Source organism: Dama dama, chromosome 10, assembly GCF_033118175.1.
Source record: "Dama dama isolate Ldn47 chromosome 10, ASM3311817v1, whole genome shotgun sequence".
NCBI classification, from domain to species: domain Eukaryota; kingdom Metazoa; phylum Chordata; class Mammalia; order Artiodactyla; family Cervidae; genus Dama; species Dama dama.
The window spans coordinates 27,036,700-27,140,908 of record NC_083690.1 but is presented as its reverse complement, the minus strand read 5'-3'; the positions used below and the strand labels follow the sequence as shown (position 1 = coordinate 27,140,908).

The 104,209-nt window shown below is 48.6% G+C and overlaps 7 protein-coding genes, 1 long non-coding RNA gene and 1 pseudogene across 24 annotated transcripts; 4 read left to right on the top strand and 5 right to left on the bottom strand.

Moving 5' to 3' along the window:
• Nucleotides 1-5,118: 5,118 nt before the first annotated feature.
• On the bottom strand, nucleotides 5,119-26,654 carry LOC133063601 (uncharacterized). Of its 2 annotated transcripts, none has more exons than XR_009694449.1 (3): nucleotides 26,247-26,654; nucleotides 7,240-7,317; nucleotides 5,119-6,114 (listed from the first exon to the last, which is right to left on the bottom strand). It is a non-coding gene; the product is annotated as an uncharacterized LOC133063601 (long non-coding RNA). The 2 variants fall into 2 exon arrangements; XR_009694450.1 differs by lacking the exon at nucleotides 26,247-26,654 and adding an exon at nucleotides 25,779-25,866.
• TMEM219 (transmembrane protein 219) lies at nucleotides 25,862-39,179 on the top strand. 3 transcript variants are annotated; one of them, XM_061153181.1, is made up of 6 exons: nucleotides 25,862-25,997; nucleotides 27,029-27,227; nucleotides 27,318-27,507; nucleotides 35,952-36,181; nucleotides 37,888-38,054; nucleotides 39,078-39,179. In XM_061153181.1, the coding sequence occupies exons 2-5, from the start codon at nucleotides 27,063-27,065 to the stop codon at nucleotides 38,020-38,022; spliced, it is 720 nt and encodes a 239-aa protein (XP_061009164.1). In that variant the 5' UTR covers nucleotides 25,862-25,997; nucleotides 27,029-27,062; the 3' UTR covers nucleotides 38,023-38,054; nucleotides 39,078-39,179. The 3 variants fall into 3 exon arrangements, with proteins under 3 accessions (XP_061009164.1, XP_061009165.1, XP_061009163.1); XM_061153182.1 differs by having other exon boundaries at nucleotides 27,026-27,227; XM_061153180.1 differs by having other exon boundaries at nucleotides 25,881-25,997; nucleotides 26,775-27,227.
• Nucleotides 27,520-35,943, bottom strand: LOC133063600 (glutaredoxin-related protein 5, mitochondrial-like; annotated as a pseudogene).
• Nucleotides 39,180-39,926: 747 nt separating the features above from the next.
• Nucleotides 39,927-57,827, top strand: TAOK2 (TAO kinase 2). 6 transcript variants are annotated; one of them, XM_061153163.1, is made up of 19 exons: nucleotides 39,927-40,668; nucleotides 43,637-43,803; nucleotides 43,986-44,057; nucleotides 44,155-44,256; nucleotides 44,770-44,815; nucleotides 44,929-45,025; nucleotides 45,174-45,287; nucleotides 45,394-45,485; nucleotides 47,526-47,619; nucleotides 47,720-47,801; nucleotides 48,563-48,730; nucleotides 48,892-49,152; nucleotides 49,287-49,448; nucleotides 50,885-51,250; nucleotides 51,336-51,539; nucleotides 51,859-52,098; nucleotides 55,177-55,389; nucleotides 56,326-56,508; nucleotides 56,591-57,827. In XM_061153163.1, the coding sequence occupies exons 2-19, from the start codon at nucleotides 43,672-43,674 to the stop codon at nucleotides 57,110-57,112; spliced, it is 3,150 nt and encodes a 1,049-aa protein (XP_061009146.1). In that variant the 5' UTR covers nucleotides 39,927-40,668; nucleotides 43,637-43,671; the 3' UTR covers nucleotides 57,113-57,827. The 6 variants fall into 6 exon arrangements, with proteins under 6 accessions (XP_061009146.1, XP_061009149.1, XP_061009147.1 ...); XM_061153166.1 differs by lacking the exon at nucleotides 56,591-57,827 and adding an exon at nucleotides 56,081-56,188 and having other exon boundaries at nucleotides 56,326-56,463; XM_061153164.1 differs by lacking the exon at nucleotides 55,177-55,389.
• A 723-nt stretch (nucleotides 57,828-58,550) lies between these two features.
• On the bottom strand, nucleotides 58,551-61,463 carry HIRIP3 (HIRA interacting protein 3). The gene is made up of 7 exons (XM_061153167.1): nucleotides 61,340-61,463; nucleotides 61,142-61,262; nucleotides 60,909-61,023; nucleotides 59,475-60,460; nucleotides 59,205-59,373; nucleotides 59,023-59,121; nucleotides 58,551-58,940 (listed from the first exon to the last, which is right to left on the bottom strand). The coding sequence occupies exons 1-7, from the start codon at nucleotides 61,402-61,404 to the stop codon at nucleotides 58,777-58,779; spliced, it is 1,719 nt and encodes a 572-aa protein (XP_061009150.1). The 5' UTR covers nucleotides 61,405-61,463; the 3' UTR covers nucleotides 58,551-58,776.
• A 537-nt stretch (nucleotides 61,464-62,000) lies between these two features.
• INO80E (INO80 complex subunit E) lies at nucleotides 62,001-70,324 on the top strand. 9 transcript variants are annotated; one of them, XM_061153176.1, is made up of 8 exons: nucleotides 62,001-62,204; nucleotides 62,360-62,430; nucleotides 62,610-62,662; nucleotides 65,272-65,350; nucleotides 65,448-65,559; nucleotides 65,937-66,053; nucleotides 69,070-69,162; nucleotides 69,724-69,831. In XM_061153176.1, the coding sequence occupies exons 1-7, from the start codon at nucleotides 62,124-62,126 to the stop codon at nucleotides 69,139-69,141; spliced, it is 585 nt and encodes a 194-aa protein (XP_061009159.1). In that variant the 5' UTR covers nucleotides 62,001-62,123; the 3' UTR covers nucleotides 69,142-69,162; nucleotides 69,724-69,831. The 9 variants fall into 9 exon arrangements, with proteins under 9 accessions (XP_061009159.1, XP_061009158.1, XP_061009154.1 ...); XM_061153175.1 differs by having other exon boundaries at nucleotides 62,610-62,671; XM_061153171.1 differs by lacking the exon at nucleotides 69,070-69,162 and having other exon boundaries at nucleotides 69,724-70,324.
• A 101-nt stretch (nucleotides 70,325-70,425) lies between these two features.
• Nucleotides 70,426-75,847, bottom strand: DOC2A (double C2 domain alpha). Its single transcript, XM_061153169.1, has 12 exons — nucleotides 75,757-75,847; nucleotides 75,339-75,454; nucleotides 74,377-74,654; nucleotides 73,940-74,019; nucleotides 73,593-73,667; nucleotides 73,366-73,475; nucleotides 71,736-71,862; nucleotides 71,595-71,654; nucleotides 71,359-71,522; nucleotides 71,136-71,217; nucleotides 70,948-71,044; nucleotides 70,426-70,857 (listed from the first exon to the last, which is right to left on the bottom strand). The coding sequence occupies exons 3-12, from the start codon at nucleotides 74,639-74,641 to the stop codon at nucleotides 70,712-70,714; spliced, it is 1,206 nt and encodes a 401-aa protein (XP_061009152.1). The 5' UTR covers nucleotides 74,642-74,654; nucleotides 75,339-75,454; nucleotides 75,757-75,847; the 3' UTR covers nucleotides 70,426-70,711.
• A 6,067-nt stretch (nucleotides 75,848-81,914) lies between these two features.
• On the top strand, nucleotides 81,915-82,669 carry C10H16orf92 (chromosome 10 C16orf92 homolog). The gene is made up of 3 exons (XM_061152345.1): nucleotides 81,915-81,978; nucleotides 82,301-82,459; nucleotides 82,578-82,669. Exons 1-3 carry the CDS (start codon nucleotides 81,915-81,917, stop codon nucleotides 82,667-82,669), a joined length of 315 nt encoding a protein of 104 aa, XP_061008328.1.
• A 1,045-nt stretch (nucleotides 82,670-83,714) lies between these two features.
• Nucleotides 83,715-89,916, bottom strand: TLCD3B (TLC domain containing 3B). Its single transcript, XM_061154002.1, has 5 exons — nucleotides 89,792-89,916; nucleotides 88,883-88,966; nucleotides 85,707-85,941; nucleotides 84,724-84,819; nucleotides 83,715-84,061 (listed from the first exon to the last, which is right to left on the bottom strand). The coding sequence occupies exons 1-5, from the start codon at nucleotides 89,914-89,916 to the stop codon at nucleotides 83,774-83,776; spliced, it is 828 nt and encodes a 275-aa protein (XP_061009985.1). The 3' UTR covers nucleotides 83,715-83,773.
• Between the last annotated feature and the right edge of the window lie 14,293 nt (nucleotides 89,917-104,209).

Sequence of the window (104,209 nt, the reverse complement as noted above, 5' to 3'; positions counted from 1 at the left end):
CTTCAAACAATATGAGTTTGATCTCCAAATATATTGGAAAAATTGGAGGGGGAATTTGTAATAATTTGAAAAAATGTGTAGCCTAAAAATATAAAAAAATTAAGAAAAAGGTATATTATGAATGCATAAAATATAAATAGATGCTAGTATGTTTTGTCATTTGTTAACCATAAAATATACACATCTATTATAAAAAGTGAAAATTTATCAAAACTTTTATACACAAACATTTACAGACTCTTCATGGCACTATCAATTACAGCACGGCATGCAGGATCTTAAGTTTCCTGACCAGGGATGGAACCTATGCCCCCTGTGGTGGAAGCGTGGAGCCCTAACCTCTAGACCACTAGAGAATTCCCCATCTTTTCATTCTTGATGTTCAGTGTTAGTAGTACTCAGGCTTCCCAGGTGGTGCTAGTGGTAAAGAACTCGCCTGCCAATGTATGAGACCCACGTTTGATCCCTGGGTCAGGAAGATCCCCTGGAGAAGGGAAGGGCTATCCACTCCAGTATTCTTGCGTGGAAAATCCCAAGGACAGAGGAGCCTGGTGGGCTACTGTCTATGGGGTTCCAAAGAGTCTAACACGACTGAGTGACTAATACACACAATATTATATTAGTAGTACATTTACTAACTACAATGTTTTGTGTAATATAAGACAGTATTGATGTAGATACTGACAGATGATTCATCATGTTAACATATGGTATCAGTGTCGACAAATACAATCAGTATCTTAAGTGTATTTTCTCTTTCTTAATAGCATTTTCTCTAGCTTACTTTATTGTGAGTATATAATACATATAACATAAAAAGTATGTTTTAATCAACTGTTTATATTATCAGTAAGGCTGTTGGTAGCTAAGTTTGAGGAGGGAGTCAGTTGTGCCCTAGAGGGTGGGGTTTTGAGGAGTGTTATTTCCTTAAGTTCCCTAACTCCCACATTGTTCAAGGGTCAACTATAATAAAAAAATGTCTGAAAGGATTGCTAAACTATATATGTTTCCTTTGTGAGCACTAAAAAGTATATTTATGTAATAGGGTTTGTATAGTTACAGGTAAGATAGAAATGGGCTGAATTCCAAGATAAAAGGAGTTTTAACATGATCCAGTGTTTTTACATTTTAATTTGCTATATAAAAATAATGCCAGCATAATATTTTGGTTTATACAAGATAAGGGTTAGTTTTCTCATGATTTAAACCTTTTTTACTTTTTATATTGATTTTATAAGTATCTTAAGTTTTCATATATGATTTCTTTTGAAATTTTAAAAAATACTCACCATGCTGTCCATTATATCACCAGAACTTATTTATCTTATAGTTGGAAGTTGTACCTTTTAACCACCTTCATCCACTTTGCCAACTCCAACCTCCAGCCTCTGGCAGCCACCGGTCTGTTCTCTCTTTCTCTGTTTGAATTTTTTAGATTCCACCTATAAGTGATACAATAATTGTCTTTCTCTGTCTACCCTGGTGGCTCAGCTGGTAAACAAACTGCCTGCAATGTGGGAGACCTGTGTTTGATCCCTGGATTGGGAAGATCCCCTGGAGAAGGGAATGGCTACCCACTCCAATATTCTGGCCTGGAGAATTCCACGGACTGTATAGTCCCTGGAGTTGCAAAGAGTAGGACACGACTGAGCGACTTTCACTTCTGTTAGCATAATAGTCTCGAGGTCCATTCAAGTTGTCACGAATGACAGGATTTTTTTCTTCTTTATGGCTGAAATAAATAAATACATAAATAAATAAATATTACATTTTCTTTATTCATTCATCTGTCAGTGGACACTTAGGATGTTTCCATATCATGGCTATTTTAACTAATGCTGCAATGAACATAAGGGTGCAAATATCTCTTCTAGACATTGTGGCTTCATTTCCTTTGTCTGTATACCCAGAAGTGGAATTACTGGATCATAGGATATTTCTATTTTTAATTTTTTTAACGCCCTCCATACTTTTTTCCAAAGTGACTACACCAGGTTACATTCCCACCAGTTGTGCACAGGCTTCCCTTTTCTCCACATCCTCTCCAACACTTATCTCTTGTCTTTCTGATGACAGCCGTTCTGACAGGTGTAAGGTGATATTTCATTGTGGTTTTGATTTGTATTTCCCTGATGATTAGTGATATTGCATGCCTTTTTATGCACCTGTTGGCCATTTGTTTGTCTTCTCTGGAAAATTGTCTAGTCAGATTCTCAGTCCATTTTTAAATTGGATTTTTTTTTTGTTATTGAGTTCTATGAGTTCTTTATATATTTTGGATGTTAATCCCTTATCAAATATATGATTTGCAAATATTCTCTCCTACTTCATAGGCTGCCTTTTCATTTTGTTGGTTTCCTTTGCTGCACAGAAGCTTTTTAGTTTGATGTCGTTCTACTTGTTTATTTTTGCTTTTGTTGCCTTTGTTTTTGGTATCAAACCCAAAATATCATTGCCAAGACTAATATCAAAGAACTTACCTTGCCTCTATGTTTTCTTCTGGAACTTTAATTGTGTTGTTATCTTTCGGCTCATATTTCCTAAGTAAAATGACATACACTGTTTTCTCCAGGGTACTGAGCCTCTAGTCCATTGGGAGACCTCAAACTGAGCATTCTTAGACATTTTCTAGAAGCTACTTTTACAGTCTTTTACAGAAGACTGTGGGCAGCTTCTGTCCAAGATGAAAGGTCAAGATGATAACTGCACATATGAACAGATTCTGCAGAACAAGACTAATTTTTTGATTCTTCAGTACCCTTTCCCTTACCTTTTGTTCTCCTAGTAATCTTGCCTATTGTCTTTAACATCCTCTTTGACTAACTGTTTTCTTTTTTAATTTAAATATTTTAATTTACTTGCTGCATCAGGTCTTAGTTTAAAATGCAAGATCTTTCATTTTGGCGCATGGACGACTCTCTAGTTGTGGCACAGGGCTTAGTTCCTTGGCATGTGGGATCTTAGTTCCTCAAGCAGGGATCAAACCCATGTCCCCTGCTTTGCAAGGCAGATTCTTAACCACTGGATCACTCGGGAGGCCCCCTAAAAGTTTTCTTAATATGTCTTCCCTATTTTCATCTTGTTACTTTCGACTCTTGTGGTCTCCTGCTGCTGCTTAAGGAAAAAAAATAGTCTAGTGCATATTTTTCAGACCGTAGGTATTTCTCTGAATTGACCTCATTCCTGGAACTATTGCCTCCCTATCTAATCCTGTTGACCAAAAATGTAATAACTTCTAACATACAATGTAGATACTCAAAACAAGTCCTTTCTGGTCTTAAGTTTTTCTCACGTAATTAATTCCAAAGTTCGGTCTTAACAAAACTTGGACTTGAATGAAATGCTTTTGCTAAGGTCATTATGCTCACGCTGGTGCTCAGTCAGTTTAGTCGTGTCTGACTCTTTTCGACCCTATGGACTGTAGCCTACCAGGCTTCTCTGTCCAAGGGATTCTCCCTTATAAAATCTAGGTCATCCGGAATAGGAACTAAACATTGGGGCTATCCTTGCTATTCTCTTCTAAGACACTCCAACTTTACTTGAAAGCACCATGTAATCCCTTCAAGGAATCTGTCTACCTCAAGGGTCCCCAAATTGGGTACTCCTAACCACAATCGATGCCTCAGTAGGGTCCAATGTTTTTTCCTTTTTGATGTGTCAGGTTAGTTGCAGCATGCAAACTCTTAGTTGCAGCATGTAGGATCTAGTTCCCTGACCAGGGATTGAACCTGGGACCCCTGCATTGGGAGGACGTAGTCTTAGCCACTGGACCACCAGGGAAGTCCTAGGTTTAACTTCTCATGCAGACAACAGGCTTTTACCTGCCTGCTGCACACTAACTTATCCTGTGTATTCAGGGTAATTGTTAAGAGCCTTTAAAGTATTCTAAACTATCACTTCTCCAGAAATCTCCAAAATGAGGCAGACTGTTTAAGAATAGGCTATTCAAGAAAACTCCCAGGAGGGATAACCTACTCCATTATCATGCATGCTGTATGAGCTATACTTGCCAGAGAGGGGTAATACTACTGGAAAAGGTGATCCAGATCTTGTCTCTAACCTCAGCAGACATCGTAAATGACAACTACTACTTAGAAGTCCAACAACCAATTTACATTTAAATTCATTAACCAAAGGGAAATTCATGTTTTGGCAAACACAGCTTGAAGCACCTATATAAATACAGGTCAAGTTGAGCAGCCTGTGACTATGCTAAAAAAAATAAATAACTTGAATTGCTAAGAAAGACAAGCTGGACTTTGGAACTACTAATAGCAGGGGCTGTTCTTCATTGTGGTGTGCAGACTTCTCATTGCAGTGGCTTCTTGTTGCGGGGCACAAGCTCTAGGCACGTGGACTTTAGTTATCGCAGCACACTGGCTCAGTATTCACAGCTCATGGGCCCTGGAACTTGGGCCCAGTAGTTGTGGTGCACAGGCTAAGTTACTCAACATGTGGAATCTTCCTGGACTAGAGATCGAACCCATGTCTCCTGCATTAGCAGGCCGATTCTTATCCACTGTACCACATGGGAAGTCCTGGTCACAGTTTTAAATGCTGCTGTGTAACCATCATTGTATCAGAGGTTTTGAGACTTCATCCGGCAACAAAAGGAGAAGGAAAGACTAACCTTAGTCTAACTATATAGATCTTCTCTTGACAGTCTCCTGATGAACAAAATCTTTGCAATGGTGAAAAGCTGGGTGGTAAGCTAACATCCTGAAGCATGGATGGAAGCATCTGCCTTTGGCCAAGAGGGAGACAGAAAGAGAAAGCATCCTCTGACAGCCTGGAGCTGGCTGGCACTATCATCTCAGCCTTGGTGTTGATAGGAGCCAGTATGAACTCACAGCTAGATGTTTTCTCTTGATAAAATGTAATCGATTTTACAGAACACCAGTATCATAGATTCAGGGCCACTCTGTCAACTGTGATGGATCAAAAAAAAATAAGACCACCATGTCATTATATCTGAACACAGTCAAAAATAAGAATAGGGACTTCACTGGTGGTCCAGTCACTAAGACTCTGAGATTCCAATGCAGGGGGCCTGGGTTCAATCCCTGGTCAGGGAACTAGATCCCACATGCCGCAACTAAGAGTTCACATGCTGCAACTTAAAAGATCCTGCATGCCACAACTAAGACACAGCACAGCCAAATAAATAAATAGTAAATGAACAAAAAGCAAGAACGTTATCCAAACAACAGAAATGACTCAATACCCACATCCTGCCTAATATAAATTACTTTTCATTCTTTATCAGTGATAGCTTTAGTTTTCCTATCATTTAGATTAAAAGTGTTAAGATACCAATCATAGAACTACTCCCCCACTTCTTCATAGCATCTAAATCAGAGTCAGCTCATTTTCTTGAATCCTCCCCAGAAACCTAACACAAGTTCAAGTCCTACAATAAGTCATTTACAGCATCTCTTACTGAGATGTCTCACAGTTTCACATATTGTGTGGTCTCCTTCTGCAATGAGTCAATAAACCCAACTTTGTTCAATTATAGGTTTGTTCTTGAGAGCCTTTGACAGGAGGGCATTGACTGGATTTTTTTTTTCACTGAAAAGATACGGATTTTTTAAAAGTTGACTTAAAACATGTTTTAAACATTCTGAACTCATACCAGACAGGTTTATGGGTTTTATTTGGCTTGGGGGCTGCCAGTTTGCAACCCTTTCGGTTGGATGATCTCCCTTCTGGGTATGAAAGATGAATGGTGAACCATTATGCAGGATGCAAGCTGAACCAAGGATAGAACACATCCTTTCACATGCATCATTTCATTTAGTGTTCTTTTCCACTGAAGTCATTCAGGACTGTCTTGATTCTGTTCATGCTGTGCCATTCGCGCGGGGGCCTGCTGCATGGTTGACTATAAAGGAGGTCAGATCCCAGTTTTACAGGAAGGTGATGATGTATACCTGTTCCCTTTCACTGTGAGCCTGTGGCCATAGGAACTGTGATACAGCAAGCAACACCACCTCCACGATCAAATCCTCGGGGAACATAGTTTGTTTTAATGAAGTTGACCAGATCATAGAGGAATCTGGGGAACTTTCTGGGCTTCTCAGCATTGTGCCTCCTCCTGACTTTAAGCTGGCTCTGGGAGAGGAAGAAAATGGAGCTCTGTCAGGCATGGGCTTCTTACTGGGAGCTGGAACTTGGGCCAGGCAGAGAAAGGCTGTGGGGAAAGATCCTTCCAGGCCTGCTTCTCCTGAGGAGAAGAGCCCTGTATACCAGGTCCTGTGGTCTCTGAGGCATTGCTAGTTCTGGGAGTGTATGAATGGAGTCTAAAGCATAGAAGGATTCTAGCATCACTGAGGATGTTGGCTAAAATATCTTTAAGGACTCTTCCAGCCCTGGACTCATAGGAACAAGGGACTCAATTTTATGATACCTGCTTTGGCTTGTGAAGATGGAAGGGAACAGAACAGCTGAGTAATGTTTTTTTTTTACCTGGCTAACTCACTTCCCTTTATGTATGCCTGCCATTTCCCACATCATATGTCCTTCATTCTGTTCTCCAAAAGCCCAGGGACCTTTCCCACGTTTCACTGCCTGAGGTGAGCTCTGGGGAACCCTAAGCCCACCAAACCCCCGCCTCTTCCTTTTCCTCTGCTTCATGGGCCAAGGTTTCTGTCTCGGTTTCCCTGCATGACAGGACAATTTCCCTAGGAAGGGAGCCAGCCCCAACCCTTTGGCAGCCCAGACTTCCCTGGCCAGTGTTGATTCTTGAGGTCAAGACAGTCTTCCTGTGCTCATAATATCAGACTGGGCCTTGCTGTAGAAGAAACTGACTACTTAGTATCCCCACTCTGAATATAGCCACCCCAGGGAAACTCTCACGGCCTCTCACATAATACATGGATCTTAACCCCTAATCAAGATTCTTTGGACACTCTCCAGTGGGCCATGGCCACAGTCTTTCCAGGAGTGGCTCAGTGGCAAGATCAAGTTCCTAATCCAAGTCTCCAGTCCCACTCCTTTTCCCTTTCTCATCCAGAGAGAGACTGAAGACAGAAACTCCTAAAAAAGATGTGACATTTTCCTGTCAATCACCTAAGGCCCAGTGGAGGGTTGAATCCTTCTCCATCCTTTCCTAATATGCAATTGTGAGTCTTACTTTATCATTAAAATTTTTTAAATTATTATTGGAAATGTAATATACATGATAAAAAAAAATTCAGACTAACAGAGTATACAGTGTAAAATAAGTGTTCCCCTTACCTTGACTTCTGATACTCCAGTCCTCCTCTCTAGAGGCAGCCGCTGTTCAGAGTTTCTTGTTTATCTTTCCAAAATACTCTGTGAACATATAAGCATGTGTATCTAGTGTTCTCCTTTTTGTGAAATACACATATTGGCATACTCCATGTTTACCTACATTATATGCTTTCTATTTGATACATCTCAGAGCTTGTTCTGTGTTTGTACCTACAGATATGTCTCATCTTACATAGCAGCCACAGAGTATTCTATTATGGATATACTATAGTTTGTATAAGGCCCTACTGGTGGGACAGTTAAGTTATATATATATATATAAAATAAACAATGTCTCAGTGAATATCTCTGTATCCTGGAATACTTGAATGAGTAAATATGATAGATGCATTCTTTTTAAAATTTTATTTATTTATTTATGGCTGCACTGGGTCTTCGCTGCTGTGCACGAGCTTTCTCTGATTGCAGTCAAGCAGAGGCTACTCTTCGTTGTGGTGCGCAGGCTTCTCACTGTGCAGATTTCAGTAGTTGTGGTGCAGGGGCTTAATCGCCCTTTGGGATGTGGGATCTTCCCAGACCAGGGATCAACATGGTTATCTGGGTCATTACAATCTTTTCTTTTTGTATAATTCTTCTGTGTATTCATGCCACCTCTTCTTAATATCTTCTGCTTTTGTTAGGTTCGTACTGTTTCTGTCCTGTATTGTGCCCATCTTTGCATGAGACAAGTGCTCGGGCCTGGTGCACTGGGAAGACCCAGAGGGAGTGGGTAGAGAGGGAGGTGGGAGCGGGGATCGGGATGGGGAATACATATAAATCCATGGCTAATTCAAGTCAATGTATGACAAAAACCATTACAATATTGTAAAGTAATTAGCCTCCAACTAATAAAAATAAATGAAAAAAAAAAAAAGCAGAATTTCAGAAAGTAAATGTTTAACTTGATAGATATTTTTCACTTTGTCCTGCAGGGAGCGTAAGTCAGTCAGTTTACACTCCTGTCAACACTGTGGGCAGGCCTGTTTCCCACACGGTCACTAACAGAATATTTCCAGACTTTTGATCTTGGTGTGGCTTTACTAGTTTATTTATCAAAATAATACATGTATACTATTGTCAGGCCCTGAGATGACAAGAATAATAATTCTACAAGAATGTAGAAAAATATCAGATGGGTCCCAAACTTTGCCCTCATAATCTAGACATACAAATGACAATATTATCTGGAAAATCCAACAATGGTTCAAGATACAAAGGTAGCCGAAAGGAGGGGGAATTAATTTGGGGGAAAGTGGGGCTTGTTCACAGCTGGGAAATACTTTGAGAAGAACCTGATATCTGAGATGAGTTTTGAGGAATTCATTTAATTAATAAATTTGTGTGAAGCACCCACATTGTGCCAGGCACTCTTCTGAGTCCTTAGAACACACTAGTGACCAAACAAAAGATTCCTATCCTCGTGAAGTTTATGTTCTAGTGAGGGGGTAGTCAATAAACAGTAGACTTAATGAGTAAGTAAATTATGTAGTATGTTACAAGGTGATAGGCACTATAGACAAATAAAAAGCTGAACTTTCCTGGGGGTCCAGAGGTTAAGAATCCACCTTCCAGTGCAGGGGACGTGTGTTTGATCCCTGGTAGGGGAACTAAGAGCCCACATGCCATGAAACAGCCAAGCCTGTGTGCCACAACTACAGAGTCTGTGTGCTGCGATGAAGAGCCAGTGCAGCCAAAAGAAAAAGAAAAAGCAAAGTAGGATAAGGGGATCAGGAATATCCGTGGCAGAGGGGATGTGAATACTCACTTTAAGTAGGGTAGTTGGGTAGGCCTTGTAGAGAAGGTGACTTTTGAGCAAAGACTTGAAGGAAGTGAGCAAATTAGCCAAGCAGATATCTAAGGAAAACTTTGCAGGCAGTGAGAACAGCCAGAACAAAGGCTCTAGGGTGAGCGTACACATGACATAATTGAAAATCAGCAAGGAGGTCGGTGGGACAGAGGGAGGGGAAGGGCAGTAGGAAATGAGGTCAGAGAGATGATGGGGGGCCTAGAGCTTGGAGGGCCTTATAGGCCATTGAGACAACCTCGGCTTTTCTCTTTCTCTCTGGATCCTTGTACCACTGTTCCTTCTACCTGGACTCCTCATCCCCCAGAACTTCACACAAAAAATTCATTCATATCCACATCCTTAAGGCATCAGTTCGAATGTCACATCCAAAAAAATTTTTTTTAAATTTAAAAAAATGTCACATCCACAAAAAAAGGTTTTTTTCCCCTCTGTCCTCCTTATATATTTATTTAATATTTATCTACTTGGCTACACAAGGTCTTAGTTGTGCTACACAGGATCTTTGACCTTTGCCAACTCTTCATTGGGCATGTGGGATTTAGTTCCTTGGCCAGGGATCAAACCCCAGTCCCCTGCATTGGGAGCACAGAGTCTTAGCCACTGGGTCATCAGGGAAGTCCTTGACTTCCTTATTTAAAGTGACCTGGTGACTCAGTGGTAAAGAATCCAGCTCCCAAGGCAGTAGACATAGGTTCAATCCCTGGGTTGGGAAGATCCCTTGGAGAAGGAAATGGCAACTCACTCCAGTATTCTTGCCTGGGAAATCCCATAGACAGAGAAGCTTTGTGGGCTACAGTCCATGGGGTCACAAAAGAGCTGGACACAAGTTAGCAACTAAACAACAAGCAACTAAAGCTAACAACTAGCAACTAAGCAACTAAATCATGTTTCCTGGGAAAAATACCAAAAAACAAAACAAAAATAAAGTGACCTCTTATTCCCTTATCTTCCTATTCATTTACTTTACATCCATTTCAATTTTTTTGGTCTATCTTTCTCACTACAGTGGAAGTTTTATGAGGTCTGGAGCATTATCTAACTCATTTGTCATTCTAACCCCAGCATCCAGATACAGTGTTGCTCTGTAAATATTTGTTGAATGAATATGGGTAGAAAAGGAGGGAAGGATGATTGAAGAAGCCTTGAGGAGATGAGAGGAGATCTGGAGCACAGTGATGGCACTGGTCTTGGGTGGACAAGGGACACATCTTCCTCTGTGAGCCAAGGCAAGGAGGAAAGCATAGATTGGTATGTAGGTATGTGGCAAGGGTAGATGATAAAAGATGTCGTAAATGATGGCCACTCTAATGGCATAGGTGAAGAGCAACTAAAGAGCCTCTTGATAAGGATGAAAGAGGAGAGTAAAAAAAACTGGCTTAAAACTCAACATTCAAAAAACTAAGATCATGGCATCTGGTCCCATCACTTCATGGCAAATAGATGGGGAAAAAATGGAAACAGTGACAGACTTTATTTTCTTGGGTTCCAAAATCACTGCAGACAGTGACTGCAGCCATGAAATTAAAACACACTTGCTCCTTGGAAGAAAAGCTATGACAAACCTAGACAGCATTTTGAAAAACCGAGACATCACTTTGCCGACAAAGGTCCATATAGTCAAAGCTATAGTTTTTCCAGTAGTCATGTATGGATCTCCTCAAGAAAATTAGGAATACCAAGGGAATATTTCATGCAAAGATGGGCACAATACAGGACAGAAACAGTATGGACCTAACAAAAGCAGAAGATATTAAGAAGAGGTGGCATGAATACACAGAAGAATTATACAAAAAGAAAAGATTGTAATGACCCAGATAACCATGATGGTGTGATCACTCACCTAGAGCCAGACATCCTGGAGTGTGAAGTCAAATGGGCCTTAGGAAGCATCACTATGAACAAAGCTAGTGGAGGTGATGGAATTCCAGTTGAGCTATTTAAAATCCTAAAAGATGATGCTGTAAAAGTGCTGCACTCAATTTGCCAGCAAATTTGGAAATCTCAGCAGTGGCCCCAGGACTGGAAAAGGTCAGTTTTCACTCCAATCCCAGAGAAAGGCAATGCTAAAGAATGTACAAACTACGGCACAATTGCACTCATCTCATATGCTAGCAAAGTAATGCTCAAAATTCTCAAGCTAGGCTTCAACAGTATGTGAACCAAGAACTTTCAGATATTCAAGCTGAATTTAGAAAAGGCAGAGGAACCAGAGATCAAATTGCCAACATCTGTTGGATCATAGAAAAAGCAGGAGAAGTCCAGAAAAACATCCACTGCTTCATTGACTACACTAAAGCCTTTGACTGTGTGGATCACAACAAACTGGAAAATTCTTAAAGAGATGGGAATACCAGACCACCTTACCTGCCTCCTAAGAAACCTGTATGCAGGTCAAGAAACAACAGTTAGAACCAGACATGGAACAACCAACTGGTTTAAAATTGGGAAAGGAGTACATCAAGACTGTATATTGTCACCTTGCTTATTTAACTTATATGCAGAGTATATCATGTGAAATGCTGAGCTGGATGAAGCACAAGTTGGAATCACAATTGCCGGGAGAAATATCAATAACCTCGGATATGCAGATGACACCACCTTTATGGCAGAAAGCAAAGAGGAACTAAAGAGCCTCTTGATGAAAGTGAAAGAAGAGAGTAAAAAAGCTGACTTAAAATTCAACATTCAAAAAATGAAGATCACAGCATCTAGTCCCATCATTTCATGGCAAATAGATGGGGAATCAGTGGAAGCAGTGACAGCCTTTATTTTCTTGGGCTTCAAAATCACTGCAGATGGTGAGTGCAGCCATGAAATGAAAAGACACTTGTTCCTTGGAAGAAAATCTATCATAAACCTAGACAGCATATTAAAAAGCAGAGATATTACTTTCCCGGCAAAGGTCCATATAGTCAAAGCTGTAGTTTTTCAGTAGTCATGTATGGATGTGAGAGTTGGACCATAAAGAAGGCTGAGCATTGAAGAATTGATGCCTTTGAACTGTGATGTTGGAGAAGACTCTTGAGAGTCCCTTGGACTGCAAGGAGATCAAACCAGTCAACTCTAAAGGAAATCAATCCTGAATATTCATTGGAAGGACTGATGCTGAAGCTGAAGCTCCAATACTTTGGTCACCTGATGCAAAGAGCTGACTCATTAGAAAAGACCCTGATGCTGGGAAAGATTGCAGGCAGGAGAAGGGGATGACAGAGGACGAGATAGTTGGATGGCATCACCGACTCAATGGACATGAGTTTCAGCAAGCTCCGGGAGATAGTGAAGGACAGGAAAGCATGGCATGCTGCAGTGTATGGGGTCACAAAGAGTCGGACACGACTTAGCAGCTGAAGAGCAACAAAGTGATGGCCTCTTTCTGGTGAGGTCATCTGCTGAAAGTTCAGATAGACTGAACTGAGAAATTGGGAAAAGGATTTGAGGAGAGTGGCAGAGATTTAGAACAGTTACTGAGGGGAAGGGAAGAGGGAACTCAGCAACATTTTGAGACTCCCATGTGCCAGGTACTGTGCTAAATGTTGAGGTTATAGAGATGAGGGGAGTGTGACACATTCTCTGCCTTTCAGGAATTCACATTCCAAAGAAGATAGGTTTTCTTCACAAAAAGGTAAAATGCAGGGTGCTCTGTACTGTAATATAAGGAGTGTTGCAGAAGCATGATGTGGGTGGAGGAAGAACATCACAGTGGCTGTGACCTTTGAGGTTAGTCTTGAAGACAAAATATATATAAGGTAGAAGTAAGTAAGTGAGTTCCATGAGAAGTATAATCCTAGCCAAAAAAAATGGTGGTGTGGAATAGCTAGAAATGCAAGATATTTTTGTGGCTGGAGTGAAAAATGGAAAGATGATGCTGCATGGTTGAGACTAAGTTGTGAAGGATGTCCCAGGAGCTGGAACTTTCTCCTGGAGCCAGTAGAGGTCATTTTTATTTTTATTTATTTTATTTAGTTTTCTTAAATGTTGTTTATTTTTTGGCTGAGCCATATAGGCATGTGGGATCTTAGTTCCCCAACCAGGGATCAAACCCATGCCCCCTGCATTGGAAGAGTGGAGTCCTAACCACTGGACCACCAGGGAAGTCCAGCAGAGGTCTTAAGGAGGGCAGCAGAATCTTGTGATTGCTCTTTTAGAAAGCTCATTGAGTAGGTGACATGCATGATGGATTGACGGGAGGAGAAACTGGAGGCAGTGAAAAGGGTTAGGAGATAGCTGCATTGGTCCTAATGAGAGAGAATGAGAATCTGAAACAATCAATGGCAGTAGGCATGGAGAGGAGGGGAAGGGTACCAGAGATAATTTTGATGATGGATGGAATGTGGGGCATAAGGGAAGAGGGTGGAGTCAAGGCTGACTCAGAGGTTTCTCACTTGGGAGATTGGATGGATGGTGATCCTGTCACCTGAGATGAAGATGCAGTAAAAGGAGTATATATTCAGGAAAGGTAGTGAGCGCAGTTAAAAAAAATTATTGGAGTATATTTGATGTATAATGTTGCATTAGTTTCAGGTGTACAGCAAAGTGAATCTAATACAAATATATATATCCACTTTTTTTAGATTCTTTTTCCATATAGGCCATTACAGAGTATTGTTCCCTGGTCCTTATTAGTTATCTGTTTTTTATATAGTTGTGTGTATATGTCAATCCCAATCTTCCAGTTTATCCCTCCCCCTGTCCCCCCTGGTAATCGTAGGCTTGTTTTCTACATCTGTGACTCTATTACTGTTTTGTAAATAAGTTCATTTGTACCATTTTCTTAGATTCCACATAGAAGCAATATCACACAGTATTTGTCCTCTGTCTGGAGAACCTAACTTTAAATTCACATATTTATTTAGATGGAACTAAAGTTCTGCTCAGCATCACTGAACATTAAATACCTGTCCAGAATATCTCCTGGAACTCTGTCATCTTCATTCTGACAGTTTTTGCTGGTTTTTCTTTCTTTTTTTTTTGTAATTCTTGGGAGGTACAGGCTACTGGAGGTACTAACTCCATCCTTTTCACTGATGTCACTCCATGAGTTCAGTTTTTGAACATACTAAGTTAGGTGCCTGTACCACACCAAGTGTAAACAAGTATATAAATTCTTTAGGCTAAATATCTGTTTGGTGTATTCACTATTGGATCCCCAGCACTTAGAACAGTCCATATAGCACACAATGGGCACCCAACGCATGTATGTTGAATGAATGGAGCTTTATAGTAAAAATATGAAAACAGGAATGTTAAACTTGACTTCAGCATATGGCTTAGAGGTAGGGATGTTTGAATCATCAGTGTATAGATGATAACTGAAGCCACAGATGAAAAAGAAGTTGTTTTCAAATTACATTAGTAACAAATTCCTTTTTAGGACAAAGCAAAATTACTATTGCCACCTACCTCCCAAAGGAGTTATACTGGCCGTGTGTCCCCTCCTAGACAATTTACTGTCTTTCTCTTTTTTTCACCAAATAAGAAACAAGCACATGAAAAGTGTTCAACACCATTAGTCATTAGGGAAATGCAAATAAAAACCACAGTGAAATACCGCTTCCAATGTACTATGATGGCTGTTATCAAAAAGATAATAACAAGTGTTGGTAAGAATGTGGAGAAATTGGAACCTTTGTGCATTGCTGGTGGGAATGTAAAATGGTGCAGCTGCTGTGGGAAACAGTTTGGCAGTTTCTCCAAGAGTTAAACAGGATTACCATATGACCAAGCCAGTTTCTCTCCCAGTCATAGAAAGATTTAAAAACAAGGACTCAAAAAAAAAAATAAATAAATAAATAATAAAAACAAGGACTTAGACACTTGTACACCAAAATGTTCATAACAGAATTATTCATAACAGCCAAAATGTGGAAAAAAACTAAGTGTCCATCAACATATGAATGAATAAACAAAATGTGCTGTGCTTATGCAATGGAATATTATTCAGCCTTAAAAAGGAAAGAAATTCTGACACATGCTATGAATGGATGAACCTTGAAGACATGATGCTAAGTGAAATATGCCAGACACAAAAAGACAAGTGATATGATTCCACTTACATGAAATATCTTAGAATAGGCAAATGCATAAATATAGGGAGTAGACAAGAGGTTATTAGTGTCTGGGTCAAGGGAGATATGATTGCTTAATGGTTACAGAATTTCTGTTTGGGGTGATAAAAAAAGTTTTGGAAGTAAATTGTGATGGTTGCACAACACTGTGAATATAACTAATTCCACTGAATTGCACAGTTCAAAACTGTTAAAATGGCAAATTTTATGTTGTATATATTTTAACACACACACACACACACCCAAATTTTATGTTGTGTATATTTTAACACACACACACACACACAGACAGACAGACACACACACCCCTAAGGGAGAAAAAGAATCAGACAGATCCTCCTTTAGGAAAATTTACAATCTAGTGGGAGAATTTGGACATTTTAAGGAAAAAAAAGATTTCAGTGATAGAATCAGAATAGTGGTGGCCTTTGGACAGAGAAGGCAGGGACTAACTGGAAGGGGAATGAGGAAAGTTCCCAGAGTAATGGAAGCATTTCATATCTAGATTGAGGTATTTTTAATGGGCATTACCTTTCATAAATTACAATGTATGAAAATTTATACTTAAGGTCTGTACATTTCACAATATATAAATTTTACCTCAAGGGGAAACATATCACCTGTTACTTATCTCTTTTTTTTAAATTAATTAATTTTTAAATTGAAGGATAATTGGTTTACAGAATTTTGTTGTTTTCTGTCAAACCTCAACATGAATCAGCCATAGGTGTATATATATATATATATGTGTGTGTGTGTATATATGTATATATTTATTTCCCCCCCACCTTGAACCTGCTTCCCATTTCCCTCCCATCCCACCTCTCTAAGTTGATACAGAGCCCCTGTTTGAGTTTCCTGAGACATACAGCAAATTCCTTTTGGCTATCTATTTTACATATGGTAATGTAAGCTTCCATGTTATTCTCTCTCCATACATCTCACCCTCTCCTCCCCTCTCCCCATGTCCATAAGTCTGTTCTCTGTGTCTGTTTGTCCATTGCTGCCCTGCAAATAAATTCTTTGGTACCATCTTTCTAGATTGTATATATCCATTAGTATGTGATATTTATCTTTCTCTTTCTGACTTACTTCACTCTGTATAATAGGCTCTAGGTTCATCCACTTCATTAGAACTGACTGAAATGTGTTCCTTTTTATGGCTGAGTAATATTCCATTGTGTATATGTACCACAACTTCTTTATCCATTCATTTGTAAATGGACATCTAGGTTACTTCCTTGTTCTAGCTATTGTAAATAGTGCTGCAATAAACAGTGAGATACATGTGTCTTTTTCAGTTTTGGTTTCCTCAGGGTATATGCCTAGGAGTGGGATTGCTGGGTCATATGGTGGTTTTAGTCCTAGTTTTTTAAGGAATCTCCATACCATCTTCCATAGTGGCTGCATCAATTTACATTCCCACCAACAGTGCAAGAGGGTTCCCTTTTCTCTACATCCTCTCCAGCATTTATTGTTTGTAGACTTTTTGATGATGGCCATTCTGACCAGTGTGAGGTGATATCTCATTGTAGTTTTGATTTGCATTTCTCTAATAATGAGCAATGTTGACCATCTTTTCATGTTAGCCACCTATATGTCTTCTTTGGAGAAATGCCTGTTTAGGTATTTTTCCCACTTTTTGACTGGGTTGTTTATTGTTCTGGTATTGAGTTGTATGAGCTGCTTGTATATTTTGGAAATTAATCCTTTGTCAGTTGTTTCATTTGCTATTATTTTCTCCCATTCTGAGGGTTATCTTTTCACCTTGGTTTTAGTTTCCTTTGCTGTGCAAAAGCTTTTAAGTTTAATCAGGTCCCACTTGTTAACTTTTGTTTTTATTTCCATTACTCTAAGAGATGGGTCATAGAGGATCTTGCTTTATGTCATCAAGTGTTCTGCCTATGTTTTCCTCTAAGAGTTTTATAGTTTCTGGTCTTACATTTAAATGCAAACCTGTAGATTGCATTTAGGTCTTTAATCCATTTATTTTTGTGTGTGGTATTAGGAAGTGTTCTAATTTCATTCTTTTTTTTTTTTTTTACATATCTTTAGCTCTTTTTTATTTTTTTTCATTTATTTTTATTAGTTGGAGGCTAATTACTTTACAATATTATAGTGGTTTTTGCCATATATTGACATGAATCAGCCATAGATTTACATGTGTTCCCCATCCCGATCCCCCCTCCCAATTTCATTCTTTTACATGTAGCTGTCCAGCTTTCCCAGCACTGCTTATTGAAGAGGCTGTCTTTGCCCCATTGTATAGTCTTGCCTCCTTTGTCAAAAATAAAGTACCCATAGGTGCATGGGCTTATTTCTGGGCTATCTTGTTCCATTGGTCTGTATTTCTGTTTTTGTGCCAGTGCCATACTGTCTTGACGACTGTAGCTTTGTAGGATAATCTGAAGTCAGGAAGGTTGATTCCTCCAGCTCTGTTCTTCTTTCTCAAGACTGCTTTGGCTATTCGGGGTCTTCCGTGTTTCCACATGGACCACAGCCTTGTCTAACTCAGCGAAACTATGAGCCATGCCGTTTAGGGCCACCCAAGACAGTTGGGTCATGGTGGAGAGTTCTGACAAAATGTGGTCCACTGGAGAAGGGAATGGCAAACCACTTCAGTATTCTTGCCTTGAAAACCCCATGAATAGTATGAAAGGGCAAAAAGATAGGACAGGGAAGCCTGGCATGCTGCAGTCCATGGGGTTGTAAAGAGTCGGACACTACTGAGTGACTGAACTGACTGACTGTGTTTCCATATGAATTTTGAAATTTTTTTGTTCTAGTTTTGTGAAAAATGCCATTGGTAATTTGATAGGGATTGCATTGAACCTGTAGATTGCATTAGTAGTATAGTCATTTTCACAATATTGATTCTTCCTACCCAGGAACATGGAATAACTCTCCATCTGTTTATGTTGTCTTTGATTTCTTTCATCAGTGTCTTATAATTTTCTGTTCTTTTGTCCCCTTAAGTTTATTCCTAGATACTTTATTCTTTTTGTTGCAATGGTGAATGGGATTGATCCCTCATTTTCTCTTTATGATTTTTCATTGTTAGAATATAGGAATGCAAGTGATTTCTGTGTATTGATTTTGTATCCTGTGACTTTGCTAAATTCACTGATTAGCTCTAGTAATTTTCTGATAGTATCTTTAGGGTTTTCTATCTATAGTATCATGTCATCTGCAAACAGTGAGAGCTTTACTTCTTTTCTGATCTGGATTCTTTTTATTTCCTTTTCTTCTCTGATTGCTATAGGTAGGACTTCCAAAACTATGTTGAATAATAGTGGTGAAAGTGGACACCATTGTCTTGTTCCTAGTCTTAGGGGGAATGCTTTCAGTTTTTAACCATTGAAAGTAATGTTTGCTGTGGACTTATCATATATGGCCTTTACTATGTTGAGGTAGTTCTTTCTATGCCCATTTTTTGAAGGATTTTAATCATAAATGGGTGCTGAATTTTGTCAAAGGCTTTTTCTGCATCTATTGAGATTATCATATGGTTTTTATCTTTCAATTTGTTAGGATGGTGTATCACATTGATTGATTTGCGTATATTGAAGAATCCTTGCATCCCTAGAATAAACCCAACTTGATCATGGTGTATGAGCTTTTTAATGTGTTGTTGAATTCTGTTTGCTAAAATTTTGTTGAGGGTTTTTGCATCTATGTTCATTAGTGATATTGGCCTGCAGTTTTCTTTTTTTATGTGTTGTCTTTGTCTGGTTTTGGTATCAGGGTGATAGTTGCCTTGTAGAATGAGTTTGGAAGTGTTCCTTCCTCTGCACTTTTTTGAGAGAGTTTTAGAAGGATAGTCATCAGCTCTTCTCTAAATGTTTGATAGAGTTCACCTGTGAAGCCATCTGGTCCTAGGCTTTTGTTTTTTTGGGAGATTTTTTTATCACAGCTTTGATTTCAGTGTTTCTAATTGGGTTGTTCATAATTTCTATTTCTTTCTGGTTCAGTCTTGGAAGATTGAACTTTTCTAAGAATCTGTCCATTTCTTCCAGGTTACCATTTTATTGCCATATAGTTGTTCATAATAGTCTCTTATAATCCTTTGTATTTCTGCATTGTCTGTTGTAACCTCGCCTTTTTCATTTCTAATTTTGTTGATTCGATTCTTCTCTGTTTTTCTTGATGAGTCTGGCTAAAGGTTTGTCAATTTTTTTCATCTTCTCAAAGAACCAGCTTTTAGTTTTATTAATCTTTACTATTGTTTCTTTCATTTCTTTTTATTTCTGCTCTGATCCTTATGACTTCTTTCCTTCTGCTAATTTTGGGGGGTTTTTGTTCTTCTTTTTCCAGTTGTTTTAGGTGTAAAGCTAGGTTGTCTATTTGATGTTTTTCTTATTTTTTTTTCTTGTTTCTTGAGGTAGGATTGTATTGCTATAAACTTTCCTCATAGAAATGCTTTTGCTGCATCCCATAGGTTTTGAGGTGTTGTGTTTTCATTGTCATTTGTTTCTAGGAATTTTTTTATTTCCCTTTTGATTTCTTCAGTAGCCTGTTTGTTATTTAGAAATGTATTGTTTAATCTCCATTTGTTTGTGTTTTTTATAGTAATTGATATCTAGTCTCACAGCATTGTGGTCAGAAAAGATGCTTGATATGATTTCAATTTTCTTAAATTTACTGAGGTTTGTTTTGTGACCCATGAAGTGGTCTATCCTGGAAAATGTTCCTTGTGCGCTTGAGAAGGTGTATTCTTCTGCATTTGGATGGAATGTCCTGAAGATATCAATGAGATTCACCTCATCTAATGTATCATTTAAGACTTGTGTTTCCTTATTAATTTTCTGTTTTGATAATCTGTCCATTGGTGTAAGTCAGGTGTTAAAGTCTCCTACTATACTGTCAAAATTGATGGAGAAATCAAAAGCTTTTCAGACAAGCAAAAGTAAAGAGAATTCAGTACCACCAAACCAGCTTTACAACAAATGTTAAAGGGACTTATATAGTCAGGAAATACAGAGAAGAAAAAGATCTACAAAAACAAACCCCAAACAATTAAGAAAATGGCAATAGGAACATATTTATCAATAATTACTTTAAATGTAAATGGATTAAATGCTTCAACCAAAAGACGACACAGACTGGCTGAATGGATACAAAACAAGATGCATATACATGCTGTCTACAAGAAACCCATTTCAGATCTAAAGACACATATAGACTCAAAGTGAGAGGATGGAAAAATACATTCCATGCAAATGGAAAGCAAAAGAAAGCTGGAGTAGCAATCCTCATATCAGACAAAGTAGACCTTAAAATAAAGAATATTATGAGAGATAAGGAAGGACAGTACATAATGATCAAGGGATCAATCCAAGAGGAAGACATAACAATTGTTAAGTATCTGTGCACCCAACAAAGGAGCACCTCAATACATAAGACAAATACTAAAAAAAAAAAAAAACCTAACAGACATAAAAGGAGAAATTGACAATCTCTTGACTATTAATATATATTGCACTTATTGTCTCCTACTTCTCACTTGTATGGGTTTTTTTAATCATTTAGAAACTTTTAAAAAGTGCATCAATTTTTTCATTTATGGTTTCTATACATATATGTGTCTTTCTTTAGAAAGTATGTCTTATCCCAGGCAGGCTTATAAACATATTTTCCTTTTCTCCCCAATATTTTTATCACATGTGTATGTATTACATGTAGCTACTGATATCTGGAGACCATTAGCAAGTTTCCTAACATTGCTAACCTTTTGTTTTCTCATTTGTAAAGTAGGGATAATACCAGTTTTATTTTGATATTGACATGGTTGAACAAGGGAACATTTAAAGGCCATCAAATGCTTGACCCATTTAGAAGTTATTCAGTAGTGGGTAGCTATTGTTACTATGTTATGTGATTATCACGGTATTTAACATCTTATCATAATTTTTTTGTGTATCTGCCTCTTTCACTAAAACTTTTCATTGATAGGAAATATGGTTTCCCTCATTGTGGCTTCTACCCAGCAAGTTCCTTGGTGGCCTAGTGGTTAGGATTTGGCATTTTCACTGGGGATGCCCAGGTTGGGGAGACATCCCAGATGCCTCAGAGCACAGCCAAAAATATTGCTTCTACCCAAGTGCCTGGCAGTTAGCAATATTGAATGAATGAATTGGTTGATGGAATGGATGAAACCACATCATAAAGTGGGAAAGCAATAATCTTATCAAGCAGTTCTGATACAAAACTAAACACAAAAGTGAGGATTAACTAGTTATAGAAGGAACATTATTAAGTACTAATATCTAGGGGTTCTTATCTAAGGGTAAGCTCCAAGAGGATTGAAGTTCCACTAATTTAAACTGCATGTGGATGTTTACATGAACGTGCATTTTCCCAAGGAGAGGGTCCAGAAGCAGGTTGTAGTTTCAGGAGGCCCAGGATCTTGAATCCTTTGTTCACCATTGTATTCTTAGCTCACAGATTAGAGCCTTCTGCTCATGATATTTATTGAATGAATACCTGGCTGACTGAATGAAAAGCTTTCATCAAATTTTCAAAAGGGTCTTTAGTTTCCCCAAGTTTTAAGACTCAATTTGGAAGGAAAAGAAAAAAAACAGCTCTCTGAGAGAGGCTTTATCTGAGTCAGAGCTCTGAGAGGAATTTATCACCGTGGAGTGATTGAAGAATCTCTCTTTAGATTCCTTTCAAGGGACTGGTTGATCCCCTTCTCCATCAGCTTCCTGATCCTCATATGATAGGCTGTAGACAAGCCTGAATCATAAACCAGCTTCTGTCACCTACTGTCTGGTGGTCCAGGGGTTAAGAGTTCGCACTTTCAGTGCAAGGGGCAGGGGTTTGATCCCTGGTCAGGGAACTAAGATTCCACTTGCCATATGATATGGCCAAAAATAAATAAATAAACCAATTAATTAATTAATTAAACATGTCTAGAGCCAGGTTTCCACAGTAATATTCTTTGAGGGCCTGATGAGTGGATTAAGTCAGAATATTGGTGTAATGCTGAAGCATTACAGTTCACAACCAATTTTGTGTCTTCATTTGCTCCCCTCCAACTTTTAAGACATTTGTTCACATCCATTTACCCTCATTCGCAGACCTCAAGGAATTTTCTTGGTCTAACCAGTTTGCCTCTATTGGTCCATAGGATTTGCTTGGTTTGGCAAGTAAATATCAATTATGGTCATTTCCGGAAACTTCTGTCCAAATATGCCTAATCATTCTGAGGCACAAGAATAATGGGGGGGGGGAGAAAAAAAATAATGGGGGGAAATTGTTTGTTGACTTTCTATTGTATACCAGCACTACTGGGCGCTTTCATGTCATCTTACCCTACAAATTAGACTTGTCATTAAGTCAAAGCATTAACAAAATTTTTGCTATGTGGATATTAGTTTTGGACCTGAACCATAGCAGGCGTTTAAAAAAATGATTGTTGACAGAATAAACTTTCTTCTACATTTTAACCTAAATTTCACAAACATTCAAGCCTGGGTAGACATGCTCCCAGCCATAAAATGAGACTGAAAACCAGTGAGTTTTTGGGGAAACTGGACTGTATGGAGCTGTTTTTAGTAAATTCATCAATAAATATTTACTGAGCAAATAATATGTGCTCAAACTATGAAAAGACCTGGGGCTTGTGAGAACATGGTACTCCAGGAGCTGAGGTGCAGGTAGGGAGACCAGATCAAGACTCGGGGAAGTTTACCTAGTTGGCCCACACTGGCCTGGACGTGACTGTAAGTGAATGCGCAGAGACCTTTGTAGGTTTTCAGGAGAGCTCTCTTGGCAGGACTGAGAAAGGATTTAGTGGGAAAGAACTGGATTCAGTGTCGGGACATGTGGGCTCTAGTTCTGGCTGAGGCTCAACTGGCTGAAAGACTTGGGGTAAGTAAGTCCCTTAACTTCTCCAGACATCAATTTTAGCCCCTTTAGAAAATAAAGGAGGGTGGTGGTATTGTTGAATTGTTCAGTTATTAAAGTGTTAGTTGTTCAGTCACATCCAACTCTTTGGTGACCCCGTGGATGTAGCCTGCCAGGCTTCTCTGTCCATGGAATTTTTCAGGCAATACTGGAGTGGGTAGCCATTCCTTTCTGCAAGTGATCTTCCTGACCCAGGGATTGAACCCGGGTCTCCATTATTACATGAAGATTCTTTACCATCTGAGCCACCAGGGAAGCCCATTGTTCAGTTATTAAGTGCCTTCCAATTCCTAGAATCTAAAATTTTGACAGCCATACTTATTTTTTCCTTTGAGAAGAAAATACTTCCTATACTTGGAATTGCAACAATCAATGGCATTTAAAAAACACCCACTAATACCCTAGGAGACTAGGCCATAAATCCTCCCCAGGTTTCTTAATCATTATTTTTAATCATGGCAAAATGCACATCATTTACTGTCTTAATCATTTTTAATTATATAGTTCAGTAGTGTTAAGTACATTTACCTTGTTGTGTAACCATCACCACCGTCTGTCTCCAGAACACTTTTTATCTTGGAATGCTCAAACTCTGAACCCATTAAACAGTAACTCTCAATTCTCCTCTCTCCTGCCTCTTTATTTTCTGTCTCTATGAATTTGACTACTTATTGTATTGAATATCTTATATAAGAGGAATCATACAATATTTGTCTTTTTGTGACTCACTTATTTCACTTAGCATAATGTCCTCAAAGTTCATCCATGTTGTAGCATGTGTCAGAATGCCCTTTTTAGAGGCCGAATAATATTCTATTGTATGCATACCATTTGTTTTTTATCCATCCGTCGATGGACACACTGAGTTGCTTCCACCTCTTATCTCTTTTGAGTAACGCTGCTATGAACATGGTACTTCTATATCTTTTTGAGACCTTACTTTCAGTTTTGGGAGGTATATGCCCAAAAGTGGAATTGCTTGATAATATGGTAATTCTATTTAAAAATTTTGAAAGATACACTGGTCTGTTTTCCATAGTAGCTGTACCATTTTACATCCTCACCCACAATGCATAAGGGTTCCACTTTCTTCAGCCTTGTCAACCTTGGTTATTTTCTTTTCTTTTTTTAAGTGGCCATCCTGATAGCTATGAAGTGGTATCTAATTGTGATTTTGATTTGCATTTCCCTAGTACTTAGTGATATTAAGCATCTTCTCATGTGTTGTCATTTACATATCTTCTTTGGAGAAATAGCTATTTAAGTCACTTTTTAAATCAAGTTGGTTTTGCTATTGTTGAGTTGTAGGAATTCTTTATATACTCTAGATAGTAACTCCTTGGCAGATTCATGATTTGCAAATATTTCCTCCCATTCCATGGATTGCCTTTTCACTCTGTTGATTGTGCCTTTTGATGCACAGAAGTTTTAAACTTTGATGTAGTCTAATTTACCTGTTCTTTTCTTTTGTTGTCTGTGCTTTTAGTGTCATATTGAAGAAATCATTGCCAAATATAGTATCATGAAGTTTTCTCCTTATGTTTTCTTCAACATTTGTACAGTTTCATCTTTTACGTTTACTTCTTTCATGCATTTTGAATTAACTTTTGCATAGGGTGTGTGAAGTATGAGTTTAATTTCCTTCTTTTGCATGAGGATATCCAGTTTTCCAAAACCATTTGTTGGAAAGACAGGCTTTTCTCCACTGAATGGTCTTGGCACCTTGTTGAACATCACTTGACTATATATATGAGGGACTTCCCTGGTGGCTCAGTGTAAAGAATCCACCTGCCAATGCAGGAGATGAGGGTTGGATCCGAGTCGGGGGAGGGAGATCCCGTGGAGAAGAAAATGGCAACCCACTCCAATACTGGTTGCCTGGGAAATCCCATGGACAAAAAGAACCTGGCAGGCTACAGTCCATGGGGTTGCAAAAGAGTCGGACAGGGCTTAAGGACTAAACAACATATACGAGAGGATTTTGAGCTATCAACTTTGGGGGGGGGGGGGGACAGAAAGGATATGGTCTCTGCTTTAAGGAAGCCTCAGCAGAGTTGAATACTCAGATTCTGTTTGATACAGCATTTGTCCACTGCTGGTTGTGTGCACAGTGGGTGCACGTTTTCCCACACTTTATCTCTTAATCTTCCCATTCAAACAGTGGGACAGGTAAAATAATCCCCTTTAACGGAGAAGTAAACTCAGTCCCCAGAAAGCACGGTTATGTTTTATGTAGGGGCAGGGACAGAGTCAGGATTTGAACCCAAAGTTATTGGTTCCATGTGTCCCGTCGGGTTAAGATGGACCTCCTGTTCTCATCTCTAAAATGCAAGAAGTGAAATCAGATGGTCTCTATTGAGCAGCCTTACAGCTGTAAGATCCGATGCATGAAGGGGTCACTAAAAGCCACGGACCAAGTTGCACGGAGGTTGCAGACGTTAGACACCACTAAATTGCAGAAAAAAGCCTATACTCCCAACGCCGGCCCGGAAGACCACAGTCCTGGGACCGGAGCCCCGCCCCCGGGCGGACCCCAAGTCTTTACCCGGAACTAGGGCGCGGCTGGGCTGTGCTATTGGCACGGGTGGCAGACGAGCAAAAGAAAATTGCCTGCGACGAGATTCTCGTTGAAATGCCCCATGACCCCCCCACCCCGGGTGGAGAGATTACTATTTCATAATGCCTCTAGGATTACCTCCGATGCCTCTCTCCCTTTTACTCACCTCCCGTGGCGTTCTTTCTTTCCCTTTGCCCCTGCACTGGAAGTCCTTTTGGTACGCCCCCACCCCGACCGGGAGGGGCCAGGCGCCCTCGCAGGAGCATTGCGCATGCGAATCCCGCCGAGGCCGGGTGGGGCGGCTGGGTGGGAGCACGGACCCCGCCCCTTCGCGACTCCACGCGTGACGTCGCGGGGGGCGCCGGCCTCCGCCCGGCTGCGAGCGGTGAGAGCGCGCGGCGGGCAGACCCGACGCTGCTAGAGCGGGAAGGGATGAGGGTGTTGAGTTTCTGCAGTAGGGGCTTGGCGGGGGAGGGGAGGCCTAGGGGCACCACCAGCCGCCGACCTCTGGCTCTGCCCTCCCCCTTCCTGCCTTTTCCGTCCTTCCAGATGTGCCAGGGCCGGGGCTGAACCTTGGTGACACCTGCATTTCCCTGGAACCCTCCTTCCCCCCCAGCCCATCTGTTTATCTCACCTTCCAGATGTTCCTTTTCATCAGGCTGTCGCTTCTTGCCAGGGAAAGAGCATTCCACTTGGAAGAGGAGCCGGGTTTCAGACTTTGGCCCTTCGACTGCATTGTTAAAGTGCCCGAACCTCAGTTGTCCCCGTAGTTATTTTTGCCTTGTCCCACCTGGTTTTGAAGATCCATATGACCCAGAGAAATAGAAAGGAAATGAACATTTGTTCAGTTCTTGCAAGGCCAGGTACTAGGGCAACTTTTATCTGCCCCATTTAGTCCTCACTACTTGATGTTCCTAGAACTCCCATTTCACAGATTTCCATTTCGCTCACACAGGTTCGCTGATTTGTCTCCTTGAGCCAGTGAGTGGCAGAGGAGGATTTCAGTTGAGTTTAGCTCCAAAGTGAAGTTTTTTTCGTCTTACTTGTCTTACTTGTCTGGACTCTCACTTGGAACCCTGGCCAAACCGTAGCCCCGGAACAGCTGCTTCCTGAATTTCTCCCCTGGAGAATTCTCCTTTTTGAGTTCCTTTTTCCTGCACAGCATACTCTGCTCTGCTTCCGCCTTGATTACTTCAGAAATGAAATTCAGCAAACATTTATTGAGTGGTGCATGGAGATGAACACTCGGAGTGAAGAGCCTCGGATTCCTGTCCTGGCTCTGCCACGCTGACTGGCTGTGTGGCCTTGAACAAGTCCCTTGTCTTCCTGATGCTTTAACTTCCCTTTGAATGAAATGGGTAAGTGCCTTCTTACTGGCAGGCTCTTGTCCAGTTCTCCCTTCCTGTCCTCCAGCAGGCTCTTCCCGGAGGCTCAGACCCCTCTGCTCCCCATGGGCAGCTGCCAGGCAGGGCACTACCTGCATCTCTGCCTGGCCCACAACCCACCTCTGGTCTGTGCCACTTTGATCCTGCTTCTTCTTGGCCTTTCTGGCCTGGGTCTTGGTGGCTTCCTCCTCACTCACAGAACTGACCTGCGCAGCCCTGACATCCCCCAGGTGAGTACTCACTCTCCTGCTCATCCATCCCCTGCAGGCTGTTTTTTGCTGCTAATCTCTCACCTCTTCTCACCTTCTTTTTCTACACAGGACTGGGTCTCCTTCTTGAGATCTTTTGGCCAGCTGACCCTGTGCCCCGTGAATGGGACAGTCACAGGGAAGGGGCGTGGGTCTCATGTCGTGGGCTTACTGACCACCTTGAACTTTGGAGATGGTCCAGACAGGAACAAGACCCAGACATTCCAAGCCCAGGTCCAGGGTAGTCGGATGGGATTGAAAGGTGAGACCAAGGGGGAATTGTGGGGTTGGATATCAGAACACTCAGGGATGGGGCCCTGCCTCTGACCTCACCATCCTGGTGACCTTGGCCACATCTCTGGGTCTTAATCACTTTTTCTATAATAGGACTAGACATTTTCAGTGAACACAATGCCCACTGTGTAGATTCTCGATAAATGTTTTCTCTGTCCCCTTCCAGCTTTGAGGTTCTTTGATTCTATCCTTGGAGGTGTGGTGAGATGGACAAGATTTAACCTAAAGTTCTTTTTCAGTCCTCTTCACCCCTTGGGGCTTCTGTTAGAGGCACCTTCGTTTTTCCTCAGGGATATCAGAGAAGCACGTTCTATTTATTTAACCTGGTGTCTTTAGTGCCTGATACAGCTCTGTGTGCTGTGAAGTATACAGAAAAATTAGACCTCTTCCATTCTCAAATTGCTTAAGTCTTCTGGGAAAATGACGGGTGAGAGTGAGTTGGGAGTGCCATTAATTCCTGGGTGAGATTTGGCCTCAAGTTCCTTATCTAAAGACTAGAAATGAAGAAGGAGGAGAGAAAAGTGGAATTCTTAGACTTCTTTGGTCCTTTCCAATGCTATCATTCTAAGATTCTCCATGGAATCAATATGTATATGTGTAGGGAGGCACACATATATATATATTGCCAGATGAGAGTAGGTCTTTATATTGTTAGGTGTACATGTGTGTGATCAGAGAGCAAGAGTAAAGGAATGTATATGATATATACAGACTTGGAACATTTTTTTCCTGTTATTTTTACGTAAAATATATATATATATAAAATTCACATACCATAAAATACACCTATTTAAAATGTACAAGTAAATGGCTTTTTTTATATTAAAAAAAAATGTGCAGCTGTCACCACTGTTTATTCTAAAACATTTTCATTACCTGATGAAGAAATCTTGTCCCCATTAGCATGCACTTCCCTTTTTCTCCTAACCTTCCAGCCCTAGGCAACCAGTAATACTTTCTATCCGCAGATATGCCTTTTCTGGACATTTCATATAGTATGTTGTCTTTTGTGATTGGCTTCTTTTACTTAGCATAATGTTTTCAAGGTTCATCCATATTTTATGTTATGTTAGTACTTCATTTCTTTTTATTGCTGAAAGGCATTCAGTATATGCATATTCCACATTTTATTTTTCCATTCATCAGTTGATTGACATTTGAATTGTTTCCATTTCTTACCTGTTACAAATGATGCTGCTGTGAACACTAATGTACAAGTTATTGCATTATTCTGTGTTTTCATTTCTTTTGAGTATATACCTAGAAGTGGAGTTTCTGGGTCATATAGTAACAGTATGTTCAAAGAACTGCTAGACTGTTTTCCAAAATGACTGTACCATTTTATATTCCTTCCAGCAGTGTATAAGAGTTCTAATTTCTTCACATTCTCACCAACACTGGTTATTGCCTGCTTTTTGACTATAGCCATCCTAGTCAGTGTGAAGTGATACCTAATTATGGTTCTGATTTGCGTTTTCTTTTTTTATTGAAGTACAGTTGATTTACAGTATTGTGTTAATTTCTGCTGTACATCAAAGTGATTCAGTTATACATATATATATTCTTTTTCATATTCTTTTCCATTATGGTTTATCACAGAATATTGCATATAGGGTCCTGTGCTGTACAGTAGAACCCTGCTGTTTATACATCCTATATATAATAGTTTGCGTTGGCTAACCCCAGACTCTCAACCCTTCCCTCCCCCGCTCCCCCTTTCCCTTGGCTAACGCAAGTCTGTTTTCTATGTTTGTGAGTCTGTTTTTGTTTCGTAGCTATGTTCATTTGTGTTGTATTTTAGATTCTGCATATAAATGCTATCATATGGAATGTGTCTCTCTCTTTCTGACTTAACTTCACTTGGTGTGATAATCTCTAGGTCCATCCATGTTGCTGCAAATGGCATTATTTCATTCTTTTTTATGGCTGAGTAGTAAGTATTTAGGTTGTTTCCAGGTCTTGGCTGTTGTGGGGTGCATGTGTCTTCTTGAATTATAGTTTTGTCTGGATATATGCCCAGGAGTGGGATTGCTGGATCATATGGCAACTCTATTTTTAATTTTTTAAGGACCTTTCAGACTGTTTTCTGTAGTGGCTGCACTAGTTTACATTCCTACCAACAGTATAAGAGGGTTCCCTTTTCTCCACCCCTCTGCCAGGATTTGTTATTTTTAGACTTTTTTTTTTTAGACTTTCTGATGATGGTCATTCTGACCAGTGTGAAGTGGTACCTCACTGTAGTTTTGATTTGCATTTTTAAAATAATTAGTGATGATGAATATCTTTTCGTGTGCCTATTGGCCATATCTGTCTTCACTGGAGAAATGGCTCTTTAGTTCTTCTGCCCATTTTTTTATTGTGTTGGGTTTTTTTGTTTGTTTGAGTTGTATGAGCTGTTTGTATGTTTCGGAAATTAAGCCCTTATCAGTTGCATCATTTGATTTGCATTTTCTTGATGACTGATGATATTGAATATTTTTTTCATATGCTTATTGGTCATTTGTGTATCTTCTTCAGAGAAATGTATATTCAGAGTCTTTGTTCATTTTAAAAATTGGAAAACTTTTAATTATTGAGTTGTAGGAGTCTCTTTTTTTTCTAGATACAGGCTTCTTATCTGATTTATGATTTGCAAGTTTTCTCTCCCATCTTTGTGTTATCTTTTCACCTTGTTAATGGTGTGCTTGGAAGCATGAAAGTTTTCATTTAGATGAGGTCCAGTTTCTATTTTTGTTGTTGTTACTGCTTGTGATTTTAGCATTATATCTGACAAGACTTTGCCTAACCCATGGTCACTAAGTATAGGTTACTACTATTATTTTCTTGAAAGAATTTTGTATTTTTAGCTCTTACATTTAGATCTGTGATCAATTTTGAGTTAATTTTTTTGTGTATGGTGTGAGGATAGGGTCCAACTTTATTCATTTGCAGGTACTGTTCAGTTGACCTGGCACATTTTGTTGAGAAGACTATTCTTTCCTCATTGAATAACCTTGGCACTCTTACTGAAAGCAATTGACCATAGACATATGGATTTATTTCTGGATTCTCAGTTCTATTCCATTGATCTGTGTCTCTATTTATGCTAGTACCACACTGTTTGGATCACTGTGGCTTTGTTGTAAGTTTTAAAATCAGAAAATGTGAATTCTCATCTATGGCTGTACCACCCTGACTCAGAAGCTAAGCAGGGTTGAGCCTGGTTAGTACTTGGATGGGAGAAAATGCGAACTCTCCAGCTTTGTTCTTTTTTTTTTTAAAAGATTGTTTTGGCTATTCCAGATCCCTTGAATTTTCATATTATTTTTAGGATCAGCTTGTCAGTTTCTGCTTCTGCATGGTTAGAAACAAAGTTGTAACATTAAAGATTGTTTTGGACCAAGTGAAAAGTAATCACATATGATTGCATCATCTAAGCAGTAATTATTTGACACCTACTATGTACCAAGCATGGGGAATACAGCAGTCTGTAAGATATGGATCCTCACCTCAAATCACTCACAATCTAGCAAGGATACAGATGTTAACAGAAGTAAATACCTCTCAGCATGTGCAGTAAAACACAGGCTACAGCGAGAGTACTCATAAGCCTGTCAAGCAGGGATGGTGAAGACAGGCCTTTCCAAGGATACAGGTAGGGATTGAACTGAGGCTTGAGGGAGGCTTAAGAATGTGCCCTTTCAACCAGTGCGTGCACGTGTGCACGATTGCTGTTGTGTCCAGTTCTTTGTGACACTGTAGACTGTAGTCCACCAGGCTCCTCTGTCCATGGGATTCTCCAGGCAAGAATATTGAAGTGGCTTGCCATTTCCTCCTCCAGGGGATCTTCCTGACTAGGGATTGAACCTGTGTCTCTTGCGCCTCCTGCATTGGCAGGCAGATTCTTTACTGCTGAGCCAGCTGAGAAGCCCCATTCCAGCCAGAGGGAAGAGCATATGCAAAAGCAGGCAGACGGGGATTACATGGCACATATAAGAACTTCCGGGGGTTCAGTTTGTTGCAGGGAAAGGAGTATTGATGAGTGGCAGGAGATGGATCTGAAGCAGCAGGCAGAATTTCATGAAGAGTCCCTTTTGCCAAGCCAAGGTAGTTGGACTTGTAACTAGTATATTTGGCTTACTCAATGAGTTTAATCAGAAAGATAGTAGAATTTTGTTCTTTTGTTCTTTTTAAAAGATCATACTCTATTGGCTGACTGCCTGGAAGGAATGGGTCAAGGTGCACGAAGACCAGTTAAGAGGTGATTGTGATAAAAAGATGATAAGAACTTCCCTGGTGAACCAATGGTTCAGACTGTGCACTTCTAATGCAGGGGCATGGGTTCCTTCCCTGGTCAGGGAACTAAGATTCCACTTGCAGCGCAGTGCAGCCCCCCAAAAAAAGATGATAAGAAAAATTGAGTTAAGATGGTGGTGTGAAAGAGGGGAACTGATTTGAGAGAGTTGATAGAAGTGTGAGATGGATAGGATTTGGTGAGAGATTTGATTTAGGGAACATAGAAGAATGGGGAATTCTCTTATAGAATTTCACAAATATGTTTCTCAGTTGCAATTATGATATATATACTGGTTTATATTTTTTTTTCACTTTATGACATTATGTTTTCTAAATTACTGAATGGCCAGAACATTATTATTTTAATGGATATAAATTGATCTGTTAATTGGTTAGGCCAACCTTTGTTAATGCTTTCTATACTGATAAACATTTTTGTTTTCTACTTTTTGGTATTTTTCATGAAATTACAATAAACACTTGGTATAGTTTGCATTTTTCTTTTGAATCCTTTTCTTAGGATTAGTTTCTTTCTACAAGTGGTATTACTGAGTCAAAGTACGGACGTTTTTTTAAATACACAAATTCATTTTGTTGTGGAATCAGATTACATAGAAATGTACAGAGCAAATGTAAAACTCTTCCTTACCTCCCCTGCAGAGTCCACAGTTTGCTGGGCATCCTCTCAGTCCTTCTCTGTCTCCATTTAAAATTGCAGCAGAAACAACCAAATTGTCCTCTAAAAGTGTCACCAGTGAAGAGTGCCCATTTCTCCACATTTCAACAACTCTTATCATTATCACTCCTTTTAATTTTTACCAATTTAATGGTCCAAGGAATTACCTGATTTTTATTTTATATTTTTAGTGAAACAAGTAAAGTGTTTATTAGGCAAAAAGTACAGTATGTGTGGATAGATAAATGGGCAAACTCAGAGAGAGAGTCATACCCTTGTGGTAGTTTAAATCACTTGTGTGGGGCATTTCTTCTGGATTTCCTCTGGCCAGTCTTTTTTCTCCTGGCTTGGCAGTTTATTTTTTAAAAAACTAAAAACCCGGTTGTCTTATTTTCTTCCTTGTCCATCATTTTTCTTAATAGAACAAGTTACAAAAAACAGGGGAGGGGTGTTATATTATCTTTGCAGACTGACATATTTGCGGAGGACCCGTAACAATGATTCAAAAGCTCCTAGGTTTACTCCTGAATCAGGCAAAGCGCAAAGGACTACACAAGAAAGAATTTTGTTTACAACGTCGTAATATGACATTGATTATGACAGTGCAGTGGTTACGATTATGTTCACGATGGGATATTCCTTGCCCAAACACCACACAGGCTAAAATCACCAAGCTGCTTACAAACTGTAGGAAGCAGTGCAAGCTGTCATCTGAAGAGTGGGAACCTGAATGGGTAAGGCTTCTTTGGTGGTGAGACTCTGACACCAACGGCTCCTCGCCTGGGCCACCCTCCCTCATTTGAGTCCTGGTCTTTTGTTTTATCTAAACGGGCGGAACGGATCTCTAGCTTTTTCAGTTCTTCTACCAGGTCCCTGTTCTGGTGCATTGTCACAGCCCCACATGAACTCACTGTTGAGGTACACTTGCGGGATGATGGAGTAGTCTTTAATGCCTTGCCGGAGCTGGCGGTCATCCAGAATGTTGTAGGCCAGGTAGTCATGGACGCCGTGGAGCTACAGGATCTGCACCACGGCCTTGCTGAAGCCGCCCTGAGCTGCTCGGTGTCCCCTTGAGGAAGACCACCACCTTGTCCTTCTTCACCAATGTGTCCAGGTGTTCCCAAGAGCCGCTGCCGCCCAAGCATTCTGCCCCGCATGCCCAGGACCTGCAGGCTGCTGCCTGCACCACACCCGCCGTGGAGCAGAGCTGCTGCCGCCCGGCCCAGAGACCTGCTCATCCCCACACGCTGGCAGGAGCCCTTGGCCCCTGGCGACCTGGACTGGCCCCTGGCGACCTGGGCTAGCCACTGGCCAGTCATTTTGATTTGCCTGAGTCCGTATTTGGTAAATCACAGGATCCTCCCGTGTATGCTCGCGCATCTCTAAGCCAAGGTGGATTCCAGCGAAAAGGCCTATGGGTAGTTTAGCATCACTCCCTTTTTAACCTCCAAGGAGTTTTCTAGACAGGAAGGTTTCCTTGACTTAGAGAATGAGGAATATGTGGTCTCTTATCTGGGTAGGGCCTAGCCTCTCTTGATTGTCCTGCTATTAATATTTTGGATTCTCTGACCACAGGGAATGAACTCCCAATTGTTCACCCGGTGGGGATGGGCACATCTACCTCCTGCCTCAATCTGACATTGGAAACAGAGCCCTCAGGTTGAAAATTTTTTACCTTGAACCCCACCAGTCCCATTGTCTGCTAAAACAAAAATGGCAACATTCTCCATAGAATTTAAACAAGATTATGTTCAGAATCTTGTAAAATAATTCTTAAAATGTCATGATACAACCAAAATTATTCAACATATAAGGACCACAAAAATTGCAACTTGCATAGGAAAGAATGATCAATAGATGTCAAAATAGAATACCCATGACAGAATTGTCCGACAAAGATTTTAAGTCAGCCATTATAAAAACACTCAATCAAGAACACCCTTAAATGCTAAAAATAATCTGTAAAGAAATAGAGAACATAAAGATGTAAATGCAAATTTTAGAATTGAAAATCACAACAACCAAAACTAGAAACTCACTGGCTAGACTCAGTAGCAGACAGAAGGAAAAATCTGAACTTTGACTTTTGTTGTTGTTTAGTCACTAAGTTGTGTCCAACTCTTTTGTTTTTGTGACCCCATGGACTGTAGCCCACCAGGTTCCTCTGTCCCTGGAATTTTCCAGGCAAGAATACTGGAGTGGGTTGCCATTTGCTTCTACATGATTTTTAAAATGAATTAATTTATTTTTATTGAAGGATAATTGCTTACAGAATTTTGGTGTTTTCTGTCAAACCTCAACATGAATCAGCCATAGGTATACATATATCCCCTCCCTTTTGAAGCTCCCTCCCAGTCCTACCTGATTTTTAAAAATTAATTTCTTTGGCCACCTCCAGTCTTAGTTTGAGCATGAGGACTCTTAATAGTGGTGTGAGGGCTTAGTTGCTCTGCAGCATGTGGGATCTTAATTCCCTGACTGGGGATTGAACCCGCATCCCTTGCATTGGAAAGGCAGATTCTTAACCACTGAACCACCAGGGAAGTTCCAGGAATTACCTGATTGTTTTAATTTGCTTTCTCCTGATTGCTAGTGAAGTTGAGCAATTTTCTTACAGGTTTATTGGGCACTTTCATGTATTCGCTGAATTTCCTATTCATATCCTTTAGTTATTTTTCTTTCAAGATATTTATCTTATGATTTTTTTAAGATCTTTATACATTCTGGATAGTAAACACTTTTGCCAATTAAATATGCCATATGTATTTTCAATCATTCTGTTACTTTCTTCTTTTTTAAAAACTTACCTTTCATTGTATGGAAGCCTTTAATTCTTATGAAATTTATTGCTCTTGTCCTCAGGCTTTTAAGTTTTGTGTCTTTTTTTTGGAAGGCCTTTGTTTCCCACTTTAAAATGAGAAAATATTATTCTCTGTTTTCTTTTAATACTTACTTAGGTTTTTGTTTTGTTTTAGTTTATTTACAAAAGGTCTTTAATACATCTGGACTTTATAGTGTCAGGTAACAGTCTAACTTTTTTTCCAAATGGAAATTGTCCCAGGGCCATTGACTGAGTAGGCCATTCTTTTTCCACTAATTTGAAATGCGATGTGAACTTTTTAATGGATTTGGGTACCTAGTAGAAAACTGTTTTCTTCAGAAGAACGAACTAGTTTATACAAATTGATAGCAGCAGTGTGTATCTACCTCAGTTTTACTGCAGCCTTCTAAGAACTGGTATGACTGTTTTATTGATTGTGAGCTAACTTAAATTTTGTTTATGTTGGTACACAGTTATTTCCATTTCTCAGTGACATAAATGGTGGTATTAAAGGACTTTCTTGAATACAATCAACATCAAAATACCTGGTACTGTAGGAAGCCTACAGAAATGAGTAGATGTCTAAAGATGGACACCTCTCAGAATTTTCTTAACATCTCCTCCCCTGTGCCTCTCATAGGATCTTTTGCAGGAGAGCTGGTCCTCGTTACGGCCAGGGTGACCACAGAAAGGACCCCAGGAATCTGCCTTTATTTTAGTGCTGCTCCACAAATCCTGCCCTCCAGCCAGCCACCGATACCCTGCTCAGAGGAGGGAGCAGGAAATGCCACCCTGAGCCCTCGAATGGCTGAGGAGTGTGTCAGTGTCTGGAGCCACGAAGGTCTTGTGCTCACCAAGTTGCTCACCTCGGTAAGAGCCTCAGTTTTTCGGGCTTTCATAAACTGCCATGCTGACTGCTATGTCGTGAAGGCCCCTGGAGGTAGCTTTACCAAGGGGGAAAAGTGCAGGCTTTTAATCTTGCCGCAGAGGCTGTGTGACCTTGAGCGAGCATGTGGGCCTTTCAGAACCTTAGCTTCCTCATGTGTAAAATAGAAAACATGATACTATCTCCTAGTACTAACAAATAAGGATAAATGAGAATGAATGTAAAGTGCCTAGTACAATGCCTGGTACATAATAGATTGGATAAATGTTAGCTATTACTATTAACAATTGTCTTTAGATACAATAAAACATCTTCACCTCAAAGGAGTTCAGAAGCTGTAATAAAAGGCAGAATGGGCTAATTGCAATTGGAGAGATGTGAGCAAAGTGTTATTCAAACAGAGTTGAGGACCAATTAACTCTTAACTTGCACGTTTATGAGGAGTGCTTCACCGAGAAGGTGGCATTTAAAAAAGGGAATTGTTTACAGTAGTTTATAATGTACAAAGTGCTTTCAGGTTCATTATCTTATTTGATCTTAAAATAGCCTTTTGAGGTAGCTGTTATTATCCCATTTTACAGATGAGGAAACGGAGGGAGTGAATTGCCCCAGGCCACACAACTGGTTAAGTTGGCAGAGCCAGGATTGCTTCAGTGTCTGACTTCCAAGTGTGAGGCTCATTCTGCTCTGTCAGGGTGATCCTTGGAGAATGAAGAAGACTTGGGCGAGGAATGCCATAGAGGGGGTTCGGGAGAGAAGAGACACATTCCACGCAAAGGGATTAGCATGAGCACAGGCCTAGGGATTGAAAAGTGTTCAGTGTTCAGGGACACTGCACGATGAAGGCTTAGGAATGACTTAGGGCAAGAGGCAAAGAGATGCAGGGGCCAGGTCATGAGGCACCGTGATGCCTGGCTAAGATGCTAAGATATGATAACTGCAGGTCACAGGATTCCCTGGTGCTGGGTACACAAGATTGGCTCAGTGGAGGGGAGAGAGAGTTAATAGGCTGCTGCATACACTTCGCTCAGATTTGTAAAGACCTTGGTGAGGAACATGACCTGGGAGCTTGGAATCCAGGGATCTTGGTTTCCAGACCTGGCCCTGCTTGCACATTTCAAAACATAGACAGTAGTGAATTTTCCTGTCTCTTGGCATCATTACAGTGTTCAATTTAATGTTTGAGCAAGAAAGTAGACAAGTGTTAGATTGTATGAAAATAGAGGGCTTTCTTGGTGGCTCAGTGGTAAAGAATCCACGTGCCAATTCAGGAGACACAGGTTTGATCCGTGGTCTGGGAGGATGACACATGCCATGGAGTTGCTCAGCCCATGTGCCACAACTACTGAGCCCACGTGCTGCACCTGTTGAAGCCCTCATGCCCAAGAGCCCATGCTCTACAGCAAGAGAAGCCACCTCAAGGAAAAGCCCTCACGCCACAGCTAGAGTAGCCCCCACTCTCCACAACTAGAGAAAAGCCCACGCAGTCACACAGACCTAGCACAGCCAGAAATAAATAAAAATAACATTTTCCCTTTAGTTGTTCCCTGGATATGAAGAGCCTTTTCCCCCATGGAGGCACTGTCTATAGCCCTTGGGCTGGGGCTGTCTGAGATGTCTTCTTCCCCAGGGAAGATCCTCCACAGACCCTCTCCGTCATTCCTCCTTCCCTCCCCGTCCCCGCCCCTAGGAGGAGCTGACTCTGTGTGGCTCTCGGCTGCTGGTTTTGGGCTTCTTCCTGATCCTGTTCTGTGGCCTCTGCTGTCTCACTGCTGCGTGCTTCCATCCGCGCCGGGAGTCTCACTGGTCTAGAACCCGGCTCTGAGGGCTCTGGCCTAGTTCCCGTCTCGTTCTCAGGTAAGGTTCTTTGACTCAGTCCTGTAGGAATAGGGGATGAGGTGGGGGTGGCAGTTCTGAGACAGAGCCATTCCTAAACAATACGGTTTGGTTTTACCTATTTCTGTACTCTATACAGATGGAATCATACACATCCTTCTGTGACTGACTTCTTTCAGTTAATATTCTGACTTTAAGATTCATAGCTGTAGTTCATGTCCAAGCTTTTTGGCAACAGTGGTGAATTAAGAGGGTTGAAATTTGATGATGTGCCCTGGATATAAATCCTATTTGTCTTGCTTTTTCCATGAAATTCTGATGCCAGTTTTATGATGTAAATTTGGTGAAATTCATCTTGAGCTGCTCAAAAGGATTGATGATGCCCGTTTACTAGACACATACTATGTGCCCGAGTACTTCACGTGCACCTTCTCTTTTACATTAGCCATCATTGCATTTAGAAAAAGTTCTGCCAACAGGATCTTTGGAGGGACACTGCCTCCGAAGTGAGGGTGGGACATACTGGCTGGCTAGTTAGTGTGCTCCCTCATTAAGGTAAAAAAATTCTGTAAAAAATCTCATCTTTTCAGGTGAGTCTCGTATATAGCTTGAGAGTCATTTTATTGTGTACCCAGCTCTTAAACAGTTTTCAGCTTCAGCTGGCTGCTGTGCCCTAGGAAGCCCCTGTGGGAGAAGAGGAAACAGCCCAGGCCGAGGGAGGAGCGCTAACCAGAGGATCTGGGCCTTTACCATCAACTTTGCTTATCTTGCTTAGGGCTAGGCCTGACTACTGCAATCGCCTACTTGGGTTGGGAAAAGGTGAATGAAACCCTCTCAGCCTTTCTTAGATCTGAGCAGATTGTAAAAGGAAGGCTTTCTGGCTCCTGGCAGGTCCTGGGGTCCTGAGGCCATCTCACTTGGAATAAGTGCCTGTGCTTATCTCTAGTTGTCATTTCTTCTGCTCCTTCGTCAATTTCTGCAGCCATCCCAGAGCTTCCCCCAAGGGCCCTCTGACCTGCCCTGTTTTTTTTTCTTTCTTTCCAGGTGTGGATCAACTTCTTGGGCCTTGATTCTGAGTTGGAAGAGATGTTACAAAAAGTGGAGAGCTGGAATATGGGAGGAAATAAAAGGCTTTTTTGCTCAGTGTTTTCCGGGGTGTTGATTGCGGGTTGGATTGAGGTGGGAATTTTAGGGTAGGAAGGCTAGGGAGGTTTGGGGGATTTTTCCTTGTTGACTCATTAGGTTAGGGAACAGGTTTAAGGCATAGATTACTGCAGTTCTTGAGTGTGGTCCTGGAAATGGATTGACATAAATGCAATGTGACCTTGTGCAGGTCATGGTGCTGTGGAGGGCCTCAGTCTCCTGATGGGATTTGACAGACTGAGTTTTCCTAGCAAAGATTCCTCGAACTTGGAAGCCCACGCCCAGGCTGGATAGTTACTAACCAGGACAGTCCGTTTTCCCGCCTTTTCCGCGCCCAGCGGCAGTCTTCTCTTACTCCTCCCAACCTCTATTCTGCACGCAGGCGCAGATCACGGCTTCTCATTTCCTTCCACCCGCGCCCCCTCGAAGCTTCCCCTAGCAACAAGCTCAGGCTCCGCGCTAAGGCGGGGCGAACGCATGCGCCGCATCCCTTTCCACCACCAGTTGTCGGACAGCGCGCTGGGCTCCTCCCTCTCTAAGACTAACCCTTCTCCCCGCCTCCTCCCACCCAGGGTCCGCGTGGCGGGGCGCGCGCGCACTCTGGCTGGGTTGCTGCCCAGCTCTGGCAGCAGCAGTAAGGGGAGAGGGGCGGGGCTGCTTCCTTTGGGCCCCGCCCCCCTTGGCCCGGCGTCCTTACGGCGCTTGCGCGCTCCCGCCCGGTCTCCATCTTGGAATTGGGAGGAAGAGGGAGAGGGAGACCGGGACGAGACCAGGGCTGTGGTGCGGAGAGAGGCTGAGACTGAGAAGAGGAGAGGGAGAGAGGGCACGGGGACCGCCCTTCGCTACAATCTTTCAGCTATCCTCGGGAGAGAGAAGGGGAAAGGGAGGCGGCTGGGGCGGGAGTGGGGGCTGTCACCCTCGGACCCCGGCGTGAGAGGGGCCGTGCGGTCGGACGTCCTCGGGTAGGCCCCCTGTCGGTGGCGGAAGACCTGGGGCTCAGTCCCCTGGTCCCGAATTTCCGGGCTTGACCCCGCGCTTCTCAGATATCCGGGTATCAGCCCCTGAGATTCCAGATATCCGGGACTCGGGTCCCAACCTCTCTAAACCTGGGGCTCTGTTTCATAGGATTTCAAAAATCTGGGGTTCAGGACCCTGCGCGCACCAGTGTCCGGGGTTCATTCCCCACGAATTCAGATATCAGATTGAGCCTCCCCCCGTTCACATATCTGGGGTTCAGACCCCACAATCAGAAATCCGGGATTCAGCAACTGTCGCCCTCGAGGAGGAGGAGGACTGGACCGCGAGGTCAGATCAGGTTGTCACCCCCTCCCCTCCAGGGGAGGCTTCCCGGGCCCGCCCCTCAGGAAGGGCGAAAGCCGAGGAAGAGGTGGCGAGGGGAAAGGTCTCCTTGCCCCTCTCCCTGTTTGGCAGAGCCGCTGGAGGACCCCAGGAGGAAGCGGAAGCGCTGGGGCACCACAGTGACCCCTACCAGGTGAGACACGGGGTGCAGGGCCGCGGGTCCCTGTGTCTAGCTTGAGAAGAAAGGGTGCTGCTTTCTGGGAAGCTGGGCCAGGGTAGACACTCTCCTCAGGATGGGGAAGCCAGCTGAGCCAGTGGTCAGCCTCTGGCTAGTCTTGGCTTCTGCTGCCACGTTCTTCCCCTTTCTCTTCCCCTCCTTATATCTAGTTGATGGGGACCTCAGATGACAGGGTCTGTCATGTCACCCGGGGTCACGCCCTACAGTCCTTGAGCTAATCAGATGGGTTTGCACCCTTCTGGTCATCTCCCTGTTCACTTTGCCCCTCACAGCTGCCCCTTCATGATTGTAACTCTCTTTCCTTTGGGGTGTTAATTCCCAGATCTCTGCTCCCCATGGTGGGTCTCCTTATCTGTTCTTTAGGCTTGATCTGGTTGCGTTTTTTTGTCCTTTCTAGGAAGTGTATGTGTACATTTGTGTTTGGGGGTTCTTGGCAGTATTTCCCCTCACCTATTGTTACCTTCCGACCTCTTGATGTGATGGTATAAGTAATCTCATTTGTCAGAGGATTTATCATTTACAAAGTGCTCTAGGTCCATTCTCATGTGATCTCTCCTCCCATTCATCTGGTGGGAGGCTGTTTTATTGCGGTCTTCCCATTTTACAGTTGAGCATATTGAGGCCCAGAGAGGTTGCCCAAGGTCACACAGTGGCAGAATCAGGATTTGAACTCAGGTCCTTGATCAGGTCTTGCCCCTGTTCCATACCTGTCTCTTGTCACCTCTTTTCTTCTATTCCTAGGTTTAGCCAGGGGTCCAGAGTAGAATGGTTTGGGGTGGGATTTAAGAATGGGAGGGAGGAGAACTTCCTTTCCTCAGCCTTTTTCTGAGGGTGGTTCTCAGAACCTTTCCTGATGGGAGGCTCTGGCTCCTGCCTTCTGCCTCATGGATTTCTGTCTCTACTGTGACCTTCATCTTTACCCTGATCCCAGTCTTTGGCCTGGGTTCCTAAGAGGGCTGTGTCTTTGGACAAATGATAGTGATGTCTCTTAACAGTTAAAGCCAAGCTGCCAGGGGGTAGAATGATCCCCAAAGTATTTAAGCCTTGTGGTGATGACTCTGGAGGCAGGGAAAGAAAAATCCATATGCTGAGTGTTTGCATAGTGTTCCTGAGTATGAGATGTCATTTAACATTTCACAACAGCTCCACACTGTAATCCGTTTTACTGAAAAGAAGACCAAGTGTTAAGGAACTTACTCAAAGCCCTGTTGCTGTCCACTGTGGATGAAATGCATTAGTAGTGTAGCTTAGAGTGGACAGGCTTGGGTTTCCTCGTCTCTCGCATGGAGGCAACATTGTCCATTTTAGAAGGTAGTTATGATTTAGCACAGACCTTGGTAATCACTCAGATGTTTGTAATTTGAGGAAGAGGCCCCTTGTGGTGTTTTGCCGGGATCTCTTATATGTGACCTGGGGTGCTTGGTTGGCATTCTTGGCTGGGTGCTGGTAAAGAGGTCAAGAAGATTCCTTTGGCAAGTTGTGAGCACCTGCCTTTGTGTGTGGGTGTGTGGTGGGGGTGAGGGGTGCTTGGCAGGAGAATGGAGAACAGGGCTTGGGGCTGGGCTGAGGGCAGTCAATCAATCTCTCAGGCTATTCTGAGCCCTCTGCACCCTGGGGGCCCACCAGAGTCAGGCTTACTTCTTGCCCTCCAGCTTCCAGTTGGGCTGAGGAGACAAAATTAACAACACAACAGGAAACAATGCACAACAGAATATAATTACATGCTAAATTGTTAGGTGCTTTTAAGGAGCTAGAACTCTGCCCTGGGAGTCCAGTGCCACTGAAAACTCCTTTGTACCTAAATTCCAACAAGTGCTTATCCAGGCGCCTGTCCTGGAATCCCCTGGGGGCTGGGGGGTCTTGACTGATGTATTGCTGGAGTTTTCAATATTTTTTTGACTGTGGACTCTAGAAGCTCTCCCCAAGAGCTGAGGTAGTCAGGGGAGGCTTCCTGCAGGAGGGGACTGAGCTTGGGGTGAGTTTTTGAGAGAGTAAATAAGTACATAGGCCTGACTGGAGAGGAGAAGAGCCTGTTCGCTGGCCTTGGAGAAGTCCTTTCTTTCTATGCCTCAGCGATCTCATCCATGAAATGGTGATAATGATCCTTTCCTTTTTGTTGTATAGGGCTGTTAAAGTAGATAGGGGTAATAGTAACACCTCATAAGGCTGTGGTGAGGGTTGAATGAGATAATGCACAGAAGATGCTTACTACACATGCTCAGTACATCTTTGTGCCGCCAGTGTCCTGTACGTGTGTGATGGGTATGCCATCGGGCTGGACAAGTAAGGCAGCCCAGATTGCAGGCCCACAGAGCCAGATGCCATTTCTTTCCGTCCTCCCGTCTGGACCTCCTGCCACGGCATCCCTGGCCCTTTTTGAGAGTGAGCCTCCTGGCCCCTGTGGGCCAGTACCCACTTGTAACAATGGCCGGATTTCCACTGCCTCCGGCCTGGCTGTTTCCTGCTCTCTCCCAGAGTGTGAGAGGTTGAGGGAGGAGGGGGCCTCCACGCCAAGGGGAACGGGAAGGTGCCTGGAAATATTTGGGGCATGGGACTTGTGGGACAGGACACTTGGGGACATGGGGCTCTAGCTGGGAGGCAGAATCTTTATTCTTGAGGGGAGATCTAGGGGTTATGGGGAAATGAAACTTGTTGAGGGCTGAGGGTGTTGTTGAGGCTGCTGAACTCCCAGTCTTCCTGCAGTTTTAGGGACTTCAGGGACCCAGCCCCCCGTACTCTGGTTGCCAGGGCAACTTCATTATTATTTTTTTTTGAGCTTTGATGTTCCTAATCTCCCCCTGCCCTTCCTTAGTAGTGCCTCCGCCTCGTTGGAACCAGGGAAGAAGGCAGAAACTTGAGGGGCTGGCTCCTTTCTCTCTCTGAGGGCCTGGTCTTTGTTCTAAGGGTCCCTTCTCTTCACCAGGTCAAGCCCCACTCTCAGGGCCCCCAGGGGCCACCATGCCAGCTGGGGGCCGGGCCGGGAGCCTGAAGGACCCTGATGTGGCTGAGCTTTTCTTCAAGGATGACCCAGAAAAGCTCTTTTCTGACCTCCGTGAAATTGGCCATGGCAGCTTTGGAGCTGTGTACTTTGTGAGTTAAAGCTTGGGAGGGTGGGGTAGGGACTGTCTCCCCACTGTGGACCTCCAAACAGCCCTGTATGCTCCTCTCCTCCACTACACCAGCCTTTCCTGCCCTCTCCTACTGGGCCAGCAAGTCTTCTTGCTGCCCTGTGCTTTCTGGGGGCCTTCACTACCTTCTGGTCTGGTCCTTAGGCCCGGGATGTCCGGAATAGTGAGGTGGTGGCCATCAAGAAGATGTCCTACAGTGGAAAGCAGTCAAATGAGGTAGGCTGAGCTTGACAGACTGGGTATGACGCCGAGGACCCCAGTCTTAAGATACAGGCTGAGGAAATCTCTCCTCCCCTTTCTTATCTTCTCTCAGAAATGGCAGGACATCATCAAGGAGGTGCGGTTCCTACAGAAGCTTCGGCATCCCAATACCATTCAGTACCGGGGCTGTTACCTGAGGGAGCACACAGCTTGGGTGAGCTAGCCCCCGACTCTGCCCTCATCATCTTTGCCAGTACTCAGTGATCCTTATCCTGGTCTAGTGTCCTTATCCTGGTCTAGTCTCCGAGGTGGGCCCTATTCAGGGTGTTGTCATGCAGATCTTGGGAGGAAGGAAATCTCTCCCAACCTCTTTAGTCCTCAGACAAACTCATAAGTCATATTATGCATCCAGAGGGAGAGGCTGAAGAGTGTCATAGCCTGTTAGCAGTTGAAGTGGGGCACATGGGCTGGAGGAGCAGGAGATTGAATGATGGGATTCAGCTGCTGGTGGTAGTGATGTCTTGGGCTCTTTCTAAAGGAGGTCCTAACTCCAGGGACTTCCCCCACCTTTTTGTTTCCTCAGTTGTCCTTTCTCCCTGTTATCACCCGGGGGGCTTTGCTTGAGTAGTGGGTAGGCAAGGAAGCCCTCTGTTTTGGATCTCTCCCCGAGCGAGCTAGGCCAGGAGTGGCCAGGTCCGCTGATCTCTGACCCTTGACCCTTCTATAGCTGGTGATGGAGTATTGCCTGGGTTCAGCTTCTGACCTTCTGGAAGGTAAGTGATTCTTTGGCCAACAAGTGGGAGAAGGGAGAAGGGCAGAGAAGCTATAGGGGACGGGTAAAGGGGAAGTAGTTCCAGCCCCACCGTGGCCTCCCTTTACTCCCCAGTGCACAAGAAGCCCCTTCAGGAGGTGGAGATTGCAGCTGTGACCCACGGGGCCCTTCAGGGCCTGGCTTATCTGCACTCCCACAACATGATCCATAGGTACGAGCAGCACTGGTGATGGCTGGGAGGGAGGGAGTGCTCTGTATACCACCCCTCCTTGTGCTGGGTTGTAGTCTTCTTGGCCAAAGCCCCTGCCCAGCAGCCTGCCTGAGATGCATGTCTTACCCCTGTGCTTTGCCTTCGGCAGGGATGTGAAGGCTGGAAACATCCTACTGTCAGAGCCAGGCTTGGTGAAACTGGGGGACTTTGGCTCTGCATCCATCATGGCACCTGCCAACTCCTTCGTGGGCACCCCGTACTGGTGAGCGGGAGTGGTGGCGAATGGAGAGAGCTCTTGGGGTGTTGGGAGCAGGAGTTGGCAGGGTCTGGGCGGGTGATTAGCCTCTCTCTCCTGACCATTCTCCCAGGATGGCTCCAGAAGTGATCCTGGCGATGGATGAGGGACAGTACGATGGCAAGGTGGATGTCTGGTCCTTAGGCATAACCTGCATCGAGCTGGGTAAGGACATTCACCTCTGCTCCTTTACCCTCTTTTCTCTCCATTCCTTTCTCTTTTTCTTACTTTATCCCCACACTATCCCATCCTCTGAGGCTCCCAGGCACCTGTCCATTTTGAGGACCCTTGATCCCCAGTACAAGCAGCTGTCAAACCCTGCCATTTCTTAGACCAAAAGATTTCATAGCATTCATCTTTTCCTGTCCACTACGCTAGTTCTAAATCTTTTTTTGAGCACCCACTGTGTGCCATGCACTGTGCTAGTAGGTTCTGAGGGTACAGCAGTGAATGAGGTTCCTGCTTTCTTAGAACTTACATTCAAGTGGGGGAAGTAGGTATTTTTTCTGTCTATGTGAAAAAAAGCTGAATGGAAATGATACAGGAACAGTACAACCAGAAAACAAGGGACTTGACCTAGTTAGGGGCTGAGGAAGGTCTTCTTGTAGCAGAGATGTCTAAACAGAGCCACACAACAAATAATAGGTAACTGTTGGAAGACTTGTAGAGAAAAGCAGCATTACAGACAGAGAATGAGGAGCAGGCCTGGGGAGCTGAGACTAGCTTTAGTTGGTGGCAAAGAGCAGTGAGTGATAAGGCCAAAGAGCTCGGTTCAGTGAGTTCATGAGGTCTTGAAGCCCTGTTGAGGTTCTCTTTTCTGCCAGCCAATGATATTGCAACAACTGTTTTAGGGAGAAAATATTTGTAAGCACACCCCCACCCCCACCCCACCACACACACAAGTACCAGGCACAAAATAGGTGCCCAAGAAGGAGATGCTTTTAGTTACTCTTAACAACAACTTCCTGTCATGCTCTTTCCCACTGCCAGTCTCTTCTTCCTTCCATTCTCTTTTACATCAGAGATGTGCTGTTGTTTTCTCTCCACCTCAGATTCTCCCGGTTGCCTTCAAGACTGAAGCTATCCCCGTTCTTACTTACACCAAGCTTAAGGCTCTTGCTTCCTAAAGGCTGGCTTTCCCCTTTACAAGCTCCACCCCTAAGTGTCCTATGAATATTTCCTGTTAATTACCTTTGTACCCTGTCCTTGGCCTGAGGTTGGAGATTTGAACTTGCCTTTCCCTCTATCTACACAGTTACCGTTTAAGGCCGTGAACGGATAGGCGATGGAAGTATGTGAAGCAGGCCAGTATAAGAAAAATCTAGAGCTATCCATTTTATTGCTAATTTTTGGTACAGAAATGTGCACAGAAAACTATATTATAGAAAAAAAAATCAATCTTGATTGTAAATGGCAACTGATAACTCAGCACTATGGAGGGAGACTAAGGCAAACTGGAGGTTGCTGTTCCCAGGAGAACAGGCAGCTCTATTGTTTAGCACCAGCCCATTGTTATGCAGGAATGTAGGCTTCATTTTACCAGATCTAATTTTTTTAAAAAAGAAACTGGAAATTTAGGTTATTTCGTTGCTAGTGTCAGAATTTAAAAATCATTGTTGAGGCCCAAACCAAAACAATACAAAACATTTGTCTGGGCCACAAGGGGCTTCTTGCTTGCAACTTCTGAACTGAGGCCTATCTCCATTATTCCTTTTTCCAAACAAGCTTCCCTGAAACTCCTGCAAATGGACTAGCTTGAAGGCCTGGCTTCCCACCCATTTACTGTTTTGCTCTTAGGCCAGTTATTAGCACTTTGAACTTGATGTTATTTGTTCAGTCTCACTTAACCTTCTCTGTTAGACTGGAAATTCCTTGAAAACAGGGCCTGTTTATCTACACAAGTGTTTTGCTCTCATTGGGCATCTGGTAAATACTGGGCTGGCAAGTGAATGTCTTCCCTCTGCCTTTGTGGTGCATTTGCGTGTGTTGTTTTCTCTGATCTCTGTTCTACCCACGTGCAGTGGAAAGGCTGGATGTTGCATCTTAAGAGAGGAAGGAATTGATTCAGGTTACGGGATTTGCTTAGGGTCAGGGAATGAGGAAGTCGGGGAGCGGGAGTGTGGACCACAGTCTTCTGATTTCAAGTTTAGTCTCCTCTGCCCACCTGCCACCTCTCACTTTCTCCCCCTTTACCTTTTTCTGTAGCGGAACGGAAACCACCACTGTTTAACATGAATGCGATGAGTGCCTTATACCACATTGCACAGAACGAGTCCCCCGTGCTCCAGTCAGGACACTGGTGAGGACTGGGGTTTCTGGGCCCAGGGGTTAGGCCACAGGGGTAAGGCTGCCTGACTCATGCCCTCCCCACCCCACCCTTACCCTCCTGTGACTTCTAGGTCTGAGTACTTCCGGAATTTTGTCGACTCCTGCCTTCAGAAAATCCCTCAAGACAGACCAACCTCAGAGGTTCTTCTGAAGGTGAGGGCTCACTGACATAGCATTCTCCTAGAACTGAAGTTTGTTGGAATCACAGAAACCCCTCAGTGAAAGTAGTGATTCCTGATTCTTCCTCTACCAAGAACTTCATTTATGAATTCCCACACCCATCCCTAGTGCCCAGTGGACTCTGTTTTGCAAGAGTTTGTCTAGGAGACTGCCTTTATTAAGTGATAATTTGTTTTCACGTCTTTCATTAATCAAAGATATATATAATTGCAAGTCAGAGCTTCTCATCAGCGTGCGATAACCAGGGTTACCATACTGATCTAATGTAATTTAAGCCAGAAGCCTATGTAACCTTGTCGTGGGTAAATGTATGATTTCCCTAGGTGTTTTTCAAGGTATCAAAAATAGAGGGGCCCCCATTCCTTCAGAGATCCATGGGGCCCTAGGACCCCTAGTTGGGAACTGTCTAGTTTGACCCACTTATTTTATAATTGTGGGATGCCTTGTGAGGCCCAGAGAAGCCTCATGACATGTCCAGGGGCACAGAGTACTTTGAAGACCTAGACTAGAATCCAGATCTCTGTCTGTTCTCGCCTGGAGGAACAAGAGTGTCTGGGGAGTAGAGATTGGGTGGTAAAAATTAATGTGGGAGGAGGGCTTGGGACAAGGCCAGCATCAGCCTATGGTGGGCACGGCCCCAGGGGAGTGCCTCAGGCCAGAGGGAATGCCAGGATCCATGGGATGTTGGGGTGCGGGGATGCTTGGCAGCAGGTCTCGGTGTTCTCTTCCCCCAGCACCGCTTTGTGCTCCGTGAGCGGCCACCCACAGTCATCATGGACCTTATCCAGAGGACCAAGGATGCTGTTCGGGAGCTGGACAACCTGCAGTACCGCAAGATGAAGAAAATACTGTTCCAGGAGGCGCCCAATGGCCCTGGCGCAGAGGCCCCAGAAGAGGAGGAGGTGACCCAGGGTGCCCTGCCACCATCTTCATCATCATGTTGTACTTGCCTCTGAGCAGCTGCTTGGTCCCGCTCCCCCACCCCTCTTCATACCCTCTGTCTCCCTGTGCACTTGCCTTGCCCTTCGCCTTCCCTTCCCAACAGCCCATGTCCTGTCCACAGGAGGCAGAGCCCTACATGCACCGGGCTGGGACGCTGACCAGTCTAGAAAGTAGCCATTCAGTGCCCAGCATGTCCATCAGCGCCTCCAGCCAGAGCAGCTCAGTCAACAGCCTGGCAGATGCCTCTGATAATGAGGAGGAGGAAGAGGAGGAGGAGGAAGAGGAGGAGGAGGAAGAAGGCCCTGAAGCCCGGGAGATGGCCATGATGCAGGAGGGGGAGCACACAGTCACCTCCCACAGCTCCATCATCCACCGGCTGCCGGTATGCAGCTCTCCCTTAGTAGGCTTGACAAGCCACAGGGCCCTGCTCCAAGTGTGACTGGGTCTTCAGGGAACTCTCTCTGGACCCTCTGACCTCTGAGACTTGGGCATTCCTTCCACCGTCTCTTCCTCTAGGGCTCTGATAACCTCTATGATGACCCCTACCAGCCAGAGATGACTCCAGGGCCTCTCCAGCCACCTGCAGCCCCAGCTCCCACCTCTACCACCTCTTCTGCCCGCCGACGGGCCTACTGCCGCAACAGGGACCACTTTGCCACCATCCGTACTGCCTCCCTGGTAAGCACAGCCATCCTGGGTACCCCCGCCCCCCAGACTATTTAAGTTCAGAAATGGCTTTCTTCCTGTGGGGTGTGATTAAGTCCAGATTCCAGACTCTGTTGCTGTCACTTCCTTCTTACCTCTACTGTCTCACCTAAATCCTCCCCTCTCGCCTCCCTTCTCTCAGTAGACTGTTTTGGTCACGTTGCCCAGCTCTCACCCTGTCTTTGTGGCTAGACTTGAACAGCATCTCCTGGTGTGTCTTCCCAGGCTCCTGGCCAGCCAGGTGCTTCGTGTCCTGTGCTGTGATGCTCCTGAACAGCATGGGGACAGGTCTGCTGGATTCTGTGCCCCTAGAGAGCAGAGATGATGTATAGGTATCTGCCTGTACCAGTAATTGGCTTGCCGGCCCCCACACCTGCCTCTATTTAATCCTTCCAGCTTTTCTGGGAGGGTGAGGATATGATTCCATTTAAGAGATGACATAGTTGTGACTCAGAAGGGCTCCCTTTGGTAGTTCTCAAATTCTGTAACCAGTGTCTTGGTCCTCTCCTAAAATAAAGGCATGGCGTTTTAGTTTTTTTTTTTTCTCAGCTCATAGGAAAACTATGTTTTTGTCTATAATTTTAGTAGACTTTTAGATTACGTTCTTATTTAGCTGTTGACAGTCCTCTTGGAGGCCATTGGTTGGTCTATTACGTTCTTTTACCCTCTGCTTACAACTGGTTGTTCTGCTAGGATAACTCTTCAGACCCTCTGATGCTTGGTGCTTTGTGGTACTGTGCAGGAGGTCTGGGATTTGCAGGGATTTGGCCACCTAAACTAGTTTGGGGCCATTGACATAGCCTTTGAACAATGGCATCTGAGTTCTAACTTCAGATGAGGGCATCCAGGTCCAGTGTTCTTGTCATCCAGCATCCCATGGTCTGCCTCCATACCTGGGCTGTAAATGGTCTTCAGTGTTTGCTGAAGAGGAAGGAACAATCACTTTCTAGTTCAGAGTGTTCTAGATACTATTACATAGGTATCAAACTTAATCTCCACAGCCCCATATGAGGAGGTGTTATTGTCTCCTGTAACAGAATTGAGGCTTAGCAGCATTAACTTTCTTGAAGTCACATGGTTAGGAAGTGGCAGAGCTGGAGGTCTGGGCCCAGGTCTGTCTTGATTACTCTTTTCAGTCAATCTGAATTGTCCCTACTTTTAGACAAAACCCTATGTTCAATCCCTTTTCTTGTCTGATGCGGTCACACCAACCCATGAGGGAGATGATGTCTCCATTCTCCAGTAGAGGTGGCAGGCTCAGAGAGGTTAAGTGAGGAAGGTACCAAATGAGAATTAAACCCTTGCATCTAAAACTCATGTTCTTGCCCATACATCACGAAGACTGTGTGTGTGTTAATAACACGGGGGCCAGAGCTGCTCCCCACTCCTCATCCTTTCTCCTTCCCCAGGTCAGCCGTCAGATTCAGGAGCATGAGCAGGACTCAGCCCTGCGGGAGCAGCTGAGTGGCTATAAGAGGATGCGACGACAGCACCAGAAACAGCTGCTGGCGTTGGAGTCACGGCTGAGGGGTGAGCGTGAGGAGCACAGTGCGCGGCTGCAGCGGGAGCTCGAGGCACAGCGGGCTGGCTTTGGGGCTGAGGCCGAAAAGCTGTCCCGGCGGCACCAGGCCATCGGGGAGAAGGAGGCGCGAGCCGCTCAGGCCGAGGAGCGGAAGTTCCAGCAGCACATCCTTGGGCAGCAGAAGAAGGAGCTGGCCGCCCTGCTGGAGGCGCAGAAACGAACCTACAAACTGCGGAAGGAGCAGCTGAAGGAGGTGGGTTTGGGCCGCAGCTGTGGGTGGGGTTGGTCGGGGGTGAGGCAGACCCTGACCCCCTGGCTCTCCCACTGCCCTTTCCTAGGAACTCCAGGAGAACCCCAGCACCCCCAAGAGGGAGAAGGCTGAGTGGCTTTTGCGGCAGAAGGAGCAGCTACAGCAGTGCCAGGCAGAGGAGGAGGCTGGGCTGCTGCGGCGGCAGCGCCAGTACTTTGAGCTGCAGTGTCGTCAGTACAAGCGCAAGATGCTGCTGGCACGCCACAGCCTAGACCAGGACCTGCTACGAGAGGTAGGCCTCCCCCTCCCCCGGTCGCCTCCCAGGTCCCAGACTCCTGCCCTGTTTCATTTGCCTCACTTGGGACCGTCTTTCCTCTCTGCCCTCATTCATGTTGTGGGTCGGCTTCTCTTCAGCATCTCTGACTTCTCATGCCCACCAGACCTTGCTCTAGATCCAACCTGCCAGGAGCTTGGCACCCTTTCCCCTTTCCCCCACACCCCTCATCTCCCCACCCTCAGTTCCCTTACCAAGGAGTCCTGGGGCTCCCGTTTCCTTGACACTCACAAGGCTTCCTAACCCCTTTCTGGGCCCTGTCTCCCTTTTGCCTCAGGACTTGAACAAGAAGCAGACACAGAAGGACTTGGAGTGTGCGTTGCTGCTGCGGCAGCACGAGGCCACGCGGGAGCTGGAGCTCCGGCAGCTGCAGGCCGTGCAGCGCACTCGGGCTGAGCTCACCCGCCTGCAGCACCAGACGGAGCTGGGCAACCAGCTGGAGTACAATAAGCGGCGTGAGCAGGAGTTGCGGCAGAAGCACGCGGCCCAGGTTCGCCAGCAGCCCAAGAGCCTCAAAGTACGTGCAGGCCAGCGTCCCCCGGGCCTCCCGCTCCCCGTTCCTGGGGCTGTGGGACCACCTAACACAGGCGCCCTTAGAGAAGAGCAGCCCTGCTCACCTGGCCAGGAGGCAGTCCTGGACCAAAGAATGCTGGGAGAGGAGGAGGAAGCAGTTCCAGAGAGAAGGATTCTGGGGAAGGAAGGGGCTGCCTTGGAGCCAGAGGAGCAGAGGATACTGGGGGAAGAGTCAGGAACTGCTAGCCCCTGTCCACAAAACCATGAGAGTTTGGTTGATGAGGAGGTTTGGGGGCTACCTGAGGAGGATACAGAGGAGCTTAGAGTGCCATCCCCAGCACCGCAGGAGAGGAGCATTGTGGGCCAGGAGGCATCGGTGGAATGGAGGTTGTGGGGGAAGGAGGATGGCAGCCTCTTGGGTGAGGAGTTTGAGCTTGACTGGGTCCAGGGTCCAGCACTGACCCCAGTCCCTGAGGAGGAAGAGGAAGAGGAGGAGGGGGCTCCATTTAGGACCCCAAGGGATCCTGGAGATGGTTGTCCCTCACCAGACATCCCCCCGGAACCCCCTCCAACACATTTGAGGCCAGGCACTACTAGCCAGCTCCCTGGACTCCTGTCCCATGGCCTCCTGGCTGGACTCTCCTTTGCAGTGGGGTCCTCCTCGGGCCTCTTGCCCCTATTACTGCTGCTGCTGCTCCCATTGCTGGCGGCCCAGGGTGGGGGCGGCCTGCAGGCAGCCCTGCTGGCCCTTGAGGTGGGGCTGGTGGGCCTGGGGGCCTCCTACCTACTTCTTTGTACAGCTCTGCACCTGCCCCCCAGTCTGTTCCTACTCCTGGCTCAGGGCACCGCACTGGGGGCCGTCCTCAGTCTGAGCTGGCGCCGAGGCCTCCTGGGTGTCCCTCTGGGCCTTGGGGCTGCCTGGCTCCTCGCCTGGCCAGGCCTGGCTCTACCTCTGGCAGCTCTGGCAGCAGGGGGCAAATGGGTGCGACAGCAGGGCCCCCGGATGCGCCGGGGTATCTCTCGACTCTGGTTGCGGGCTCTGCTGCGCCTGTCACCCATGGTCTTCCGGGCCCTGCAGGGCTGCGGGGCTGTGGGGGACCGGGGCCTATTTGCACTCTACCCCAAGACCAACAAGGATGGTTTCCGCAGCCGTATTCCTGTCCCTGGGCCCCGACGGGGTAATCCTCGCACTGCCCGACACCCACTAGCCCTTTTGGCCAGGTTTTGGGCCCTGTGCAAGGGCTGGAACTGGCGCCTGGCCCGGGCCAGTCAAAGTTTAGCCACCCGCCTGCCCCCCTGGGCTGTCCACACACTGGCCAGTTGGGGCCTGCTTCGGGGTGAGCGGCCCAGCCGTATCCCCCGGCTGCTTCCACGCAGCCAGCGCCGGATGGGCTCTCCTGCCTCCCACCAGCCACCACCAGGGATGCTCGTTGGGCGGAGACCCCGAGCCCGCCAGTCCCGGGCCCTGCCTCCCTGGAGGTGACCACCTCCTGCTCCTCCCCAGCCCAAATCCAGAGCATTGAGCACTTTATCTCCCACTACTCAGTGAAGTTTCTCCATTCCCTGGCCTCTCCTCCCATTCACCCCACACCCCACACCTCACCCCCAGCCCTGCAGCCTCTAGACAGGCAGCCTCCCCCGTGGAGCCCGGAGACGATACTTTGTGTTCTCCTGATGCTCCTCCCCACCCTAAGTTATTGCTGTTCTCCCCCTGTGTGTGTGCTCATCCTCACCCTCATCGACTCAGGCCTGGGGCCAGGGGTGGCAATGGGTGGGAAGTCATGTTTTTTTTTTTTTTTTCTCTCTTTGATTTTGTTTTTCTGTCTCCCTTCCAACCTGTCCCCTTTCCCCCACCAAAAAAAAAAAAGAAAAAGACAAACACAAATAAAATATCTGAGCGGAACTGTACCTTTGGCCCAGGCTGCCTCTGTCTGCTTTGTCCTGCCGCCTAGCCTCCCTGGTATGCCCCCAGTCTGGACCCTTGGCCCCCAGTTCCATGACCTTTTCACCCCATCTACGTTATCTCAACCCGTTTCACTCCTCAGCCTCATCTTCTCTACCTTCATAGCTTCATTGCACCATGACCACTACCAGCTGGGCAGGGCTGGGCCCCTGTTGAGCTGCTTGGTCCCACGGTTCCTCTGTATGTGGATTCCTCCCAGGGAGTGCTTAGGTCCTGGGTCCTTTCGTCCTCATTCACTGCCTTTTCTCCCAACCCACTCCCTGTGTGGTTCCCGTCTGTCTGGGAGCTGAGTTTCTCTCCTGGCATCAGGGCTGGGGGATGGGACTGCAAACCTTCCCCAGTAGGGGGTGGTGAGTTTGGGGGCCCAAAAGTGTGGGGGCCGTGGAAATGGGATTGGTTGTGGGCTTGGAGTGGGAGCTGAGTGCACAAGGGCCGGGCTGGAATGTGGAGGTCTGGTCAGGGTGGCAGCTGCTGGCCTGTTGAACTTGTCAGGCCCTTCCTGGCCACCGCCTTTGCCCCTTTCCCTTGTGTGGCCCAAAACGGGGCCACCCTTTCTTACCCATTTCTTGGCTTGGTGCTTATCCTTCTTCCCTCCCTCTGACCCTGAGGTGATGAACCTGGGACTTCCTCTGTCTTTCCTCAGCTTTGTTGCTGTCTTCCATGGGTGTGTTGAGTGACTTGGTTTTCTCACTCATGTATATTCTGTATCTGCTCACAGGCATCTGTCTCTAGGTCATATTTTCTTCCTCCTCTGCATGGTCAAAACTTCTTGTGTGCACTCAGTACTTGAAAGATTCTCAGTTCCCTCTTCATGAACTCTCCTGCTGTTTCTTGTGAGTTGTCCACCCAACTCTGAACATGTTCTTGGAAACTGTCTTGTTCTCTTTGCGTCTTTTGCCCATTGAGCATCTTCTTGATCTCTCTCCACACAACACCATCTCTCCATGTCTGTCTGTATACAGCTCCCCCGCCCCCTCTGTCTAACATGTTTTCTGTTTCTCTCCCTCTCCCTGTCTCTGCTGCTGTCTCCTCTCCTCCTCTCTTTCTTCTCCCCTCTCCCCTGGTTGTTCCTCCTCCTCCCCCCTGCCCCCATCTCCCTTTGGTCCGTCCACTGCATAGTCTAAGGAGCTGCAGATCAAGAAGCAGTTCCAGGAGACGTGTAAGATCCAGACTCGGCAGTACAAGGCTCTGCGGGCCCACTTGCTGGAGACCACGCCCAAAGCTCAGCACAAGAGCCTCCTTAAGCGGCTCAAGGAAGAACAGACCCGCAAGCTGGCAATCCTAGCCGAGCAGTACGACCAGTCCATCTCAGAGATGCTCAGCTCACAGGCGGTGAGGCCTGGGGTCCGGGGAGGGAGCATGGTGGAGATTGGCCTTTGTATTTCCTGCTTAGCTGTGAACACTGGAAGTCGGGAGTGTAGAGACAGAGAGGGCTTTTTGTTCTTGGGAAGCTCAGATACTCTCCCACTGTTGGGATTCTCTGCAATGGTTTTATTATTATTTCTCTTTAAGTATTTTCTTAAGGTCTTGACAAAGCCAGCTTGCCTACTCCACCGAGAACCACCAAGGAAAGAATGGCTGTACTTTTTTCCTGGGCCTGAGTTAGTTTAATGTGTGAACAGGGAGCAAATCAAAATGAGTGTGGCCTTCAGGCCAGTTTGGAGGGTTTTGAAGGTTGCTGTTAGTGATCACATGACACTGGAATGGGTCACTTAAAAGAACACAGTATAAAAAGTAAAAGTGTCCTTATTCATTTGCCATTCCCTCACCTAATCCCACCTCTCAGAGGTAATTGTTAGTGTATTAGATTTTTTTTTCCTATGCATATTTGGAAAATTATATTAAAAATTTAAACCAAAATGGAATCATACTTTGCAAACTGTCCTCTTAACTTTTTCCACCTAATATTTCTTGGACATCTTTCCGTGTCAGTACATGTCTCATTTTTTTAAGAGCATAGAATTTTCCATGGTATGGATGTACCACAATTTATTTAACCCATCCCTTATTGGTGGACATTTAGGTTGTTTCCAGTATTTTGCTATTACAACGCTTCAGTGAACATCTGCGAGCACATGTGCAAGTATACGTGGGGGATAAATTCCTGGAAGTGTAATTGCTGTGTCACAGGGTATGACGACCTTTCATTCTGATAGATGTTGAGACTGGCTGCTTCTTGAAACCTTAGGGCCCAGGCCTACTGGGGCAGGGGAGGATTTGTGGGGGTCGGGGAGGAGGCCCTTAAAACTTGTTCTTCCTGATCTCTAGCTGCGGCTTGATGAAACCCAGGAAGCAGAGTTCCAGGCCCTTCGGCAGCAGCTGCAACAAGAGCTGGAGCTGCTCAATGCTTACCAGAGCAAGATAAAGATCCGCACAGAGAGTCAGCATGAACGGGAGCTACGGGAGCTGGAGCAGAGAGTAGCCCTGAGGCGGGCCCTGCTGGAGCAGCGGGTGAGAGGGCTGGGCTTCCAGGATGGGCTGGGGAGGGCAGCCCCCATCCTGGACCCTCTAACCTCTCTTCTGGGTACCCCAGGTGGAAGAGGAGCTGCTGGCCCTGCAGACAGGGCGCTCCGAGCGAATCCGGAGTTTGCTTGAGCGGCAGGCCCGTGAGATCGAGGCTTTCGATGCGGAGAGCATGAGGCTAGGCTTCTCCAGTATGGCTCTGGGGGGCATCCCAGCTGAGGCTGCTGCCCAGGGCTATCCTGCTCCACCCCCTGCCCCCGCCTGGCCCTCCCGGCCGGTTCCCCGTTCAGGGGCACACTGGAGCCATGGCCCTCCTCCACTGGGCATGCCGCCCCCGGCCTGGCGTCAGCCTGCTCTCTTGGCTCCCCCCGGTCCCCCAAACTGGCTGGGGCCCCCGGCACAGAGTGGCACCCCCCGTGGTGGAGCCCTGCTGCTGCTAAGAAATAGCCCTCAGCCCCTGCGGCGAGCAGCCTCGGGGGGCAGTGGCAGTGACAGTGTGGGCCCGCCTGCTGCTGCAGTGCCTGGGCCCCTGAGCCGCAGCACCAGTGTAGCTTCCCACATCCTCAATGGTTCCTCCCACTTCTATTCCTGAAGTACAAGGTGGATGTGAGCAGATGAATGAGGCAGGGGTGGGTGGAGCCTGATCCTGGAGGGCTGTAAGCCTGAGGTCCACCCAAGGGTGGGGGATAGGATGTTGGCTCCAGCTCCTCCCCTCAGACCTCATCTCATGAGCTTCTTGGGCTGGCCGGTGGCCCAAGGCCAGCTTGGGCATAGGTGCCTCAAGGCTGGCCGGGAGCCCTTGCCTCCCCACCATGGTGCCAGGGTTTCTCTCCATCACGGCCTCGGGAAAGGAGGGAGATATGCGTGTCAAATATTTATCTAGTCCCCTGGGGGAGGGGGAAGGGTGGGTCTAGATATATTATATAAAGAGAACTATACTACCCCCTGGAGTGGGGCCATGGACTGGGGACACCAGGCCCCCAGACTTGGGATGTGGCAGAGCAGGTCTGGGGCCTGGGAGGGAAGAACCGGAGGAAAAGACCTTCCTGAAAGGAGATCAGGATGGGGTCTTGGGGTCAGGATGCCTGGGTCTCTCCATTCCCCCGTTGCTGTCTGACGTCCTGTGCCGTCTTGTCCTTTTATCTTTTTTTTTAATTGAGATCAGAGCTGGGGCAGGTAAACAAGATAAAAACCTTGGAAGGGGCTGTTCCCGGGCCTGGGGGCAGTCATGAGAGCCCCTCCCAGCTATGGGGCTGGCACAGAGCCCTACAGCAAGCTTTTAATAAACTGTTGGTTATTCTGACAGATCCCAGGACTCACCTTTTCTGTCTTAACGTGTGTAAAGGAATGCTGAGTGGCAGCTGACAGTGTCACTTCAACTCACTGGGTTGTGTGAACTAAGGATTTCAGTGACTTCATTGACTTTGGACATGACTGAATCTAGGTCTTCAGAGGAAGCTATCAGTCCCTGGACCTCTGCTTCCCTTTGCTTTGGCTTCAGATTTTCAAAAGGTTCACCTCACCCACAAGCCCCTGGCACCTCCAGGCTTACAGCTTACTAACAACCTCAACAGTTAAGAATTCCAGCAGTCCTGAAGTGACTCCATTGGTTTGATCTGTAGCCAGAGACCTCGGGTGCTCCAGTTGGTCAGGTTTAGATCTTGTACCCACCCCTTTAAAGACTGAAAGAGTCAGCCCATGAACTAAGTGGCTGTTTCCAGGAGGGGGAAGAAAGACATAAACAACAGCTGTTCCCCAGTCCTTTCTGTGTTTCACATTCTTCTTAAGGCCAGTTATTCAGATCCTCCTCCAAGCTAGGCGTTAGTTTATCAGACAGCTAAAAAGCAGGGTGGCCAGAGGTGCCCACTGATCAGGCTGGAGGAAGGAGCCACACTCTTCTCGAGTCAAGACTGGAGGCTGGGACTTCTTTTGGAGAATCAGAGAAAGTAAAGGGAATCAGACCAGGGGACAGTGGCTGCTCCTCAGCTTCCTGGACAGGGGTTAAGAGTGGGGGACCAGTTTTGACAAGGTGATTCAAACACTCCTTTATTGAGTCTTTAAAAATAAATCCCTGTAAACACCTTAAATTGAGAATGTGAAGCTGAGAAGTAGATCCCCAACAGCTTGTGTTCGTGGGGGCTGCGGGTTCTCTGAAGAAAGCTGCTTCTGCTCTGTAGGCAGAGTTGGGGGCTGTGGTGAAAGCAATGCTGTATATGCTTTCTACCAGAGGAAAGTCCCTCCTGGGCTGGGGGGAGCTCAGTTGCTCTCGCCATCACTGCTGATGATGCCCCGCAGATGTGACCAGTCTGGGGGCGGGGGGCGGGGCCGCTCTTCGTCTGAGTCCAGGGTCCTCCGGTATAGCTCCCCTGGTGGGGCTGCTTCTCCTGAAGGGTTCCAGGCTGTGCGTCTGCGGGGCCGGCCTACAGAGCAGGAGGAAGCAGCAGAGGAGTTGGACAAAGTCTGCATCCCACCCGCTCCTGGGGAATGAAGGGAGCCCCTCACCTGAACTGCTGATGATGTTGGTAATGTCCAAAGAGGCCACCTCGGCTGCCTCTTCCCGCTGCTCCTTCAGGGCCCGACACTTCTCTAAGGAAGGGTTACCTGGAGCAGAAGCAGCTCATGATCCTCCCTCCTTGGCAGCCAAGACCCTCTCTCTGCAGCCCCCAAGGCACAGCTAGCCTCACCCTTCATGCCCAGGGCTTCCAGCTCTGCCCGGAGAACACTCAGGCGTTCCTTGCGTGAGCGGCAGGAACCCAGCAGCTTCTTGTAGTTTCGATGGGCACCACAGGCCCGGATGTAGCGCTTGAGCCTCCTCACAGCGGGGTGGTCCTCACCAGAGCGATCAGAGCCAGCCTGGCAATGGAAGACAGCAGCTGAAGGCCAAGCCTTCTGGGCTGGAGTCAGGGTCTCCCTCTTCCCTGAGGGTGGCCTCCCACCCCATCTTCAACCCTCACCTTCCCGCCTTTACGTTCTGGACTGCCATCTGTGGAAGAGGAGGAGGGACTTCGTGTCCTGCCTTTCTTGGAGCTCATCTTGGAAGAGCGGTTCTTCCTCTCCTTGGGGCTCGCTTCTGCCTCGCTGTTACTCACTTCCTTCTCTGAGTCACTTGCCTCGCCACTGATACTGCCCTCTTTGGCTGTCTTGCCAGTAGTTGGTTTCACCTTCCTCGGGCTGTCTTCTCCATCCTCACTGCTTCCACTCTGCCTTTTCCCACCCTCCCCCTGGGTCCTGTCTTTGCGCTGCCTGTGTACTAGGAGCTCTTCATCTTCCTCACTGCTATCACCACTGCTTGCTGCTGCTTTTTCCATCTGTTCCTCTCTGTCCCCTCGGTCTCCCAGCAATCGTGCTGCCCTCCTTTTCTGCTTACAGCTCCTCTCCTCCCGAACTGACCTTTTCCCTCCACTGCTCTGGGCTGTGGCTTTCCAGTCCTCTTTTTCCTCTCTGTTCTCTTTCTTCTTGGTTAGGGTCTCCTCCTCCTCACTCTCCTTATCACTTTCCTGGTGGCTCTTAGCACCTTTCTTTCCCTCTGGTTTCTTTCCTGGGCCCTGGGCAGGTTCCTCCTCACTGTCCTCACTCTCCTCCCTAGCCTGCTTCCTACTACCTGAGGCCTTGCCTGGTGCCTGCTTGGTGTTTGTCCCAGGCTTCTTCCTAGTCCTGCCCTTGGACTCCTTTTCCTCCTCCTCCTCACTGCTCTCTTCTTTCCAGACCTTTCTCTTTCTGGCAGAGCCCTCTTCCTCCTCCTCACTGCTCTCCTTCACCACCTCCTTCTCTAATCTGATCTTTGCAGTCAGGTCCCTCTGCTGTTCCTCATCACTGCTCTCAGTTGCTTTCTTTGAGGTTTGATTTGGACTCTCATCCTCGGTTGGAGTGACATATGCTACCATCCCATTCTTGGCTGAGGGGTTGAGGCAGTCTGGACTGGAGGCTGCAGAGCTGGGCTCTGCAAAGTGGAGAAAAGAGAAGGTTGGGACGGGTTCCTCCTGTCCCTTCCCCCTCCACTTGGGACAGGTTGCCTCGAATTCTGCTTTGATGGATGGAAGGAAGGATAGTAGGGAAAAGCTCTCGGTTTACCGTGTTTTTGGTTCTTGACTCCTGGGCCATGCGCCCTCATGTAAGGTCTTGGGACGTAAAAAACATAGCACCAAGTCGTATCCAACTCTTGGCGACCTATGGACTGTAGCCTGCTAGGCTCCTCTGTCCATGGGATTTTCCAAGCAAGAATACTGGAGTGGGTTGCTATTTCCTTCTCCAAGGGTTCTTTCCGATCTAGGAATTGAACCCAGGTCTCCAGCATTACAGGAGGATTCTTTACTGACTGAGCTACACGGGAAACATAACATGTCCAATAAATACTTTTTTAATGAACCAACTATGCAGAAGGCACTAACCTGACTCTGAATTGAAGCGGAACCTTTTTCTCTCTGGGTCACGGCAAGAGGTGGGAGACCTCTTCGCCTTTTTGCCAACGTGGAGCCTCTCTTCCTTCGCACTCGCTTCATCCACCTGTGTGTGCGTCAAGAGAGCCAAACCTATACCAAGGAAGAGTTCTGCCGCACCCCTCTTAGGCCCCTCCTCCTTGGCCACCACCCCCGCCCGCGGTGGCCCAGGGTCACTCCCACACCTGCATCTTCAGCAGCTCCTCCTCCACCAGCCGCTTCAGCGCCTGCTTCTCCTCAGGTTCCAGGTGGTCGCGGCCCGCATGAGCCAAGAATCGCCGCCGCACGATGGAGTGCGTAAGCGTGCTGCGGAAACACGTGTCAAGACGGAGTCCTTGTCCCGCCCCTGCCCTTTCCAACCCCAACTCCAACCTCCGGTGCACCTGAGGTCCGGGTGGCCTTGGAAGAAGCTACGGGTGAACTCCTGCATCTCATTCTCCCGCGCCATATTGCTCCACCTGATATTGGCGGCTCCCGCCTTTTTTCTTCCCGGCCTCCGTCCAAGCGTTTGACAGGAGGTTGCGCACGCGCAGTGCCGTGACGCCGTGAGGCAGGAGACCGTTGCGTGTCGGTCGCGCGCCGCTTGGACCGAATTTGCCAGACAAAACTTGTTTTTGCCGGGCAGTTGGAGGGCCTCGTGGCTCCTTCCTTTTCTTAGAAGGAATCGCTTTTTAAGGTTCTCGTTAGAAACCGATTCGGAGCCGGCTACACCTTTGAGTGTAACGTAATCAAACCGCGACACTGCCTCCGTTCGTGGTCGCGGGCAACAACTAGGCCTCTGTGACTTTGAAAGACAGACGGAAAAGGGCGTCCTCGCCTGAAAACTAGGAATCTCAGGGGGGAATGTCTTCTTGTGACTTCAAATCGCTAAGCACATTTCGAATCAGTTAAGGGCGCCCTCCAGTGTCCTCCATCTTTGTAACATCACGCTTCGCTTCGGCGCCATCTTTCGCGAATCCCCTGGAAGCAACTTTCCTTTCCCGGTATTGCTCCGGAGAGCAGGTCGTGTGGTTAAGATCCCTGAGCGCGGGGCACGCCGGGAGTTGTAGTGCCAGCGGACCCAGCCCCGCCGAGTCCCCGGAAGTTGAGGCGGGAGAGGCCGGGCTGAACCGGCTCGGTGTAGCGGGACTGCGGACTACAGCTGAGGCGCTTCTCCCAGAGCCGGTCATGAACGGACCGGCGGACGGTGAAGTGGACTACAAGAAGAAATACCGAAATCTGAAGCGAAAACTCAAATTCCTCATCTACGTGAGTGCGGGGTGGGAAGGTGGTGGGGAATGAGGCCTGGCGCCGGTAGGTCGTCAGTTTACCTATGTGTAAAGGGAGCAGGGTGAGTCGTGGTCGGCTTCCAGGCCCAATTTACGACGGCGATTGGCTCAGCGTGCGTCTTGCCCGTGGTACAGGAACACGAGTGCTTCCAGGAGGAACTGAGGAAGGCGCAGAGGAAATTGCTGAAGGTGTCCCGGGACAAGAGGTGAGACACGTTGATGGGAGGAGGGAAGCCAGAGGGTGATGTGGCTCCTGTGGATCTGCCTTCGGACCCCATCCTGGAATGGGCCACAAATGCATGAGGCCGGCTAGATGAGGCGAGGGCCCGGAGGACATTGCAGAGATGGGAATAACCACTCTTGTTCTCCTGGTCTCTTCCCTCAGTTTCCTCCTAGACCGACTTCTCCAGTACGAGAACGTGGATGAAGACTCTTCTGGTGAGCAAGGTCATGAAAAATTGGTGGAGGACATGCCCCTGGCACTCCAGCAAGTTTCCCCGGGCCCTCCCTTTAGGCCTTGGGGGCCAGGGCAGCCTAGTTGCTGGCCCTCCTCCTCTGCTGTTCTTTCACTGAAGTATTACTGAGTATCTGCTGTGTTTCAGACACTGAACTTTGCACACGGGATGCAGTGGTAACCAAGATAGATGAAACCTCTTGGAGTTTGTATTCTAGTTGCCAGGAATAAGTAAGCAAAGAAGCAAATTAGAATTTTAGATTGGAAGGGAATAAAATCAGGGTTAAGTGTAGTCATTGGAATAGAGCCGGGGTTGATAAGCTTTTTCTGTGAAGGGCCAAGTAATAAATATTTTAGGCTTTGCAGAACATACCACTTTTATTGCACCTACTCAGCTCTGCAATGGTAGTTCCGAAACAGCTATAGGTATTGTATAAATAAGTGAACATGGCTGTGTTTCAATAAAACTTTATTTATAAGCACTGAAATTTGAATTTCATAAAATTTTCACATCATGAGATATCTTTCCTTTGATTTGTCTTTTTCCCTGACCAACAAGTTAAAAATGTAAAAGCCATGCGTAGTCTATAGAGCATACAAAAGCAGATGGCAGGAAACATTTCAAAAGAGGGTCTTTTCAGGAAGTAATGTCTGCGCTGGGACCTAGATAGGAAGAAACCTATCTTGTGAAGATGAGTGAGAGATTTCCTAGCAGAGGGAGTCACAAATGCAGATTCTCTGAGGTAAGACTGTACCAGGTTGTTTGAAGAGCAGAAGAGCTGAAGCCTAAAAAGCAGTGTTCTCAAACTTTTTGAGCACTGTTGACAATTAGTAATATATTTTACATCATGACGAACCCTCACATGCTTCCTTACTTATAAGACAGAATTGAATAAAACAACATTAAGATCACTATGCAGTTCTGATACTTTTTAGACTGACTTTTTTTTTTTTTTCTCAAAAGTGTTAAATTAAATTTGTGAACCACTGTTAGTTTGATACCCACAGTTTGAAAAAGCCCTTGGAGAAGGAAGTGGCAACCCACTTCAGTGTTCTTGCCTGGAAAAGTCCATGGACAGAAGAGCCTGGAGGGCTGAAGTCCATGGGATTACATGACTGAGCATGTGTGCACGAGGGTGGAGGGAGATGGGTTTGTAGCAATAAAGTGGTAGAACTAAAAAAAGGAAAAAGAAAAAGCCCTAAGATTGGCCTTTGTGGCCAGTCTTTTCTTTTTGTCATAAGCCAAGTCACATGCAATCATGTTTCCATGGGGTCTAGTGCAGGGATCAGCAAACAGCCAGCCAGGTTGCTTGTTTTTGTAAATAATATCTTGCTAAAATATGCAGCACCCATTCATTTACATATTTTAGGAGAACAGTAGGTGAGGTCAGAGAAGTAGACTCGGGGTAGCCCATGTACCTCATGGCAAAACATTCAGCTTTTATTCTAGTTTCTCATTGCTTTCCTGTTCCTTCCTGGAATGTCTTTCAGTTAACATCCTGTCAAGGGAGACTTCAGGATAGGCAGCATGAGGGAACCCAGCATGTTCACGGTCAGAGTGGGATATATCTGAGAAGCAAGAACTAGAGATGTAAGCCACCTCTAAATCTCAGAGAAGCCCACAGTGTGGTGAGGGAGACACCCACATATGACACTGCCTGGCACAGCAAGGAGAGCCCTGACTATTGAGAATAGTCTGGGGCCTGAGGGATTCTGGGAGACTTCTCAGGTTGCATTTAATCTGCTGCTTAAAGGATATCTGAGCAGAGCAAGTGGGAATTGTATATTTCATCTGTAAGTAGTTACTTGTTAAGTGAACCATGGGCCTTCTTGATAGAGACCCAACCTGGGGAATGACTTTCGGCTTTGAGAAAACAGGTTGGTGTGATGTGAATACAGTGTGGTTGGGAGACCAGAAAGGTAGGTTGAGGCCATAATAAGAAGCATTTCAAATGCTGGCAGACTTCAGTAAGGATGTGATCAGTTTTACATTTTAGGTCATGCTGGGGTTGGGGAGGACAGAATGACAGGAGTGATGAGATTCCTGAGCAGGTGGCTTTGACATGGTAGTGGCCTGACCTCGTGTAGTTGGAAGCAGTAGGTGAAGGTAAGATTTAAGGTGCATATTACCAGGAGCCTGGATATGGGGAGTGGAGTAGAGGTAAGTGCTAGACAGCTCAGAGGCAAATAAGAGCATAAAATGGTCAGGAGCCGGAGGCCTGGGTACAAGCCCCAGTCCCACACCTTCGTTTCCGAGCCTCAGGGACTGCATCTGGAAAGCAGAGGTGACACTCTCCTCTTCCTCCTGTAATACTTCTGAAGACAATGAGAGACAGCAAATGTCAAGCACCTGTTCAGAACCTGGCACATAGGAAATGCTTGACAAATATGTTAGCATGGTGGTGCCCAGCCAGGAATTAGGGTGTAAAGGGCATTTTAAGAAGCTGGGGAAGCTGTGGGCCTCTCCACAATAGCACCTGTGTACCCCTCAGGTTCACCAGAGCCCTTCTGTAGAGTTGAGATTACACCCCTCTGGGGTAGATAGGGAACCCCCCCTGCAACCTCCCTACTGACTAGCCCTTCCCCTTGACAGACTCTGATGCCACTGCATCTTCAGACAACAGCGAGACAGAGGGGACACCCAAGTTGTCAGACACACCTGCCCCTAAGAGGTGAGACGAGTCATCATTCTTCTCTCGAGGAGGTGGGAGGTGGGGAGGGTACAGGCCACCTCTCTGCCTCTGACCCCCTCCCCTGTCCTTTCTCCAGGAAGAGAAGCCCTCCACTGGGGGGCACTCCCTCCCCCTCCAGCCTCTCCCTGCCTCCTTCAACAGGGTTTCCCCTTCAGGCCTCGAGGGCCCCCTCCCCATACCTGAGCTCGGTGAGTTGGGGTCAAAGGTGGGAAATGGTCCGATGCCTGGGAAAAGGTGGGCATCATTTGGGCAGAGGGGCCAGGCCTCAGGGTGAAGCCAGCCCAGCACCAAGGACCTCTGTCTGGGGGTGGCCAGCAGGTGTCCCTCGGAGGGGTGTGAGTCGGGGCTGCCCGCTCCTCTCTGGTGTAGGAATGGGGGACAGGCATGACTGAGGAGAGCAGACTCCAGGACACAGTCCTGCTGCTGTCCCCTCCCGTCTGTTCTCAGGAGCCACACTCATCACCATCTCTTGTTTTTCCATTCTTCCTCCTGTTTGCATTTCTTCCCTCCACCCCAACCCCATCCACTCCATTTCCCATCTCCATCCCCTCACTCCTGCCTGCAGCTGGCTTCCCCCACCTACCCCCCATTCCCTTCTGACTACCTGGCCCTGCAGCTGCCCGAGCCCAGCCCCCTGAGGCCCAAGCGGGAGAAACGGCCCCGCCTGCCCCGGAAACTCAAGGTACCCTGTTTGGGGGACATTAGGGAGGGGCCAGAACGGCAGGACAACCATCTGAGGGAGGCTCAAGACGGCTCTAGGCTGGGGGCCTGGCCTAGAACCATGAAGGACTTACGTGGGACTGCTCCCAGGGGCCCAGCCCAGGGCTGGGTGCTGAGGGGTGGGTCCCCAAAAGTCCTGGCTCCTGCAACACCAGTCAGGTCAAGCCCGGCCTCAGGGGATGCAGAATGAAGACTGCTGGGGGCCAAGCTCCTTTTCACAGGTGTTCTGTGATTCCAGGGAGCCGCCGAGGAGGGATGGAGTTGTGGAATCTAGAATGAAGTCAAGATTGCACCACTTAAAAACCACGTGACCTTGACCCTCTAGGTCTCAGATTGTGTGTGTATGAAGGGAGTGATCAGACCACATGTAATCATCAAGAGTTGTGGAGCGCCTCCTGTGTACCAAGCACTATTTTAGGTGCTGCAGATAGAGTAGTGAACACAACAAAAATCCCTACCTTCTCAGAGCCCACCTTCTTGAAGGGATAGGCGGAAAATAAGCAAGATAAATAGGTCACAATGTAGAAAAATGGATTCAGGTAAAGAATCCATCTTACAGTTGGGTGGTCAGAGATTTAAAAGGGAATGAGCAGCAGCCCTTTGGCTGCCTTGAAAGTGTTTCATTTAGGAAAGAAGCCAGTGTGGTCAGAGCAAAGTGAGAAAGGGTGACCAGAGTGCAAGTGAGAGCAGCACCTGAGAGCCAAGGCCGTGGAGGGCCTCAGAGGCGCTGTAACGATTTGGGCTTGTCCTGTGGGTGAACTGGGAGCCACAGGAGAAGGCGGGGCTAGTGCGGTCTGATCTGACTGACATGTTAAGAGCATTGCTTGACACTGCTGTGAATAGTCTAGGGGTTAGGGGCAAGGTCAGGGTGGAAGTGGGGAGACCAGTGAGGAGGCTGCTGCAGTCATTGAAGCAGCATGGGGAAGTGTAGAAGTCGATGATGGGTCTCTTTCAGAGAACGAGCCCTGAGAAGACCCGTGTGGGCTGTGAGAGAGAGGGGTGTGGACAGTGACTCCAGGTGGTTTGGCCTGAGCAGCTGAAGAAGTGGAGTGGCCCTTCTGAGTCGGGGAGGACTGTGGGAGGAGCAGGTTTGGGAGGGAAGGTGAGTTTGGCTTTGGACATGTTGAGATGCTGTCTGGAAATGTGGACAGGACAACTGGGTAGTGTGAGCCTGGGCCACATGGGGTGCATATTTGGAAGTCAGGGGCAGGGAGGTAGATGGAGAGAAGAGGTTGGCACCTTGAGTGCCAGGAGAGATGAGGACCCGGAAGGCACAGTGCCCTTCCAGCTCTGAGTCAAAGTGATATAGGGATGGCTCTCTTTTGGGTAGACTGTAGACTCGAGACTCTGGAGCCAGAAGTGAAATGGGAGCCATGCTTGTGGTAGTCAGGAGTGTGGGTTCTGGAGTTTGAACCCCAGCCCTGCCACTTACTTCTGTATGACCATGGCCTTTGAGCCTGGAGAATGAGTGATTGCCTAGCTTGTTTCACTCTCCTCAGCAGGATTTTTGCTTCTTGTGTGTGGGGTGGGCTGGTGGAGAGGGCTCGGGCCACTGAAACCTGGAGCAGAGGGTGGAGGCGAGGTGCGGGCTTGGCAGTTCGAGGCTCTGAGGTTCTGGGTCCTAAAGCAGAGATGTGTCAGGAAGCTACGTTCTAGACATGCAGGGCAGAGGGGCCCAGATGGATCACTGTGCGTCAGGGAGAGGGTATATCAGGGAAGGCCTCAAAGAACATGTAACATCTAAGTCCAGGGTGAGTGAGATTTGGGTATTCAGGCTGAGGCAATGGTGAAAAGAAGGCAGGAGTATGGTCAGTGTTTGCGCTGAACCATGAGTGGTGAGGGGGAAGAACATTGGAAAAAAGATAGGGTGGGGTGGGTCGTAGACAGCTGGATGTTCTGCAAGGAGAGTGAGGGGTCACTGAAGTTTCTGGGTGTGTGGTGTGAGGAGACAGGAGGGCCAGGTCTGAGGAGGAGAGGGAACGCTGTGAAGACTGAAGCAGGTCAGTCAGGAGCCTGGGCCTCATCCACGCATGCGCTGTGTGACTTGGGTGGATTGTTTGACTCTGGGAACCTCCGCTTCCTTCTCTGTTCAGTGGGGTCCCTGTGAGGATAAAATGAGTCAACAGAGAGAAGACACTTAGCCCAGTGCCTGGCCCCTGGCAGGCCACAGATAAACATTTGCTGCTGTGGGTCACTCTGAGGAGGCCATGGAGTGAATCCAAGCAGAGGGGACTTGGGTAGGGACTCAAGAGGCTGTGACCAGAGGAGGGGACAGCTATGCCACTGGCCTTTTCAGTTGCGGGTGTGCATCTGGTCCCGTGTGTGCACATGGGTGCCTGGTACTTTGTAGGAGGCCACTGTGCAGAGCTGGCCTCCTGCCTGTCATCAGTCCTGGCAGACTCCTGTCCCCTGAGTTACAAATCCCCTCTGGCCCTCCATGCCACCCCAGGAACAGCTGTGAGTGGAGTGGGGGATGCCTTGAGAAACAGAGTAGGCCCCTGGGGCCCGAATGAATTAAAGCAATCAGAAGGGCCACCATGAAGACCACTGCCCCGCCCCCACCCTGGGGCCGGACTGGACACTGCCCAGTGGGAACCCGGGAGGCCTGTGCCTTCAGACCTCCACTCCAAGCCTCTGTTTCCTCTGGCTGATGACCTCTCCTCCCTTCCAGGGTGGTCAGAATGGTCAGAGGTCATTAGCAGAAGTCACCTGGCACGTAGTAGGTGTTCAGCTTGTGCCCACGGGCAGAGCATGAGGCCCCCAGAGCTCTGGGGAGAATTCAGAAGGATGTGGGGTGGGGGGGGGGGGCAGCTGGAGGGTTGAGCTGGACAGAGGCCACATCCCAGCCGCAGCACAAAGCCAGACTTCTGACCCATAGAAAAGGGCGCTCCAGGTGGAGGGACCAGCCTATTCTTAGGCACTGCCTGTCCCCCGAGGTCCTCGAGTGGGGGAGTGACACACTCAGGTCTGTGTTTTAGAGAGCTCACTCTGGCTGCAGTGCGGAGGAGGAGCTGGATCTGGGAGAGGCTGAAGGCAGGGATTCCAGTTAGGAGGCTGGTCCCATAGCCCAGGTGAGCTGAGAGGAGGGCCTGGCCCAGGCCAGTGGCTGCGGGGATCCCAAAGAGGGGCCCGTCCCAGACATGAGGTAGAAGCCTCACATGGCGGGGGGGTGAAGACCTTGGACACCCTGCACTGCACCAGTGAGCCCCTCGAGGAGGAGATAGAGGAGGCCAGTGGAGTCCAGCAATAACCCAGGTGCCCAGAGGCGGGCAGGCAGGCTCCTGACGCTCTGACTGCTACTACAGGGGCAGCCACGGTGCCTTACTGGCCAGGGCCAGGCCCAGCCTTTCCTTCCTGGTTTCCTCTGAGACCCCCTCCACCACCACCCTCATCACCACCTCCATCACCACCCCTCACCCCCAGGCACTTGCTGATTTGAGGCTCTGAAAGGGCTGAGGTGGGGCAGGTTCCCTGACTCCAGCCTTGGCTGGCCTGGTGTGTCCACTGCCCCTTGAATGAGCTTTTGCCCCCCTTCCCTGGCCCTTAGAACTGTCTTAAGGGGCAGTGCCAGCCCCCTGGAGCTCCCAGTGCCTCCCTGATAAGCCTTCCCTGTGTTTCTCCTCCTGCTGCAGATGGCGGTGGGACCCCCCGACTGCCCTGTGGGAGGGCCGCTGACCTTCTCAGGCCGGGGCTCTGGGGCTGGGGTGGGGGCAGCCTTGGCCCCCCTACCCCCACCCAAGATGCCCCCCCCTACGATCCTGAGTGCCGTTCCTCGGCAGATGTTCAGCGACGCGGGCAGCGGGGACGACGCCCTGGACGGGGATGATGACCTGGTGATCGACATCCCGGAGTGAGCCCCTCTGCCCGGCCCCCTGCCCAGCCCCCTCGGTGCCAGCACACATGAGCCCCCAGCTTCCGCAGAGAAGTTTATTGATGCCCAGTTGCCATGCTGCGGCCACGGACACAATCAGAAAAGGCGTAAACATGCACGAATGTCCCCCAGAAGGTGGGCCCTCTCCAGGGAGGGCAGGGGCCCTGCCCTCACATCCCAGCCCGATCCAGAGGACAGTTATTTAAAGGAGTGGCCAGGGCCATCCATCACCTCTCAGAGAGGCAGAGACCCTGCAGTGGCCCCCCGCTTAAAAGGGCAGCTGTACAGGGCTAGGTATTGTGTGTGTGTGTGTGTGTGGTGTTTTTTAAATGAAGATTGTGTATTAAAGAAGTGGCTCTTTGTTTTTTGTCTTTTTCTTTTTTTTGGAAACGTTCTCCTCCAAACCCCCCCTAATCCGACCTCCTCCTGCAGGGGAGGGGAACGGGCAGCCTGGAGAGGCAGGAGAGAGAAGTGGCAGCCGGGGCCCTGGGCTCTGTGGGACCCCCCGCAGGTGTGCTCAGGATGGGTGGTTTGCATATTTGCAGGTTGTAGCGAGTCAGGCAGAAGGAAGTTTGCATATGTGAATATAGATCTCCACAGTCCCTCACAAGAAGACAGACCCACGGTCACGGAGACTCTCACGAAATAAGACAGGTAGTGCGGGGCGGGGCCTCCACCCCGTGTAAACGTGCAACACACTCGTGCGAAGGTTGGGTACTGGACCTGGCCCCAAGGGGCCACCGTGCCACTCAGGCTGAGGGCAGAGCCCCGGCCGCGGGGGGCAGCTGGCTGGTCAGAGTGTGCCAGCGTTCCAGGGCTGCATCCGGCTGCTGCAGACAGTCGCTCCAGTGCCTCCGGGCCTCTCCCCGGGCGCCTGACCCCAGGGACACACCACCTGGGGAGCAGCAGAGGCAGGCAAGATCAGGGCCCGGCTGGCTGCCAGGCTGCCCTCCATAGGGCACCACCGGGCAGGCTCCTCCCTCACCGATGAAGTCGTTGGATTTGCCGATGTCATAGTCCCAGACTGTGACTTCCAGAGTCTTAGTGGCCAGAGTGGAGAGCTCCATATCATAGAAGAATTCCTGGGACAAGGCAGGCCACACCTTCCATGAGGCACTGCCTGCCCCTAGCCCCAACCCCTCCCACTCAATTTCTGGTCTCAGTCCCATTCACCTCATTAAATTCTGGGTTGAGAGTCTTCTTCTTCACGCATGTTTTATGCTTGGATTTCTTATCCACATCCGGCCTCAGGTACCTGCCAAGGAGCGGGGGAGAATGGGAGTGGGGGGGTCGGGGGCAAGTAGGTCAGCGACAGGCCAGACCCCAGAGGAGGATGGGGCTGGGGGCAGGTCCCTGGGGAGGGGAGGACAGGCCTCAGGACAGGGCAGAGGCTCACGTCTTGACATAGGGGTCGGAGTAGCCGTTGACGTCCATGGCAGCCAGGTGGGCACAGCGCACGATGCCCACCAGCAGCCCGCGGCGCCGAGAGCTGTAGCTGAGGCTCAGCAGGATGCGCCCACGCTCCTCCAGCAGCCCCGGCCCCTGCTCCGCCTGCTCCAGCTGCAGGCAGACACGGGGGTCAGCAGCACTCCCACCACCTCCCACCAGAAGCAGCCCCCACAGGTGGCTCACCTCCTTCAGGTAACAGGAGATGCCCCTCAGCGCCGCAGACATGGAAGAGGGTGAAGCCAGCTGAGGGGGTGGAGAGAAAGTTCTGGAAACCTGGTCTCCCCTGGGCCCCCTTGCCGTGGTACCCCACCGCCCCACACAGACCGGGACCTGGCGCTCGAGGCAGATATTAAAATGCTTCTTCTGTGAAGGCTTGAGGCGGCGGAGGGGTACTCGGATCTCCCCAATGAACTCGTTGTGGCTCAGCTTGTCTTCATCACAGACGGAGATCCTGGTGGGGAACTGCAGGGTCAAGGCCCCCTGGGGTACCTGAGCCCCACTCCAAGGTGGGAGAAAGGTCCCCACCTGAATTCTGAGCACCCGAGACTGGTCCCAGCTTTGCCCTCAGTACTCTGTTGTTAATTGCTCAGTCGTGTCCTGCTCTTTGCGACTCCATGGACTGTAGCCCTCCAGGCTCCTCCGTCCATGGGATTTCCCAGGCAAGAACACTGGAGGGGGTTGCCATTTCCTCCTCCGGGGGATCTTGCCAACCTAAGGGTTGAACCTGGGTCTCCTGCATTACAGGCAGATCCTTTACTGTCTGAGTCACCAAACCCCTCACTTGTAAAACACCTGTCTCCAGCACCAGGCCTGGAGCTTGAGGAGGATGTTTGATGTGCCTGTGCCTCAGCCCCTCGCTTTCCCTGCCCATCAGGACCTGCTCAGCTTGCTGAGGAAACCCTCACGAATCTTGGGAACACTGTCCCCTCCCCACTACACACACATAGCTGCCTCCATTCAGGGCCTGGGGACAGGATCCAACTGAACGTGCAGAGGCTGTGCACTGGTGAATATGGGTCATGAGACCAGGACGTCACAGAGCCAGAAGGGCCTGGAGGGGCCTTGCGCAGTCGGACCAGGAGCCCACCCCTCCCCCCCAGAGCCCTTGTCCTTTACTCTGTGGAGCAGGAGCCAGCCTGGGAGATACTCATGAGCCCAGGAATTAAAAAGTACTGCTCTGGGACTTCTCTGGTGGTCCAGTGGCTAAGACTCCATGCTCCCAATGCAGGGGGCCTGGGTTCCATCCCTGGTTAGGGAACTGGATCCCACAAGCTGCGACTAAGATCAACTGAGACCTGACAGAACCAAATAAGTAACTTAAAAAAAAATTCTGCTTTTACTTCTATCCAGCCCCCTCCGCAGCCCCCTGCCCTGCCTTCAGCTGTGATGCTCTGGAGCAGCTCTGTCCTGTAGGGATGTTCAGTTCCCAGTTCTGCCACATAGTGACCACATGACCTTGAGCAAGCCACTTAACCTCCCTGAACCTCATTCCATTCCTGTGCCTTGAGACCTCACTCCTTAGAGATGTCAGGGAGACACGGGCAGCAATGGGCTGCGTAGGTCTGACTTGAGTCAGGGACTCTGAGAAGGCATCCCAGTGTCCAGGGAAAGACTGCAAGAGGAGGCAGAGCCTTGGATGATGAGTGGGGTTCAGGCCAGCAGAGAGAAGGCAGGAAGAAGGACAGCAGACAAAGGTCAGGAGTGAAGAACCCTCATGAGAGGGCAGTCCTCGGAGGAGCAGTAGGAGATATTTTGGGGGGGGCGGTGGCAGGAAAGTCAGGGAAACATTTTGGCCTGCTCCTGAAGGGGGTGGGAGCACCCCTGAAGGGGGTTCTGGAGCATCTGAGGGCTTAATGGGAGGTGAGTCAACCAACCAAAGAAGGTTCCGGTGACAGCTGTCCCCAAGGAGGTGCTGAGCTTGAATGCTCGGGACCGGGGATGATGGACCCCTCACCTGAGCACCTTGTGCGTGATGTCATCAACCGTGATCCCGCTATACGTCAGGTCCTCGTTCCACACGGGATTCAGCGTGTTCCTCTGAGTCTTAGTTTTTAGTTTGTTGGCCTTAGGTGAGGGGATGAAGGATTCACAGTACGTGTCCCCCAGACCCACAGAGGCTGGAGAGAAGGTTGGAAACCCACAAGCTGGGGGGACTAGGGGAGGGGAGAGGCCAGCCAGTACCTTGCAGGCTCCAGGCAGCAGGTGCAGCTTGACATAGGGGTCAGCCAGGCCATTGAAATCCATGGGCTTGAGGCCCTGGGGAGGACGAGAGGGAAGACAGCTGTGAGCTCCCAGAGTGCCCACTCACCTCCCCTCTTCCTCTCTGTCTCTCTACAGCGTGGACACTTAGGGGCTTGAGGGGAGGAGCAGGAATTAGGCCTAGGGAAGGGAAGGGAGTGGAGAAGGGAAAGGCTACTCTAGTATGCTGGCCTGGAGAATTCCATGGGGTGCAGACACGAGAGAAGGGAGAATGGAAACCCACCCCTCTCAGGATAGGATGCCAGCAGGGGGAGGCAGGGAGTACCCACCTTAGCCCTGAGGATACTACAGTGCAGAGTGCAGGAAGCCTGGTCATAGAGAAGGTCAAACTCCAGCGTGCCCAGGGCGGCTGGAGGAAGAGAGAAGAGCTCACCTGAGTGAGTGCACCATAAAGACAAGGTGTGTGTGAGAGACATAAAGACAAGGTTGTGCGCCAGCTGTGAAGGTGTGTGCGTGTCTGCGGCTGTCAGCCCGCGAGCCTGTGCGCGTCTGGGTCCCTGGCTGGGCTGCAACTGGGGCTGTGTGGGTGGTTGAGTGTCTCAGCAGAAATATTGAATATTGAGCCTTGCTGAAGCTGTAATCTCCACTCCGACTGCAGCTGTGGAGCAGTGCCCGCCGCCTCCCCACCCCCAGCAGAGCCCAGGCCCTTCCCACCAGCCTGGAGGCCCCCAGGAGTGCCCTGGGCCCTTCAAGCCCCCAGACTCACTGGTATCATCCGAGTCGTAGCTGTCCACCTCGGCTCCCTCCTCGGGCGTGGTGGCCCCAAGGAGGGCCGCTGGGGGGGCCAGGGCCAAGGGGGCCAGATGAGCAGGGGCCTCTCCGAAGCCCCCACCACCCCCTTCGAAGCCGGGTCCCCGGCGGGGGAAGTAGTCGGAGATCTGGCGGATGGGCCGGATGGGCCCCGGGCACACGTTGATGGCCATGTGCTCCTGGATGTTGATGGCCATGCGGTCGCCCCTGCGGCCCCTCATGAAGCACCCCTAGCTTGGGGAGGGAGAGAGTGTGAGCCCCAGGCTGGCTGAGTCCTTAAACCTCCCGTCAGCTGGCTGAGGGCCAGGCGGCAACCGCTGGGGTCTGAGGGCCCTCACTGGCCTCCCTTCCTGGGTGCTGAGGGAGAGGGCAGCCTGTGCCAGCCGACGGGCAGTCAGGAGGCCTGGGCCCTCCAGACCCTGAGCTGTGCTCCCCCCGGGGGCCAGGCTGGCAGCCACTCCCGGAAGAGAGGTCCTGGCTCCAGCTCAGCCTTGCCCACCTACCTCTAGACTGTCCCCTGTCCTCGTCCCAGCTCCTGTCGCTCATTCTGGGCTTCTGTCTGCTCTGGGCCCTGCCGACCCCTCAAGCGGCCCCCGTAGGCTCCCGCCTCTCCCTCTCTGAGGCTCTGGCCATCCTTCTGCACCAGGCACTGGTCTGGTCTGGGTGTCACCCGCCCCTTAGGTTCTCACTTCCCACAGTCCCTTCATTCAACCTCAGGGTCTGCCTGCTGGCTGGTCCCCCACCCTCTGCGGCCCAAGGTGGGGACCCCCACCTCAGATGCTTCCTCCTGAGGTCGGATCTCCAGCGGAGCCAGCAATTGCAGCCTCCGAGAGCCGAACACCCCCCGGAGGCACACACAGGCTGACACACACACGCTCACCCTCACCCTCTCGCCCCCGGCAGCCCAGCCCCCAGGACCTATCTTTGCGCCTCCAACAGGTGCCCAAGCACTGGGGGGCCAGCGGGTGCGGGCTGGGCGGTGGCGGCCGGCGATTCCCAGGGCGGCCGGAGAGAAGAGCGCCGAGTCCGGCAGTCTGAGCCGAGCGGGAGGAAGAGCCAGAGAAAGTGCGGGGAGGAGGGGGTGAGCGAGGTGGAGGCTAGGAGGCAGCCGGCGCGGGCGGCGGGGGGCGGGGAGGGGCGGCCGGAGGCTGGGGAGGGGGCGGGACTCTCCCGCCGGCGCCCGCCCGGGCACACTTAAGGAACGCACCCGGGTGCACACACACTCACGGGCAGGCTGGCACACGCATCTTGCACGGACACTCCCGCGCACACGCCTGTGCCCACGTGCGCACGCTCACAGTCATGCACAAACCCAGACACGCGCTGGCACACTTACCCCGGAGAACTTCGCAGACACACGCTCGCAAACACACGGACAACCTGCGCCACCAGGAACCCTCAGCGAGAACAGCCCGGTGTTCCCCAACTCCTCCCTGGAGACCCGAGCCCCCGCGCCCAGCCCGCGGAGCCTCGCTCCGCCGCTCTCTGCTGGCTTCCCTCCCGGGTCTACAGGGCAGACCACCGGCCTAGTTGCCATGGCGACGCCGGATCATCCTACCCCCCCCTCCCCGCACCTCGCCAGTCCTCACGCCCCTCCCCCGCGGAGGAGGGGGGAGGGTGTCTAGCCTCCCCTATCAATATCCGTAGGGGCGGGGCCTGTGGGGCGGGGCTTAGAGAACCGCAATAACCCAGAAGCGGGCTGGGGAAGGGGATCTGATCCGCCTGCGGTCCCTAGTTTGCGATCTCGCGTCCCGGCCCCCCGGCTGGGAAACCTCACAATTTGAGGCCCGAGGCTGTGGCTCACCTCACGCTTCCATCCTTTGACTGGTCAGGCTTCTTTCCTTGGACCCAACCCAGCTCCCGAGGGTCCATGTCCTCTTCTTAGGGCTGGCATCTCCTTTGGGAATCCACCTTCTCTCACCTTCCCGCTTGCAGTCTGACCCTCAGGTGCAGCTGAGCGCAAGGCTTCGTTCTAAATGCCCCAGAGCCCTGCAGGCCTTCCTTCTCTTCTCTCACCTGAGCCCAGCACCTACCTGTCAGTCTAACTCCAGTCTTGGATCTTGGCTCTCTTCTCTCCTAAACTTGCCAGCCCCCAATGACATAGTCCTCACAGTGACCTTCAAGGCCCTTCAGCCTAAGACTGTGACTTCTCCCATCTCATCCCCCTTACTCATCTTGCTGGCTTTCAGGAACATTACTTGTAGTTCCTAGAACATGCCCGGGTCTCTCAGTCCTGCAGAACTTTGCTCACCCAAGTTCCTCAGCCTGGAAGATCTTTCCTTTTTTCAGAGGGCACCTTGGACCCCCTCTTCCTAAGACACGTCCCCCACACCCCCGGCCCAGCCCCCAGCCCCCTGAGCTCTTACAACCTCCGCTCTGGTGACGCTGGTATGCCATGCCTGTTTACATTTCTGTCTCCACCACCACTGAGGAACAGAGGCTGTCCCAAGCTGGGCCTGGCACTACGTTGTCATCATTAAATACTGTGATTTTAGGTTGTGTAGCAATGTGAATATACTTAGTATTGCTGAATCTGGTGCTTCAAAATGGCTAAGATATTGAGTTGGCCATAAAGTTCGTCTTTTTCTGTAACATTTTAAGGAAAAACTTGAATGAACTTTTTGGCCAACCCAGTATAACTATTCATATACGGATTTTTACCACCACCACCCCCCCCGCTTTTTTTTTTGGCTGCGCTGTGTGGCATGCAGGACCTTAGTTGCCCGACCAAACTCATGCCCTCTGCAGTGGGACCGTGGAACCTTACCACTGGACTTCCAGGGAAGTCCCTACCCCGTTTTTTTTTTAAGTAAAGGAAATGTAAAACCAAACTACCCTGAGATACCACTCATCACTGATCACATGGTAAACATGAAAGCAAATGTTAACACACAATGTTGATGAGGCTGTGGATAAATGGACACCATCTCTGTAACCACCGTTAGACTCTTTGATCCAGAAATTCTGCTTTTAGGATTTGGCCCATGAGCAAAATAATAGAAGTTCAAGATTATTAACTGCATCATATCTGCCATGGCAAAAGATTGGAAACAACTTAAATGTCCATCTGATTCAATCAGTTATGACACAGTTTCACACAATGCAATAGCATGTAGCCATGACAATGAGGCCCTTTACGTACTTTTATACAGAATCATCTTCACAATCTCATGGCAACTGAAAAAAGTAAGCTACAGAGGAGCATGAATGGAATACTGCCATTGAGTAAAAAAAAGAGAGAGAACTTATATGTTTGTTTATTTGTGCATAAATTTATGGAAGGCCTCACAGAAAAAGTAGCTATGGTGACCTCTGAGGAGGCTGTCGTGAGGCCAGAGAGGGAAGGAATAGGAAATGTGTATTTTGTACCATGTGCATATGTTACCTACTCAAAAGAATACACTAAAATAGCATCTTTTAAAAAATAATTTTATTTATTTTGGCTGTGCTGGTTCTTCACAGCTGCTTGGACTTTTCTCTAGTTTCAAGGAGCAGAGGTTACTCTCTAGTTGCAGAGCACAGGCTTCTCCTTGCGGTGGCTTCTCTTGCTGTGGAACACAGGCTCTAGGGCACCCGGGTTTCAGTAGTTGAGGTCTGGGCTCAGTAGTTGCGGCTCCTGGGCTCTAGAGCACAGGCTCAATAGTTGCGGTGCACAGGCTTAGTGGCTCCACGGCATGTGGGATCTTCCCAGATTGGGGATCAAACCTGTGTCTCCTGCATTGGCAGGCAAATTATTTACTACTGAGCCACCAGGGAAACCCTGAAATAATATCTTTTTAAAATAAAAGCAGCCATAAGGTTTTCTTTGAGTTTCTCCAGGATAAGAAAGGAGGCAGGACTAAGGGAGATGCTATCCATGATCAAAGCTGGCGAGTCTGAGGAAAGGCAGACCTAGGTCTGCAGTGAGAGGAGGGGTGAGCTGGGCGAGAAGCCCACAGCTGCTTCCTCTGCTGCTTTCTTCTCAGGGGCTTAGTGCAGACCCACCATGGGGCATCCAGAAAGCCTTGTTGCAGGAAGGTGAGGATGAGGCTGGAGTTCCAGCTGGTTGCAGGTGGACATGCAGACAGTGCTGAGCCCTCGTATGTCTAGAGGTGGAAAGGCTTTTCATCCATCCATTAAGCCAATAAATATTTATTGAATACCTACTCTATATTGTGGTGCTATGGCTATGACCAAGATCGATGATCTCTGGCTTCACAGGCTTGTAAGGGAAATAGACAAATACACAGACAACTCCAGTGCAGTGAGACTGATGCGGTGATGGGGGATGGTCAGAAAATTCAGGTTCACTTCCCAGGGGAAGTACTGTCTCAGCTGAGACTTGGAAGATGAGGAAGAATTCCTGGGTCAAGTAGGGGGCAAGAGAGTGGGAGGCAGAGGGGTTTGCAGAGGCTGGGGGATGCTAAGGAACTGAAGCTGGGAAAGAACTGAAGTGGGTAGGTAGACAAGAGACTCACAGGTCAGGGTAAGAAGTTCAAAGGAAGCCACTGGAGGGTTTTAAGTAGTGGATCCGTGTGTTCTGGTTTGTTCTTAATGGGGGAAGAGCGAATAGAGATTACGCAGTCCACAAAACGTTGCAATAAGCCAGATGAGACATGGGGTTGGCTTGAATGAGAAGAGGGAAGTAGATGAACTTGAGATTTAGATTGGAAATTGAGCCAACAGTTCTTTTTAAAATATATATTTTTTACTTACTTATTTGGCTGTGCCTGGTCTTAGCTGAGACATGCTGAATTTTTTTTTTTTTCTTTAGTTGCTGCATGGGAACTCTTCATTTCAGCACACAAGATCTGGTTCTCTGACCAGGGATCAGACCCAGGCTGCCTGCATTGGGAGCGCAGATCTTAGCTACCAGACCACCAGGGAAGTCCTGAAGCAACAGGCCTTGACTATGGGATTATCAGGAGAGAAACAGGGGGGTGTTTGAGGCAATTCCTAAGTTTTTATGTTGAGCAAAACATCTAGAGCAACAGTGAGCTCGTTTGCTGCAGTGGGAAGAAGGCGCAGGTTTGGGATAGGAGAAATTGAGAGCTGTACTTGGGATCTACTGAGTCTGAGATGTTTTTGGACAGAGCCATGAAGCAGGAAGTTGGGTAGGGGAGTCTGGAGCTCAGAGGAGAGGGCTGGGCTGGAAATATACATCTGTGAGTCACCAGCATATAGATAGTATTTAAAGCCATGCGACTGGATGAGATCACCTAGAGAGAGAGGGTATAGATAGAAAAGAGAAGGTCCAAGCCTGAGCAGCTTAGAGGGGGAGGAGTCAAGAAAATCGGTGAGTGCCGAGAGGCAGGAATGTGGGCACTCTGCTGAGAGTCAGAACCAACAGAGAAGTAAAGGTTAGATTTGGCAAGTTATGGGGTCCTTGGTGCACCCACCAAAAGTGACTTCAGTGGAGTGGTGGGGACGAAGGCAGTCGTGAAGAGTCTGAAGGATACATTAAAGCTGAGTGAGCAATGATAGCAAGTGTAGACAGCCTCTTAGGGTTAGTCTGTCTATACTCAAATAATGTGTATCCCTGAGTTCTCTCTCCTCTGTGGTCCCCCGGGGCAGAGACCATGCCCTGTTGATTTCTATCTAAGCCATAAATGGAGTCCAGCACATAACAGGAGCGTGATGCATTTATTTAATGGTTGGATGAATAAATGAATGGATAATTCACTGCTTGTGTCCAAAGGGCCTTTTCTGGCAGAGAGGACAGCTGTGTTCCTTTGAGGCAACTTAGGAAACTGTCAAATCCACTCCAAAGGTTAAATAAAGAGTCTGGACCACTTCTCCCAGGACCCCTTCTCCCAGCTAAGCCCTGGAGGGCAACTGCCTACAGGCCTGCAGAGGGAGCCCTGGACCAGAGCTAGGAATCAGGCTGAATCCCTGCTGCCCTTCACATGCCTGTGACACTGGGCAAGTCACTTCCTTTTTCTGAGAAGAGATACACGTAGGGTTCAATCCCTGGGTCAGGAAGATCCCTTGAGAAGGAAATGGCAACAAATTCCAGTACTTTTGCCTGGAAAATCCCATGGACAGAGAAGCCTGGTAAGCTGCAGTCCATGCGGTCACAAAGAGTGGGACACGACTGAGCACACACAGACAGAGCCAGTCCCCCAGAAGGCCCTGTAGATGTTAGTCTGTCTCCTCTTTTCCCCTCTTTTTTCCTCTCTGCGCCTTTTCCTTGTTTAGGAAGTAGAAGCTGACCCTGACAAATACCTCCCAGGGTTGCTGTGAGAATAGGTGGGCAGTCCCTGAGGGTCGGAAAGATGAGGGTGGGGATCCAGTGGAGGAAGGAGCCTCCTTCCATAGAACAGAGGACCTCACACACCACAGACACACGTCTGACATGGGGCATGTCAGGGAACTTGTCAGAGGCTGTTGAACAGGCAACTGTGTAGCAAAACCAAGAAGACCCTGAAGTCTCCTTGGCCTTGGATGGGGCGGGACAGATGTTTGACAGACAGGCCTACCTGCCAATCGAAGGGGAGCTAACTATTATCCGCTGAGGGAGGCCCACAAGAGTGAAAGTGGCTGTTGGAAAGTGACAAATAAGGGAAAAGAAGAAACCAGAAAGGGGAAACAGAATGGGCCGTGGGGGAGCCTACCCAGAGATGGGGAGTCTGTGAAGCCTCTAAGCATGACCAAGAGACCTGCCCCGAGATGGGTCAGGGGACTTCCTCTGACCACCCCCATGCCTGCCATTCCCCCAACGATTTCGTTTCCTGAGGCAACCTGATGGGATGAAGTGGGAGGGCTTGGAAACTGGAAGCCGTGTCTTCCTTAGGTAAGAAGAGAGAAATAGGCAGGCAGACATAGACACTGCTGCCACCTAGCGGAGATGCCTGTTGTTTCTCTAGGTGGCTAACCCCAGCGTTGTCCTCAGCGGAGCACCAAGAGATGGAGTTTGGGGCTTGGGGGAGATCCTCGGGCCCCTGCATTTCAGGACACAAGGCAAGGAGGGGGCCCAGGGAGAAATATAAGTGCCCTTTGGAAGTGTGTGTTGCCTACATCACCTCTCTCTGTCTTGGCTCCCTCCTCTGTAAGATGAGGACATAGTACCTAACCTCAGAGGATGTTATGATGGTTAAATGAGTCAATCCATGAAAAGTACTTGGCATCGCGGCAAGTGCTCAATAAATGCTATCTGCGGTCGATCCAAGGGGGTAACTGGAGATGTTTAGCCCTGTCCTCCATCCCCCCCCCCCCACCCCCAACCAATCCACTGTGCGTGCTATACAAACGCTGCTTTCCTCAGTTCTGGCTTTCAGCAAATTGTCCTACCAAGCTCCTCATTTGTAAATTCTGGGGCTTCCACTCTTACTGTTCTATCAACAGCATCAACCCGAAGGCTCTATGAGCCCCACCTCTCCCCTCTGGATCCAGGGGCTTGCGGGGGAGGGTCCTGGATCTTAGCACTTCCTCTCTCCCCTCACCCTAGAGTGTAATCAGAACGGCTCCGGGCTGTGACATCACAGAACTCTCACCTCTCACAGGAGTGGAGGGGTGATGAGGCCAAGGCAGTGGGTGTGGGTGTGGATGTGGCTGCTTGGGCTGGGGCCCCTAGAATCAGGTGGGAAGCTGGGAAGAGTCAGGAGGAGGAAGGCTGGGGATCAGGGTCAATGCCGCCACCCACCCCCCAGTTCCCCAGAGGCTAGGAGGCCACGCCTGGGCTCTTCTCTTTGTTCTCCACACTTCTCTCCCATCCTCCCTGCCCAGCATAGGCCTTCTCCTGGAGGGCTCAGCCAACCCCTAAGAAGTTCTGGGAACAAAATCAAGGCTCTCCACAGCTACACGAAGGCTGTGTGGCCTGGCAGGGCCCTGGGTCTGTCTCAGCCTCTTGGGTGGGGTGCAGGCTCTGCTTGGCTCTTTCATACACCGCTCTGTGTCCCCAGCACCCAGTCTGGAACGTGCCAAGGCCTCGGGTCAGGGAGCAGAGTCTCCGCTCTTCCTAGACAGACCTGACTTCTTTGATTACCCAGACTCAGACCAAGTCAAGCTCCTGGCCGTGGCCCAGTTCATTGGAGAGAAACCTGTCATCTTTGCTAACTCAGGTATGACCCAGCTTGAGAAGGGGCTGCCCTCTTGGCCAGGGCCTAGAGGACGGCTGCCCTTGGCCCTTAGGTTGGAGGCAAGTCCAGAGTCCCCTGTCTCCCCGTCACTGTCAAGCAGGTTCTGACTCCAGGCTCTTCCATCACATCCTGGTTGGTGCTCTGCTGGTGGCCTTCTTCTTCCTGCTTTTCCAGTTCTGCACTCACATGTAAGGCCTGTCCCTCACCCCCTCACCCCCTGCCCACCGGAACCTTGCTCGGGAAGAGGCTGAGGGACCCAAAGCCCAGGGAGGCAGCGTGACCTCCAACCTCTGATCTCCACACCCCACAGGAGCTGTGAGAAAGGGGCCTAAAAAGGCAGAGGAGAGCCCTGGATTCTGCCCTGGGCACCCATGCCCACTCTCCTCTCTTGATGATGAATAAGAGTCCTTGCTTCTTTCTCCTTGACTGCTCAGCTTGGGGGGCCTGCCCTGTCCCACAGTCAACCTGTTATGGTACTGTCTGCCCCCAGACGCTTGCTCCCTCCCCAACCCCAAAGAACGGGGTGACAGGGCCTTGGTGGCGTTCACGCTGATGTCTTTATTAGCGGTCTGTAAAGCACCTCCCAGGGTCCCCCTGACCCCAGACTGGAGGAAGCCTTGAGAAGTCTGTAGCACCAGGGACATGCCAGGGCCCAGGGGCAAGATGTCAGCTTAACGGGGAAGGGGCTGGGTGCTCCCCCACTTGCCCCCTGGGGTTGCTCAGCACTGGGAAGGCTGGGGGGTAGCAGCCACCTCCCTCCCCCCACCCCAACAAATTTGAATAAATAAATAAAATAAATAAGATTCCTCAGGCTGGCCTCCCCTGGAGAGAAGCTGTGGAGATGACCATACCAGGGACGTTAGAGGGGGTGTTGCCTCCCTCCCAGAGGAGTTTGCAGCAGGGGGACTGGGATGGCCTTGGCAGCAGGGCCTCCCCCACAATTCTTTTATGAGTCCTGGTCCCCTCAGGCTCCCCACAGCCTCAAAAGCCCTAAGCGGATGGGAAGGGGTGCGCCTTCTTCCTCTTCCTTCGGTTCTCCAGGGCCCAGGGGACGTGATGGAGAAAGGGGTTTGCAGGAGGGGGTCGACCCCTCGGCTCAGTCTCCCCTGGTCCCGGCCCCCAGCCCCTGAAGGGACATGACCCCACCCCGTCGGAGTCCATCTGTCAGTTTCCAGGGGCGCTGTCAGGGCCAGAGGCCCCTGGCTCCCACTGACAGCCCAGCGGCCCCAGAGCCCTGTTCCCACGCGGTGGGGATGGGGGTGGGGTGGGGAGGGTCCCCCGCCCTCGGCCCCACTCTCAGTCCTGGGTCTGACAGGGAGAGGGCGGCCGGGAGCCCCGGGGCCGGAAGAGGCGGCAGGCCCCGCGGCAGATGAGGAAGAACCAGTAGAGCTGCGGGGCGAGGAGCAGCGCGGCGCCCAGGTTGACGTGGACCGGGAGGGCGAGGGGCACGGCGAGCAGGGGCAGGCCCGCGTGCCGCCCGTAGGCCCAGTACAGGTAGGGGAAGAGCAGCACCCGGCAGCACAGGAAGCTGAGCAGCATCAGGGCCCCGTTCACCTTGTGCAGCAGCGTGTGCTGCTGTTTGTACTGCGGGCGGGGCGGGCAGACAGGGGCGGGGCAGGCACACGGGGCGGGGCGAGGGGCGGGGCAGGCACACGGGGGCGGGCAGACAGGGGCGGGACCGGCAGACAGGGGCGGGGCGAGGGGCGGGGCGGGGCGTCAGGGGCGGGGCAGCCTCCTCCTCGTGGCCTCCGGCCACGCCCCCGACTCAGCCCCCTGGGCCACCTACCCCTCAGCCCACCTCCCGGCCTTTCCTCCTAGGGCCAGGGGGTAGGTTAGGGGCCCGCCCCAGGACTGCCCCCTCTCCGCCCCCCCCGCCCCGCCCCGCCCTGACAGCTCCCCTATACCCTACCTGATAGCCCCTCCCAGACCTGACTCCACCTGTCCTTTAAAAAATCCCAGTTGTTTTTTAGTTGCTAGGTCGCGTCCCACCCTTTTGAGACCTCATGGACTGTGGCCCGCCAGGCTCCTCTGTCCATGGAATTCTCCAGGCAAGAATACTGGAGTGGGTTGCCTTTTCCTCCTCCAGGGGCTCTTCCCGACCCAGGGATAGAACCCGTGTCTCCTGCATTGGCAGGTGGATTCTTTATCACTCAGCCACCAGGGGATAAGCCCGGATTGGTTCCTAAAAGTGCCCAACCCTTCCCTTGTCCTCCCGTCAAGCTCACAAACCCGCAGCGCCCTCTCACCTGGATGAGAATCTTGCCAAGGCAGACAAAGGGGGTGCTGACCTCTGCCATCAGCAAGCAGCCTAGAAAGAAGTCTCCCTTCCCTTGACGCCACACCTGAGAGGAGAAGAAGGAAACAGCCTGGCCTGAGCCTGGGTTCCTGGCAGCACCTGTCCTCCCTCCCTGTCTCCTCTCTGTCCCTTTTGGAGATGCTTCACTCTGAAAGTCTGAGCACAGGTGGACAGTAGCAAATCTGGGAGCACTTAACCCCCGGTATCCCTCCAACCTTCCTGCAGGTGAGATGATATCCATGATACTACAGATGAGGATACTGAGTCTCAGAGGCATGTGTGTGTGCTCATTCAGTTGTGTCCAACCCTTTGTGATCCCATGGGCTGTAGCCCACCAGTCTTCTCTGTCTATGGAATTTTCCAGGCAAGAATACTGGAGTGGGTTGCCATTTTCTCCCCCAGAGGCTCTGCCCAACCCAGGGATCGAACCCACATCACTTGTGTCTCCTGCATTGGCAGGCAGATTCTTTATCACTGTGCCACCTGGGAAGCCCTGAGTCTCAGAGGCAGTGGTTTGTGTGTGTATGTGTGTGTGAAAGTCGCTCAGTCATGTTCGACTCTTCCACCCCATGGTCTGCAGCCTGCCAGATTTCTCTGTCCATGGAATTCTCCAGGCAAGAATACTGGAGTGGGTTGCCATTCCCTTCTCCAGGGGCTCTTCCCAACCCAGGGATCAAACCCAGGTCTCCCACATTGCAGGCAGATTCTTTACCATCTGAGCCACCAGGGAAGCCTGCAGTGGTGTGTAACCAGCTCCAAAACATCACAGCTGGGCGTGATCCAACCTCTTGCTGTTTGGGGCTGGGCTGGAGCTCAGGAAACCCTCCCTGGGGCACTTCATCCTGCTGGGACCTGGACCCAGGGCTTTCTAGGCTCCTGGAGTACCAGCATGAGCGGGACACAGGGCCCTAGTTCCCAGCAGCCCCCACTCACCACCGACAGCGGGAAACACACGAGCACCATGACGGCGTGGTGGAGCACCATGAGGAACTCCTTGTGCAGGTAACCACGTGCCACCGCCCAGGTGCTGCCCGGGGCTCTGGTGCCGCCTTCGTCCCCTCCGTGCCCCTTGACCTGGTGTTTGTGCCAGTGACACAGGAACATGGCATAGATGTCATAGATGAAGTAGGGCACTGCAAACTGCGTGTAGGCGGAGGAGAGCCAGTGTCTGTTGGGCAGAGAGAGGGGTGGGGTCAATGAGGGAAGGAGATGGACAGGGCAGCTGCCAAGTGCCGGGGGCTATGTTAAATGCATCCCAGGAGTCAAATCTCCAGTGTTACTTGTAAGAACCCTGAGACAGAAATAGACTCTCAAATTACATGATGGAATCCCAAGGTGGAGGGCAAGAAACTTGCCCAAGTGATCATAGGATCACTCAGCTGGTAGGCAGTAGGGCTGGGGTTCAAACCCAGACTGAGCTCAGAACGCACACATTTTTCTTTTTCTTTCTTTCCTTTTGGCCACGCATGAAGCAAGTGGGACCTTAGTTCCCTGACCAGGGATCAAACCCGTGCCCCCTGCAGTGGAAGCAAGCAATCTTAACCACTGGACTGCCAGGGAAGTCTCTCACTCATTTTTCATATTAATTCATTCATATTCTCTCTCTCTGCAATGTGCTAGGAGGAAAAGCAAGACAGACCAAAAGACAGTCACAGAACTGAGGGCTGAGACAGAGTGAGAAAACAGGCCAGACCAGCTCTTAGAGACAGCAGAGATCAGGACAAATTACAGCAGAAGTGGTAGGAGTGGTGGGGAGAGACCATATTGGCTGACATTAAAAGTGAAAGTGTTAGTGGCTCAGTCATGTGTCCGACTCTTTGCAACCCCATGGACTATAGTCTGCCAGGCTCCTCTGTCCGTGGAATTCTCCAGGCAAGAATACTGAGGTGGGTTGCCTTTTCCTCCTCCAGGGGATCTTCCCGATCCAGGGATCAAACCTGCATCTCCTACATTGCAGGCAGATTCTTTACTGCCTGAGTCACCAGGGAAGCCTTGACTGACATTAATTGACTACTTATTACAGGAGGGCCCTATTCCAATACTCTAAATCTTTTACAAGCACAAACTTATTTACTTCCCACAAAAAGCCTATGAAAAGTAAGTATGACTGTCACCCCATTTTACAGGTGAGAGAGGCTAGGTCACCAGACCAAGGGATAAACATGAGAAGTCTGGCTCCCAGCCCTCACTCTCAGCCCTACTGTCCTCTAGAAGATTCGAGATGGGAATTGGTGATGCTGTCAGTGCTGCTTGTTCTGCCTGAGTGTGGCCCCACCTCTTGTTTTTTCAGGTACAGCTAAGCATTAAGAAGAAAACGCTGAGCCAAAGGAGCCAAGAGCAGAGAAAGTTCCATGTGCTTTGAGAGTAAACAAAAATGAAAAGTGCATGAATATGCAACATTGCATTTTTCTTCTTGAGTCAGCACATGAAGTGCGTTCTCAGAAGTCCGTAGTCCTGTGACAGGTTCGAGGTGGGGGCGGGAGGTCTAAGAGGCAAACCCAGCGGTACTCCCCAGGCTTGGTAGAGAGATGCAAACAAAGTCAGCTGGAAGGGACACAAATATGAGGTCCGAATAAAAGGGGCTGCTGAAGGGAGAAGTGGGGTGAGACCTGGGGGTGGGCCAGCTAAGGACCAGGGGTGACATGGAAGGAGACAGTGAACCCTGGGGAAGGTTGGCCTGGAAGGGATGATTTTTGGGAAAAAAGAAGCGGAGAGCCATGCTGGAGTGTGTGACCAGGAGGGAGGGAGAGAGAGAGGAGAGGAAGCAGCAGCCCAAGTTAGAGATGAAGGGCAGGAAGGTGGAAAGGGGTCCAACTGTCCTGAGAAGTTAGAGCAGAGAGTGGCCTAGGGAGTCAGCCACAGCAGACATGGTGACGCCACTGGCCTGTAGGGGTCCAGACCCTGGGCTTTGGTGTGAAGGGTTAAGCCCATCCCCACCCTCTTCAGCAATTAGGTGCTCAGAGGTAGGAACAGCTGTTGCTCCTGGATTAACCCAGATCCTCCCACCTACCTGAGGATTAAGGGGGGAGGGACAAGAACAGACTTGGGGGACGGGGAGGAGAACATGTAAGGTGACCTCTGTGAGAAGGTGAGAGAAGGGAATGTGGGGGTGGGGGAGGATCCAGGCTCCTCTTGGACCCAGGAGGGGGAATAGGGGAAAAGGGCAGGAGGAAGCCAAGTCCCTGGGGCGGGGTCTGAAGAAGGAGTTTAGCATCCACTCTGTATGGCCAGGACTGCTGTAGGCATCTGACACACACAAGTCAGTTCCTCCTCGCAGCAGCCCTTCCAGATAGGGGTGGACCTCACCCCGCAGATGAAGGAACTCAAGGGAAAGAGGAGATGCCTCTTGGTCGGGTCATCCAGACCATGTCCCCAGGGCTCAGCAGCCTCCAGAGAGGAGGAACAGGATCGGAAGTTAAGCATGGGGCATCATCAGCACCCTCCCAGGCAACTCACAGCAATGACAGCCTGGGTCCACCTTGAGCTGGCCCGTCAGCACCACGGACAGGGCCCCCTTCCTCCCTCCTCCTGCCCCACCTCTCCGGCCTGGGCTCTCTTGGCAAGCACCAGGTACTGCATCAGCTCCCAGTGCCAAAATCTGGCCTCTTCACCCTTCACACCCCACTCCACTGTCTAACCATTGGTGGCCTTGTTCTATGTCGTCTGTCCCCCTCACGCATGGATCTGGGGCTGGACACCTGGATTCTGGGGGGAGAGGAGGGGTAAGTCTGGCATGAACAAGTAGGGAAGCACCCCAGTTGGGTGCTGGTTGAAAATGGGGTCTGAGGGGGTGAAAGAGTGGGAGGAGGGCAGGGAGGAAACGACACTCAGAACCTACTATGATCCAAGAGGCTGGGAAACCTAGGAGCTGCCTTGAGAATCCTTTTTACTCCCCGCTTCTCCTCCTCCTGGTGTTGACCTTTAAGGACAGGATGTGGATAAATTTGTCTCGGGGTGTTGAGTTGCAGCTATTGTAGTTAACTTGCTCAAGCCCAAGTTTAAGGGCTTGGGGTTCACTGAGGTAGTCCCCAGGGTGATCTGGGGTACTCAAGGGTCACATGCACACAGGCTGCTGGAATGGGGGGAAGCGGTGGTCTCATGGCACTTACTGGTCATCTATGATGTGCTTGCAGGAGGTGGAGACGATGTAGCCAGCAGTGGAGGCCATTACAGCTTGGACAGAGGACACTAGCCTAGGAGGAAGAGGGAGTAACTGTAAAGGAGGGAGACGCGCCCCTGTGTTCCTCCTCTTTACTGTCCAGCTTCTGTGCTTCTTGGCTGCTCCCTGCCCATATTTTCCCCAGGCTGCCTCGCCTGGGACTCAGCGCCACCACTTCAGCCTCCAGGACTGCTCCGGAGTCGCCTTCCTCTCAGGAGGACACCCGGGAGGTCATCGTGAGGTGAGACGATGCCGAGATCCAGTGGCAGATAACAAGGTCCCTTCCAGGGAAGGGACAGGGGTTGGGGGTGACAGCACAGGATGGTAGGGGGAAGCCCTGGGCCTGTTCTTACACCTCTCAGCTGCCTAGTCATCGTGGGTCATCCCTGGCCCCTCGGCTGCCCCTGATTCCCCTCCCAGCTACTTTCCCGCTCTCTGCTTGCCAGCCACCACACTCCCCTCCCCAACTCTGGCCAGCATTCCAGGGCTGTGCAGAGTTCCACCGTTCACTTATCTACCCCTCATTCCCCCAGACGCAGCGCCCCCCCCAATGATACATGGCCCCTTGCCCTGTTCTCTAGTATCCTAAAGGAATGTTTTGGTCACATGCTGGCCCTGTTTTGAGGGTAAGAGGGTGAATGGGAAAGGGAAGCAGAGCAGACTGAATCCTACTAGACCAGCTGGCTGGGTTTGGATGCGGTCTCCTGGGACAGCAAGTAAGGCAGCACGGAGAGAAGGAAGCTGGAGGTGGAGCCCACTGACCACTTCTGGAGCCCCTAGTCCCTATCCGGCCAAGGGTCCCTTCCATCCCCATGCAGCCTGGGAAGGGGAGGGGGCGGAGGGAAGGCAGGCAGTTTACCTGGCTGAGACAATGACCGCGTCGGCCTCCTCCCAGCGCAGCTGGGGCAGCCGCTGGAGCGTGTTCTTGGAGAGGAGGAAGAGTCCGGGGAACACCACCCCCCCGGCCACCATGGGGGTCAGCATGGTGGCTCAGGCCTCCGGCAAGGAGCCCAAAAGCAGCCGGGAAAGGGCTGGGAGGCCGAGCTGAAGGGAGTTACGGGGGTGGAGAAGGGACGCCAGGCCGGGGAAGGAGAGCGAAGAAGAGAAAGGGGCACAAAGGGGACAGACAGGGTGGGGAGGGGAGGGGACTGGAGAGCCCGACCCCTACCCAGGACCGGAGGAAGGGAGTCAGATGGAGACTGGGGAGATGGGAGAGACTGGGGGAAAGGGAGGATCCGAGCAAGGGAGCCGGAGAGAGCCAGCCAGAGGGTTGGGAGCGCGCCGAGGAGGAGAAGACTGGGTGAGAGGACAGAGGGAGAGGGGACAGGACGCGGAGGCTGCGGTGGGGGAGGGGAGGGAGCGAGGCAGGTGGGGGGGGGGCTTACGTGGAGAGGCTGGGAGGGCCCGAGGGGGCGGGGTGGGGGGTGGGGGTGGGACTGTGGTGCCAGCTCCGAAGGGGAGGCAGGGCGGGGAGGGAGACGGCGGAGCGGCCGGGCAGGCGGTCAGCGGTCAGCACCGCTCTCCCGCCTCTCGCTGCCACCAGAGTGCCCGCGGCCCGGCCCAGAGGCAGCCCCGGGGCATTATGGAGAGTTCGGGCCCAGCCCCCTGCCCCCTCGGCGGGGAGGGGGCCGGGGGAGGGGCAATCACCAGCTTGGGGAGGGCGGGCGGAGGAGGAGGGAGTTGATGGCACCGACCAGACACCCAGAAACCGGACCTGCAGCGGCGTCTCCCCATGCAGCTCTGAGCCACAGCAGTGGCTGCGACAGAGATGGGGGGAGCAGAGAAAGAGGGAGGGGGAGGCCCTTAAAGAGACAGCCGCTGCGGCAGGCACTGGGGGCTGCTGAGGACAAGGGCCAAGGGCGGGACCGCTCTCCTCTGGGGCTCCTTGTCCTGCTGGGAGGGGAACCCTGCCCCCTAGATGGGCCTGAGCCTGTTTCCCACCAGCAGTTTGCAAATGCCTGCCATCTCCTCCTCCTCCAAGGCTTCTCAATACTTATTCCTCAGCCGCCTTGGGGTCCCAGCTTAGCGGCACCCATTCCCACAGAGAGTAAGAGGATTCCCTGGGACGGCAGCAGAAGTTAGTGCAGCTCGCTGTCTCGGGAGGTTGAGTTTAGAGAATGGATGGGAATAAAAGTACACGTTAACACAGTATCAGATTCAGAGACCTCCAAAACTCTGAGGTATAAGACCCTGATGGCTCAGATGGTAAAGAACATGCCTGCCAATGCAGGAGACGCTGATTCGATCCCTGGGTTGGGAAGATCCCCTGGAGGAGGAAATGACAACCCACTCCAGTATTCTTGCCTGGAGAATCCCCATGGACAGAGGAGCTTGGTGGGGCTACTGTCCATGGGGTCTGAGAGTCAGACATGACTTAGAGACTAAAAACAAAACAACACATACTTTTACATGAGGTGCCTCTGGGTGGCAACTCCACTGCGAGACTTTCCTGTGACCTCCTCTAACTATTGTAACAGCACTGAGGTAACTGCATGTATCCCTTTTTTACAGGTCAAGCAATAATCCTGAGGCTTTCAGTGACTCTCCCTAAGACCAGGTAGCTAAGAAGACAGGAGCCCTCTCATACTGGGTGGCAGGCTTTGAAGAGGAAGCACAGTGTCTCTGAAAACTCACTTCAAGCCCGAGGATGCCCCTGCCTGTGTCCTTAAGGCTGCCTGGCCTCCCCAAGGCCGTGGTCACTCTCTTCCTCATCAGATTTATGATGGTCCCAGCTCCCCTTCCTCTGCAACTTCAGAGCCGTTTCCATGGGGGAAAGGCCCCTGATTTGAGCCCCTCAGTCCACTGCAAGAAAACCGAGGCCCAGTGACTTGGCCAGGGTCTTGCTGCAGGTCAGAGACCCAGCCAGAACTACACTGGCCTCTGAGCAGCTTCTCACACTTTCATGCCACCTCCCTAGAATTCGGCCTTCTCATCCTGAACCCAACCTCCCCGTAGACTTCTGCATGACGTGGGGTCCTGCTACCAAAACCGTACTTTGGTTTCCAAGTCTGCCCTAAGATATGCTTCCATAGCAACTATACAATTTACCTTTCCCTGTCCAAAGCCTACCCAAAGGACTGGGATTTGCTATTTTGTGCTGCCCTCTAGTGGCATGCTGTGGGAACAGGCCCTGGGAGGTCTCTGACCTTAGGGAGCAGGAGTTAAGAGGCAATAGTGGACCTAGCTTCCTGGCTTTAGGGCTTCACTTAAAGGAAAAAGGGACCCAACTTCCTGAGTGTTTACTATGTACTGGGCACGGGGTGAAGTGGTTTATGTTTATTCTTACTTAACCTTACCAGATTGTAGCATCTTTGTCTATATTGTAAACAAGAAACTGAGGTTTAGACATTTAAGAAAAAAAGGAAGAAGACAAAAAAGTTGCCCAAGATAACACAGCTATGAGAATTGGCAAAGCTGACTTTCAAACCCATGTTTGCATAGGTCCAGAGTCAAAGATGGGCAAAGCTTCAGGATGGTGCTGCGTTGGGGTGAGGATGGGTGACAGCAAGCCACCCTGACTACTGGGTTGAGGACCACAGACCTGGTGAAGGGGCTGTGGCTTCACTTTGGATAGCAGAGATTAAAACAGGTAGGGATTTTTTTTTGGGGGGGGGGGGTCTTTCAGACACCTAGGTATTATAAGTTCTGCCTTCTGCCAGCTCCTCCTCCTCCCTAAGGTTTGGGGATAGTTCACCAGTCTATTACTAATCTTTGTCAGACCATAAATTTGCAGTGCGCATGCGTGCTAGGTCTCTTCAGTCATGTCCAACTCTTTGCAACCCTATGCAAAGGACCTTAGCCTGCCAGGCTCCTCTGTCCATGGGATTCTCCAGGCAAGAATACTGGAGTAAGTTGCTATGCCCTCCCCCAGGGGATCTTCCTAACCCAGGAATAATAATAAAATTACAAAATTATAAAAATAAGATTTCACATAAAAGTTCAACTTTTAAGAAAAAATGAGAAGATCAGACAACACTGGGGTCACACTCTAATTCCGTGATGCTTGGCTGGAGCCGAGCAGTTGCTGCTGCCATTGGGATAAACGTAGTCCTCTGGCTCAGGCAGTCCGCACAGAGCCTATATCTCTTGTGTCACTTGTAAGAGTTTGCAACAACTATTTTTATTTTATTTTGGCCATGCAGGGCTTCCCAGGTGGCTCAGCTTATGAAATTTCTGTTCCCTGACTGGGGATGGAACCCAGGCCCCTGGCAATGAGAGCAGTGAATCCTAATCACAGGGAATTCCCTGGCCCTATTCTATAGATGTGAATTCACCCTACCCTCACCCAACATTCCATGAAGAATGGAAGGTGAGTATTCTTGTTAAATCCATTTACTAACGGGGACTCTGAAATTCAGAGAGGTTAAGTGGCTTGCAAGAGATCCCATTGTTGTTGCTATTTAGTGAATAAGTTGTGTCAGACTCCTTTGTGACCCCATTGACCGTAGCCCGCCAGGCTCCTCTGTCCATGGGATTATCCTGGCAAGAATACTGGAGTGGGATACCATTCCCTTCTCCAGGAGATTTCCTGACCCAAGGTTGAAACCCGAGTCTCCTGCATCTCCTGAATTGGCAGGCAGATTCTTTACCACTGAACCACCTGGGAAACCAGAGATCCCATAGAGAGTGTCTTTGGATTCTATACCCCCACCCAGCCACCCTCACATGCACACACAGTCTGCTTCTGCTGTCATCACTAACTCTTCCTGGAAGTAGGAGACCAGCTTCCCCAGCCCTGGCCCCAGGAAGGATGTCCTCGCCCTGTCCTCTTACTTGGATGCCACCAAAACAGCCTCTTGTTTCTCCATCCGCAGGTTGGAATGGTTCTGCAGACCCCAGCAGAGGACAGCAAAGCTCAGCGGGAAGAAGATACAGCCCAGTACAAAGAGCAGAGGCATGCCTGTCTGGGGTAGAGAAGGTAAGATGGCTGGGAGAACACAGCACATTGCCTCTCAGACTCACAGACCAACCCCCACCTCCCCGCCAATCCCTATAACTCAATGGCCTATAGGATGCATTTTTCTGTAACCATCAAAAGCCACCTGTCATAGCTCTTTCCTGATCTGAGATCCTTATTGCACTTTAAATATGCGTCATCCTTGAGCAACTGGACATCCTAATTTTGTCTTATCAATCCAATTCCATTAATTTAATTAATATTCCTTGTAATCAAAGAAGCTGGTCTATACCTCCCAGCCCATCTCACACCTTAAAATTCCTTCTTTCTCTTTCAATTCTAAGTACGTGCCTGCGATTTCTTAATTCACCCCATCCAAGCTCTGTCTTCCCACCCTAAACTCTTTGTATCTCCTCTCCCCTCTCCTAGGTCCTCACCTGGGAGGGGCAAGGTGGAGGCTAGAGAGGGAGGCTGGTGACTCTCATCTGCACTCAGAAATCGGGGAAAAAAGGAGGGGGCAGGTGTTTAGACTGTAAAGATAACTGAAATTAGAAAAAAAAAAAAATAGTTCTTTTAAAAGGAAAACTCTTTAAGTATTATCCCATTTAAAAACCAAATAAACAATAGGAAAACCTTTGAAAACATTTACATATATGTTATTTTTCTCTGGAAAAGCGTCTCCTCCCATTCACTCCAGGGAAGGGAGGGGTGGGAAAGGCCCAGGAGGGATGAAGAGAGTCAGGGCCTGCCATCCTGCACCCCTTAAGCAGCCTTGAGGGGACCCTTTCAGGATACAACGAAGGCGTCAAACTGCAAGGGCAGGAGGTGGAGGCAGTTCTACAGAGGCAGTTGGAGGGGGCGGGAACATCACCTTCCTATTGGTGGACTGGTGGACGGTTTGGAAAATGCCATCTTCCTATTGGCCCACTTCTTGACACGTGTGCCCTATCATACGCTTCATGGCAGAGGGGCCTGCTTGGGGGCAGGGCAGAGGGAGTGAAACCGTCTAACGGAGAAGAGATCAATTAGAATTCGTTGATGGATTGAAGGACAGCTAGGATTCAGGGGTAGAGCTGAAAGAGGGGACAGGAAGAGGAGTTGGGGGAAATGAGAGCAGCCCAAGCAGCCACTGCTTTAACAGGCGGTATAGGATAACAGTTAAGACGGCAGGTCCTAGGGTGGGACCATCTGAATTTCAAATTCAGAGTCCACGGATAATAAAAGAAACGTACCGTATGGCTCCATTTGGACGAAGTTGCAAACGGGCAAAATAACTTCCGTGAAAAATCTGAACAGCGTTTAACTTGGTGAGAGGTACTGACTGGGAGGACACCTCAGGGAGCCTTCCGAGGGGTAGGGACTGATCGTGGGCGACTGGAAATGCACCTCCTATGTGCATTTTAAAGTCAACTGAATTTTTTTTTTTTTTTTTTTTTATGGTGCCCAGAGACATGTGGAATCTTAGTTTCCCGCCAGGGATGGAACCCTTACCCCTCGCAATGGAAGAACAGAGTCTTAACCACGGGACTGCCAGGGAAATTCCTGGAATTTTTAAGACGTTAAACAAATTTAGGCTCTTCCGTTCCCTGAGTGATAGTTGGCTAATCTCTGTGGGCCTCAATTCTTTCATCTGTGAAGTTAGGATAATAATAATACCAGCTCATTAAATGCTAATTATACAGACACTGATCTGAGTGTTTAGCAATATTAAGTCATTTTTTCAAAACAACTTTGCAGATGGGGAGTATTGTTGTACCCATTTTACAGGTGAGGAAACAGAGGCATGGAGAGAACTGGTACCTTTTCCAAGGTTATGCAATATGGTTTTTTCCAACCATATTTTCTGAATGTATTGGTCTCTCTCATGTTAAATGGATATAGAAAACTCATAAACTCATTTTCCTAAAGAAACTGAAAGTTTAAGAGAAAAAATGGACCAAAACATCACTGAATACAATTTAGACGTGTCATCCACATTTTCAGAGCTTATCTCTGCTAACACTTCTTATTTCCTCCTCTGGATGGGCCTTTGAAAATTAAAGGTTAAATCAAGAGCGAGATAAAACTGTTGAAGATGAGACTCTGGTTGCCTAACCGGTATCCATCTTTAACATCTTATTTTGTTGGAGACTGAAGTGTGCCTATTTAAAAAACTATATTTCCCAGCCTTCCTGGTAGTTAGAAGGCTGGCCAACGTAATAATGTAAACTGAAATCATTATGTGGGGTTATGAGGAAAGCACCTTTTTAAAAAGGGACACACTGCAGTCACAAAGAAATATGTGAAAAGATACAGAACTGAGGTTTGAAACCAGATAGCCTGACGCAAGTCTGCTCTGTCACCTTCCCTGCTCCTGTGTAAGCTCATTTCAAGGATTAAATAGAGATAACATGGATAACCAGGGCTCAGAGCCTGTTAGCTACATGGGCACTCACTGAACACAAGGCACTAAAATACTAATATACTTTATCCCATTTAAGCATCACTACAGTCTTTTGAATAATTTCCCCCATTTTATAGCTGAGAAGACTGAGGCTCGGAGAAGTTAGATGACTTGGTCTGGGATTGCACAGTAAATGGCAGTGTTGGGACTCAGACTCGTGTCAACAGGAATGCTGCCCTCCAAGGTGGGAGCAGAGAGGAAAGGAGGCAGAGGGAGGAACATTAGGGGAGGCAGTGAAGAGGAAGCCATTTTCCCCTCTGGTGCGGAGGGCCAGTCATTGTCCTCTGCAGCCATGGGCTTACCCTGGAATAGAGACTGAGGAAGGGGGAGAGTCCTGGGCCATGAGCTGGTAAAGGTCCGGCCTTAGTTTCACTGGAATCTGGGCATTCTCCTTCCACCTTTCTTTCCTTATCAGGTTCTTCCTGTTCAGAGTAAAACAGTCCAAGGCTGCATGGGCTTGTCTGAGAGAAATAAGTAAGGAGGGGAGAAAAAGAAAAACCGTGGTTTAGAGCAATGGCTTTCGCCCTTTTTTTTTTACAAAGAGACCCATTTCATAACTCAGCACATGCACACACATGCCAAACTTTCTCACAATACTTTTGGATTCTGATTATGTGCAGGGCACACTGTATTGTATCATTTTTCCCTTTCTATTATTTTTTATCTCCCAAAATGCTTATCATGACCCATTAAGCCTATTTCACAACCCACTTATAAGTAGCAACCCGAGTTGCTGGTTAAGGGCAGTATTTCTCAACTTCTTTTCACTATTGCTCCCTTAGCCTTTTTTAGACATTCTTTGTTTGCTAATGACCATTTTTCATGAACTTCTGATAACATAGATATACTGTATTTGTTGTTGTTCAGTTGCTCAGTCGTGTCCAACTCTTTGTGAACCCATGGACTGCAACATGCCAGGCCTTCCTGCCCATCACCAACTCCCAGAGCTTGCTCAAACTCATGTCCATGGAGTCGGTGATGCCATCCAACCATCTCATCCTCTCTCGACCCCTTCTCCTCCTACCTTCACTCCTTCCCAGCATCAGGGTCTTTTCCAATGAGTCGATTCTTCTTACCATGGCCAAAGTATTGGAGCTTCAGCTTCAACATCAATCCTTCCAATAAATATTCAGGGTTGATTTCCTTTAGGACCAACTGGCTGGATCTCCTTGCTGTCCAAGGGACTCTCAAGAATCTTCTCCAGCACCATAGTTCAAGGCATCAGTTCTTTGGCACTCAGCCTTTCTTATTGTCCAGCTCTCATATCTGTACGTGACTACTGGAAATGCCATAGCTTTGACTATGTGGACCTTTGTAGGCACCTATATATCTGTGCTTTATATAGGGCTGCCCTGGTGGCTCAGATGGAAAAGAATACTCCTGCAATGCACAAGACCTCGGTTTGATCCCTGGGTCAGGGACATCCCCTGGAGAAAGGAATGGTTACCCACTCCAGAATATCAATTTTTAAAAGATCCACCCCTGAATCAATTTCTACCCTCTTGTGGGGGGCTCTTATCTCTGTTGAGAATGCACAGGAGACATCATCAGTTCAGTTGCTCAGTCACGTTTGACCCTTTGCGACCCTGTGGACTGCAGCACGCCAGGCCTCCCTGTCCATCACCAACTCCCAGAGCTTGCTCAAACTCACGTCCATCAAGTCGGTGATGCCATCCAACTATCTTGTCTTTTGTCATCCCTTTGTCATCCTTTGTTGTCCTGCCTTCAATCTTTCCCAGCATCAGGGTCTTTTCCAGTGAGTCAGTTCTTCTCATCAGGTGGCCAAATAGTGGAGCTTCAGCTTCAGCATCAGTCCTTCCAGTGAATATTCAGGACTGATTTCCTTTAAGGTTGACTGGGTTGACCTCTTTGCAGTCCAAGGGACTCTCAAGGAGACATCATAGCAACTCATCTTCTGAACCATCTTTACACACAGCATCCCAACATCCAGTGAAATAGTACTGGTCCCACTCTGCCCATGAATAAGCTGAGGCTACAAGGTGATATTAATTATTGAAGATTGAGATGGCCGGTAAATGGATTAGGAATCCAGAGACCAACCCAGATCCTTGCTCAGCTGCTTAATCATCTTCTCCAAGGCTTCACTTCTTCAGGTGGAAAATGGTGGGATTTCCAAAGAAGTGTTCATTAAACCTCGGGTCCTCCCCCATATATAAGCTAATAATAACAAACATTTATACTGGCTACATACTCCAGTATTGTTGCCTGGAGAATTACATGGACAGAGGAGCCTGGCGGGCTACAGTCCATGGGGTTGCAAAGAGTTGGACACGACTGAGTGCCTAACACACATACAGTATATACCAGATGTCAGGCACTAATCTATACCTTTCGCATATTTTAACTAATATAATCCTTACAATAACCCAAGAGAGAGATACTATTATTTTTTTATTTTTTATATGGACCATTTTAAAGTGCTTATTGAATTTGTGACAATGTTGTTTCTGTCTTATGTTTTGCTTTTTTTTGGCCACAAGACATGTGGAATCTTAGCTCCCCAACCAGGGATCCAACCCTCACCCCCTACATTGGAAGGTGAAGTCTTAACCACTAGACCACCAGGGAAGTCCCATGGGAGATGTCATTATTAATTTCCTTTTCCAGATGAGGGAATCGAGGCACAGAGAGGTCGTGTGTCCTGCCCAAGGTCACACAGGTCAGAAGTGGCAATGCTGGGATTTGAACCTATAGTCTGGGTTCCAGAGTACCTGCTTTTAACCATGTCTGTTGAAAAGAAACATTTTATCAGTACTGAAAACACTGAAAGCCAATATCACTTGTTGTAAATAAGGTAAACAAAATAAAATGAAAAAACTTGTTCTTACATTCTCGCTGGATATCATCCCACGCTCAGAATTCTGAGCCGGAGGCCTTCTCTCTCTTTGTTAAAGACAAGACAAGACAAGCAAGAATAGAGAGGTGTTAAAGGGCTTCTGGCAGCAAAAGGAGACTTTGTCCTGGAATAATCAGATGTGTTGAAAGAGAACTGGAAAGAGAATGGCTTTCAGATATGTGTGTGTGTGTGTGTGTGTGTGTGTGTGTGTGTGCCTGTGCACACGCGCTTTCTTTCTGACGGGTGTACCATCTAAAACAGCAGTCCCCAAGATTTTTGGCATCAGGGACCGGTTTGGTCAAAGACACTTATTCCACGGACCAGGGGGTTGGGGTGGGATGGGGAGGGTGGGTTGGGGGTGGGAGGATAGGGTGAGGGGTTCGGGGTGGTTTCAGGATGATTCAAGCTCATTATATTTTTGTCCACAATATTTCTAATCTAATGCCATCACTGATTTGACAGGAAGTACCTGGTCGGTGGCCCAGGGGTTGGGGACCTTTGATTTAAAATAAACCCAAGATGGGGCGCATTCCACACACCGTGGTCCGCTGTCTGGGCGTTCCAGGAGTGTCTGAACAGCCCGAGGAGGAAGGCCGACACACCAGCCAGTCCTGGCTAGAGGTGCAGTCCCAAGCTACCAGCACCTCCGGAAGGCAGCCGGCAGCGCCCGCAGGGAGTGGGGCAGCGAGGGGTGGAGCTGCCGCGGTGCCCGTCAAGGCTCCGAAGACTTCCACCGCAGCTTTCCCGCCCCAGCCTGGCCCCTCAGGTGAGTCTCTCTCTCATCCCCCAAGGGGACCTCACACACCTGTCACACAATTCACACTGGACCTGGAGTTTACCGTTTCCCCGCTCTTTCAGCCTCCTTTAAGTCCAAATGCTGACTTGCACATCTTCTTTGCCTGGGTGCTGTGACGCCTCGGCCCTGCGGAGGTGGGCAGGTGCGATTATCATCAAAGCCTGTGAATAAGTAAACGATAAGCGGCCAGAAGTGGCCTGTTTCCCACATGATACCCAGGAAAGGGTTCAATTCCCCCTCCCTGTGCTCTGGGGTGTGTCCTGGCCAGCATGCCAGATCATTTATTATTTAGTGCTTTTTTTTGGTATCTGTCCCAAGTTAGTTTCAGGCAAGTTCAGTCCCAATCTTCATCTGTACAACAAAAAAGGGTGCAACAGGTGAGTTGAAGTGAGAAAATCAAGCATCTAGACCCTTTTTTTCTCCCATGGGTTGGCTATGTGACCTTTGTCAAGTGTCAGAACCTGAGTTTCAGTTGAATACACAGAGTCCCGTTGCCTGGGCTCAAATCTTAGTTCTGTCACTCACTAACCAGGAGAACTTATGTGAGTGATTGAACTCCTCTGAGTGTCAGGCTTCTTATCTATAAAATGAGGACAAGAGCAGTACCTCTACACAGGGCTCTGGGATGACTGAATGAGATGTATGTAAACACAGTTCCAATCTGGCATTGTAAATATTCACTGTGACAGTCATTAATGGTTCTTGTTGTTCATTTATTTATGTATTTATGGGCGCACCGTGCAGCATGCAAGATCTTAGTTCCCTGACCAGGTATTGAACTTGTGCCCCTAGCAGTGGAAGTGTAGAGTCTTAACTGCTGGACTGCCAGGGGAGTCCCCCTGTTGTTTTGTTTTGTTTTTTGAGCCCTCTTCTGTACCACTTGCTCTACATATTTGTCTTCTAATCATCACAATGAACCCTGTCAATTTCTTAGGTAATCCCTATTTGCCAGGGGAAGACTGAGGTTTGGGGAAGTCAACTGACTAGCCCAAGGTCACCTAGACACATGGAGGCATAACTAGAATTCAAACCTATATCTTGCCTGGTTCTAAAATTCCTTTTCAACTGAGTCCTAATTTGTTTCTATCTGTAACATTAGAAACTTTGGAAATGATAGTTTCTTCCACTTTCATTTTACTGTTAGGATGAAAGAAGACCAAGTCTGTGAAGAGGCCTCTAACTGATGCTCTAACTCAGCTCAGCTTCTTATTCCCTCAGTGATAAGAAGTAATTATGTAAGCATAGATCTTTCATTTTCATGATGAGGAGGTTGATGAACCCCTTCTTCATCTCTGGGAGGCAATATTATCTGATGTCCAGAGGAGGGAATTGAAAGTATTAGATAAAAATCGGAACTGCCAGGTGCCCTTCCCACATCCAAGCCCAGGTCTGCAGATGTGTCTTTCATCGTCTGGGTTTTCTCTGCATCTCAGGTCCCCCATCCACCCCATGGTGAATGGAAGGACACAATCTTTTACTCTCTTTCCCAGGGCCAGTGTAAAACTACAGGTGAGACTATCTGACATTGCCAGCTTTGAACTTTAGGTAAAAGGAGGTCTTATGGAGATCTTATGGCTCTTTGGCTATTGTGAAGTCAGTTTCTCCCTGCTTCCAGTGAATGGTATGATGTGGGGCCCTGGCAAAGGGGTGCATTCATCCCCCTCCTCCTAGCTTGCCTTGCAAAGAGCAGATCTGGTGCCGTGTCCACCCTCCTGCATAATGTATGCACCTGTGGTAGGAACAGAATACCATCCGTGGCGAGTTTGGCCACTGCAGCCCATGGACGTGTCCAGAGGTCTTGCCAAGGCTGACATCTCTCTGTTGGCAGGAGGTGAAGGGAGGGTGGGGCCCTGTGTCATCTGAAGCCTTTTCCTGGTCTGAGGTGGGAACTGGTTTCATCTTGGGTCTCAGGATTCTGCAAAGATAAGGGCAGATGAGAAGACAGCCCTAAGCAGGCAGTCTGACCCAGACTTAGATTCAACAGAGGTGACACTTGGAACAGCTAGACTCCGATTTTCTGGGCTCCCTCTGAGAGGGCTGGAGTGGCAGAGCCAGTGGGAGCTTCTCAATGTGGTCAAGGGGTAAGGGGAGACCTGGAAACCAGGGACGCAGACCCTGGTGGTTTCACACACCCCCTGTATTGGAAGGCAAAGTCCCGGCCCCTGGACTGCCAGGGAAGTCTCTCTCTTTTTAAAATATTTGTTTATTTGGCTGCCGGGTCTTAGTTGTGGCATGCGAGATCTTTAGTTACAGCATGTGGAATCTAGTTCCCTGGGCTGGGCTTGAACCCAGCCCCCTGCATTGGGAGCTCGGAGTCTTAGCCACTAGGCCACCAGGGAGATCTCTCCCCTGGCAATTTCCTTTCCTTTCCTTTTTTTTTTTTTTAAATGTTTTGGATGTGGGCCATTTTTTTAAAGTCATTATTGAATTTGTTGCAATATTGTTTCAGTTTCTGCAATATTGTTTCTGTTTTGGAACTTTGACAGACAGGCATGTGGGATCTTAGCTCCCTGACCAGGGATCGAACCATCGCACTCTGCATGGGAAGGCAAAGTCCCAATCACTGGACTGCCAGGGAAGTTCCTTTAAAAAAATATATTTATTTATTTGGCTGCACTAGGTCTCAGTTGTGGCATGTGGGATCTTCAATCTTAGTTGCAGCATTCAGGATCTTTAGCTGTGATATATGAACTCTTCCTTGAGGCATGTGGAATCTAGTTCCCTGACCAGGGATCAAACCCAGACTCCCTGCATTGGGAGCTCAGAGTCTTAGCCACTGGACCACTAGGGAAGTCCTGACCCTGGACATTTCTATGGCTGCCTCCTGGTGTGGGAAACTCCTCGGGCAGCAGCCATGATGAGGTATATTGGAGCAGAGAATGGGCACAGAAGTAGTGTACTGGGTTGCTTTCAGGGGAACATGCCAGGATGCAGTAACCAAGGGTGAGGTCTGAGGCCTCTTTGAGGGAGGTGTGCTTACAAGAGTGTGCATGTGTGTGTGCATATGCACAGCATATGTGTGGAGAATCAAAAAGTCAGCAAGAAAGTGGCAGGTCAAAGTGCCTGAAGAGCCAAGGAAACAGGGCATCTGGATAACATTACCTGATGGGTTGGATTCTATTCATTCATAGAATCAGTAAGTACTCAGTGGAGGCCCCCCAAAGCCAACTAAATGCTAGGGCTTGGAATATGAAGATGAATCAGACCCAGGCACTTGCAAGTCTTAACTGAGGAGCCAGGCAGTAAAATGAAGAATTTCAATACCTTGTGATAAGTGCTAGAGCAGCTGTCTGTATATGGTACCCAAAGCAGTCACCTTTGCCTAAGGCAGGCAGGAAGACCACCCTGAGGCAAAACTGAGCAGTGGTTCAAAGGATGAGGGTGTTAGTTGGTGGTCAGGGAGACAAGGGAAGGGTGTTCTATGCAGAGGGAATAGCAGCTATGAAACCTTATACACTGGTTCAGGAACCTTGAGCAGATCCTATGATGGAAACATGAATGAGCTGATGGGGCACAAAACAATTTTGTTTACAAATGATCTGATCAGTGATAAGCAACACCAGGGCTGGAAATTTGTCTGCCTTAGTCTCTGCTAGGGTGGCAAAGCCTAGAGCAGTGCTTGGGACCCTGTTGGATACGTCGTGAATGAATAAGCCAAGGTGGTTCAGTGGTTAAGAATCCACCTGCCAAGCAGGAGATGCTGGTTAGATCCCTGAGTCAGGAAGATCCCCTGGAGAAGGAAATGGCAGCCCACTCCAGTATTCTTGTCTGGAAAATCCCACGAAGAGAGGAGCCTGGTGAGCTACAGTCCATGTGGTGGCAAAAGAGGTGGATACAACTTAGGGACTAAACAATAACGACAACAGGGGACTTCTCTGGTGGTCTGGTGGCTAAGACTCCCATATTCCCGATACAGGCGGCCCAGGTTCCATCCCTGGCCAGGGAACTAGATCTCACGTGCAGCTGTCCAACTAAGACCTCGTGGAGCCAAATAAATAAATTAATTACAAATAAGTAAATAAATCGAAGGTACATGGTACCCAGAGTGTGGACAGCCGGCTAAAGCATTTGGGCTTCACCCTCGAGTCAGTGGGAAGCCCTTTGGGGGGTTAAAAATTGAAAAGATACAAGATCTGACCTGGATGAGAGGAAATCACTCTGATAGTGATATGAAGGGTGAAGAAATCAGATGATGAATCTTAAATTTGGGCACTGTCAATAAAGATGGGGGTCAGGTTGAAAAAATATTGAGGATAATCCTATGCCATTAAGAAGTAGCTCTGA

Bases quoted from the DNA above. Each gene is read 5' to 3' on its own strand.
- TAOK2 (XM_061153161.1), top strand. From the start codon at position 43,672: ATGCCAGCTGGGGGCCGGGCCGGGAGCCTGAAGGACCCTGATGTGGCT. The intron at 44,816-44,928 runs GTAAGTGATTCT...TTTACTCCCCAG, and splicing joins AGCTTCTGACCTTCTGGAAG to TGCACAAGAAGCCCCTTCAG. The intron at 45,486-47,525 runs GTAAGGACATTC...CTTTTTCTGTAG, and splicing joins CATAACCTGCATCGAGCTGG to CGGAACGGAAACCACCACTG.
- C10H16orf92 (XM_061152345.1), top strand. From the start codon at position 81,915: ATGAGGCCAAGGCAGTGGGTGTGGGTGTGGATGTGGCTGCTTGGGCTG. The intron at 81,979-82,300 runs GTGGGAAGCTGG...CTGTGTCCCCAG, and splicing joins GCTGGGGCCCCTAGAATCAG to CACCCAGTCTGGAACGTGCC. The intron at 82,460-82,577 runs GTATGACCCAGC...ACTGTCAAGCAG, and splicing joins TGTCATCTTTGCTAACTCAG to GTTCTGACTCCAGGCTCTTC.
- HIRIP3 (XM_061153167.1), bottom strand. From the start codon at position 61,404: ATGGCGCGGGAGAATGAGATGCAGGAGTTCACCCGTAGCTTCTTCCAA. The intron at 61,263-61,339 runs GTGCACCGGAGG...GTGTTTCCGCAG, and splicing joins CAAGGCCACCCGGACCTCAG to CACGCTTACGCACTCCATCG. The intron at 59,122-59,204 runs GTGAGGCTAGCT...CTTCTGCTCCAG, and splicing joins GGAAGCCCTGGGCATGAAGG to GTAACCCTTCCTTAGAGAAG.
- TMEM219 (XM_061153180.1), top strand. From the start codon at position 26,967: ATGGGTAAGTGCCTTCTTACTGGCAGGCTCTTGTCCAGTTCTCCCTTC. The intron at 27,228-27,317 runs GTGAGTACTCAC...TTTTCTACACAG, and splicing joins GCAGCCCTGACATCCCCCAG to GACTGGGTCTCCTTCTTGAG. The intron at 27,508-35,951 runs GTGAGACCAAGG...TGCCTCTCATAG, and splicing joins TAGTCGGATGGGATTGAAAG to GATCTTTTGCAGGAGAGCTG.
- TLCD3B (XM_061154002.1), bottom strand. From the start codon at position 89,916: ATGCTGACCCCCATGGTGGCCGGGGGGGTGGTGTTCCCCGGACTCTTC. The intron at 88,967-89,791 runs GTAAACTGCCTG...TCTTCCTCCTAG, and splicing joins GCGGTCATTGTCTCAGCCAG to GCTAGTGTCCTCTGTCCAAG. The intron at 85,942-88,882 runs GTAAGTGCCATG...TCTGCCCAACAG, and splicing joins AAGCACATCATAGATGACCA to ACACTGGCTCTCCTCCGCCT.
- DOC2A (XM_061153169.1), bottom strand. From the start codon at position 74,641: ATGAGGGGCCGCAGGGGCGACCGCATGGCCATCAACATCCAGGAGCAC. The intron at 74,020-74,376 runs GTGAGTCTGGGG...CTCTTCCTCCAG, and splicing joins CTACGACTCGGATGATACCA to CCGCCCTGGGCACGCTGGAG. The intron at 71,523-71,594 runs GTGAGCCACCTG...GTCTGCCTGCAG, and splicing joins TCTCCTGTTACCTGAAGGAG to CTGGAGCAGGCGGAGCAGGG.
- INO80E (XM_061153170.1), top strand. From the start codon at position 62,124: ATGAACGGACCGGCGGACGGTGAAGTGGACTACAAGAAGAAATACCGA. The intron at 65,560-65,936 runs GTGAGTTGGGGT...TCCTGCCTGCAG, and splicing joins CCTCCCCATACCTGAGCTCG to CTGGCTTCCCCCACCTACCC. The intron at 66,054-69,723 runs GTACCCTGTTTG...CTCCTGCTGCAG, and splicing joins GCCTGCCCCGGAAACTCAAG to ATGGCGGTGGGACCCCCCGA.